The sequence below is a fragment of the Talpa europaea genome, assembly GCF_964194135.1.
Source record: "Talpa europaea genome assembly, chromosome: 8".
Lineage (NCBI taxonomy): Eukaryota > Metazoa > Chordata > Mammalia > Eulipotyphla > Talpidae > Talpa > Talpa europaea.
This window is the reverse complement of record NC_140075.1, coordinates 20,356,822-20,501,000: the sequence shown is the minus strand read 5'-3', so window position 1 is coordinate 20,501,000 and position 144,179 is coordinate 20,356,822. Positions and strand designations below refer to the sequence as shown.

The following is a 144,179-nucleotide window of genomic DNA, read 5'->3' as shown; positions in this document are numbered from 1 at the left end:
ATGCAAATTAACTCATATTGGGAACAATAGAATGAAATAAATCTGCAAAAACAAGGTCAGTATATAGAGCTCATCTCACTAAACAGAGGAAAGAATTGAACTCAATATTCTATATCCATGTAGAAAATGCTTGAATTAAGGTGAATGCTTGAATTAATGCTTGAATTAATAAGGTGAACAGATTTTTGACTTTGAGATTCATGTAACATTCACAGTGATGATACCCTAAAATGTCATTTATATTTGACTGCATTACAAAGACCCTTTATATTTTTGTGTACAGTGAATAATATTCTCAATTCTGAGTCTTATAGGAACATCCAGGGAAAAGAAATAATGCCCCAGGCAAATATGCATGAACTTAATTAGCATCATAGAGTAAATGCCACATTTGGCCTTATATGGTGGCAGCCCTGTATGAGTCACTGAAGTGGCTTTAAAATGGAAATGTTTGCTGATAGCCCCCGAAGTATTCATCTTTTTCTCCCAGCAGAAATACTCAGTGAGTACAAAGGAGATTAATTTTTTTAAGATTTATTTATTTATTTATACAGACACTGGGTACAGTCAGAAGCACGGGAGAGTGAGAGAATTCACCAGAACCAGAGCGGGGAGGAGAACAGGAAGACTGAGGAAGTACACTGCTGAGGGGAGCAGCGGGTGGCAGGAGAGGTCTGCGCACCATGTGGGACCCTTCTGGCAGCCAGGGATCGAACCAGCACTGCGGAGGCTGCGGGCAGCTTCACAACCCAGCACTCAACCGCTGTGCCACCAGGGGAGGCCCACAAAGGATACTATTTTACAATAATATACACATTCATTTCACAAAGCAAAAGGAAAGTAAGAGGGCTCATTTGCATGTCTGGACCTGGGATTTCTTGCATAGCACTCCAACAATACACAAGAGTCTTGCCAGGTCCCCATACCAAAAGCTTTCCCTATGGTCCTTGAGCTCCAGAAAATGGGTGATCTTGGCTCTCTTTTCCTTATATAATAAATTTCTTCTTTTCTGGATTTATTGGACTGCTTTCTATGGAAATTTTCATCTTTCTCCAATTTCTCTCTCTCTAGTCTGTAGGTAGAGTGTACCAATGATGTTCCTGATGCTGGTTTTCATGGAAAGTCTTGTAGAGTTATCCTTTCAGAACGCTCAGGTAACCGCACCAGGATGAAGTCCAGATCCCAGCACCTCTTAACAAGTTTCTTTCATGGACCGTGCATATGTGGGGATGGACCCAGCTTACATTTCTGGAGGACTGTGGTGGAAGGAAGGAGAGGATGAAATAACGCATTCAGAATAGAGATAAAATATACGGGTCACAAATATCCTAACCTGCAGGATTCTCCTACAGAGACAAGAGAGTAGAAATGTTCTTCCCAAACAAAAGCTGAAGAAGTGGAACACTAACAAATCTTCCCTGAAAGAAATGTTTAAAAGAGATCCCTTGTATAATTTAAAGAGAAAAGAAAATAAAAGAAAAAAGAAAAAAGCTGAGCAGGGAAGTAGAACCAGACAACTAAAGTCAAAGTGGCAGTAGAAGATCCTCTATAGAGCTCACCAATCCAAAGGCAGAGAGAGGCCAGCCAAGATTGCACAGTCCCCAGGAGACCCGTCTGAGCCCCCAAAATAAACACAGGCTCCCGGCTCAAGGCTGAAAATCACACCAAACCCCAGAACAGACTCAGGGATGTCAGAGTCTGGGCCAAAGTGTATTGTGCTGCACCATGATGTGCAACGAGAAACATTCTATGTGGAGCCGAGAGCCTTCATTTTTCTCACAATGTATTTTGAATAGCAGCTGCTTTGTAATGTTTGCAATAGGATCCATTTCCGGATCTGCAGGTAAATGATGTTTTAGTCGTGCTTTTATTTAATTTTTTTAAGATTTATTTATTTTTATACAAGAACCAGGGTACAGGCCAGATGCACTGGAGGGTGAGAGGATTCACCAGAGACAGAGCGGGGAACAGAACAGGCAGACTGACGAAATATACACTGCTGAAGGGAGCAGCAGGCAAGACAGGAGAGGTCTGTTGCGCCATGTGGGAGTCTTGCCGGCCGGCCAGGATTGAACCGGTGCTGCAGAGGCTGTGGACAGCCTCACAGTGCGGCGCTCAACCACCTGTGCCACCAGGAAGGCCAATTTTTACTTATTTTTTTAACAGATTTCTTTACTTATGAACATAAGAACTTAAGAACATAAGTGCAGCCAGAGGTGCGGGGGTGGGGATAAGGGGATTCACCAGAGACACAGTGGGGAACAGAACAGGTGGACTGTCTGCAATCCACTGCTGAGGGGAGCAGTGGGGAGACAGGAGAGGTCTGCGGCACCCTGCGGGGCACCTTCCCGGCTGGGGATGTGATGTTGGCACCAGATGACGTGACGAGTCCCTTCATGGTCGCCAAAATGTTGTAGGGTGTAGAGTGGGGGGGGGGTCCCGGGGGTCACTCTGGGAAAGGTGCCCCCAGAGCTCCCATTACAGCGGGACACAGCGAGTTCCCCAGCCACGTTTCTCCACGAGACAGAGACACTAGTTACATTAAAGGGTAGATTTAGGGCCTCCCCTGCTGGCGCAGCGATTGAGCACTGGGCTGAGGGGCTACCCGCAGCCTCTGCAGCACCTGTTCGTTCCCCGGCCACTGGCGAGGGTCCCACAAAAAAAAACAAAACAAAAAACAGGGCAGGTTTATGAAGGAAAGGGACAGGTTTCGCTGAAAGAGGCCGCATGGTTGCAGGTGGGTGGCCTTGACAGGTCACGGCAGGCAGGAGGGAGAGAGTTGGTGAGAAGAGGCACCTGCGTAGTCACGGGTGGGCAGACGGACGGCTGCCCCGAGCCCGTGCAGAGACTGCCCTGATACAGCCCTTTTCTCTTTGGGAGGGTCACTCTTCCATGGAGTGGCTGCCTGTTGCTGATGTCAGTAACAGGCAACACTAGAAAGGGACCAGAGATTCCAGGGTGGGCCCTATCTCCGTATCCTTCCCCTCAGGCCTGTGCGCCACTCCCTAGAATATCGGATCCTGCTCGGGTCTCTTGCCTTGTGACAAGGCACTGGCGCCTAAGGGTTCGACCTCCACAGCTGGGTTAATGGTCCTGTTATTCCCCTCGACCCCCACCTCCTTGCGTGAGTCAGGTTTTAGTCACGTGAGGCCTCCCTTTCCAGTCTTTCCATTCTTGCCCTCCATCAGATGGAACTCGTGCAGCAGAGGCTTCGCAGTGCTGTGCTTAATCCCTGCGCCATCAGAGAGGCCCCACGCCTTGCTTTTATGTCAGCTTCAGGTAAGGGGATTTTTAACAACGATTAAAAAAAAAATCTTTCCCAGAAATTCAAGCAACCTTGTTTGCTGTTTTAATGACTTATGGATATTTTAGGGTCTGGCTGCGGCAGACACTGTTGGTGAAAGGCTGGGAGTCCTGGAGCTTGCAACAGACCCGCCTGTGCCTTCTGCCCCAGACCGCCTGCCCCAGCCCACTGTTGATACCGGAATTGTCAGGCCTAGTCTCCCAGCCGGGATCGGATTTCAGGCTGCAGGGCAGCGCTGAGCCCCAGCCACTAGACCCCCACGGGTTGGTGTCTCACGAAGCCGCAGCAGGAACTTCGCAGACACTCAGGCAAGCAAGCGAGAAGAGGCAGGTTTGTTTAGAAGAAAAAGTTTATTGAGGAGAAAAAGAGCAGAAATAAAGTGGGACTCCCAGGCCAGGGAACCAGGCCTGGGAGGGGCAAGGAAGCCAAAGTAGAGTCGTGTCTTAGGGAATATATACCTTTTTTCCCTTATTATTCTAAAACTTCATCAGTTTCTTTGTGATTGGTTAGTTTTCGGCTGTCTTACTTAATTTGCTACTGAGTGGGGGATCTTTACATTCCTTATCTAACAGCTTTCTCTTTCCCTATTTGTTGCATCTTTAAATTTATGGCCCAGTCTTCTGGATGGACATCCCTGCATTGAAGTTAAACAGCTGCCCTTCTAATGTGACCATAAATTAAACCACTCTCCATTTCTCCAATCTCCGCCTCCCTTTACCACCTGAAAGAAACCAGGACCATCATTAACAGTATTAATATTATTCGTGGTCCTGGGGTGTTTGTTTTCCTAATGGAATTGGTTATATTTTTTGGTTGTCCTTATCTCTGAAGCCTCCCTAAATTCTTCAGAGGTCCCCTCCTGCACTGTCCCTAAAAACTGCCTAATAACCCTAGCTTGCCCTGTCTCACTGTGACCTGCTCATTAGCTGGAGTTATGTTGGGACAAGGCCTGGGGGTAGACTAAAAGTTTCAGGGAGTGACTGGCCAGGAGCCTGACTTGTGCCCCCCAGATGACCAGGTGAGCTCTTAGAAGTCTCCTGCTTCTCTACTCCCTGCTTGCTTCAAGTTGCAAATGTGCCCCTGCAGGGGGCCATGGGTACTCTGTCGCCCAATGGCTCAGGGCTCAGACTTTGGAAAAAGATCACCTCTGGGCCTGCGGGATAAATAAAGATGAAATTTTTCCATAACCTCTCACAATCTCAAAATCAAAAGGTAGATGGTCCTAACTCTAAATGCAAATAAAGCAAGATGTGTTAAGAATTGTATTTAAAACAGGGCCTCCCCTGGTGGTGTAGGCGGTTGAGCTTAGCGCTGTGAAGCTGTCTACAGCCTCTGCAGAGCCAGTTCCATCCCGGCTGGCCAGAGAAGGTTCCACATGGCACAGCAGACCTCTCGTGTCATGCCCGCTGCTCCCCTCAGCAGTGCATTTCAGTCAGTCAGTCTGCCTGTTCTGTTCCCCACTCTGTCGCTGGTGAATCCTCTCACTCCCCACATCTCTGGCCTGTACCCCAGTTCTTGTGTGCATAAATAAATAAATCTTAAAAGATTATTTATGCACTCAAGAACTGGGTTGTAAACCAGACATGGGCGTTGTGTTTGAGAGGATTCACCAGAGACAGAGTTGGGGGCAGAACAGACAAACTGACTGAAACACACTGCTGAGGGGAGCAGCGGGCATGACACAAGAGGTCTTCTGTGCCATGTGGGCTGCTCCGAGGCCGGCGGGATGGACCCGGTGCTGCGGAGGCTGCGGACAGCTCCACAGGCTGAGCTCAACCCACTGCGCCACTGGGGAGGCCCTAAAATACATTTTCAGTGGAAATAGTAATTTTAATTTTGGAAATGACCTAAGGAAATGCTTTCAAATTCCGATAAATCTTTATGTGTAACAATGTTCAATAACACTTTATTTACAGTAAAATGATTCAAAACTATCCAAATAAAAACCCCCAATATACACAAAATTAAATGTAAAAGCTAGATACTGTAACACTGAACAGTCTTTAATGGCGTGGAAAGTCCTTATGTTAGTGTTAAATGTTGAAAGTGGAGAATCCTGGCAGTGCTGTGATCCCACCACAGAAGAAACATTAATGACACACCCTCTCCTTACCCCTCACCCCTGAGGAGAACAGAGTGAGAACACCTGCAGGGAGCGCGCGCTGTGACACCTCAGGGAGAGTCAACAGTCCAGCCGCATCCAAAATGTGGACTCCTCTTGCCTTCACACTGCTGAGTGACATCCGACACAGACACAACATGATTAATTTAAATATTAAACATCACACAAAGTTAAAATCACAGGTTAATGATACAGACACCCCCCCCCTTCACCTGGGCACCCGCCCTGCCCTTCTGCTGCTGGGCCTGGGGCCGGAGGGGGCTCAGCCTGAAAGCTTACAACGTGTGCCCCAAACGCCCCCTAACCCTGCGGGAGTGAAAACGGCCCGCGGGACAGAGGGGAGCCCGCCCCGGGGGCGCCCTCAGGGTCCCGAGGAGCCGGAGCGAGCCCGCGGCCGCGCGGTTCACGCTCAGGGACTGGCCCGCCCGTGCGCTCCTCCCGACCCAACGTAAGCCCCGGAGCCCCCGCGTCCAGCCCTTCCCCGCTGGCCCGAGTTCCCTGCGCGTGGCCCCGTCCCCGCCTCGCCAGCCCCACCGCGGCCCGGCCAGAGAGTCCACGGCCCCGAGAAGGACGCGCATCCCCGCCCGCTCCGCGCTCCTCGCCCGACGCGGTGAGCGCGGCCGGGAAGCGCCTCCGCTCCCGCCTCGGCCCCGCCGCCTCCTGAGTCTCCGGGTCCGGGACCCGCGCGCTGCCCGAGAGGGGAGAGGGGCGCGCTGGGGGCCCTGTCGGCCTTGGGGAGCCACCGGTGAGCGGAGAGGATGGGGAGAAGGGGGGACGCGGAGGGCTGGGGAGCCTCCTCCCCGCAGCCTCTCTCGCGTCTCCTGCTCCAGCCGCACATCCAGCGCCGGTTCCTTCCGTGTGGGGGCTCCACAGAGGCGGGGCTCAGGCTCCCCCCCCCCGCAGGAAGTGAGTCCAAGGGGTCACCTGCACCTGTGGCCCCGGTCTCGGGGGGTCGCGGCCCTTTCGCGCCCACGGAGCCGCGTCCGGGGAGAGCGTCCTGCTGGGCCCTGGCGTCCAGGACCCTGCGCCAGGGCGGGGCTCCGGGGAGGGGCTCCCCTGCTTTCCGGGCTCGGGGGCCACGAGCCTCCCAGCCCCCACTATTGGCCCCGGAAAACTGAGCTGAGGGCGCGGCTGCACCTTCGTCCCCGACGTAGCGCTCGCCCGGCCGAGGAGCCTGACCCGCCAGCCCCTGGCGCGTCTGGGGCGCTCCTGCGCCCCTCCGCGCCCCAACATGACCTGGTGACTGTGCAGAGAGCCCGCGCGCGCCCGCGGCCCTTCCCTGCACCCCTCGCCCCTCCTGCCGGCCTCCTGAGCCTGGTCCCGCGCACTTGCTCAGGCTCCGGCCCCACTAGTGGACTCGGTCTGGGCGGCGGCGGCGGCTGCGCTCGTGTCCGTCAGTCCGTCTCGAGGGCGACCCCGGCCCGCCGGGGGCCTCCTCCCATCAGTGGAGGCCCGCGGGGACCCTGGGGCTCGCCGGGAAAGACGCTTCTAGGCACAGAAGCCGCGCTCCCCGCGGGGGCCAGTCCCTGAAGGCGCCGCCCCGTCCCTGTTGTGCCCAGCGTCGACCAGTGCAGCCCCCAAGGACACACAGACAACCGCTGTAAGAACACAAAGGAGTTTATTACGGGCTCGAGACCCGGCCCTCTACACGCACTGATGTAACGGTGGAGGTCGGGAGCCCTAAACAAAGGAGACAGGGATCTTATATAGGGATACAAGTAGATTTCTAAAAATTAAATCATGTTGGCAGTCATTCGTTACATAGGTGCATCATTCATTGATTACACAGGTGCATTTCTTAATAATGGTGGGTACACAGTTATTTTATGGCTAGTTTGAATCCGCCCCGCTCCCTGGCAGGCCCTGGGTCGGGAGCCCCGCGATCGGCGGCGGGAGGCGCGGCGGGTCCTGCGCGTCTGGGAGGGCCGGTTGGGGTTGGGGTGCCGGAGCGGACTCCCTTCCAGCCTCCAGCAGTGCGTTCGGCCCTGGGCTTCCATCGCTTAAATTAAACAGACAAACAAGCATCTCCGGATCCGCCCCCCAACCCGCCGCAGCGCCCAGGGGCCGGGCAGGCACAGGCAGCGCGTCACACCCAGGCCAGTCCCCTGCCAGGACTCCAGGACGGCTGCGGGCCTAAAGCCGGCACAGAGGCGGGCAGCGTGCCCCACACCTGAGGCAGCGGGTCTCCAAACCTCTGGGGTTGCTGGAAACCAAACATGGCTCCCGTCCTGGGGAGTCTGGGCTGGGAGAGTCCGGACCCTCCAGAAGGCCGCGGCCGGGAGCCTGGGCACGTGTGTGCTGGGAGGCCACAGCTCTGGCCCCGGGACTTGCTGCCCCCAAATTGGGAGCCCTGTCCTTCTGTCACCTGGGCCTCGGGTAGGAGAGGGGTGCAGGGGGTCCAAGGGGGGCCTGAAACTTAATCCCAAAGTCCAGGGAGGCTCAGGCGGCCCCGTTCTGGAGCTGAGGTTCCACTCCAGGGAGCCGCCCCTGTGGGCCTGGGAGGGGGCCTCCCAGAGCAGGCCCTGGGTTTTCTGCCCCCCCCCTTCTTTCCAGCTAGCTCTACCTCCAGGAATTCTCCAGACTAGTCCCTGCGTCCCCTGCTGGGCGCCGAGACCACCTCTGCTTCCCCCTCCATAGCAAGAACCAAAAGGCCAAGCAGCCAGCACCCCTCCGGGTGCCCAGCCTTCCGCTGGCCAAGTCGGGGGAGCCTCCCCACAGGGGTGAGAGGAGAGTGCACCCGGGAGCAAGGGCCCCTCCCAGCTCTGGCCTCCCGCTGGGGACCGGTCCGGGCCCCGGGGCAGTTCCGGATGGGGGGGGGGCGGGGGCCTCCAGGTAAATGAAGGGAGGGAGCGTTTACGCTCAGCTACCCCGCTTTTTCTCTGAGCAGAAACCCCGGAGGGCGAGCAAAACTTAATTGGAATCCAATAGAGCGCCGAGCCCCGCGCCCGAACCCCTGCGGGCAGTTTTGGGAGGACGTGAGGAGCTGGGAGGGAAGCGGCCGGAGCCAGGTCCTGCGGGCGCTCCCGGGCTCGCGGCTCCCAGCCGCGCGGGGCTCCCTGGCCGGAGGCGGGGGCGCGGCAGGGCCAGCTCCGACCCCGCGGGCCCCAGACTCTGCCCCAGCGCTTCCCCGCGTCCCTTCAGCGCAGAGCTGCGGGCTCTGGGGGCTGCGGGGCAGGACCCGTGCAGTCTCACTGCCCGCGCTGCTCTGGGCACCCGAGGTGGGGACCCCCTTACACATCGCCCGCAGCCTGCGTGCAGCCACGCCGCAGGCCGGCCTGGCTCATGGCACCAGCCGGAGCAATTAAGGCAGCGGCGGAGCCGGCCCCGGGCGGGCCTCGGGCGGGAGCTGCCGCGGCGCGTCTGCCCCGCCGCCCCCCGCCCGCCCCCCGCCGCGGCCCGCGGGACCCGTCGGCCAGGCCTGCGGGGCTCAGGCCGGGTAGGGCCTCCCGGCGGGCGGGCAGCGTATGCGCCCTGCCTGGGGGGCCCCAGCCCAGCTGCCGCGGGGGCTCCGGCAGGGAAGGGGCACAGGGGGGTCGGGCGCCCTGGGCGAAGGCACAGGGTGTTCCCAGGGGGCCCGGTCAGCCTCTCAGCCCGCGGGGCTCGGCTGCCCCCAGCCTTTTGGGGGGCCGCGGGGGGCGCTGGCGCAGAGTCAGGGCCTGGGGAGGACGCGCGGGCCGAGGCCCCGCGGAGGGGGTCAGCGCCGCCGCACCCCGCGGCGCCCCCAGGCCCTGCCCGCGGCGCCCGCGCCTGTCACAAGCGCTCAGCGTCCCCATTAGCGCGGCTGGGGCGCCCCCGCCCGGGCGCCGCAGTGCGGGGTCCCCCGGCCCGCGCAGGAGGGCGGCCTGGACGCGGCCCGCAGGGGGGGGCAGGCGCCTCCCGCCCGTAAAGGGACCCCTTACACCCCGCCCCCCGCCGGCCCCCCAACCCCTGCCGGCCGGCCCGCCCCCCGCGCCCGCCCCCGCCCGGCCGCCCCCCGCGCGTCCCCCGCGCCCCTGCCCGCCCCCGCCCGGCCGCCCCCCGCGCGCCCCCCCGCGCCCCCGCCGGCCGCCACTCAGGCAGGGAAAATCGCCTGTGACAGCCGGGAAGGCCAGCGCCTCGGGCCGCGGAGGGCACCGGCTCGTCTCCCGCAGCCGCCGGGCCCCGGCCCGCCCACCCCGACTGGACGCGGCCCGCCGGCCCCTCCTGACCGCCCGGCCCAAGCAGCGCTGCACCCCCGCGGGCGGGGCTGGGGCGGGGCCCTGGAGACCCCCCAGGGCCTGCGGTCAGCCCCCCCACACCCCGAACCTACACACACCCCCCCCCACACCCCGCAGCCGCGCTCGGCTCCCGCCACCTCTGCCCCTTGGGCCCTGGGGCAGCCAGGAGGAGGACCCGCTGGAGCCCCCCGCGGCCCTGTGGAAGGGTGTGGGCTGCCAGCCCCCTGGGGTTCGCCACCTGCCCTCAGCCCGCAGGGCAGCCCCCGCACCCTCCCTGCGAGGGCTGTGTGGACCCTGAGGCGGGGACAGCCCGCTGGGCCGCACCATCCGCCCTCCCTCCCCACCCGCCGCCACCCCCACGCCAGGCCCCAGACCCGTGGAGGCCAGCAGGACCCAGGCCGAGGCCCGCGGCCGCTCCTGTCCAGAGAGGGGTCGGCGGGCACAGAGCCCTGCTCCAGGAGGCCAAGGAGAGGAGCCCCCACCGCCCACCCAAGGGCAGGGTCTGGGCTCAAGGGGAGCCTTGGGGGTCCCCGTCCCTGCCTCAGGGCCCCACTGTGGGGCAAGTGGGCAGTGCCGGGCCCAGGGTCACCCGTGCACACCCCGGCCGGTCCCCTGGCTCCTGCTGCGCCCAGCTCCCCAGCCAGCCCCACACGCCCCCTGCCCGCACCCTCCGCGGCCTCCTCCCCACCCTGGCTCGCCACGTCCAGCCCGCGCTGGCAGCTGGCCCAGAGGGTCGGCCGGCCGGGGCCACGGACAGCCCTCAGCCCCAGCCTCCAGGACCAGGTGGCGCCCCCCGGGCAGCCCCCCAGGCAGCACCCACATGAGCCCTGGCCTGGCTGTGCACGCCCGGGGGTGTCTGTGCGCTGCAGGAGCCGGCCCTGCGGTCCGTGGGGTGGCTGGCGTGACGGCATGGACGCTGCCTCCGCCTGAGGCTGCTGCACGGTCAGCTGGTCAGCTGGGCCAGGCTGAGCGGGCAGAGAGAAAGCTGCGCCCCCACCGTGGCCCGCCCGGCCCCAGCCCTGCAGACTCGCGGGTGCCCCGGGCCGGTTCTCACGGAGACGCGGCTCGCCTGCGCCCCCTTCCGCGGGCTGGCCTCTCACCCTGCGCGGGTGGGCAGCCCAGGCCAAGTTCGAGGCTTGGGGGGCTGGGCCCTGTCTGCGCCCGGGCGCCCAGAGGGTGCCCCTCCCTCCCCAAGGTGCCCCGGAACACAGGACCCCGAAGAGGCCGCGGCTGAGCCGGTAGGGCCTCCGGGACCCCCCTGACCCGGGTGCAGGCTCCTCGGGTTACGGTGTCCGCCCTGGACACGGCAGAGCCTGCCCGGGAGTCGGGGTCTGGCCGCTGCCAGGGCGGTACCAGGGCCCAGAGGAAGTGGCCAGTCAGATTTCCGCGGGGCCCCAGGTGAGAAACGGGGAGCCGGACTGGGGGGCGGCCTGCGAGGTGGGCGCGGGCCTGGCCGGGAGGCCACGGGCGGGAGGGGCAGCATGCAGCCCCCACCCCACCCCACCCCACCCCACCCCACCCCACCCCGGCCGCCCAGGAGGGCCGTGGGCCCCCGCGGGAGGGGGCGGGGTCCTCTCCCAAGCCGGCCCCAGGGGCGCGGGGCGCCGGGGGCTGGACGGGGGGGGGGGGCCTGGGGGGCACCGCGCTCTGTCCCCACCCAGGCCCTCTCCGGGGCCCCGCGGCGGCCGGCGGCTGAGGGCGGACGGGCCCCACTCGGACACCGTCTCGGCGCCGCGGGCGGAGAGCGCTGGGCCCTGTGGCAGCCTCGGGCGCGGGGCGGGACCGGCGGGGCGCCCGCGGGGATCGCGCCCCTGCGCCTCCCGCGGGCAGGCTCCCCGCTCCGCCGCGGCGGGCCCCCGGGAGCCGCGGGACGAGGGAGCGCCGCGGCCGGCGGAGGGGCGCGGGGCGCCGGGGGCAGCGCGCTTGCGCGCCCCTTCGCGCCGGCCGGCCCCGCGGCCGCAGCGCCCCCCGCAGCCTGGCGCGGAGGCGCACGCGCGGCAGCCGCTGCCGCCAACTTGGGCAGCGCGAGTCGGCGTCGGGGGGACTCGGTCGCGGCGGAGGCTTCGGGGAGTCGCTGCCGAGCGAGCGGCCGCGGCTCCTGGCGCCGGCCTCGGCTACCCCGCGGGCGCCCGCGTCGCTGTCCCGAGGGCCCGGCCGGTGCTGCGGGGGCCGGGCGGGGCGGGGCGGGGCGGGAAGTTTCCGCCGGGTCCGCGACCGCCGCAGGCTCCGGGGCGCAGCGCAGGTAAGGTGGGCGGGGGTGGTCACGCGTCCAGCCAAGTCTGGGGCCTGCGGGCGGGCTGAGTTGGGGGCGCGGGGGCGGTTCTCTGGGCGCGGGCAGATCGGCCCGGCCCCTCTACCCGGGTCCAGCCGGCACCGCCACCGGCCATCTGGGCGTGGCTCGGAGCGGGGGAGTTAGGGTCGCAGCCTCAGCCAAGGAGGAACCTGGCCCCTCTCTCTGCGCCACGCACGTCCTGTGGGAGGCTCCCCGAAGCCCAAGCGGGACCTGGGGGTGGGGGCGCTGGACCCCGGGTGGCTGCTGGGTGGCCCGGGCAGGAGTGTCCTCTTGTCCATCTTGGGTGGGGTGTCCCGGTCTTGGCCCGCCACCAGCCGTTCCCCAGAGGCGCCCCGCTTCTGGGGTGCAGGCTGCCGGGGCCTTGCACTCAGTCTTGGATTGGGGCATGTGTGGGAAGGAAGGTGACTTTGGGTGGTGGAGGTGCAGGCTGGTATCTGGGGGTGCCTTCTGCTCTGCACAAGTATGCCAGGCGGCATCAGGATACCCTCTGGGTGTCCTTGGGGTCAGCAGCTGCTGCGATGACTTCTGGACAAGATCCCCTCACCAGGGGGCTGATCTGCAGCACAGCGGGTGGCCCCCCTGAGTCCAGTGGCCCGGAGGCGCCCCCAGTCTTATGGCCAGCGGGGCACCGGGTGGGCGGTGGCACCAGGCGGCACAGCTGTGCGGCTCCCAGGGCTGGGTGATCGATGTCCTCTGTCTCCAGAGCACACACCCATTTGTCATCTGCATCCGGGCGCGGGGCACGGTGGGGTCTGCCTCAGCCCCCACTCCGATTCCAGGCAGGGTCTGCAGCCCTCAGAGAGCTCCAGGCCTCTCCCGAGCCCAGCCCCTGCTTCCAGCCTGAGCCCCAGGGCTGGAGCCCATAAGGCGGAGCTTGCCTGGCCCTGCGCACCCTGACATCCACCCCCTGAGCTGCCCCTGATGCCCGCTCACCTGGGCTCGGGGCAGCAGATGCCACTGCCTGCTGGGCTCAGAGCCCGATGGCCAGTGGGGCCCTGCCCAGCTGCCCGGCCCCGCCCCGTCCCCCTCCCGCCCCGGAGTAGGCACAGGCACAGCGTGAGTACAGGCCGGGGCCTGGATGGGCGGTGTCACTGCAGCGGCCGCGTCCAACCTGGTGTGGGCATCCGAGGCCCGAATGGTGGCCGCTGCCCCTGCGGAGCCGAGCGAGGGTCGGGAGCCTGGCACACGCAGGCGTGCCAGCCCGGGCGCACTGGGGCGCGCACGGCCCAGGTGGTGGCCCAGATGGAGCGCCTAGCGCTTGTGAGCGAGGGAGGGGGTGGTGCGGGGAGGGGGTCTTGGCCAAGCTCCGCGGCTGACATGCCTGAAGCCACCCAGATGGAGCCAGGCCGAGCAGGTGGGGCACCGTGGCCAGGCTGTGCCGCCCATGCCCCCAGGCTGCCTGTCCCTTGGAAGGCCCAGCCCCTCAGAGACCCGCAGCGCCCCCAGAGCGCGGGCAGCCCCCCAAGCACGGTGCTGCCTGCCGCTCGGCTGGGCCCGCCCCACCGGGTCTGGAAGGGCCGCTCGCGCAGGGTCTCCCGGGCTCTCCGCCTGTGCCGGGCTGGGCTCTGCTGGGGGCGGCCGGGCCGGGCCGGGCCGGGTGCAGGGCCAGACCTCGGAACACAGGGCGCCCAGTCGGACTTCATCCTCGCCCAGTCGGACACCCGGTGCCATTTCAGCGGCCGCCGCTTCTGGCGCCAGAAGCGCTCCGGCAGAAGCAAGGGGCGGGGTGCGCGTGGCCGGCCGGCCGGGAGGTCCCAGGGTGCTGGTGTCCCGGCGTCAAGTCCTGGACTTGTCTTCAACACTGAATTGATTACCACAGCAAGGTAGTCCATCTTTGTTTTAAAAATCCTTGTCAAATCTTGACTCAAAAGTGGCATTAATTTGTTCTGTTTCTCCTATTCCACATAGGAGTGAAATTGATGTGGTTTTTGGAGTCTGTGGGTTTGGAGGGCGGGGTCCTTGGGTTCACTCTGAAAAAGGTTTTGTTAGGGGGAAAAGGCTGTCCTAAAGCTAATTCCATACAGGCTTTGTGGACTCCCCCTCACCCCAGGCCAAAGCCAAAGACACTGGGAACTCCACATCCCATCACCACCCAAGGGAAGGTGGCTGGGACCTGAGGGTGGGGTTCAGCAGCCAGGTTGGTATAAAGCCAGACACGTGGGCTTTGGAGGTTCCCCCATTTTGGCTCTCCACCAGCTCGCAGCCTCAGGCCAGCTCTGAGAGTGCTTTTTGGGTTTCCAGGTCGGCAGATCGGGTAGGACACATTAAAGACTTTATTTCCCTATTTTCTCCCTGAGTTGTACATTTTCCTTATCTCCTTTTCCCTTGTAAATAAACCTTTTATTAACCTTCTGTGTGTGCCTACAGTGGAGTATTCATAAGTCCCTTGTAAGCGCGCGGGTGAGGACCCACAGCCAGGAACCCATTTACTATCAGGGCTGCCCTATAACAGTTTCACCAGAGCTCCCTTTTCAGCAACACTCAGTGAGTTTCTCCACGAGACAGAGACATTAGTTATATTTAAAGGGCAGGTTTATTAGGGAAAGGGACAGAAGAATAACTTGCATAGACACAAGTGGGCAGAAGCGCTGCCCCAGAAGGGACAGGTTTGCTGAGAGAGGCCTGCATGGTTGCAGGCGGGCGGCCTCAAGGAGAGCGGCCTCTGCCGAGGGAGGTCAGTGAAGAGAAGTCCGGGCAGGTCACGGGCAGGCAGGAAGGCTGCTGCCCTGCAGAGGAGAGAGCTGGTGAAAAGAGGCTCCTGCATGGGCACAGGTGAGCAGACAGAGTGCTGCCCCCAGCTTGTGCAGAGGCTGAGCTCATATAGTCTTCTGTTTGGGAGAGGCTCACTCCCTGCTAGCCTTCGGGTTGGCTGCTGATTTTGAATGACTGCAGAATCTGAAAGGCACCGACATTCCACAATGGGCTCAATCTCCATATCTTTTACCTTTGGATGCGCTCTGATACCTGCTTGGATGTTATGCTTGGTAATCTAGGTGTGGGTGCCTAAGGATCTTGGTTTCCATAGCTGTGTCAATGGCTATGCTAATCTCTTCTACCCCCACCTCCGTGTGTGAGGCAGGTTTCTGGTCTTGTGGCGCTTCCTTTTTAGTTTTTTTCCTAGTCCTGTCCTCCATCAAAATGATTCGGAATCTGTGTTTCTCCTTCTGACTTTCTTCCTTCAGCATCATCCCCGCCCCCCAATTTTATCCAAGAGCAACCTTCCTTTAAGTTGCAACTCTCCCTCAGAGAGGGATTCTCCACAGGGGAGGGGGCCTGTTGCTCCCCAGTGAGCATCATTCTCCACAGTCACCTCAGAGGCACTAATAGTGTCTGGCAGGCAGAGGCAAGGGCACTACATGCAGATGTAGCTTCCATGTGCAGGGCAGCCAGCCACAGAGACTCGTCTGGCACAAAGTGTCCAATGTGCTGGGGAGAGCAGGCCTCTGCTTTGTGGGTGACCTTTTGAAAAGTGCAGAAGCAGCAAAGCAAACACTAGGGGTCAGTAAGAGCGCGTGCAAGCTCACTCCTAAGTAACCTTCAGCTTGTCAAAGGGAGTTCCAAACTGATTCTCAACCCTTTTTTCTGTGTACTATAGGAAGAGAGCAAATCCATTCATGTTTTTTTGAGAAGCAAGCACCTTCGCGGTGGGAGATGGGTTTACAAATAAAAATGGGACAAGTGGGGAAAAACCCTGCAGGACTGAACTCATGTTTGATAATGGTATTATGTGCATATTCTTAGTCATATTAAAGAATTCAGGGGAAAGTGGCATGTCTGCACCTTGCATTCAAATTGTTGGGGAGACAATGTTGAATCACCAAAGTAGTCTTTGGTGTACTGTGTACACACTTACTGATAGTGTGCAGAAAGAACACTCCAGCCAAGCTGGAGGGAGCCTCGGGCACAGTGGACTAAGGCAGCTTATGTAACTACTCTTCACAGTGCCTGGCTATGATGCTAGGATTTTCTTAAAAGATAGCAATCACCTGGTGGCTACCTCATGACTGTTCAGGATTTCCAGAGGCATACATGAGAAATGACCCAGGGCAAGTCAGTCTTGCAAAGCAAATCAAATTAAGCTTTGTTTGGAAGACTAAGCTGGTGTCTGCTAGAGGCATTTTCAAGCCTGCTTTCCATTTGCTTTTCTCTTTGAACATTTCCCCAATCTTGTCTGATTCTAGATTGCGTTGATGGGTGGCTGGCCTGCTTCATATTCCTGGATGGTAGAGATTTGAAAGGGCAGCTCTCCTGCCCACCTGAGCCTATACATGTGCAACCTGTCCTTTTAAAATGTAAAAGAGAGAGAGTGAGAAGTTTTGATTAAAAACAGGACATTTAACAACTGACTAAGGTGCATAATTAAAAATTCTTCCCATCCAGATCCCTCCATTTTCTCAAAGTAGCATATAAACTGGAACTGAAATGAATTTTTACCCTAAAAACGCCTCAGCTGAAGTGGAAGTGGGCATCAGAAAACAGAGGACAATAATATTGTAATATATTTATACTAAATAATAGCAACATATTTAGCAATATATAATAATGTACAAGACTGAGTGTATGAATTCTTACAGATTCTTTTGGAGCCCATTGGAAAAAAAAAGAGCTATCCAAAAATACAATTATCACTAAATCTGAGGAGAGGGTAAGGCAGATTGGGGCGTTTGAACCCCAAGCTTGTCCCCCTGGTCAGTGGTGGGACCTGAGGGAAAGTGATTCGAAGCAGTAAATCTCAGAAATAGCCGGTTTCTAGATTCCCCCCTTTTTCATCCCTCTCAAGGCTGTGTGGCGGGATCAAGCACAGATTTTCGTTTCTCGTAGCAAATATGTTCTCGTTGATAAAATGTATGTGTTTTTTTTTGTTTGTTTGTTTTTTTGAGGTAAAGATTGTCTCGGAGGGGCGAGGGAAGAAATGGAAGCTGGCTTCCCCGTCCTGTGGTGGTAGGACGGGGTCGATTCTGTGCAGTTGGAATTGTTTTATCCTGCCTCCTAGGGGAAAGGCGTGTACGCGCCGAGCCGAGGAGGTCGGCGGGGAAAGAGGAAGTTGCTGGAGCTGTCATCCTCCTCAACTTGGCTGTCTGTTTCGCTTAGGCTGTTAAGATGGCTTGTGTTCAGGGAGTTTGCAGAGCCGTTTGTACACATTGGAAGCATAGTACTACTCTTAGGAGATGCTACCTTATTGCCTCGAGTTATCTTAATTATCATCAGGATAGTCAGGCACAAACTAACTCATTTACCCTCACAGTCTCCAAAACCTAGATTAAGCAACTTTTACTGACTGCTCAATCTGTACTTCTGGAAAGCTATTTTGAGAGGGGTCTAAGCAAAACGCAACTGTAAAATAAATCTGCCCATAGGCGTACTATGCATTTCTAAATCAAATATAAATGGTATTTAGGTAATTGTTGATCACTTTATCCTCTTTCCATTTGCAACTAGTTAGCTCATCAGGCTAAAACTTACTATTAAGAAAAGTCATGGTAACAGATTCGAGCCTCGCATGCCAGGCTCTGTGTAATGGCCAGGGACTGCTTCTTTATGAAGCTGGTCTGGAAATGTTCCATGCTGTTGTTCAGTAAGAAGTGGAGAGGGGTGGGGAGGGCAAGCAGATGAGGAATAGGAGGGATGGAGAACTGTTTTGTATTACTACTACTGTAAAAGCAACCATTGTCGTTCAGTAAAAAGCCCTTGTTTTACAGACTTTAGAACTTCTGCTGTGCCATATGCAAAGTACCTACTACCTGTATGCCTCTGTTTTTTTTTTTTTCATTTGTAACAAGGAGATAATGCTTTTATAGTAAGCTTGTTGTGAGGATGGAGGAGAAAACAGGTTTGGTACATAGTAGATGCTTAGTGAAATACATGTTCCTCCTCCTGCAGTCCTGCTTGTGGGCATTTGAAAAATGTAAGCACTCATTTAATTAGGAGAGCAATATTATGTAACTAAATTAAAAATCAGGACAATAGAAGATTTCAAAACCCTTTTATATACTTAAACTATATGAACAATTTTAATGTATTTTAGAAACTTTCTAGGAATAAGATTCACTGAAATAACACAGTATATTAGTTTTAAAGAATATATAGTCATACTGAATTGTTTTACATTTTTCAATAGCCATCTCTCAGTTTCAATATATATATATTTTAAGTTGTTGCTATCTAGCCCTGCAAAAAAATTTGAACCTCTAAATAGCACATATGTGTACCAAGACAATCAAGTATTAAAAAGGATCAAGGAACTAGAGTTTACTTTGTATAGCCCTACAAAGTGTAAGTGTCACAAAAATTCATCTTTTGTAGTTTATGTTGACTGATTCTGGGAAATGTAACCTCTTGAATGTTATCCTCAATCTTCTATCAACGTTCAATAAATTTCCATGTTTATTCTGTGTGCAGTAGTAGATGTGGTGTTTCTTTAATTTTAATTGTATTGTGGTAGAAAAAATAATGGTATGGAATTTAAGGTAAATGCAACAGAGCTTAAAAAAAGGATTTCTTTTTTTTTGTGAAGATATGGTGAAAAGAATGTGGGAGTAGTTTGGTTGGTTTAAATCTGTAATGTCTGTTTACTAAAGCAAAGTTTCACAGTTAGGCCTTCCTTATATCATTGTTATTTAAACCAACAGTGTTAACCTTTAAAAAAATATTGAGCTACAGAATTTCAACACATTTATGAAGGATTTTTATAAAGGATAGTTACCGGCAACTTTATTAGAATGCCAGAATATTATGGTTAAAAGCGTGTGTGTGATGGATATGTGAACAGAATTACCTGCCATATGGTATTTAAAGTAAAAATTCCTATCTTCAAAATTTTAAATTATAATTTCAACACTTTAAAACCAGTAACAGAGAATGAATTTTGCCCTTAACTTAGGTACTTTTATTGGATATTATGGAGTATTTAAAATTGCTGCTTCTTTTTTTTTTAATTTGGAAAAACCGAAGAAATCATTTCTTTGTAGTAGGTGATATATTGAAGATATTTGGGCAAAGAAATTTATTATTACCAGTGGAACTGCTTCTGCTGTTTAAAGGGGTTATGTTAAAACAAAATCAAATTAGAAAATTATTTAGGATTTAAAATTAGTATTACTTTAATGGCTTTTAAACAGACTTCCAAAATATCCCTTATAAATGTCTTTAATTAGGGGAACTTGATACTGATGACTTTGTACATGTAATGTACATATAGCTTTGGATAATGCTAATTAGGGTACTAAATATACTCCAACATTTCAGTGGCTTAACACATACAAGTTTGTATTTTGCTTAGCTAACTGTTCAACACAGGTGCTCCTGTTTAGTAGGCTGTGACTTTCCTCCATGTGGTAGTTGAAGAACCTAGATGCCTTATATCTTGTGGTTCCAACATTCCCTAGGGCTTTGGAGCCCTGCCTATTACCCATGGCCCGTTTCTTAAGAACTCCTAGACTTAAAGTGACTAACATTTGCCCACATTTCATTGTCAGAATTTGTCACAGAGCCATATTTGAATGTACGGCCAGTGGGAATGGAATACCTGGATGCTCAACAGCTTGGGGCATTTCATGATATGGTTTTAGATAGTAGCAGGTATTTATGAAATTACACCTGAAAGGTGAATAAATTCTTAGAAACTGCTTTAAAAATCTTCAAAGAGAGGGCCTCCCTGGTGGCGCAGCTGTTGAGCGCTGGGTTGCGAAGCTGCTCCCCGGCCACTGGAGGAGGGTCCCACATGGGCGCAGACCTCTCCTGCCGCCCGCTGCTCCCCTCAGCAGTGTACTTCGGTTCTTCTGTCTGCTCTGCTCCCCACTCTGGCTCTGGTGAATTCTCTCACCCTCCTGCGCTTCTGACTGTACCCAGTGCTTGTATAAATATATAAATAAATTTAAAAAAAGAGTTCTTTAAAAAAAAATCTTCAAAGAGTAAAAAATTGCGGGGGGGGGTGAAGCCCTGGGAAGAAGAGAAGGAAGAGCCCTCTTTTGTGAGGGTTTGAATGACAAGTGAACTTCAGGAGACAGATGTACATTTTACATAGACTATTACAGTTGGATTTTATAATCTTTAGTGAGTCTCTCCTCTACTATTCAGTTATTATTATTGTAGTTTACCGGGTTCTAGCTGTTTGTTATTTTTCTTTGTACTTTGAAATCAGTGAATTTCAGTTGATAGTTAAGTGTCATGAGAGACATTTCCTCTTATAGTGTTTGCATAGTGCATTACCATTATTATTTTTTCCTTTAAAGAAATACTACTTAGGTGGACCTTATTATGTTTTGATTTGCTGTTGTTTTTCTAATTTTAAAGTCATTATAATTAATATATGTGAGCCTTAACCCAGAAAGAACAATAAAATCATCAAGTAAATAACAAAGGATTAATTATTAACTTGTGCTCATGTCTCATGGTGAAAATACTACACTTTCTTTTATGAAGTGCATCAATGCTGAATTTCTAATACATTAAATGAACTTTATTTTTGGCAACTTTAATCACAACTTATTCTTTTATTGCCTAGGATTATTGTAATATGAAACCTCATCTCTGTGTTTACCTTCACTTATTTTTTTCAGAAGAATGATTAAGGATATGGGGAGAGAGGAGGGTGGGAGAAATCTGTGTTCCCCAAAAGGAAGTTTTCAAAGTCTGATTAACTTCTCCACAGTAATTATTTCTAATATTTTGCATCTCCATGGTAATTATTTCTAATATTTTGCATCTTGAAAATTAAAAACCTTGTTTGAGGGCACATTCTGTACCCATTATTATGCCCAGTTCTGAAGAGAAGTATTAAAGAAGTAGAAGACACCTTGATGAAACTTATAGTTTATGAGTAAGGAGATAAAACATAATCTAGTCATTTCAAAACAATAAATGAGCAAATGCAAGACACTATAGTATAAATTGTTTACAGACATTCAGAGAAGGAATAACATAAAATGAATGGTGGGTGTGTCAGAGATTAGAGAGTTGACAGATTTTTTTTTTCTAGTAACCACTTTTTTGAGAGGTACTTCATGTACTATAGAAGTAGCCCATTTAAAATATTATACTGTATTATACTGTAGCAGTGTTGAATATATTTACAGTTATGCAGCCTCCACAATGTTAGAACATTTTAATCACTTGAAATATAAATCCATTATTCTCTGAGTTAACTCTTATTCTCTATTATTCTTAGTTCTAGGCAATTCTTGATCTACTTGCTGACACAGATTTTTCTATTCTGGGCATTTCATACAAATGGACTCTTAATAAACAGCCTTTTATCAGGAACTTCCTTTATTTATCCTGTTTCAAGGTTCATTCATGTTTTCTTATGTAGTAGTACTTCATTTTTTTTAATAGCGGCATGTTATTTATTTATTTATTTGTTTGTTTGTTTGTTTGTTTTGTTTTGTTAATACATGCACTGGGTACAGTCAGAAGCACAGGAGGGCGAGAGAATTCACCAGAGCCGAGCGGGGAGCAGAGCAGGCAGAAGGACCGAAGTACACTGCTGAGGGGAGCAGCGGGCGGCCGGTGAGGTCTGCGCGCCATGTGGGACCCCCCTCCGGTGGCCGGGGGAGCAGCCAGGGATCGAACCGTCGTCAATGAGGCCAGGCAGGCCAGTGTGGGGTCGCGCACGGGGTGGGGGTTTTGCAATATTTGGTTTAGAGGTTGAGGTCACATTTCAATGTGAATGGTGCTAGAAAGCCACTGCAAGGCTGCTTCTGGCACAGTGTTTTGTTGACAGATAAAGAAGGGGGCTACGTGGGGATTCTGCAGGGGTCCCCACCATCTCGGGGGCTGGAGGGTTTCACTCCCATCTGCTGGCGAAGGCAGCTCCAGCGCCTCGGACAGAGGGACCGCAGAGAGAGAGGCGGGGCCGGCCTGGGCACCCTCGCCTCACCCTCGCAGGCCCTGCCGCACCCTGGCGAGGCTGGCGTGGGCCCGGGGCTCCCGGCAAGCGGGGCAGTCGCCCTGGCCGCCCTCCTCACTTTGGAGCCCGTCTGTGGTTGCGAGCCCAGCCTCTGGGGCAGCCGCGAGGGAGTTTCTGGCTAGTACTTGCACGAACCTATTTGATCTCCTTCGCTTTATTGAAGAATGAGGTCATTTAATTGATCTCATCTCCACATTCGTCACCAAACACACATGCAGTCATGAGCGGGAGACAGACGCTGCAAGGCCCCGGCCCAGGAGACGCTGTGACCCCGAGTCCTGTGTGGGGCGCCAGGCGAGCTGTGTCCCCGCCGCCGCCATTTCTGGGCTTGGCCGGCGCCCCGAGGGCAGCCACGGGGCCGCACAGACAGGCGTGTGTCCGCCGCAGAAGTGCCCGGGCCGGATGCGCTGCCTGGACGGCGGGGCCAGCTCCGTCCAGCGGTCTCTGCACACGACCGGAGCCCTGTGCTGCGCAGCGCGGAGGCCGAGCCGCGTGTTCTCAGAAGCGAGCAAGACTCACTCTCGCGTACAGCCCGGCTGCCGGCGGGCGAGGGTCGCGAGACCGCTGCGCCGGCTTCTCCTTCCCCGCCCGCGAGAGCCCCAGCCAGGGGCCGGCAGCCGGGAGCTGGGACACGGCTCAGCGCAGCAGGTGCCTGGCGGGGCCGGGGCGGGGGTCTAAGGGGCCTCCAGGGCCCAGACCCGTGTCGCCGGTGCCTCCGTGTGCGTGGGAACAGCAGGTGGCACTTCAGCCCGATGTCGTGCGCCGCGGGAACAGCAGAACCGCAGCTCAAGAGTGCAACAGAGGAAAATGAATAACTGTAAGAAAGTGAAAATCAAAATCAACAAATAACTATGAACCAGAGACACTTTTTGGGGGGTGGGGGCCGGGAGGGGAGGGATTGGGGTCAGAATGGGGCATGTGCAGTTGTATGGGGGAATATAAAAATAAAATTTATTATTTAAAAAAAAAAAAGTGCAACAGAGACGGCCCGGCCGACCGGTGGAAGCGGGGCATCCAGCCAGAGGCCGGGGAGGCGCCGGCGCGGTGGGGTGGGGGCTGGGGGCGGCGAGGGCCTGTTGCTCTCTGCGGCTCCGCTGACTGTGGGGTCCCACTTGCGACGGTCTAGGGCGGCAAATACACTTCAGCCGGCAGGCAGATTGGCGAACCCGCGGATAAGGAGCCTACTGTGTGACCGTGTGACCGTGTGGGTCTCCTGGTCCACGTCTCTGCATCGCCCTGACTTGAGTGTGAGGGGGTGGCAGGGACCCCACCCCACCAGGCTCAACCCTCTCACCGTCCACTCTGTGCCAGGCTGGGCTGCCGTGTGAACACCCCCTCGTCTTGGACAGCAGTGAGGAGAGGGAGCAGTTGGCAGCTGGGAGGCCGGGCATACAGACAGGACATCTGGGGCATCTGGGGGACACGGCGGGCACTGAGATCCCATTCAGCTCCCTCCCCACAGGCCGCCCGGGTGGGAAGGGGATTCAGGCTGCCCCAGGGGCCGAGTGCAGGCGTCTGCCCCCAGCGGGCTCCTCCCCAGACCCGCGGGCAGATTCCTGCCCAGCCACGGCTCACACCTGCAGTGCAGGAAGATGAGCTGTCTGGAAAGCTCTTCAGGAGCTTGCTGGGCCTCCGCATCCCTGGCGTGGGCCGTCCCCCCAGAAGCCCCATCGTGGATTTGAAGATCAGCTGGGAGCCTTCGAGGAGGCCCACATGGGCGAGAGGTTGGGGAGGAAGACACCCCGCTCGGCGCCCCTGTGCCCGGCCCTGCTTAGCCGCAGCCTGCGCCTCAAGTGATGCCTGAAACCTCGCTGGTTTGCGGGGGACGGGCCTGCAAGAGCCTGGTTCCGAATTAGGCCCCCAAATGTCTTCCCTACCTTGGTCACCAAAGGAAAATCTTTCCTCGCCATGTGGGAACTCAGAGCCTGGCTCCCTTCGCCTGCAACATCTTCAATGGAAAAGAAATAAGCAAAGATGCTTATTTGGGAGGAGGAGGAGACGTGGGAAGGGAGGGGGCCCGGCAGGCGGTGGTGGGGGTTCTGGTGCCCTGGTGGTGATCCACACGCACCTCACCCTGAAGAGGGGCCACCTCACCCTGCTGTGCACCTGCCCTGGCATCACATACAGACTTGCCAGCCAGTGTTACCCACAGCCACAATTTAGAAAAAAGACATTGGGCCTCCCTCGTGGCGCAGGGGTGAAGTCCCAGCACTATGAAGCTATTGGCAGCCACTGCAGCACCAGTTTGATCCCTGGCCAGGGAGCTACCCACAGGCGCAACAGACCTCACCTGTCTCCCCACTACTCCCCTCAGCAGTGGATTTCAGTGGATCCACCTGTTCTGCTCCCCACTCTGTCTCTGGGGAGTCCTCTCACCCCTCTTTGCACCTCTGGCCTGCACCCCAGCTCTTTGATGCATAAATAAATTAAAAAAGACATTCATTTGGAGATTTTCCCATGAAATAAAGGTTCTTACAATGAGACGTTTGATTTGTCTTACAGACAACATTGACTGGAGCTCCGTATCGATGCATTAATTTGAAGGTTTTGAACCTGCTCTTTGCAATAGGACTTTCCTGCTCGTGAATCTGCCGCACATGAACAGAGCCCTGACCGTGTGCTGAAAATCATATGAGAAGTCAGATGGGAAATAGAGGGTCCTCCTGCAGGTGGGGGTGCCCTGCTGTGGCCACCAGAGCAGCCCCCGGGCCGGCAAGGGCTGTCTTTCAGCCACAGCTGTGACTTGAGCCTCTCCCTGCAGGGCACCCTGTGTGGAGAGCTGTTGAGGAGCTGAAAGGGACAGGGGTGGGTGGTGAAGAGCCAGGGTCCCGGAGAATCCCAGGGAAGGGGTGTTCCTGATCTCAAGAAGGGAGCAGCACGCCATCCCTCTAGCTCTCGCCTCTCTGCATAGATCCCCATTGCGGTGAGTGGGAACCGTGGCATGGGCTTCCTGATGAAGCATCACATCGAGACGGGAGGAGGACAGTTGCCAGCCAAACTCTCCAGCCTATTCATCAAGGTGAGTGGTGGCGGCTTGGCTTGTGAGAAGGACCCCGGACCCAAGAGCACTAGTGGTATTCTGGGGGTTCTCTGTGGGTGATGGTCTGCAGGAGCATTTGGAATCTGCAGGAATTGAACACAAAATAGATGTGTGCTTTTTTTTCTGGAAGATGTCCAACTTAACAGATTCTCAGATAGCCCTGTTATCCCAAATCAGGTTAAGAAACACTCTTGTAGGCATTCTTCTAGGCACCCTGATTTTGTAAAATTAGGACAGATCTGGGTTCAAATCTAAATTTTGCCTCCCTTCCGTAGCTGGCATGGCAGCTACTAGTGTGACTGTTGTCGTGGGTGCTGATCAGGGAAGCCAGAGGCTGTATGGCGGGGTCCCCACTGGCCGTGTAATAGAGTGTGCTTTCCAAATGATGGGCACTCAGATCACCACCGGAATCTGCACTTTAAGAGATGAGGCAAAGCCTAGATGTGCCTTTTAAGCTGCTCCCAGGAAGTGTCAGCGTTGCTGTGTGCAAACCGCACTTTGAATCGCGAGTTCCCACGGGGTGGTGGTCTCTGCCCTACAGACACCTGAGCCCTGCTGAGGGTTCACAGGCCCCGGTTTGATTGTGATGTGTGACAGCACTGCCCAGTGGCAGCTACTTTTCTGCGCTTATTTCTTGAGTGCCCACTGGATGCCGGCTAGACACTTGAAGATGTAGGCTAAACATGGCTGACGGACTCTCTGGAGTGGGAGATACACTGAAAGCCTCAGGGGAGGGCCCTAATTTAGGAAGGCTTGTAGGGAGACCCGAAGGCTGACATTTGAGCTGCGGCCTGAAAGATGGGAAGGAACCAACCAGGCAGGGACCCAGGGCACATGCCATCCCAGGTCGTGGGACCAGTCAGTGCAGCGTGCCAGGTGGGTGGGGGCACATGGTGGGCTTGAAGATGCGAAAGCCCTTTGTGGGCCAGGAGTAGCAAGTGAAGGGAGACTGGCGTGCGGTGAGGTGGAGGAGAGACGGCGGCCAAATGATGCCCTGTCACCCTCTCACGAGAGGGAAGGATTTGGAAGGAAGCAGTGGGGTCAGCTGCATGGTGAAGGGAGGGGTAGGGCAGGAGTTTGGGCGTCTTGGAGAAACAGATTGGTATGCTTGGTCCCTCTTCACAGTGTCTGCAGAACCCCTCCAGTGACATCAGGCTGGTGGCCGAAAAGATGATCTGGTGGGCAAATAAGGACCCACTACCTCCCCTGGATCCCCAGGCCATCAAGCCCATCCTGAAGGCGCTCCTTGACAACACTAAGGACAAAAACACCGTTGTAAGAGCCTACAGAGACCAGGCAATCGTCAACCTCCTCAAGATGAGGCAGGGCGAAGAGGTATTTCAGGTGCAAGTCTGGGGCTGGGGTGTCTCCCGAGGCCCTGCTGTGGGCAGTTGTCTGCAGGTCTTTTGCATGACAGTATCCGAGCCACCTGTTGTCCCCTGTGTGTGTGTGTGTGTGTAGTGCTGACTATGTGTTACAGACTGGTCTTATACCTGAAACCTTCTTCCTTCTCTGGCATTCAGCCTGCTTTCAGCAACAGAGGTCTTTTTTTTTTTTTTAAAGATTTATTTATGCATAAAATAGCTGGGGTACAGGCCAGAGATGCGGGGGTGAGAGGATTCATCAGAGACAGAATAGGGAGCAGAACAGGCAGAAGGATGGATATACACTGCTGAGGGGAGCAGCAGGCGGGACAGGAGAGGTCTGCTGCGCCATTTGGGTTGCTCCCTGGCTGGCCGAGGATCGAACTCATGCTTCAGAGGCTGCGGATTGCTTCATAATGCGGTGCTTCACCCCTTGCGCCACCAGGGAGGCCCAGCAACAGAGGTCTTTCTTCAAATAAATCTCATGTGGCGCCCACACCTATAAAACAGCTCCTAGTGGGGCTGCCCATTGAAGGCCGAGCCCTGCTTGCGCAGCCCCATCGCCAGCGCCACCTTGCCACATGGCAAGCATGATGCGTGTTTTCTCGGCTCTCCTTGAATCCATCTGTTTCTTTATTTTCCCATCTACCCCGGGGGCACTACTTCTGAGGGTAACATTCATTTTTGTCTTTATTCGAGTAGAGAAATCTGAAGCTGTATCTTCTGACTACATCTCATTTCTGTCGCCCCGCAGTCCCTCTCCAAGATCCTGAATGTAGCCAGCTTGGAGGTACTGAATGAGTGTAACTGAAGGTCTGTGAAGAAGCTGGCCGGCCAGGCCGACTCCACGGAGCAGGTGGATGACACCATCCTGACCTGAGGGCCGGGCCCTGCCCGCCGTGCTCTGCATCAGCATTTTGGCTCCACATCTTTGTTCAATGTTTTCATTTTTGAAAATACGTTTGTTCTGATGGGGAGCTTAGGAGATGGTGTTCCCAGAAGGTATTTTAATATATCAACAGACCACAGCCAAAGCCTTAAGTCAAACCCACACACAACTGAAAATCGCCTCCTCCATCGCACCCTTTTCTTTGGAGAAGACAGAAAAAAAGCACAGGTCTCTGAATGGTAGCCCAGAGCCGGTCACCCAGCTTAGCATGGCTGGTCTGAAACAAGTACAGCCAAACTTCCAGCTCCCCTTCTCCAGTGCTGGAGCTCTGCTCCCAGAGCTGGCACTGCCAACTTGTTGCCTCGCTCCTGAGGGGGGCGTACAGCCGTGGCAGCTACCCAGCATGGCTGTCTTGCTTGGCTTTGTGAAGCCTTGCAGCCTGACTGGATCTGACCCGGCTGGTGACAGGGATACCTGCACAGCCCTGGCAGGTCCCAGGTCGGGGAGGGGTACAGGTTTAAATGTTGGCTGTTTGAAGGAGGAATGTTTAATAAAGGCTTTGATTCAATCTTGATATAAGCAGATTTTTTGAAATCTCCAGATAGTCACTAAACATGAGGAAGTGAAAAAGAAAATAGGAGGTAAATAGAAAGAAAACAAACAAAAAAATTCTCACAACAATACGCTTCCCAAAGAACTATTGTAGAAACAGGAGCACCTGCAAAGAGAAACCCATGTTTTCCCACCCAAATAATGCATGTTTTAGACTACCAAATGATGAGTGTAACCCTTCCAAAAATGGTGTTTGCCTCTTACACCTGTCTTCTGCATTTGTAAACTTAGTATTTACTCCCTACCACTTCCATTCCCAAAATAACTGGGATAAGATCCTATCACAACAGGAAAATCCAAGGGAGTATGCCCCCCATTTCTCATATGCACACTGGTGCTCCAGGATAGAAAGACAGCTTCAGCTGCTAAAAATGAAATGTACACTTCAGGAGTGTCTAATTGCAAAAAATAGTATGCTTGAAAATTCTCTTTTTTGTTAACTTGAAGGAGGAGCAGGGAATGAAGTAGCTCTCTGTCCGATGTAGAATAAAGATCAATAACATGGTTTAAGGCACCTCTCTGCCAATGTCAATTAAGTGAAATCAATGGCCTGTTGTGGTTTTTCTACTCTTCTTTGCAGTGAACAGTAAGTCTATGCCTAGAATATCTGTTTCAAAAAGGGTGCGGCCTGTGCGTATATATGGGGTGCTGTGTGTTAGCATCAAGGGTGGCCATAACAAAGTAGCACAGACTAAGTGACTCAAACAACAGAGAAATATTTTCTCACAGTTCTGAAAGCTAGAAGTCAGAGATCAAGGTCTCAGCAAGGTTGGTTTCTTCTGAGGCCTGTCTCTTCAGTTTGTGGGTGTCAATCAATCCTTCTTTGTGCGCCTACATAGTCATTTCTGTCTGTTCTTAATCTCATCTCTTTATAAGAACACTATATCCAAATGCAGCCACATGCTAAGGTACTAGGAATTCAGACTTTAACATTTGGGGGGTTGGGGGGAGACACAGTTCTGCCCATAACATCAGGTAAGGAGTATGAAAAGTCTGTGTACATAAAAAATAATAGGCCACAACACATCTTTTCAAATCTTTGTTTTCTTACTAGCTGTGTGTCCTTCAGGAGTTCACTTAATCTCTCTGAACTTTAGTTGTCTTCAAAAGTATAGTAATCATCTTGTCTCAAAGGAGTGTAATGAGAATTGTGTCCAATTCATTCACTTTAACTAATAAGGTTATATACATTTCTAGCACAGCCTCTGACTTGCAAATGCTTTTCCTCTTGCATATGGATTCAGACTTCAGTGCCTTGGGAATAATAGAACCAACAAGTCAGTTAATATTATTACCATCAAGAAGGGAAAAGAAAACATATTTATTGAACAACTATTATATATTGAATACTCATATATATAAAGTAGTGCAAAGATTTATTTTACATAATATTAATAGATTAATTAATTCAACAGCATTTATTATGCCTGTGCTAGATACCAGGTACAGAAAATGGCCCTCCTGTATCTCTGTAGCAAAAGCCCTCCTTACTGCCAATACCTATGCTCGCTATATTTCTTGCAACAAATTCCCACACATTGGGGCATTTCAGCCAGACTCATTTTTTTTAATCTCATTGGAAATTATTATTGTTACAATCAATTTTGTTTTCCTTTTGCTTTCTTCAGAAACAGTCTTACGTGTGTCCAGAGGCTATGGTGTTGTATCTTTCTGCTGGACTACATTACTAATTCAGCTAATTGCAGCAATTACATGAAGAAATCACTGTTGTTGAGAGAGGAACCATTATGTTGTTCCTGAACAGACTTCATTCCACAGTGCCCATTAATTATGCAGCCTATAGATTCACAACCGTGACTTTTACGCTGGAGACCATGTACCATCTGCAGTGAAGCCCTGGCAGAGCTGCAGCGTGTTATGTGCTGGCTTGCACTTCTGTTTCACCCCCATTCTCCATAGCCCTGCTCCTGCCCTTCTGATGTTCCACATTGAACTGTCATTCAGAATGGTGGTCCAGTTGTGTTTCCAGTTGTGTTTCCATCCTAATGTTGACACAGACTCCCCTTTTTATTAAAAGTTCCTGAGAGTTGGTAACATTGCATTGCAGTTGTTCAGATTTGTCAGATAATCGCCCAGAGCAAAGGTCAGCCAACTTTTTTCTGCAAAGGTCCAGAGAATAAATAGTTTAGATTTTGAGTATCTTGCACTTCCTGTCAATGTACTCAGTCCTGTAGTTACAACCCAAAGGCAGCTGTACATAAATGAATCAATGCAACTGTTCTTCAATAAGAATTTATTTTTCAAACCAGGCATCAACCTGAATTTGACCTGTGAGCTGCCTTTTGCTGACCTTTCATCTAGAGAAATCTGATAAGTGAGGAGATTATCTTTTTTTAAAAAAATAGATGAGTCCTTCTTGAGCATTTCTGAGTCGACCATAATAAACATGTGTTGAGCTCTCCACTAAGCACATAGGAGATGAGAGAACATTAAAAACTCATTCCTTACCATTGTTCTAAGTATGCCATTATCTCAGATGTGAAACATGACAAAAACTAAACACATATATACATCCAGGGCCATCTCCATCAGCTTGTATCTGCTTTTGTTGAAAGAGCTTATTGTCTTGCCCTCCCTTTTGTAAGTCTTTTGTACTCCCTGCCTCTGCTGGGCTTGGGCTGCCTTCTCCCCTGCTTTCAGATCTCTTTGGCAGTAACTTCCTTGAACTCTAGCCCACATACTGTGTCACATCCCAGTAATTCTTCCCCAATCCTTGGTTGTGGCATATTGAGCTGACAAATGTCTAAATGACTGAGATATGATATCTGTAACCTGCTGAGCTCCTCTTCTTTCCTCGTACTTTTTGATTTGTAGCTTTACAAGTTTTCTGGGCAAGGTGAGAAAAAAACATTCTTGGCGACACAGGCAGTGAGTGGGGAGGACAAATTGAAGGGGCACAATATATAGGACTTCTTCCTACATCACAGGCAAAAGCATTTATTTATAGCTTAGCCCTCTGAAAGTGGGAGGTAGGGGATTATACATTAAATATATGCACTTTTCAAAAAAGTAGAATAATCTTATCAATTATTGAGATATATGATAAAGATGCAGCAATTCTGGATCTTTCCTTAGACAGAGAGGAGACCAGCTTTAGATCCAAATAACCTGAGATGCATTTAGAAGAAAGTCTAGGAATGGAAACAAAGAACCCCCCTATACTTTCAACTTCTGAGGCTTACAGTGACTGCTGATTTGATGAAAAAAGAGATCGGCAGCAGAATGAATGAATGATGAAGGGATTAGATCACCTTCTCTCAACAATTATTCATTAAGCAGTAGCAAGCCCATTAGTGCTAGGAGACAGAATTGTATGGTATATATACTTAAGCCATCTATTTCACAGCAACTAACAATATTCTCCATTTTTATTTTTTTTTACATCTTTTATAAAGTTAGAAAAGCCAATTACATACTTTTTCAGCTTTCCTTGTAGAGGTGACCATGAGTCATCATGAAGAGAAGTAAGAACATGGGGACTTCCAGGAAAAGATATTCTCGTCCAGATAAGAACATGCTGCTTCAGTCCTCTTGATTTCTGACTTTGAATGCATCCATGACTTTTCAATCTGTTATTGCCATCTTAAGAGCATTAGTAATCACACTACAGAAGACAGGAAGAACAGAAAGAAGAGAATGGCCCAGGTCTTTGTCATCACTGTTGAGTAATGAACCCAGACCTGCAGCTGCTTGGCTCCAAACTTCTTTTTATGTTATGGAAGAATGCTTTTCCTACTTGGTTAAACTATGTCAGTAGGGTGGGCTGTTATCTGAAATGGGAAGCATTGCTAGTTGAAAACACTTACTCTTTTTTGTTTTTTAAGATTTATTTATTTATGCATACAAGAACTGGGGTGTAAGCCAGAGGTGCGGGAGTGAGAGGATTCACCAGAGAGAGTGGGGGCAGAACAGAAGGATCTACTGAAATACACTGCTGAGGGGAGCAGTGGGTGAGGCAGGAGAGGTCTGCTACGCCATGTGGGTTGTACCCTTGCTGGCTGGGGATCAAACCCATGCTGCAGTGGCTGGTGACAGCTTGATAGCACTGTCTGTCTTTCAGCCCTGTGCCACCAGGAAGGTCCCTGAAAACACTTATTCTTTAATTAAAACTAGGCAGGTAAAGTTTCTGCTTTCATTAAGCTTATAGCAATGAGAAATATTAAAATGCAGTGTGGAATCCTGTTTCGATCTTGTTACTTAACATTATTTAGAACTAGTCTTTTACGGACTATTGTTTAGAAATAATTCTTATTTATTGAGTTGTTTTAATTGATGTAAAATATACAAATGAGTTTACATTGTGGACTTTTGTGCACATTGTGTGTGACCCAACTAGAATGACATGGATAAGATTGCCTATTTTCAATTCTGAAGGATGAATTCCAAATTCAGTAGTTATACCAGTCAGTTAGTGAGTAGCTGGAAGGATCACAACAAAATTCTCAGGAGGAAAAGGCAAGGACTGTCTTGCTTTTACATTTCAAATCCTTCATGGAAAAGGCATGAATGAGCAGTTCCAGCTTCAAACTGGTTTCTCTTATGTGTGACCTGAGACTCCTACTAAGAGGCTCCAGTTGTTATGACTCACCCTGGACAAGAAGATTTGTCTCCAAGGGTATGAGAACAATCATTCACACATGTGAGCAAAGCTAACATAATTCTCCATGCAATAGCCTCTTCTCCATCCTCTGTTACACTTATTAATTATCCTTCCATCAGCTGGAAGACAGAGGGCCCCCAGAAAACCAAGCTGGCTAAGGTAGGCACCGTATTCATCACTGGACAACAGGCAGAGGCTGACATAATGTATACAGATCTGATTTCAGAGAAAGATTACCCTCCAAGGCCAATGCTTGCAGCCATGTGGTTTCCCAGACACCCAATGCCTAAAAGACAGGTTGACCTTTTCAAATTTAGCTTCTAAAGATACATGTTCACCTCACCAAGAAGGAAAAAAATAAAAGAACATTTTGCTTATAAGTTGAACATTGAAAGTCCCTGTCTCACCTGAGGATATGCCATCCATATTCAGATTTGTGATACAATGTGAAGTCAGCAAGACACTGCCCTGTATATTGTTCCAGATGTGATCCACTTACTTGCTAAAGCATATATCTAATGAGATCTTATATTTGAAAGCACTCAAATACTTTATCGATATATCTGAGTGTTATGAATGCTAATGCAAAGCAATGAACTGTTGCACCCTTGTTTAACAAACTCCAAAGTCTCCCCTTTTATACAGAATGAAGTAGTTATTTCTTGTCTCTAGAAGAGAATAGTGATTCCCCTTTTCATAAGTCCCTTACTTTACATAAGGTCTACTTTCCAAAAGGCAGTAACATTGGAGGTACACTCCTGCTTTCTCTGGTGAAGTAGTTAATAGAATTGGGGAAAACCATAACCAGACAGTGAGGCTACTCCACTGCTTTTCAGTGGTGAGCACCCAGAACCTAAGGAGAGATCTCTCCTTTTCTATTCCAACTTCAAACAGAACGGGGGTGGGGGAGGAGAATGTGAGTCAAGTGATGTGACTTTAAGATACAGGCTTCACTCTTTTTCAATCTATTTCCAGAATATTCTATCTAGAGATGGTTCCTTGCTCTATTTGGCTTTTCAACCAAAAACCTGGAAGTGAAAAGAATAATAAAATGGAAGCACAAGCTGACACTAGCACCCCAGTACCACTGAGGCCCACCATAAATGGGGGAGGGGATGGCAGGATGAAAAAAACACCATAAACAAAAGCACTGGGCAAGGAAAAAAGAGACACATTTTGGGAATGTTGACTAATCCTGGGACCAGCAGGCATGAATCCATGGAGGAATCTCAAGAGCTGAGACTTTAAGCATGCATCTCCACAAATTCTAGAATAGAACCTGGCATAAGTGTTCTATACAATTTGTGTCATTTAAAATTCACAACAATTCTGTGATGCTGGGGCTATTATCCCAGTTTTATAGCTGAAGAAACTGAGGAAGTCTAACTTCAGAGTCTGTGTTCTTAACCATAATTAAACTGCTCCATACATAAAGACGAGAAGTTCTGCGCCAGGCACAGTAGAATAGAAAAGTAAGGAAAGGCAGGAGTAGAAAACAAGAAGAAAGCAGTAGGAGAGAGGAAACAGAAAGTGGAAGACAAAAATTAGGAGAATGCATGATCATTTACCTGGTTAAGTTCTCAAGAGAGGGTAGGAAGATGGGACAAAGACTCGATGATTGTAGACAACACTATGAGTAACAGAGGCGTGATGAAATGACTTCATTCTCCCAGTTCAGAGCAGGCTACTTCAGGGGCTTCAAACTTGATGCTTTCTCTGCACGCAAATGCAAAGGAGTTGAAATGGTTTTTTCAGTCTTTTCCAAAGAGAGAATTTTAAGATGGAACAGGACGCCCAGAAGGCTGCCATTGGAAACTACAGTGTTTGAGAAAAATGCAGGTCCCTGTCCTTTGGAAGGGGGAGGGAGTGCTTTGCTTGCTTTTTCCCTGAAGCCACCTCAGGGGAAGGACCCTTAAAGAATGGTGCATAGAAGTTGGAGTGTGGGTCAGAAGAGGAGTTTGGCACCTCAGTTCCAGTTGGGGTGTTCAGTTAGTGACTAGTTTTGCTAACATGCTTGAGTTGTTGAGACAGAGAAAAGAGCATGTGAAGATGGTTCTGACCCAGTCTGGCAGAGGGTTCCAGGTTTTCAGAGGGACAAAATATGGATCTCACATTCATTCTGGAATCTGTCAGAAGGTGTCTATTAGGCTGCATTTTACAAGTTTGCTGGAGGCAACTAACTTGTGGAGCAAAGAGGAGCATGCATCAAAAAAAACTGGCCTGAGGCCACCAGCTAGAGGTCAGCAGGAAAGTATGGGAGCTTCCCAAGTGGCCACCAAAAGTGAGAGTCCTCAAGCAAGAACTCAAAATCTCTCATGGAACAGAGACCACAAAACCTAGAAAGCAAACACTGCTGGTATTCCTCTTGATAGCAGACTGAATGGATTCTCAGACAGTTCAATGACTAGCCAGGTGATGTGGCCACCCAGAGACAGAGTTTGTGGTGCCAATCACGTCTTCTGATTCCTTGCAGTGTGTTTCCTTGCTTTATCCCACTCTTTGGTCACCTTTCCATCAGAGCCACAGATATTCAGGTTATTTGCAACAGAGTCTGGGAGCAGGCAGTTTACCAAAGTCACTGCTGCAGTCACTCCCTAGCAATGTCCTCCTCAAAGCTAATTCTAGTCTGCTGAGCATCCACTTATAGCTACATCTCCCCACTGTGCTGAGTTATGAAAACAGCAACGTGACTTGCTTTCTTCCCAATACCAGCCACTGTGGGCTGAATGGCAAGTAAAGAGCAGGTTCTTGCCTCCGTCATCACTGTGAAATGCCAGCAGCAGGTGAAGCTACAGTGAGGCTTATCTCAATGATGCAATCTGACTAGAAGTTGAACTTCAGCTGCAGAGTGGTTATGAGAAATTAATTTCTCTATTGAGACATAAGAGAAACTTGTACAATACTGCAGTACATCCCTAATCACAGCAGTCCTCTAAGTCAGAAAGCCAAAGTGAACAGAGGAGCTGACTTCCTTCAGGAACTTGAATACATCACCCTACATTCTTAAAATATCTAGATAATCTTCTTAGACCACAGGAGGATAGCCAATGGGGGCTGAAGATGAGAGTGTGAATCGATTTCTTATACTAATTTTCAGGTAACTGCCAGGGAAGACTTTATAAACCAAAGTTATGTAGGAGGCTAAAGTGACCTTCACCCCACCCCTGTTAGTTCATGTCTGCCAAGAATCAGACTTCTAAATAGTCTTAGACCTAACAGAGATGTACTAGGAGAGAGAACACAAGAAGGTAGAAAGAGCCCTCAGCTCAGGAGGAAGATCAGCCCTTTCAGGAAAGGAAGAAGGAAGAGAAATAGGTAGAAAGAGTCTCAGATGCAGCACTGCTTTAGGAATGTTTCAGCCATGCCACTGGGGAGGTCTCTAGCTAAAGGTGCCCCACTTCTCTCTAGAATATCCCAGAGCAACCCACAAAAAGGGTGCCTGAGAATCAGCACAGTGGTAAATGCAGATGGGGGTGTGTTACAGCTGTCAGTCATGCCCTTTTCAGGGGCTCATCTGCATGCCCATAGTCCCACACTGCTGTCAGGGCTTGGAGTCCAAAAACCAACAATAATAACAGAAATCAACTTTGGCTAACTCAAGTTTAAAAAAGGAATTGATAGGAAGGTCTTCAGTAATTCACAGATTTATGAAAAAAACTGCAGGAAATACTTGGGAAATTGTCAGGAATTAAATTTATGCCTCAGAAAAAGCCAGATCATGTTGGTGCTGTTGCTGTTGCCCCAACTGGACAACAGACTGCACAGTGTGGGCTGCATAGTGACACCTTACAGGAAATGCTGCTACTGTGACAAGACAAACTCATCTTCAGAATACAGTGAGGGAGCACCCAATGGCCAAACTTCAGTCATAGGTCCTGGCCTCCAGGTAGGATTGCCAGATTCAGCCAATAAAAATATAAAATGTACAATTAATTTGGAATTTTAGATAAACTGAAATTTTTTATTTTTTTTTAATTTTTTTTAATAGAGGCATGTTTTATTTATTTATTCATTTATTTGTTTGTTTGTTTTTGTTTATACATGCACTGGGTACAGTCAGAAGTACGGGAGGGTGAGAGAATTCACCAGAGCCAGAGCGGGGAGCAGAGCAGGCAGAAGGACCGAAGCACACTGCTGAGGGGAGCAGCGGGTGGCAGGAGAGGTCTGCGCGCCATGTGGGACCCTCCTCCGGTGGCCGGGGAGCAGCCGGGGATCGAACCGGGGCCGCAGAGGCCGCGGGCAGCTTCGCAACCCAGTGCTCAACCGCTGCGCCACCAGGGAGGCCCAAACTGAAATTTTTTAAAAGAAGTATATCCTTTGTAATAGGTAGTACGTTCTTATAATTAAAAAATTTCTGCTTGTTATCTGAAATTCAAACTTGCTGTGTGTTCTTTATTTTTTATTTTTTAAAGATTTATTTATTTATGCATACAAGAACTGGGGTACAGTTCAGAGGTGTGGGGAGAGGGTGAGAGGAGTCACCAGAGACAGAGCGGGGAACAGAACAAGTAGACTAACTGAAATACACTACTGAGGGGGAGCAGTGGGAGAGTCAGGAGAGGTCTGCTGCACCATGTGGAAAGCTCCCTGGTCGGGGAATTGAACTCGTGCTGCAGAGGCTGCGGATAGCTTCATAGCTTGTGTCTTAACCCCTTGCGCCACCTGGGAGGTCCTGGGTGTTCTTTAATTTATCTGCCAACCCTCCCTCCAGGGCCCAGAAAGAGGGGAGATTAGTCTGACTTTCAGAAGCAAGCACTTAAGGAATTCTACACAGTTTTCCACTCAAATCCATACAATGGTAAATTTTCAAAACGTAGGCAAGAGATTATTATGTTTACTGGCATTGACAGGAATACCTGCTCTTCAGAGTAAAATTTATGTGGCATCCCTTGTCATAAACAATAATAATAAAACAAGACCCAGCTATCCTAACTACTGAGGGACACATTTTTAACACACATACTTCAAGGACAGAATGAGGTGGCAGAAATCCATGCTTATTCTTCCTTCTCACGTAAACTTGTTTTTTACAGATGTGTATCAAGTACAAAGCGTTGATATTCCATGTATTTTTTTTTAAATCCAAATTGGCTTCATCCGGAGACAATAGCATGTAAGGGGCATAGATCAGCGGGTTCTAGCCACATCTGCCAACCCCACTCTCAGACACAGGCTCTTTGAACAATGTCACAGATACAGAGGGTGCCTTGGGCAGGGGCTATTACCCCAGGATTTCGAAGAGACAAGGTTGCAGCAATCACCACATGCTCCAGCATTTCAGCAGACCTGGCAGCAGTAGAACCCAGTCCTACTTCTTATAGAGAGGTGCTTTTCCTACAACCCCGGAACTAGTCTGTGCTGTGCCACCTGGACAGGAGTTGTGCCTAGAGGAGGAAGGGCTAGGAGTCTTCTGAAATAGGGCCCCTATAAAGAGGAAGTATATTTTCCTTAAAAAACCCAGGTTCCAGATAACCAGAACCATGTGTCCCCAGCCTGTGGGGCTTTGTTCTCAGTGGGGTGTCAGAGGCTGTCCAGTCTTGGAATGTGCTTTCTCCAGGCAACCAGTACCAGGTGCAGGGAAGGATCCTTGCTGAGCAAGTCCCTCCCCCAGGGATTCTCCAGCTTCAAAGTTCCCCCAGGGCAACCAAATCACTTCATCTCTGTCTTTTACACATCCTTCCATCAACCTTTTCCAAACAGCCAAGAGGAAATGATGTTTTCACAGTGCTACCCCTTCCTCAGTGACACCTAGTCTAGACAGTTTCCAAAAGAGGCTCTTTTGTGTGCTGGGTGGGGAAAGGAAAAATGTTTACTGAAAGTCTCGCTGTGATTTTGCAAAAATGTCTAAGATTATTCTATTTTGTAACCTCTCCCTGCCCCTGGCGTCTACACTCAGACACATATCAGATTTTAAATCACTTGCTAACTCACTTTTATTCACAAATATTTATTAAGTATATTTATCATAAGTGCTTGGTATTCTGCTAAGCACTAGTGAAACAGAGATAAAAAGATAAAGTGATCCCTGCCATCAAGGAGTTTTCTTCTTTATGTACCCCACAGAAAATGTTTGCCTATAGTTCATTTCAATTAAACTATTATTTATTAAGTGAATTAGAATTCCCCAGGAGAATAAAGTCTAGGAAAATAAAATCTTATTGAAAGTGTAGTGGCATGTTCTTTCATACAATAAAAGTTTACTGAAAGTTTATCATGTGCCAGATACTATGCCAGAGTCTGGGTGTCCAATTTTTGGGTTCTTGAGTTGTCCAGAAAATAGAAATAATGGAAACTCTAATTCTGCAGGTACCAAGCAAGAATTTATTAAAGTGTATGCAGTTTATCATAGAGGGAGTCAGTATCAGAGACTTGGTCTTCGTACTGCCCCCAAGAAACAGGTGGAGGCTCTATTCAAAGTTTTAACCCAGCATAATTGAAGAGCTAGGGTCCTTTCTCTGCTCTTTTTTCCATGAGGTCCTTCTGTCTCATGATCTTCTCGTGTCTGTGACCTTGTCATGATGGATTCCATACCATTAGGCTAGAGATTTGTTAGCCTAAGGGGCTTGTTAGTAGTGGAAACTTTATTTCACCCAAAGTATGTATTGGGGAGGAGTTCCTTCTTAGAGATAGGGACATTCACTATCAGAGTGAGGGTAAGTGACCTTGCCTGAATCTCCAGTGTGAAAAATGCTACTTTATACTTTATTACTTGGTACTTTATGACATTGTACTTTCTACAATGACTTGGTCGGCCTCAGCCTGAGCTAATATCCACTATCAAGTGTGGAATCTAAGTCATGTGATGTTCCATGAATTATTGATTATTTCAATGGAAATCGTGCTGATATTTAGATTTTTTAATTATTAACCATAATTCAAAGAAATAATATATTAACTATGATTTAATTTAGTTAACCTCATCCTGGAAGAGCTGGAAGAGACTGAAATCTAGCAGGATGTCAGCATCACACACAATTGTGCCAGTAACTTTTTAAAAAAGAAAATGGCCCCAGACATGCCTAACCATGGTAAGTGTCATCAGACTTAGAGCATCAATATGTGGACACAATGATGTTCGTACATTCCTGCTTCTCAAAGGACTGTGCAGGAAAATGTGAAGTGAAGATAGAAATGTGCAGTCAAGATAGAATCAAAGGGTTTGGTGAATCTCATATGGTAGAGCAAAGGGAAGGTTGGCTTACTCCAGTCAACTTAACAAATACAACCTCTAGGGTTTTCCAGGAGACAATGGACACATATATGTTTCCTCAGTATGCATAGAAATCTTAACCTTATCAATAACAACACCTTCATTTTATAGGGGAGAAAAATCAGAACCCAGAGATAAAAGCATCTCACCCAAAGTCAAAGACCAGGTCTGTCATCAGATATGAAGATGTTCACCACCATATGCCCTGTGATAGGCAGAATTTTAAGATGGCCCCACTGACTCTTGTCTCTGTATAGTCCTTTCCCATTTAACTGTAGGTGGGACCTGCAAATATGATATTACTCCTCTGTTTGTTACATTTTATGGCAAAAGGGAGATTATCATGGGTGGGCCTGATGTAAGTAGATGAGCCCATTTAAAGACTTCTCTCTGGCTGGCTGAAAAACAGGGAGTCATGCCTAGACGAAAACAAAGTACGTACTTTGAGAATTGTACCACATACTGTCCAATAGCTAACAAAATAATGGGAACCTCAGTCCTACAGCTGCAAGGAACTGAATTGCGCTACCAATAAGTAAACTTAGCAGAGGACTCCAACCCTAATTGATAACTGAAGCTCCAGCCAACATCTTGATATCAGGCTGGTAAGACATTGAACAGAAAATACAACTACATCATGTTCAGACTTCTGACAACAGAAACTCCATGGTAATCAAAGGGTGATAGTTTCAGCTGCTAAGATTATAGTTATTTTTACACCAAAAAAGAAAATTAATATGCTACCCCATAATTTATCTGGATAGGATTTGATTGCAGTCAAACACTTTACCCCTCAGCTATAACTCATGTGAGGATCTTGTTTGATATCAAAAAGCTAAAACTTGATCAAACCAGCTTTAGTAGAATAGAATATGGCTGTGGGGGAGGGGAAATTATACAGTAATAGAGACACAGAAATCTCCTAAGATCCAAGAAAAACAAAAGACTAAACTGGTTTCTTGTAGAGTCTTTTTACAACTGAACCAGTTGCCTCATCCCCTGACATTACTGTGGGCCTGATTGTACCAGTCATTTAAATATTCAGTTATTGAAACATGCTTACCTGCAGTGACCTTTGTCTTTTTTATCCAACCATCAGCTCAGCTGCTCGTGGATCATGCTTGTCCATGTGCTCCTAGCCTCAGCACGCCAGCTTGCATGCTTACATACGTCTACACACACACCTGTGTGCACACACTGGCCCCAGCTACTCCACTTCCTCTCTATCCAGGCTACCACCGCGGTTGCTAATTGGTTGGAAAGAAGGTCAAGGCCGGCTGGATCCACCACCTGCTGGCTGGGCAGTGTTGAAGAAGGTGGTCCTAGGGTTTCCCTCACATCCCAGCGCACAGGGGAGGGCACCTCCATGGAGCTGGAGGGCACAGTCCATTTCCTCCCTGCTAGGATTTAAATAGTTAATTCTCCCCAGGGGTATCTTTCCTAAGGGGTGGGTCGCCCCTGGAGCTGGAGGAGGTGATACTTAGTCGTATGACTTGAGGCTCCTAAGTCTCTCCTTCTCTCTACCCCACTGCCTGTCACAGTGTCCAAAGGCTATCTGCTTAACTCCATTCCTCTGGGCTGCGATGATGTTTGGTCATCAGGTGCCTCTTACATGGCTGTGTGCTCAAACCTTGATGAGGTAATACCTGCTGATTGGGCCACACAGCGAGGACCTGGAGCAAGCAGCCAGGGGCTGGGCCGCTGGCTTCTTAAGAGAGGTGGAACGCTGAGCTCCAGTTTGCAACAGGCAAAAAGAGACCTCCTGCCTCCTGGTAAGTCACTTAGAAATGAAATGGTCTCCCAACAGGTCTGAACTCGCTGGTTGTGGAACTGAGGCTTTCTGGAAGGGGCGATCAGGGCACTAATGTTGGTGAGACTTCCTGCCTGTTCATTCGTTGGTTCTTCTGTTTCTCCCTGGTGAGAAAGGAGACACGCCTCATCGTGTCCGGCACAGGCAATGAGCTTTAGGGCCCATAGAAGCTTGTTTGGTGTTAATATGCACAACACAGTGCCTGCCTGGTCTGGAAGAGATGCTGCAGCCGTGGCTCTCAGGTTGCGTGGAAAGGCTCAGCCTCCTGAAAGGCTCAGCCTCCATGTAACACACACAGACACTTGAAGATTTTTTTTTTTGCAGAAGTAAAGCAAAGTCATTCTTGAATGTGAGTCCATGCAAGACTGCAAATGAAAATACAGAGTGAAACCTGATCAAACCCGACCCTCCTCACCGGCTTCCTCGGGGCGGAGGAGATTGCTATAGACTGGAAAATGTAATTTCAAGGGGGCCTGGAGAGAGACAGCAATAAAGACCAGTTTGTTTTATTGCACATTTTGAAGGGAACAGCTTAGGAAGTGCCTTAATGGATGAAATGAGAGATGGTTCTAGAAGACAGAGCCTGATAAAAGGAAGGCAGCCTGAGCTCTCAACAGGAGAGGTCATGCTTCTTTAATTTGTTGGAATTTGTGAAGGTCTTACTGTATCAGCAGCAAAGCAAAAAAAAAAAGTAAAAAGAAACCCCCAAAAAACCCCACGGTCGTCTGGGTTTCTATTTATTGGTGCTGTTGAAGCAGAGATGAGAAAGCTGGTTGTCAAATAAGCAGTGGTGAGCTGCTCAGTGGCTCTGGAGGTGGGGTGGGTGCAGAGAAGCCCACATTTGCAGCATTCACCCATTTCCATGGTGTAAATATTCCCAGCCTGCAGATTTTGAGCTGCCAGAGGCAGTATCACTGAACACAGAGTTCAGTGGGATATTCAGGGGGTTCTCAAGAGCCCACAGGATGGGGACAACTCCGCACTTCCCTGTTTCAATATACCCTCTGTTGTTTTTTTGGCTTTGATGTGGGGGGTGGCGGGGGCAGCTGACCTGGTCATCCCTCCTCAGCGGGGAGCTGACTGCCTGCAACAGGAGTACAGGTCAAGTTGCTTTAGGTGTCAGGAGGGCTGGGGGAGCCAGATGCAAGTCACTTTCTCCTGAAGCTGTAATTTAAAAGTCTAATGTCTTAAAATTATTCCCAGGACATCTGAAAGACGCTGGAGAAATTCAGTAAGCCCAGAGGATTCTGGCAACACACGATATGGTCAGCAAAGGAATATTGGGTCTTTAAGGGAAAGTTCCTCGTTACTTGAAATGGACACTAATGATGCGTGAGCTGACCTTGGGTAACAGGATCAACAGGGGTCACGAGGTCATTCCTCTTGAAGCTGCGGAGGAGTGCTTGGGAGGGAATGGCGGGGCTTCCCTAACGTGCACTCCACATGTCTTGCATTTCTCTTAAAGACCAGGCCTGAATTAAAATGCTCTGTCCTATTACCACGAAGTACAGCTCACACGTGTCAGCGCAAGCATGCTACATTTAGGCACCTTCCCATAGAGTGTAGAGTTTCAATTCTTTGGGTACAGGGGCACCCCAGAACAGCTCTTCTTTCCTCTCCAGCAGCCATGACGAAGGGGGTGCCAAGTGCAGGTCCCTTGACCCTTCTGAGGACATCCCTACATGTTGGGGGCCTGAGGTTGATTTTGACTGAAACCAAATCCCTGCACTGTCCCCCCAAACTTAAATAAAACCATAAAAAGAATCTGCCATTTAATGGCTTGTTCCTGATTGCTTTTTCCCTCTTGCTTAGTCCATGTTTAGCAGACTCTTACGTCTGTTAAGTCTAAAGACTGGGCAGGTAGAAGCCCCCTTATGCAATTTATTCTACATAGACTTATTTCTAAGGTCTGGAAAATGCAACAGAACCTAACTTCCCTCTCCTGGAGGTAGTCATAATTCACTACAAGTCCCTGCAAGGACTGGCAGGGTTAGAGTGTAAGTGTGGAGGCAGCGGGAGGCTCAATGGTTTCCGGCCAGGAGCGGGGCACCGTCAGAGCTGTGCCCTCAGAAGGCAGCGTGGGAAGGCAGGTGGGAAGAGACCATGAGACATTCATGCTGAATTTCAGGGTAGAGGATGCAGCAGAGCATGTAGGTGGGGGCAGTGGGCAGGGAGGGGAGATGAACAGGAGAAAGGAGTCACAGGAAGAGCAACAAGTGTTAAGAAGAACAGATTTGAGGACAAGCTATTGAGCTCCACTGAATTGCAGAGCTTGAGAGGAGACGTGGTAAAACCGACATGTTCTCATGGTCTCTGTTCCTGGGCTTTCTGGTCCTGGGCTTTCCGCAAGGCTCGTGAGCAAAGGCACTGATAGCTTTTGTTCCAGATTCTCTTTTCAAGGATGCTCGTCCTTGGAAGATGGAGATAATGTTTTCTGCAGAAGTTTTGGGCAGCTTTGCTTGTAGCACATGATAAAACAAAGCCCAGGCTGCCTGCTGAGCCATGAGTAGCAATGTCTTTCGTCTCTGCCCGGATGTCTTGGGTCTTCTTCCAGAATCCGTGACACTGGCAGGAGAACATGTCAGCTTGGGGTACTGCAAAATCTCAGCCATCCCATAGTCCTTCACTTATGAAGATAGGCCTTTAGGCCAAGGTAGGCTTTCCATATTATTTATTTCAGTTTTCTTATAGTAGAGATGAAACTGAAGACTTGTTACAGAACACAAGGTGATGGCCAAGAGAAGACTTCTCCTAGGTGCCCCCAACTCCTTCTCTAGAACTTTCTCTACCATTGTGTGTTATACTTGGCTTAGCTACAGATAATAGATAATAATAGATAATAATAGTGGTTAGAATTAGAACTCATGTTGCTCTGGCCATTCACTCTCCTTAGAGAATCACAAGCACTCACTGTCTCAGTTAAAACTTTTCTATTATTGGGCCTCCCTGGTGGCACAGACAGTTGAACGCTGCACTGTGAGGCTGTTCTCAGCCTCTGTAGCACAGGTTTGATCCTGGCCGGCTGGGCGAGATTCCCACATGGCGCAGCAGACCTCTCCTGTGTCACCCGCTGCTCCCTTCAGCGGAGTATTTTGTCAGTCTGCCTGTTCTGCTCCCTGCTCTTTCTCTGGTGAATCCTCTCACCCTCCCACACATCTTGCCTGTACCCCAGCACTTGTACAAATAAAAAAAACTTTTCTATTATTATCTCTGGTTTACAGATGAGAAAACAGAGGTACATGCAGTGAAGTGCTGGGTCTGCATGCAGGCAGCCTGCTTCCAACAGCAGTGGCCTAAACACTGCACTGTACTGCCTCAGGCTGCTCAAGAAGAAAGTCACTTTTTGGAAGTGAGCGTTGGAAAACTTTCAAAGTTTGTATTTTTATTGGATAGGTCATAAAAAGAGAGGAAAGCTGATTTCCATTGGGGCTATTTTTGTTTATAATTACATATTTCATTTCTGATTTCCTTCTGAGTTGAGAAGCTGCACATCAATAAGATGACAAAGAAATCAACTGTTGAGAGAGGGGTGGGGAACACAGGCCCGCGGCAATAATTCCCCAGGTAGGAAAGGAATAGGAACTCACTACGGCTTTGTTTTGAGTGATACGCAGCATGTCCCCGGCACTTTCAGTTTCTACTGTGCTAGATGTTTCCTGTGTGTCATCGCCTAAGGACCCCCAGTGAGTCTGTGGATTGGGCACGTTTAGCACAGCTAAAAGGAGGAGGAAATTGACGGTCAGAGAGGGAAGTGTCACAACCCGGGATGAATTCCAGGATATCTCCCCTAGACCCTGTGTTCTCAACACCGCCTTGGCTGTGTGGTCAGGGAAGCCTCCCTGGAGGAGACAGCATCTAATGGGTAGGCAGATTTCTTGCATGGGAGTGGGGCAGGCATCCAGGCAAAGGAAAGGATACCAGCGAGAGCTTCGATGAGTGGTGGTGGGAAGCTGAGTGGGAAAGATAGGGCGTGTCAGAATGTGCAGCGTCTGGGATGGGAAGCTAAAGGGAGATCAAGATGGTTTTGTGGCGAGGGCAGTTTTATTTAGGAGGAATAACCTTACCCTGCTGTCCAAGGGTAATGCAGTGGCAAGAAGATCATTCCCTGTAGTAATGGGAGGACCAGGTGGAAGGGAGGTGGCTTCTCTCCTGCCTCCCTCCTTCCTTCTTATGAATTGGCAATTTTGCATCCATTATGCAGCAACCCTTTTTTAAGGTCTTTGATATATTTTAAAATACTTCAGCCCAGATTACAGGTACCCCCTGCTTTTTGGAAGTTCATGTTATACCACTTTGCTTTTATGAAAGACTTACTTTAGAACCCGTTTTCAATAACTGAAAGAAATCCAAGGAGGATTTTCATCTTTACACCAAAAGGTCAAAAGTGAGAATAGCATTCAGCGTTTGTGTTGCAGCAGCCTTTGTCCTAGAGGCAGCGGCACCAGCACAGTAAGAATGGGTCGCCAAGCTCCTTTTCCAGGAGCTGCTTCCTATGCACAGTTTATCCTTTATCCACAGTTTATCACATCCTTTCTGCTCTTACTTTATGTTCTTTCAGGTTTTATATGTTGCTATTATTTAGCAGATTATTTTTGAGACTGGAAATCTCAAAATTTTCCATGTCAATTAATGATAATTTCTTCTTAGCTTTACACCATACTAAAGGTTTCATAGGAATGCTCTACTTTTGGATAGCAGGGGAAACCTGCATTAGATATGAACATGTGGACTAGTACACGTTAGAGGCATTCAGTGGCTCTGCCTGGAAAGATACACCCAGAGGTGATCAGCTAGTATTAGAGATATTATTCCAACGGCACACTCCACAGTGTCTGCTACCAGGCTCTGACTATGTTTACCTACAATCAAAAAACCAGAGGCTTTTGTTAATAATATTCCAGAAGAAAAACATTACTTTCCATTGATGGATTATGTGTTCAATGTGGGGAGATTGGCCTGTGGTGATAAACCATCTCCATACCATGTGAGCAGCGAGAAGAATCTAGAGTCCAAACAGAGTTCAGCTTGGTGCTGAACTGGCCCTGGGGCAGCCAGTGCTCTGGAGAGTTCTTGCAGCCTGTGTCCAAGGCTTGAAAGTTGTAAACATCAATCTTGTGTGACACCTTCCTTTCTTGCAAATGGGTTTAAAACACCTAAAAAGGCAGACCACTGAGGTGACCCAAGTTTACAGAATGGGTGTGACACATTGTGTCCTGGTGTGACCATTTTTGTGGCAGTTTGTCAATGCTTGCTTGCATCAGGGGCAGGAGTCAGTCTGAACCTGGCTTTCATAGTAACCTACATGGGGGTTATAGGGAGCAGAGTGGAGTCCCTTTTGCCTCTCATCCCAAGAGGCCACTATTGCTCCAAATGGTGGCCTCTCCTCAGCCATTCCATGAGACCAGCTTCGCCACAACACCGAGACCAGAGAGAGACGGTACAAGAAATGGAAACTATAGACCAACATCCTTCATGAACACGGAAGTAAAGATTCTCAGTGTTTTAGCAAGCTGAATGTGGAGTGATAATATTTTTAGGGCACTTAAAGTAGAGCTATATAAACACCTGGGAAAAGGCAAAGAACAAGCAGAATTTGCTGCCCTGGGCCTCCCTGGTGGTGCAGGGTTAAGACTCAGCACTATGAAGCTGTCCGCAGCCACTGCAGCATGAGTTCAATCCCCGGCCAGGGAGCTGACCCACATGCAGCAGACCTCTCCTGTCACCCTGCTACTCCCCTCAGCAGTGTGTTTCAGTCTATCAACCTGTTCTGCTCCACACTGTCTCTGGTAAATTCTTTCACCCCCAACACCTCTGGCCTACACCCCAGCTCTTGAATGCATATTTAAAAATAAAAAAGAACTTGCTACCCTGAATGAAGTAGGGTGATGCCAGCATCTGAAGCACAGGGCCCAGGGGCCTCTCAGCCCGGTTATGGCAAAACCCTCCCAGGACCTAGAGATGGGGCGCCCAGGTTTGGATTGGATAGGCTGTCTCTGTGGTACACCCAGACCGCGCTGCCTTTCTCTAGTAGGTCTCGTGGGATAGCCCAAGGGCTGTGTCTGGGCTTTGAGTCGACCCACATCATCTGCCAGCCTGGTCGAGGATGTTGCCCGTCAGTAGCAGCCTCACACATACCTGTCTCAGTGCCCGAGGCAGCCGACCCTGCTTCTGCAAGGGTCCAGGCTGCACCCTCATTTTAGATGGTCGGGGCATTCTGGAAACACAGGGTGCTTCTTCGGCATTTCTCTAGCATGGCAGAGAAATAGGAAGCAGCCTGACCACCCACCGAGGAAGGCAGGCTAATCAGAAGTGACCCATAGCTGCTAAGGAGGGTGGTCAGTTTGATCTGGGACAGGTAGATTTGCTTTGTGTCGAGAAAAACACTGCCCTTGTGCTGAGATCATACATGCCAGGGCCTAGATGGGAGGTTCCCTTATTTAATACTGTAAACAATTGTGAGCGCTAGGCACACCCCCGTGGGGAGACGATCCATGTAACTAGAGAATGGTCTGAGATCACCCCCATGTCTAAAGCCTCCTCCGAGGCAGTGCTCAGTTCTCAGGGGCGCTGAGTGCACATGCTGCAGAGACGAGGCCAGAAACCCAGGCCACTAGCAGGGCAGTAAGTTCTAGGAGACCTTGGACAGGGGAGGTAAAAGGAGAAACTAAGAGCTGGGAAAATGGGCGTGTCTGCCCGGAGGATGTACCGGCACAGGAAGGAGCCAGTCACAAAGTAGGATGAGGAGATTTTAGAAGAGAGAAAACAGGGTTTAAGTATCCCCGGGACACGGGCCCATACAATCTCCTTTGCCGCTCCGGGTGCAGCACCCTGGGAGTCCTTGCTTTCTTCCTTTAAGTAAACTGTTCTTTACTTTCCTGAACAAAGTATGCTTCTCCCTGCTTACTTATCTAAAGAGCCTGTGAATTCCTTTATACGGCTTCGTGGGACAAGACCCTGTGGTGTTTCAAGGGCTAAATTAACAACGCCCACCGCTTCGCTAGTATCAAAAACACATGCTAACAGCACCAAAGACAGAGACGAGTCACAAGGCATCTCAGTGGCAGTCACGCCGCAGCAACCTACCTGGCAGGTCTTCCCCAGGCCCATCTCGTCTCCCAGGATGCAGCCATTCTGGCCGTGGAAGCGCTGGGTCAGCCAGTTGACTCCCTCCAGCTGATAAGAGCGTAAACAAACCCCTAGAAATGACACAGCAAAAAGCAGAGGCTTCAGCACTGGTGTGGGCTGCGATCTGAGCCTTTGAGCGGGAAACGCGGTCTAAACCCCATGACTGCTGGCCCATCCTTGCCGAGCAGTTGCGGTGTGACTATTTGCAGCTGCCAAGCTGCTTTTGGAGCAGACGTAGTCGCCATCAACTCCAAAGCCCCACGGCCACCTGCCAAGGCTGTCGGGTGAGACAGTCAGCCTGGGACCTGGTTTCCAGAGTCTGCTGCAGGAAATGAGGCAGCACGGATGCAACATAACATGCGCCCTGGTACACACGCTGGCGTGCTTCATCGCAAGCATTTACTGTTGCCAGAGGGAACAAAACGGACACAGGACGCGATTAAATCATGCTTCAAAGGAGTGCTGTCAAGAAGGACACCCGTCGGCTGTTTCTGCCCTGGTCCTTTGGGCCCCCTCCAGGTGCTTTAGACTATGGCAGGCTCTTGGGCCTCAGTAGCCCCGCTTTGAGCCAACCCTGTTGGCTGCGCATGTACCCCCGCGGGGCTGGGTAAGTTTGGGTGCTTGGTTGGGAAACTGTATTCATCCTCTTTCATCCCCCTTTTGTACTGCACACTAATTATATTAAAGTTCCTTTCCTTTGAAGGTCTTGAACAAGGAAATATCAGGCTGACCTGTTAATTAACTGGTTATGTTGAGACAGAGCCTAAATGTAGAACGAAAGTTCCAGGGAGAAACTGATGAACCGCAGGCCGTCACACCTGACTTGTGCACCCCTGATAACTACTCAGGAATCTCCAGCTTCTGTACTCCCTGCTTGCTTCAAAGTGCGAATGTGCCCCTGCTGAGGCAATAAATCCTCTGTTCCCTACCTGCTCAGCTCTGACTTTAGAGAGAGAGCGCCTCTGGGCCCGCCGGCTCTGAGTGCCGCCTGCTTCCCTTATGGACCTTTGCCACAACAGTCTTAGGCACTAGAGAATGTTCTGTCTTGATGCGGCCGACGGCAGAGCCTATTTAGAGTGGGCAGGTGTGGGAGTTTTGGGGTGCCCCTCTCCCTGTCCTTAACAATGCACACGATTCCAGCCACAGGTTTCATTAATTTGCTAGAGCAGCTCACAGAACTCACGAAACCAATTTACTTGCTCAAGCACAGGTGTGTTAGGGAAGGATCTGGCACAGGCGAGGAAAGACCGGCCTAGGTCAAGATGGGAGACGGGCGAGGGCCTTCCTCACCTCTCCAGACATGCCATTCTCCCACCACCTGGCAGCTCTCCGAACCCCATCCTTTTGGGGGTTTTGTGGAGGCTTCCAAACATAGTTCAGATCAAGCAAATCACTGGCCTTTGGTGGCCGACTGAATCTCTAGGCCCTCTCTCCAGCCTGGCGGTCTGGGGTGGGACTGAAAGCGTAGCCCTCTATTCCAGAGGCTGGTTCTCCGGGCGCCAGCCACCGTGCGAAGGCACCTCCAAAGTCACCGCCTTCACGTAACAGAAGACACATTCACTGCTCCCAACACGAAGGAAAATAAGAAACCCAAGGCTTTCAGGAACTATGAGTGAAAACCAAATATATGTAAGAAATAAAGTCTGGTCATGTGAATGACCGTGTTTTTTACACAAGACAATATCACACAGAGAAAAATGGCAGAAGTTACCAAGAGCTACAAAAACCAGGGAGCAATCACAGCCAGCTCCAGGACCCTCCCCCTCAGCTGCGGTTCAAGTCACAAAAAAAACGGATGCTCACCACACCTGACATAACCCTCAGTAAATTAGCACCAGCAGCTTAGAGAAATGCAGAAACCCCAAATCCCACCCAGTCCACCATTTCCCCCTCCCCGACTTTCCTCTTTCAAATCTCCAACAATCCTCTGCTTAGCCAAAGTCAAGTCATATGCACAACAGGACTCCAGGGGAATCTGGGAAATCTAGTTTTTTTTTTTGCTTTCTAGAGTCTAGGGTGCAGTAAGGCAGGCTCTGGGCTAGAGAAGGAACAGCTTGAGGGCGTGCATCATAATACCCATCATATAGCTGTTTGCTTTCTTTTGCTTTGCCTATGTCTCAAGTGAATGGTAAGTCGTATAAATCAGTCAAAAACACAAAGTAGGGCCTCCTTGGTGGCGCAGGCGGTTGAGCGCAGTGCTGTGAAGCTGTCCGCAGCCTCTGCAGTGTGGGTTCGATCCCGGCCAGCTGCGGAGATACCCACATGGTGCAGCAGACCTCTCCTGCCTCACCCACTACTCCCCTCAGCAGTGTATTTCAGTCAATCTGCCTGTTCTGTTCCCCAACTCCGTCTCTGGTGGGTCCTCTCACCCTCCTGCACCTCTGGCCTGTACCCTGTTTCTTGTATTGATGGAAGACAGGAATAGAAAAATACTGAAAAGGAGGTGCCACAAGAGCAGAAACCTGGCTCTCACAAGGAGGTGGGAAACCAAGACCCTTAGGCACCAACGCCTAGATTACATAGCATAAGACCCAAGCAGGAATCCGGCTGCTGTAGGGAGTGTCTAGAGCTCAGGCCCAAAGGTAAAGATATGGAGACTGAGCCCAAAGTGGAATCTTCGGTCCCTTTCAGATTCTGCAGTTACCCAAAATCAGCAACTAAACCAAAGGCTCACAAGGAGTGACCCCTCCCAATAAGAGACTACGTCAGTGCAGTCTCTGCGCAGGCTCGGGGGCAGCACTCCCACTGCCCACCTGTGACTATGCAGGTGCCTCTTTTCACCAACTCTCTCCTCTGCAGGGCAGCAGCCTCCTCCAGACATGTTACTTGTTGACGGCTTGTTTAACGACTGTGTTAACCGTCTCTACCCCCACCTCCCGTTTCTGGCCTTGTGTGATGCCACCTTCCCAAATGTTCTGCTCTTTGCCTCCATTTAATACTTTCAATACAAGAAAAGATCCAACAATGCAAAAGACAAATACCTTGGTTAAAAAATGAGCAAGGAACACAGACAAGAAACCAACATCTCTCAATACTAGCCAGCATCTCTCAATACTAGCAAGCTTACAAACAATAACACAGCATCTTTAACTTCTCAAATTAGAAAGCATCAGCCCTGGTGGGAGTTTGCAGAAGTGAGCAAAAGCGCTGCATACGCTTCCTTCTACAGATGCTGCCTTTGGGGAGCTAAAAGTTTATCCATATAATCAACGTTTGGTGACTGGTTTTAGGATTACTTAAATGGCAAAAAAGAACCTTCCTATGCAAGTCAAGGGGCTGCTTGAACTATGACAAGGCCGTACATGGAAATACCCTGTACACACCGTGAGAATGAAAAAAATTAAGTACTAAGGGGGAGAATTATGGTTTTCATAAAATATGAACACGAAACCCCAATTCTGCACTGCTCCTTCGCTCCCTGCCCAGCCTGGGAAAGAAAAACTATACACACACCCATATTCCTTCATAACCAAGAACTGGCAACATAGACAAGAACATGTTAACATGATAATAACATGGAAAGCCTGGAGACTTTTTCTTCTTCATCCAAGGAATCTTACCCTGCATGTTTTAAGGACAACATTCACTGCACTTCTGCACTTGGAGAAAGGGGCGCACGCCATTTCCAGCCAACCCACAGGGGTGGGTTCTCAGAACACTAACTTACGACAGTAAATAGAAAGAGGAGTTTCAAGTCAAAACCTTCAATATGATTCCTTTGCGTGCCTCTCCTTTCTTTCCCCTCACCAAGAGCTTCCACATGTGTCTGTCTCCTTCATTTGCTCTCACTCATGCCTGCAAACTGGTCCCGACTTATTTTTTTTATATTTATTTATGCACACAAGAGCTGGGGACCAGGCCAGAGGTGTGGGGGGCTGTGAGAGGATTCACCAGAGACAGAGCGGGGAGCAGAACAGGCAGACGGACTGAAATACACTGCCGAGGGGAGCAGCGGGGAGACAGGCGAGGTCCGCCGCGCCCTGTGGGGAGCTCCCTGGCCGGCCCGAACTTGGGCTGCAGCGGCTGCCGTCTGCTCCCAGGCTGCCTCTTAACCCCTAGCGCCACCAGGGAGGCCCCGAATTAGCATGCCCAACGCAGGCAGGTGCGGGTTGCGTCCCGCCTGCCCCTCCCCCCCACCGCGCCCCAGGCGCCGCCCCCCCCCCCCCCCCGCACTGGTGGCGCAGGGGGTTGTGCGCAGCGCTGTGAAGCTGTCCGCAGCCTCTACAGGCCGGGTTCGATTCCTGGCCGGCCAGGGAGATACCCACATGGTGCGGCAGACCTACCTGTCTCCCCTGCTGCTCCCCTCAGCATTGTTTTCTGTCCATCTGCTGTTCTACTCCCTGCTCTGTCTCTGGTGAATTCTCTCATCCTCCCGCGCCTCTGGCCTGTACCCCAGCTCTTGCATAAATAAATGAATCTTAAAAAAAAAAAAAAACCTTCTGGCTTCCCTTCATTTGTGCCAGAGCCCTCATAATCCAGGCTGTGCCCGGTGCCCTCCTTCGCTAGTACTAGTTAATGCTCTAAAGTCTCCTCTACGCCCTCTAAGCCTCTCCTTTTTCTTTCCTGTCTACTAGAGTGGAGTCCTCCTCTCGGCTCGCATTCAGTTTGCATTTTCTGGTAACACAGGTGGCTGAGCGTTGTGCTGTGAAGCTGTCCACAGCCTCTGCAGTGCCAATTCGATCCTGGCTGGCTGGCGAGGGTCCCACATGGTGCAGCAGACCTCTCCTGCCTCGCCTGCTGCTCCCCTCAGCAGTGTATTTCATCAGTCTGCCTGTTCTGTTCCCCGCTCTGTCTCTGGTGAATCCTCTCACCCTCCCTCACATCTGGCCTGTACCCCGGTTCTTGTATAAAAAAAATAAATAAATCTTTAAAAAAAAGAAATACTGTATATATATGAATAACCTGACATATTGTATGCACTCAAAATATGTGGCTTTTTCTGTCAATTGCCTGTTTATATCATCTGTATTTTTCTAATTATATTTTTCTTATTGACTTTAAGGAGTTGTTTGCATTTTTGTGGACATTTATCCTTTATATGCTATTTTTTAAATCCTTCCTCCAGATTTGCTGTGGATCATTTATTCACCGAATATGTACTAAGTACCTACTGTGTACCAGGGCCCAGGCATAAACTGGTTGATATAATCTTTGTCCCTTAGTTACTTCTATTTGGTACTAAAGATAAATAAATGTAAGTATAATAAATGCTAGGAAGGAAGGATTTGGGACAGAGGGTAACAGAAGGAAGTCCACCTTACATAGGACACTTTATGTGTCATGACATTTGGAGGTGGGGCCTTTGGGAGGTGATTAGGTCGAGGGTGGAACCCTTAGTGGTGGCTCTGGAGAACTCCCTCAAACTTCGACCATGTGAGGACACAGTGGGAAGAGGGAACCAGGAAGCGGGTTCTTGCAAGATACCAATTCTGCTGGTGCCTGGGACTTCCCAGCCTCCAGAACTTGAGAAATAAATTTCTGTTGTTCATAAGCCACCTAGCCCGTGGCATTTTGTTATAGCTGCCCAAACGGCCTGAGACATATGAAACTGGTGACAGAGAAATTAACTTGCTAGGACCATAAAAATAATTAAGCCATAATCTATTGATCTCTTTCCATTTTTCATTCCTTTCCTTCATCCAATCATTTATCTTCTCATCCACCCATTCTTCTAGCCATCCATTTCCCTTACTTCCATTTCCCCACTCACCCTCTTAGAATCCATCCATCCATCCATCCATCCATCCACCCTGTCATCCCCAACAAATGTTCATCATGTGTCAGATTCCCCAGGCACGGGGGGAGGAAGGTCAGGGATGAGTAGGCAAGAGACACATCAGCTCAGCTTAAGATATTTATTTATTGCCCTCACAGTCAATCATAGTGACTCAGCAGAGGGGCAGAACATGGAAGAGGACCATAATGACACAGCACCTCCTTCAATCATTGCAATGTCCGAGGCAATCAGGTCCTGAAGTCCTCATCCCCAGGCAATGGCTGATCAGGCAGAACTGTGAGAGATAGACACTTAGCACCTAGCCTCTCTCATCCGCTTAGCATCCACCCCAACTACGCCCTCCCATGAGGACTCGGGTTACCCTGTCCTAAGAGGCCTGGCTTCTGAGCTACACCCCTTACCATGGGGAGAAATCCTTTGCTCTCCACCTTTCCATCGATGTCTTCCCTTGGGAGTTGTGCCCATCATTGACCTCGACTCCATCGAAGTTTCCACAGGCCCCACACAGCATCCTGGCATGGTCACTGCTGACCATCACAGTCAGCTGCCCATTGGGCCAAAGCTGCACCTGGACCCCTGCCTTCTGCTTGACCAGCACAGAGCCATCGGGATTCCGACTCACGGACACAGATGCTAACATCTTAGCTGGGAGATCCACTCGGAGACCATTCACCTGGTGGTGGGGGAGGAATACAGAGGTGAGGTCAGAGCCACAGATGGCTGGAGAATGGAGCCCTCAACCAAGATAATAAGTTCAAGAAGCAAAAGCACAGAAGCAGGTGCTGAAAAAGATGAAGACCTGGATGGCTGCACACTATGGAGAGATGAATACGTAAAATAGTAGAGTGGAGCTCTGGATGGATGGGTACAGGGGTCAGCTTGACTGCACAGACAGGCACACACACATCACCTGAGGCCAGGCTGGGGGTGCACTCTGTGCCAGGTAGATAAGCAAACAAGCAGTGAAAGCCCAGCATCATCCTGTCTGGTTGTTTTCAAAATAAAAGAACCCTGAGCATGTCCTATAATTAACTGTTCCTAAATGAAAGCAACCTTCTCCCTTGTTTTTACAATGCCTGAATACAAGTAGTGCCCTAGCAAGTGCAATAACCACATGATAAAATTACTGTTTCTCGATCATAAATCGTGGACTCAGCCAGAACGAGGGACCCAATCTGAACTACTGAGACAAATTTACATCCAGAGATGACCCAACAGCAGCGATCTGGAGAAAGGACACAGCCAGCCAGAAGCAGTGTAGGGATCACACAAGCAGCAGCGGGCCCAGGGAGATGGCCCCGATTGCCCAGGCTTACCCACACGCCCTTGTTCAGATTCACAGTCACCAGCCCATCTTGGAAGAAGATGTGGACCTGGCGTGCTGCGCCAACTTTGCCGCTGCAGATGGGGATGTCAACAAGGACGCGGTACCAGGGGATGGCCCCGTGGAATCCTGGGCAGCGGACAGAGAGCTCATAGACGTTGGGGGAGCTGATCACGTTTTGGGCCCCGTCGAAGGTGGTGAGATTGCCACCCGCAGAGAGGGAACAGAGACCCTGGGGGGCCCAGCAGCCTTGGGACCCATCCTGAATGGCACATATGAGGCCTGACTGGCAGCCAGCTGGCTGGCACGTCAGGACAGAGCTTGAGGAGCAGGAACAGAGCTCTCCACAGTCTGGGGTCAGCAGGGAGGTGGTGTGGTGGATGGAGACAGCCGTCACAGCCCTTCCACCCTCTGCATGGTGACGTCACAGTGATTCCCGTTAAAAAATGAAGTTTCCCAAAACAAAGCTGAGAAACATGACCGCAGGGCTGAGGCTACCAGTGGGCAGGGCAGCAGAGGGGGAGGGCTCCCTGGTTATGGTGGGTGTGTGACATGCATCTGACGTGTGAAGCTGTCCCCCCAAATTTCATATAATGTTGTAAACCAATCTTACTGCAATTTAAAAAAAATAAGAGAAAGAAACAGGGTGTATGTCCTCTTTCCTGCAAGTCTGGTTTGGCCTTAAGACTATAATTTAGTTATTCAACCAGAGTAGAAGCTGTGCTGGGCCAGGTTCAAGCCTAGACCTCAAGAGCTTCTCTCTCTTGCTCAATCACCCACCCACCCCCTGTTCTCCCTCCCTTTCTCTTGGAACCCTGTTCAGTCACCCTAAGAACAGTCTGCGCTAGCCGGCCATAAGACAGACTGGAGGAAGGACAGCCAGCCGGCTGGTGTTGTCAGGGACCAGCCAACGCTCAGGGGAACACCACGAGGCAGGCAGAGCCCAGGGCACAGCAGAAGAACAGCCAGGCGGAGCCCAGCCATACCTACCACCACAGAACTGTGATCCACATGGTTGTTCGAAGCCCCTCAGCTTCGGTGTAGTTTGCAATGGAGCTACAGATAACTGACATAGAAAGGGCCGGCCACGAGAGACGCCCCAGAGTCCCACTGCCCACAGCCCAGACCCCAGGACCGGGGACCCCAACTCCAGGATGAGACTTTCTCCTCTCTGACCAGCTATTCTTTCTTCACCACATCTTCAGTTCTGCCTCATGTCCCAAATCCACAACGCAATCGTGCCCTGGGCTCAGTCCTTCCTTTGTCTTCTCTCTCTAGTTACTGCCTGGTGATCTCGTCAAATCTGAAGAAAACCAAACATAGTTTGATCCTGCAATCAGATGACCAAATATATTCCTCATACATTTTGGTCTTCATCCATTGTTGCGATCCCTCAGGCCGCTGTGGGAATTCTGAAGTGTTGAGTGTTAAAGGTGTCTCTGGTTAAAACGAGGATAACTTTTGGAATGGTAGCCTAGGGGGTGGGTGGGTGAGTTGTCGGGAAGCCCCCCAAGCTTAGAGGGTAGGACTTTACATGTCACGCTGAATTCCAGGGAGAGGAGAGGGCCAGCGGGTAAGCTCTAAGACCAAAGGTTTAGTCGCTGGTGCCTGTGTCATAAAGCCCAGGAGGAAGGGGCTTTGGAAAGCTGGGCGGGTGAACATGTGAAGATTTTGGGGAGAGCAGCACACATAGAGAGGGCACGGAAGCCCCCTCCTTCCCCCCATCTTACGCTGTGCATTTCTTTCCTCCAGTTGTTGATTGATATCCTTTAATACCCTCTGTAAAAAACTGGGGATCCAGTGAGCTCAGGACTCCTGAGTCCTGTGGACTCTTCCAGCAACTTAATCAAACCTGCGGCGGGGGCCTGGGAACCTCTGAGGGACACTCAGTCGGTCAGAAGCACAGATTATTGGACTCGCGTGGAATACACGAAGCCTGAGGAGGGGTCTGGGGAAGCTCTGGCTGTAGAAGAGGCAGAGCCAACCCCCGGGGCTTACCCCCAGCACCCGAGGCGGAGGCTGTCTTAGAAGACTGAGTCCTTATCTTGTGGGACCTGATTCAGTCTCTGGAGGGACAGAGTCAGAAGTGAGCCGAGTCTTCCGAGAATTTGTGACTATGGGAGAACAAATTTCTCTTGCTTTCAGGCACTGACCTTACGATCATTTGCTCACAGGAGCCACATGCTGGGTCGTCACCAGTCTTCAGCCACACGGCTGCAAACTGGTGTGGCTCCTCTGTCCCCATGCTTGAGGCACAGAAGCTCCGGGTCTCCCTCACGCTCCTCCACCCTCCCTGTCCACCTCAAAGCCTGCTCACCGGCAAGTATCGGCCATCATGGGTGCACCCGCAGTCTCGGGTGGGGATGCAGATGCCCTGGGAGAGCAGGGAGTCTTCGTCACAATCACAGCCTTCAAAGCACTGGGTGGTGCAGCCTGTGAGGCCCGAGAGCCCTGCGCAAGAGTCCTGGCAGGAGTGCATGCAGACGGAGTAGTGGCTGTTGGCGGGTCAGCGGAGTGCTGCGGAGAGAGAGGTGCTGGCATCACGCTGGCAGGACTGTGGACCACTGACCTAGGTCTACCCACACCCAGCCCAGAGTGGTCAGGGCAGCTGAGTGTGATCAGGGCTGAGTGGGGATAGAATGGACAGGGTTGGGGGAGGGGAAGTCAGGACCTGGGGGAGGCATCCAGGGTGAGGCTTGGGGCTGAGCAAGTGATGGGTGGGGTTACTGTCCAGAGATGATGGGGAAGAGGAGGATCAGATCTGGGGTTAAATGCTGATGTCATATGGAGACCCAGCAGCTGAGAAGGATCCTCAGGACCTGAGGGAAAGGTCCAGAGGCCCCCGGTCCCGAGGCTGGCACTCAGGAGAGAGGCCAAGGCTGGAGACGGAGTCCACTCTCATCACTGAGCACAGACCCTAGGCCCTGGGGTGGATGGCAGAGCTGGACATAGGTCCTACTCTGAGAAGAGTGAAGGAGACATGGCCCTGCCGGAGGTGTGAGGGGCCATTGCCATGCCCTGGGCAACCTGAGGGAACACAGACTTGCCCTGGGTTTCGAGGAAACAGATAGACCCACCCTGACTGGGTTATCTGAGAGTCCAAGAAGGGCCAGTGAGCAGGCAGCTGGGAGGGACTGCCCCAAGACTGGTGTGGGCCCTCAACTCATTGAAAACAAAATGTCAGTCAAAATGTCAGTTATTTAGAGTTCTCTAAAAAGGGAACTTTATGGGTAGTGAAATCCAGTTCTTGGTCTAATTTTATAGATGGTGTAGGGTATATGAATTTAGTCAGGATTTTATGCTGTTGGCCTCAGTGGCTATCACCTGTGGCCTTGATCTCTTTAATGTAGAGGGTACATGAGTGTGGGGCATGACTGCCTGAATATGGACACTTGAGCACGAGTGTGTGCGCAGGTGCAAATGTGTAGACTTGTTCCTGGGAGGGAGGGGATATAAGGACACCACTACTCAGAGCTGGCTACTGCAGAACAGCTAGTAGGGGATGATCGACTGGTCATAAGAGGAGAAGACAGTTGATCATGCTTATGAAATAATCACAAAAAGATGTATTCTGTATGATTTCACATACACGAAGTCTAATATATTAATCTTGTGCCACCTCCTTGGGTTGGAATTATTGCTTTAGAGCACTAATGTTCAAAATACAAATTTGTGCAATAAGATACACCTGAAAAGGTGATATTCTGTATTTCCAAATCAGATACATTTTAAACTATCATTACTGAGGCCTCCTGGGTGGCACAGGGGTTAAAGTCTTAGTGTTATCTAGCTTTCACTAGCCACTGTGGCACAAGTTCTATCCCAGGCCAGGGAGCTGACTAACATGGCACAGCAGACCTCTCCTGTCTTGCCCGCTGCTCCCCTCAGCAGTGTATTTCAGTCAGTCTACTTGTTCTGCTCCCCACTCTGTCTCTGGTAAATCCTTTCACCACTCCCCTGCATCTCTGGCCTACACACCTGTTCTTATATGAATAAATAAAATCTTAAAAATAAAACACTGTTACCTTAGTAAAAATAGACACAACAATTTTAAAAACGAAAGTAAGTACAACTTAGATACTAGAAAACCAAGCATTTTTACATATGATTTTGCAGAGTAAGTAATCATATTTTGAATTTTTGATATAATATCATTAATGGAAAATATCAAAAGATCACTTTCATCATGTTTATATATAGAGATTGATATATAGATGCATAGTCATACATGACTGTATATTGATAGAGACATACTTGCTTATGTACATATCTTTATACAAACACATGCACATATAAACTATGTATATGTATGTATGTTACCTATATGCTTATATTATACATTCATGTTGATATTATACACACATATACAAACATACATATATTTTCATATATATAGCTATAAAAGTAAGCGGAGGAGACCTTTTCAATACAGAATTTATATTCAGTACTGGAAGATTACTTTCATTGTAATGTATAAAGAAATAAAGTGCAACCTCATTTTTCTGAGTGTAATATTATTGGTAAGATGTAAATTAACAAATTGGCAATTTATTGTACATGTACCTTATGCTTATTATATTAATTATTTTCTTTGAAACAATACACTTCAAGTGTATAGGAACTTTAGTTAACTTAATATACCTGTTAAAGTTTCCAATAACTTATGCAGGTGGCTTTAAAAATAAATCACCAATATGAAATTCATTTGCAGAACATAAAACAATGTTGCCAAGCAACTAATGGAAATCTATTATCCACTTTACAGATTTGAAACAATGCAATTATGCTTGAATTTCAGAAAATTTTAAGGAAAAATGTATATGTATGGGTGTTCTTTTTAATGTCCATAATTCTAGAAATATCAAATGCTAGATTTGGTCTTTTACTGTGTTCATAAAAAGAAAAAAAATCAGATGAGCTTGTAAATGATCAAAATTCACATAAAATAAGTAAATATCTCAGTTCATCTTATGAATTTTACTGACTCTATTTCACTTCGTGTTGGAGGTGAAAGTTCTCTTATCCTGCCATAGAAGTGAATTTTATCTTTAAATCTAACATTCATTTTATTAAAAAAAATTCCTAAATTTTAGAAATTATTGTCATCCTTGTGGATAAGTAACTGTCTTGCTTCACCTCAAACTTAGGAAGCAGAAAGACAAATTGAAATAAAAATCAAAAAGCTAGTCAGAAAAATTAATGAAAACAAAAATAACTAAAAAAATTGAAAAAATATAGACAGACCTCTAAGCTAGAATCACAAACTAAAAAGAGAGAAAATTCCAGTAAATAGAATCACAAGGGAGAAGTTTTAATAGACATATCAGAAATAGAGGATTAGGAATGAATATTTATATGCCAATAAGTTGAATAACCTAGAAGAAATGAACAAACTCTTAAAAGTATATATACTTTAGACATTGAATCAGGAATAGAGAATCTGAACAGACAGAATTTAAGCAATGAAACTGAAACAGTAATCAAATCTCCCCCCCTCCGAAAAAATGAAAGACCAGCTTCAGATAATTTTAGTAATGAGTTCCACCAAATCTTCAAAGAAAACAATCTATCCATGAAAAACTCCTCCCACAAATTAAGAGGAAATACTACCAAAGTCATTACAATAGGCCACAATCTTACACCATAGACAAATTTTAACTGAAAAGTAAAGATATGGATTTAAGAACAGAAAACACTCCAGACATAGGCTTCAGTGATAACTTTGTGAATTCCTCTCCAACAGTAAGATAAACAAAAATGAATATAAAAAACTGAGTATACATTAATTAAATGTTTCTGTCCAGTGAAAAACTAGAACAAAAAGACATCCGTCTGAATGAGAGAGTATTTTTGCCCACCATACAAGAGGCTGATATCTAGGATTGACAAAGAACTCATAAAACTCAACAAAAAAAATCTCAATGATAATACATTCAAGAAAAGTTAACAGAAGAGCTGAATAGATATCACTCCCAAAAAAGACGTATAGATGGACAACAGTGCATGAAAAAATGCTCATCATCACATATCAAGGATATGTGCATCAAAACCACAAAGAGATACCTTCCCCACCTATGAGAATGGCCCATATCAGAAAGACTAGAAAAAAATATGTGTTGATGACATTGTGGAGAAAAAGGAACACTGGAACTCTATTGGTGGTAATGTAGACTGTCCCAGTTGCTATGGAAAACAAAATAAAGTCTTCTCAAATTATTAAAAATAGATCTGCCATATGATCCAGAAATTCCACTCCTAGGAATCCACCCAAAGAAATCAAAGATAATTATTTGAAGTGATATATGCACTCTATATTCATTGCAGGACAATTTACACTGGTCAAGATATGGAAGCAGCCTTAATGCCCAAGGACAAATGAATAGACAAGAATATATGTGGTATATAGACTAGAATATATGTGCATATATGTGGTATATATACACAACAGAATACTCAGCTATAAAAAATGATAAACTAAATATCTGTGACAACATGGACAGAAATGGAATGGATAAAGTTAAGCGATATAACTCAGAAGGAGAAATACTAATATTTCATGGTTTCACTTACATATAGAATATAGATAAACAAAGCAAAGGTTCACACACAACAAAGTCAAAAAAAAAATCCTAGAAACCCTACTTTAAAATTGAGGCTACTGATATGGAAGGTGAGAGGGAAAACAAAGTGGGGAGTAGGCACTGCACAATGGTGGAGCGGTACGAGTGTCTTTTGGTGGGTGCAGTGCAATAACATACATGTGAAAGGTGTAATCCTATACCTCTAAATCATAAACAATGCTATAAACCAGTCTATCTTCATACAAACATATAAAATATAGTGGTTTGTTAAATTCAATAGAAAGAATGCATGAACCCCACAGTAGAAGTTGAAAATGAATCATTCACCATTGATAAGTAATTAGCTAGAGGATAATGACAGGGAGCAAATTATCAAGGATATAGATAAAATCAGTGTTATATATAAGTTTTCTTTTACTATTGTAACAAATCATGATAAATTTTATGTTTTAAAACAACACAGATATTTTCTTTACTGTTCAAGTGTCAATGTTCAAAATGAGTTCACTAGGCTAAAATCTGGGCATCAGAACTGATGATTACTTTCTGAAGGTTCTTATGGGAATTCTCTCTTTTCTTTTTTCCCAGCTTCTAGAAACATTCATTTCTTGACTTATCAACACCTTTCATTGACAAAGTTAACAATGACTGGATGCGTATTGTTGCCTTGCAGGTGGGAGTGTTGGAAGTGGCATGGGATGTTGGAAAGATTACTCAAAGTCTAAGTGGAACAATGAGAAATCTAGGGGTTTACACTGGAAGCAATGTGCAGCCCCAATGAAAAGGCAGTCTCATATTTATTAGCATTGAATACAAAGGTGGGACAAGAAAATAGGGAGTGTCCATCCTTGAGTGATGTGATTTGGGATGTAAACTAGTGTGGAGTGAACAGAGGCTAGTGTTGGGGGGGTGTAGGGGGGTCTCCATTATTCCTGCCAGTCTAAGCACGTTATCTCTATTCTAATATCTACCTGCTGTTATCAGCAGATACTGGTTTCCCAGTATGTTCCTCAAACCAGGACTTCTGCCCTTGATGAGAAGCCCCTGCATGACCCTACGCTTAGCTGACAAGCAGGAACTCTGGGCACCAAGACAGTATCCCTGAGAATAAGGAGAGCTGGGCATTCCAAAAGTATTTCCCACCTGTGATTTTTGAGATTGACTCTTTTGCTTCCTTTTTCCACATTCAAGGATGCTTGTAATGCTATTGGGTACTTTGGGGTTATCTACAATAAATTTCCCATCTCAAGGTGAGCTAAATAGCAACCTTAATTTTATCTGCAATCTTAATTCTTACTTTCCATGTAACCTAACATATTCATAGATTCCAGGGTTTAAAATGTGCACATTTTATTTTTGGAATCATCATTCTATCACAAATGTTGAATTATAAAAACTAACATTGTTTGACAAAGATCGAAAAACTGGAAGCACATGTTAAAATATAAGTGCATTTAAAAATCTTGAGAAAATACAGAAATTCTGAATTTTGTATGACTTTTTTTCCTAATCATTTTCCCCAGTTTTTCCTATTGCTTTCACTAATTTCTATCACAATCCTTATGTATAAAATCTAAAATCCCATTCTTAATGCTGGGGGTGATCTTTATTTCCATCATTTTCCCTTTTTGGCCAGTGTTACTGCTTAAAGCAACCTGAGAAAAATATAAAAGTACCCTAAGTGACTACTCCAGTACTCCAGTATAGGATGGTTTGAACTTTGTCAATACTTTGGTCCAAATTATTTGACTGCTTTAACTAACTGAATCAGCCAATTCAGATCCCAAACACAGATGCAATCATAACAATATTCTCACACAGCCTCATAAAATTTATCTTTAGGAGTTTATTTAAACATGGTCCTACTTGCATCTAGTTGAAGTTTAATATTCAACACAAATGATATCTGTTTTAATTTATAATTTTTAATAGAATCAAGACAAATGGGAAAAATGTTTTATAATCACCAGTGGCAATGCAAATTTAATGAATTTTCCCCACCTTTGTATTATCCCCAAAGAGTTAAATACTGTACAAACAGGAGTCTAAACAAAATAATTTCAATATGGCAAAAGGATAAGGATAACTGCATTATAAATCATAGGCAATTAACTAATGAAAACTCTATTATATTCCTTGCTTAATAATGTCTAAACAAGAACTGCCTTACACTTACATGGTTTTTATTCTAAAAATACCTTCTTTCATCCACTCATATAGAAATTTGGTTATCAACTAGAGTAAGTCAAAATTTATTGCAGTTTTACTTATATCTCCTAACTATAGTCTGCTAAAATTTTCAAATATTATATTTAGATAAAATAAAAACAAATAATTCAAAGTCTGTTTCTTCCATCAGATGTGAGAGCTCTCATAAATGTCTCATCTATTTATTATATTAGAACCATCTGTTTCTGGAAAAAATGTACTTTTTCACACTTAGTAATAGACAAGTGTATATTTAATATAGTGGACATTTTATTATCTGTATATAACCAGATGATTTCATAATTTAGGTACCTGCACCTCATTTCCTAAGCCTATCTTTTGCTCCTTATTCTCATTTCCCTTAAAAATATCATTCTCTTCTTTTCTTCATGTTTATTGTGCTTTAGATATTCAAATAACAATGATGAGTCAGAGTTTTCTCTCATCATTTCTCAAGAATAACTGAAAAAAGTTAATGTTGCTCAAATGAGTATTTTCAGTAATGCAGAATGCACAATTTAGTCATTACATTTTCACTTTTCAAAATGAATGACATCAATATCTTTTCCATAATCAAAGAATTCACTCTATTTGAATACTGTCAATCTAATCTCATTGTCAAATCTGTTACCTTAATGACAAGTGGGGGTAGCACAGAAGATCAAGACATTTTAAACAGAATATGTTTCCCTAACTAGGTGACTCATGACAACAGCCTCTGATGCAATGCAGATTATGTAGTTAAATTAAAAACTGAACATTATTTCATGGAAAAAAATACTAAAGGATTTTAAGGTTTATATGACATATTATTTGTGCCTTTATGACAGAGAAGAAAAAATATAGCAAGTGTTCAGCAAGGTCCTTTATAAGTATCATCTCACAAATCCCACAGCAAAGGTAGGATATGTATTGTTATTCTCATTTATATAATATTGAAAATAAGAAAGATGTGATACAATGTAGTTTCCCATAGCACACAGCTAATTTTAAAACCATGAATGAGCTTTTATACTGATTCTGAATCCAAAGTCTCTGTTTTCCATTTTGTACTCTTCTGACAAGGTTTACATTGTTAAATTCCACCTCCAGGAATATCAAGTTTATAAATAAGGAGAAAGTCCACAATTAACATTTATAATATTTCTAAGAAATATATTCATACATAGCAAATATGTACAAGCAACATCAATACAAAGATAAACCCCAATCAGAGTTGTTTATACTGTCTTCTATGGTCCAACAGACATTATGTTTTTATAGAATATAGAAAATTCTTTTATAGAGGACAGAAAACTTAACTAAAACATACATGTGTGTGGGTATGTACATATGTACATATGTATATTTAGTTTATCCCGTTGCATGTAGACCATGAATGAGAGGATCTGTTGACATTAGAGCCACAAAAATCCTTAGCACAAATTGTAATTTTTCCAATTAAATTTCCCTATGTAAGTCTGAGTTTATAATAGTCAACAGAGAGCAAGGCAAAAAATAATAATTCAGATATGAATTAGTACACAATACTAAAACTAGTTAGTTCCCAGCTAGTACCCAATATGGGGCAATATAATGTTGAGAAAAACTAATGATTTGGCAGATACAAAGTGTCACTGTGAACCAAGTAAAGAAACATTTTTGAGTATGGGTCCAGTTGTTCATTCTGTGTATAGAAAGTAGTGATTAGCTGGGACTTGTGGAATTACAAAGTAGTTAACAAAATATTTAAAACCAGCAATCCTAACTCAGTATTAACGTCCCTCAGATTTGTTACCTAATGCATCATTTTTGTTTTTATCTGAGAAGGCTGAGAATCATCCGACTGAGAAGAAATCCCTCTCTGCAGAATAACTCAATTCTTGAATCAAGCACTATCTCATTAAAATGTCTTAGCAAGTGAATTAAAAGTAAAGAGGGCAATATTCTCATTACTGGATCAGATCAGAAATTTTATTTGGCATTATTATCTCCAAGGATCTAATACTACTCAGGCTTGATGGTAACAGAACATAATGAGGGAGTAGTAGAGATTAGTGAATTTATTGTCACAAAACTGACCAGCTGAACCACTTGCTAAGAACTTATTTAATGAATTAGAAGCAAACATGAGTTACACTATTTTCTAACCTAAAACTGCTTGGCATTCTGAAATCTGTGCAATGAAAACAAGCTAGAGAGAATTAAGTTGTTTTCAGACTTTATGAACTTAATACAAACATTCAGGGTAGAATTTTTATTCTAATTGATCACAGAGGAATTAGAGATGTATGAAAGAAAACTTTGTGAATCTCCATTACTCCTTACTCAATTAATGTGTTCAGTTATACAGAAGCCTTACATCACACATATTTGAAGGGGCATGAATTTATTTTAATACTATTTTTTGTGCAGGTATTTTCTTTTGAAGTGATCAGAACTGGCTTGATTGAATCTGAACTGCTCAAAACTGGTTTGAACTGGTAAGAAATGATATGTTCCTCTTAAAACAAGTTTGAACTGGTCAGAATGGGTCAGAACTGGTTTGGGCCACACAAAGCCAGTTTAAAATGGACAAATCATATTTTGCCAATTTGAACTGGTCAGAACCAGCTTTAACCTATGGGAACAAGTCAGAGAAAGTTTTAACCACTCACAACCATATTTTTAGCTGGTCAAAACAGGTTTAAACTGGGCTGAACTGCTAAGAATTGGTTTAAACCAATCAGAACCAGCTGGCTCCAGTTAAAACTCATTTGAACTGGTGAGAACCAGTTCAATCTCCCCCGAACTGGAGAGACCCAGTTTTTTGTCAGTTTGAACTGCTTGGCACTGATCAGAACAGGTTTTTACCAGTCTGAGAAATTAAGCACTTATTTGAAATAGTCAGAACCTTTTTATTTTTTTAGCTTTTTTAACTGGCCAGAACCAGTTTGATCTGGTATGAAATGCTCAAACTAGTTTTGAAACAGTCAGAACCAGCTTGATCCAGTTAAAACTGGTTTGAAGGTCTGCCCTCCAGACCTGGCCAGCTGTCCCACTACGAGGTCACTGGTGGGCAGGACAAGCACTGGGCAAGGAGTCGGTTACAGTGGCACGAACCACTATGGGCTGGGGTCCTCACTCCTGAGTCCACCCTCCTCAACCCCAGCCTCCCTGTTCTGTCTACCCGATGGGTCACTTTGCAGCAATGAAATAAATACAAGGAGGATGTGGGAGCCTCTTGGCAAGCTGTAAGCCTCTTCTTGAAGAGAAAGCACCATTTCTTTCTGGGGGATATAGCATAGTTGATCAGGGGCTCCGGAACCAAAGAGTCTGGGTGATCTTGAGTTAGTCACTTGGCCAATTTGAACCTCAGTTTCTACACCTGTGAAATGGGAACACCACCACCTACGGATATGAGTGTCAGGAGACATGAGGGGGGTGGCAGTGGCACACAGCGGGCGCTCAGCAAAGTGGGCTGCTTCTCTGTCTCTACTCTGCAAAGGTGCCGATGCTTGTAAATTGTAAAAAATCTGGTCTTTGATTTCAAATGAGATGAGACAACCTGAAGATAAAATTGGTGGGCTTCTTTTCTTTGGCACTAACTGTGTGTCCACAACCTGCTCATCTGTGGGGGGCTGCCTTCTGGAACAGGGCTTTGCAGGAGGACACTCGGTTGCAGGGAAGGAAAGAAGGGAAAGAGGGTTTGGGGGGTCCTATGGGGTGTCAAGTGATCCCCGCTCTGCCTTTGTCTTCCCCACTTGGGGGTGCCTCCAAGCCCCCAGGCCTTCCTCCAAGGGTGGTGACCCCCGCTTTTGCTGGGCCTCTCATGTGCCAGTCCTGCAGTGGAATCCACTCATGAACCAGCTCCTGAAACCCAGCCCCAGCTCAGGTCCCAGCACTACCCAGGCGGGGCACCGGGTGGCACATGGGCGGGGCCTGGGCTCTGAAGTCACACAGACCTGGGTTCAAATCCAGATGCCACCACTCCTGGCTGAGCAATTTACTTCACCTCTCTGAACCTCAGTTTCTTAATCGGTGAGATGGAAATATTATCTATCCCCAAGGAGTATGAATGAACTGACAATGAAGTGAGATACTGCATGTAAAACACGTTGTCATCTGACACACACAATTAATGATCATTTTCCATGACCCACAAGTCCCTTCTCTTTTCCCTTGAAACAAGCAGGACCTAAGTGAGGTGCCCTGGGTGCTATAGCAACAGTGTCACCCAGCAGTGTTCTGGATTGCTGTCCTGGCTGGTGGAAATGGGTTGGTAGCTTACCATCTGCCAGTGGGAGTGTTTACACCACAGACATTGGCAAACATTAGGAAGAGCAGGTCAGTCACTGCTTCCCAGCACACCACCTAGGCCCGGTGGGAGCCGGGCATTGCTGCCTGGAGTCCAGGCCTACCCAGCCTTACGACCCCAGGCTGCAGGGGTGTCCTCCCCCGTTCCTCCCGCCCCACCCACCTGGTATGGCTCGCCTGCCCTTGGGACTTCTCTTATTCTCCTGCCACAGCACTTTCTGGAGATCCTTGCTCTGTTTGAGGGGATTTCAGCGTCACAAGAGGTGATGCTGGTATGGCATAGCCCAAGAAAACCATTGGGTGATGACCTGCTCTCTGCCTCCAGCAACCTGGCCACCACCTTCCAGCTCAAACTCTGAGCCCAAAGGTTGCAGCTGCAATGCCACCCCTGCCTCCTCCTCCAGCCCCAGGGTGCCAGCAGCCTGTGGACTATTGCATGTGTGTCTGGGGGTAGGGGATGGAGGTGGTCCTGGCCCTGCTCCTCTCTGAGCTCTGGCTCTTGCTGTGGGTCAGGCACCTGTCAACACCTGTAGTGACTGACTCCCCCGCCTTACGTTCTCATCTGCAGAATGGGGGCGAGGCCAGAGTCTCCCCCATGGCACGGATCGGCCAGCAGTTCTGTGACATTGGCTGGCGGGTTGTAAAGTGCCATGTAACGCGGCTCTTCCCCGTGGAAGGGCACTGCTTGTTTAGAGCTACAATTTTTCAGATGTGTTTTTTTTTAAAAACAACAACGCCACAGGCATGTTATTTATAGTTTGCTCCCATACAGGTTTTTGTCATTCCTCGCAGGCTCAGCTAAAAATAACAGATGACAAAGGTCACCTCCTCTCCTACCTATCAGAGGCATCTGCAGAGCGAGGCTTTGGAGTGACCCCTGGGTGGACTGAGGACTCGGCGGCCGCTCCTGGGATTCCGCGTCCGGCCTCGCTGGTCCCTGCGGGAGGAGCAGGGGTGTGTGGGAGGAGCCAGCAAGGGGGCCCACGAGCCTGGATGCAGGGCTGCCGCGTGGGCCTCAGTTTCCCCATGTTCAAAAGAGAGGGTGGATAGATAGGGGCTGAGTACTTTCCCCCCGATTTTAAATGCTAAGCTGCTCTGTGCTCACTCCCGCACCCCCTGCACCACTTTGGACACTTAACAAATACCCACTGGCCCCGGAGAGTGACGACAGCCTGGTGATGCGAATCACCAGAGCCAGCGTCTGTGCTGCCTGAGGCCGTGCCAGGCTCTGGGCTGAGGACGCCTTTAGGTGGAGTCCTGGGGAGGAGCCTGGTCCCCTCTGCTGGACGAAGGTGGGCAGCCCGGGGCCAGCTGCACGGCCGTGTCTGGCGCAGGCAATGCCTGCTCAGGATGTGCCCGCGGTCTCCTCCTGGGCTCTTCCTGGCACCAGGTACCTAGCTGGACACAGCGGTAGGGAGAGCAGTAGAGGGAGCAGTGGTCCTGGCCCAGGGGCACAGCCCTGGGCCCACAGAGTTGGGCAGGCCTGGGGGGCTGTGGGGGATGCCATTCGGCCTGTGGAGGTCCCCACAAAGGCTCATTTCTCCTGGTCCTTGCCAGCTCAGAGGTGGGGGGAAAGGTAGTCACAAGAGCGGGGTGGGGCTCCATTGTAAGGAGGGTGGAACTGGGGTGGGGCGGAAGCCCCCCTGTAAGGAGCCCCTGGGAATGAGGTGCGCTAGATTCAGAGTGCCAGCCCATGCTGCACATTTTTCTTTAAATCAATTCCCCTTTAAAAAAGCAGATACACATCTTAGTATTAAGCATTCATAGCCACAAGATCCTGGATTTGCTTTGCCAGTTGTATTTTCTCCTACCTGACACATTAAAATAAGTGCACAGCTACTAAAATAGAAGGACGCGCTCACTCACTCCCCGGAGTGGCGGCCGGGTCGGGCCGGGGGCACCGCCGCTGTGGCCTCGGCCCGGGGTGGAAGCAGATGGGACCTGGGCTGCAGGGGGCTTCTCAGGGGCTAGAAGGGGCAGACAGGCATTCCTGGAGTCAGCCCGCCCCAGGACACGGGCCCTGCTGGTGCTGAGCGTGCTCCCGGCCTGGAGAGCCCTTCTCGCCCGGCCTGGCTTCACCTGGGCCTGGAGAGCTGGCTCCTGCCGAGCCGCGGACCGTTCTGACCTCAATGGCTAACACACATTCCTGGCCTACTTAGAAAGCCCCTCGTCTCTCATATTTACAGCCACCTCCCGACTCCGCTGAGGGCGGCCTGGCCTCTCCACCTCCCCCGCCTTGCCCCTCCCCACTTTCCCTTGGGGAGCGGCATGGGGTGGAGATTTCATTCTGGGTGACTGTGGCCAAGCAGCCTCTGCTCCCCCAACGTCATCTGTGAGGTGGGAGCCGTCCGACCGGCCAGGCTGGGCTTGCTGTGACCACGAGTGCTAGTTTTGAACCACGAGTGATGAGGAAGGTTTGCGGCGCGCCAACTACGTACCAGGCCCCGTTCCACGCACTCGACATGTATGAGCTCATTTACTTCTTACAAGTCCAAGAGGGACGTTTGAGGACAGTCACACCCATTTTGCAGAGGAAGCGGAGGCGCAGAAAGGTTAGGAACTTGCCCAAGTCACACAGCTAGCTGGGTGTCCTCAGCCAGAGGGTAGACTCACCCCCACTTGTTCCCTGCCTTTGGGGTCTCCTTAATTACTTGCGCATTCCAGTCACTGTCTATATGGGGGTGCAGCAAATCACAAGTGCTGGTTGGGACGTCTGCCCCTTCCAGGGAGCTGGTGAGGACGTGGCTGATGAGGGAACAAAGCAGAGGGGCTGAGAATCATAGCTAGGGCTCCAGTGAGGGTGCCCCCTCCTTATAGAGGGGGATGCTGGGACCAGAAACAGAAAGAAGAACTGGAGTCCAGTGGTAAGTGAGAGGCATTTGGACTATGGGGTGCCCACCACCATGGGGTGTCCCCACCCCATGTCCTCTGACTTTTCTCGCCATCATGTCTCAAGGGGGAGAACACACCATACCTTTATTCACACACAGGTTTTAGGCACTTAGTTACCCATCCGTGACTGTTGATAGCTACAAGAGGGGACTTCAAGAGGGACAAGAGAAATGATCTTGTTCAGTGTCTACACTGCCTGTGGCACTGTGCCAGGCACACTGTCATTACTTATTCACTCAACAAACACGGACGCAGTACTTGCTCCCTGCTGGCTACTTTGTATGTCATCTCATTTAGCACTGGGCCACTCTGTCAGGTAGATGCTGTCATTGCCAGGTAAGGAAACTGAGGCACAGAGGGGTGGGGACTCCTGCCTGAAGGCATTCACCTAACAAGTGGACAGCAGGGTGGGGATTGACAGCAGGGCTTGTGACCCCCAACACAGCTGCTGAGGGTGGAGGCAGGAGCCTGGGCTCGTGTAGGGCTTCCAGGAAGCTGTGTCTCCTTACGCAGCTCTCCTGGTGCACATATCTGGCTGCACTGTTTTTCAAGCCCCTAACCAGACCCCACCTGGTCACCCTGACAGGGTGCAAAGAAGCCCATCTCACTGCTCTTTCTAAAATCAGTCCCAAGAGAGAAAACCCTGTTCTCAAACTCAAATGAAGCTCCAAGCCATGGTTTCAGACTCCTGGAATAGAGGAGAGGTGTCGGGCTGCCTGTCCTTAGCCAGAAAATTGATAGCAGGCCCTGATTTAATTAGCTTTTCCTTAGAATGATTTAGGGAAGCCTGTAATTAGCTCAGGGGCCCAGAGGGAGAGGCTGGGTGTGGGAGTCAGCACTGGAGTGGATAGGGGGGTGGCGGGGTGGGTGTTGGTTTTAAGCTCAGACTCCAGATCTTGCCAGGTAATGGAGGTCGGGCGAACCCTTTGCCGCCTGTGGGGGAAAAATCCTAAAGAAATGCAGAGAAGGACAGGGCTGGGGCTCGGGGGGCTTAGAGATCATGCCTTGACATCTTGCCACGTGTTGGCCCTTCATAGACCACGCATCTCCGTGGGTCTGGAGCAAGGCAGCCAGGCTCCATGGCTTCAACCCGCTCTCCAGGCCCTTGCAGATGGCAGACATGAAAGCAGGATTGGCCGCTAGTGCCAGGGCGAACCCTGAAGAGGAAGCCTCTAGAACAGGGTCTGTACTGCAGATAGGGCAGGCAGACGTGTTAACCAGACAATGGGCAGGCTCTAGCCTAAGACCCTTGCCAGTGTCAGATTTCCAGGGCGCACACATCCTAACAGGCAAACTGCCCCTTTAGGGGCCCCCAGGACCCCAGCTCCCGCCTCCGTGGGGTTCTGCCAAGCCCTGCCCAGCACACACCCCACAGGGAGGCAGTCAGTCCCACCTTTCAGAAATTTGGCCTGATCCAGAGGTAGCTGAGAAGATCCCTGAAATAGTCAGGTGAGCAGTAGTTTCCAGGCCATTTTTGAGAATCAGACATGGGATCCCAGACCAGGAAGCTCGACATTGTGCACGAAGGGTGTGTGTGTGTGCGCGTGCACATGTTGATAATTACTGAAGCTGAGTGACAGGTACATGGAAACTCATTGTACTATTCTAGTCTTGTGTCTATTACGCTGGAAATTGTCCAAAGTGAAAATAGTTGTTTGAAAAAACTAACGTCGATGATATGAAAACCTTAGGCTTTGGTGAATTTTTGAGGGTTATATATAACATGAATATGTGCATACATCTTCATATGTCCATATAGTAAAATATAAGTCTCAAGCCAAGTTTGTAACAAGAACTAAAATGAAACTGAGTTGTATAGATGCCAGCTCATAGCAAAACCACAGCTCTATTGGCTCAGCGAAATTTGTTTCGATTACACCTTCAATCTTTGTTTATATTAAATATAAGAAAGGCATTTTATTTTAGGAAAAAGGAAGTGAAAAACATTAATGCAATTTATTGGCTAAATATTACTGCATTACAAATTACCCTAAATATTAGTAGCTAAACTCATCTGAGCTGGTCTTGCTTATATTTCTTGTGTTTTAACAAGCTAAGGCTTTCATATTCAGGAACTGATATTGGATCAGTTCTGGAGGTTTGTGAGCAGGGAGTTACATGCTCTGAAATGACTTATTTTAATGCTCTTTTAAAATGTGGAACTAGCTTTAAGCTGCTCTACACCCTGAGCATCCTATCATTTGCTTGCTTCACTATTCTACTAAATTCATTTGGAATGTTTCTCTATTGCTCTTTTCAGAATGCCATATCACTCCTTCTTAAATCCTCACTCAATTCCATAATCTCCATAACCACAGATGTCAACTCATAGGCTACATTTTTCCTGACTTCTAATTGAGCCATGAAACATAGTTCTCACTTCTGTTGAGTCTTTAAGAGGCTGGGTTGTAACATTTCCTACTACATATCTGACTTCCCATAAGACTAACCTAAGAACATGAGTTTTGATTTTTAAAATTAGGTTTTTCGCCTTAATGTCCTTAATATTCTTGGTGTTTTGTATAACAGGTAGAACATAATGGATGTTATCCCCAACCCCAATGAAATTTTGTAGAATGATCAGCCAAAGAAATATTTAATTGCATTCCATGCATTCTATTTTAAATTAATGAAATACATGCATTTCTCATGTAACTATAAGCTCAGCTTTCTCTAAGGATTTGCATTTAAAATTGTTCACTAAAAATGTTTTGATGACTAATGAGAGATAAGCTTCAGTTACTTTATAAAGCTTACTCATCTAGAAAATATACTACATGGATCCAGGAAATTACTCTTAATGCCCTTTAAAATATTAAGTAGCAGTTATTTGTATATTTTTATGAGAAATAAGTCATCCTTTAAGTGATTTATGACCAAGAGGCAGTATATTCAGCTATTTTACGTCAATCTGGGGAATAATTCTTAATTTTTAAAATTCCTTTTGTCCTTATAATGTGAAGATGAAGATAATGTATCACTCTAACAACAATTTGTAAGAAATTTCAGTGATTAGCCTAACACTTGGACTGGTGGCATAGGGCAAGGTCAAATAAGGTCAAAACAAGATACCTACACACAAGCAATTTATACGCTGCTTGAAGAGACATGACCGATAATTCAACAAAGAATGAAAGATGTGATTTAACAGTACGGTGAACTATGGAGTTCTGACTGTAGGCAATTCTGCAGTTCTAAGTTAAGGGTCGGAAGAGATAGGATATGAATCCAAGAAAAAGTCATAGATGGGGGACATTTAATAAGTGCATTAGGTATATATACACGATGAAATATTATTCAGCAATCAAAAAAGATAATCTCATGTCATTCACAGCAACGTGGGTGGAGCTAGAAGGAATTATGCTCAGTGAAGTAAGCCAGAAGGAAAAAGAAAAATATCGGATGGTTCCACTTACAGCAGGAATATAGGGGAACCAAATAAGACATCAGTGTAAAAAAATAACGGTACAAAACACAACAAAGCAAAAACGGACAATTATAAATCAGAGATGTCCTGCAGGGGAGGAGGCGGGAGAGGGATCAGAGGGAGGGAGGGAGGAGCACGGGGAACTGAGGTGATGGTGCAGGGGTGCACTGGGGAGGGAAACTCTAAGGGGACTACACCTGAGGGGGTGAGGGGAAGCAAATATTGTTCAAAAATGAACAATGATGTAAAAATTAATAAAAAAAGAAATAAAAAAATAATAAGTGCAGTAGGTTGTACCTGAATTCCAGGTTACCCAGGACAAACCAAAACTTCTCATGTTCACCATGCTCTGCTCTGTCTTACATACTTGGTAAATAACTGGTTTTTTTGTTGATGTGGGAACACACTGGGAGATAGGACATACGATGACAGCACAATAAAAACCAAACTTGGAAACCAGGAAGCCAAGTAAAGCCATTTCAAATATGTTCCAAGGGGGTACAAGGCCAATTAATTTTAACAGGCCCCTTTATTAGATTCTTTTATAAAGCCTCTCTATCTCCTTTATCTGGAAAAGTTTTAGAGTCAGGAAATTTTAAGTTCAAACCTTCCATCTGATTCATGACAAAACTGTTTTATGACAATTGCCTTGCATGTTTCATGCTCAGTTTCCTCATCTATAAAGTAGATATAATATACTCTTGAAAAAAATCTATCTTTGAAAGGCTTGCTGTGAAGTTTAAATAAGCTACCTTGTAAAGGTAACTAGCATTATGCCTGGCAGAGGACAAAAAGAGCTCCTTAAATGCCAGTGTGAATTAATACTAGTATTAGGGACGGGAGTGCCTCCAGAAGGAAATCTAAAATGTTCCTGAGAAGAAAGAAAGGATGGGTAATTCCAATGAGAGAGCAGCAGGAATGAAGTAACAGAACTGAACTGGTGTATCCTATAAGCAGAGGCTAATGAGGCAGCGGGACACACTGGATCTAAATCATCTTGAGAAATATGGTCAAATAGGCATCTCCAAAAACACCTTATTGAACAAATTGACAAATACGGGATTCAGGAGGTGATGGCCATGTACTAATTATCACCTAGAATTAATTTATGAATAAAAATTAGGCTGTCTAGTCTGGTTTTCCTCATTATAAACTGGAATAAGGTTGTGCATTTTGATCCACAAATCTACACACTCCAGAATGCTTCAAAGACAATGACTGCAAGCAATAGCTCATTCCATACTGATCAAGCTACCGTAACAGCTTTGCCAGACACAGAGAACTAGACTCATCAATGATTGCCAGATCATTTAAGATGGGGAGGTGGATGGTAAATAACACATGGTCAATAGAAGCCACAGGCAAATTATTAGATTGCTCCAGGCCCCACTGGAAAAACAATGTAGAGGCCCAGAATTCACCTGAACTCAGTAAGGTAAGGCCTGCAGGTGTGACTTTGAAGCCACTTTCAGGCAACTGCACTGTCATTTGCCACATCATCAAACAAAAAGAAGACAAGAGAGAAAAGCGAGCACAGCCAGCATCAGCCAGCAAATATCCAGCTATGTTAGCCACATTAAAAGATTAGGTCTGCTTTGATGCCTGTATTCTCAAGTTAGTGCTGTATTAATTTAATTTTTGCCTGCTGGTCCCACTATGGTTTGTTAACACTTTAAATTAATATTTGTTGAGCCTGATAAATTGCGAAATTGCGCTTCTTTTCCATTGTTGGTTCCCAATAGATGACAGAGTTTAGAGCTTAACTGAAGCTGCACTGCCCACTACAATAGCTACCAGCCCAGTCACACAAACCACATTTTCAAGGGCTCAGAAGCCATGTGGTGTGTCTTGGTTCCCTTACTTGGCAGAGAGGTCTGGAACATCTCTATTATTGCAGAATGTTCTATTACATGATGCTGGACTAGAGTTACTCTCAACTTTTTTCACTCCATGACACATATTAGAAGTTATATTTGTAGGGCACTCTGGGGTAAGCAACTTTGTAGTCAGAGGATTTGGTCTAGGGGCTCTGAATCTACTTTCAAGGTGAATCCTTGGGATGTGGGACACACAATAAGGGGGCAGCAAGGGTGGTGACAAGGCTATGGCTGGAGCAACTGCAAGAAAGGAATTGCCATTTACTTTATGGGAAGACGGTGGGAGGAGCAGCTGGGGGCGGCATATTGGTGGGCACATCAGGAGTTCAGTTTGGCTCATGCTGTTTGAGATTCCGCTTAGACATCAAATCTGAGCTCTCTTGCGGCAGCCAAATATATAAATCTGGGCTGCAGGGATGATATCAGGGCCAGATATATAAATTTGGGAATCATTAGTAACTCTGAGTATTTAAAAACATGGGCTGGATGAGATCACCGGGGAGCAAGGCCCTACTCTGGGCTTGAATCTCCCTCCTCTCAGATGCTGACAAAGACACAAACAAATCAGAGAAATAGCAGCGATTACTGCTCAGCTGCCACATAGCAATGCCAGGCAGCTGTGATGCCCCTGGGTAAATACCCAAAGTAGCTAGTACTTAGCGTTTTTTCAAAATATTTCAAGAATCAATCTCTTTGGCAGCGTTAGAAATACACAGCAAGGCAGTCTTCCACATGAGTAAAAATAATTTGTGAGTTATCTGCTAACATAACACTAACTTCCACAGGACCAGCTGTAGCCACAATGATGGCTCTTCAGCTTCATTTCTTTTCACTGAACACAGCTGGACTAGAGATCCAGCGAGGGCCAAAAAGATGCTGGGGTTACAGGATTTCCAAAACCTATGGATACCTGAATGCCAAAAGGTATGCACATAAGAGCCTGAAAAATGCTAGGCACCTACAATAGAGCTCCTGCCTTAAAACCCTGCCCACCTCAGATAAGTAGCTCATATGCTGGGTATGAGGTATTCAATTTTAACCAGATGAATTCTCTTTCAGGGTCAGCCTTGACAACATCAGCGAGTAACTGGCCAGTCAGTAGATGTAGTATGGTGGAGGTAAAATGAATGAAATCAGCTTGCTTTTCTGCTCATCAGGAGGTACAAGTGACTTGCATGCTGCCAAGTCAGCAAGTGTTCCCCAAGGCTGTTCCTGCTCTTCTTAACTACAGAAGCATGAAAGCCATGCAAGGATTCTGTATTTCAACTCAGGATTTTTTTAATGCTAATTATGATGAAAAGATCACTCTGAAAAGTTGGTGCTATCATCAGCATATCTTTTGTGTGGATGTGTGAAAGGGTATCTGAAAACAACATGTCCTAAGTGCCAGGATATCTAGTCACATTTAATTGTGAGACACATCACACAGTCATAGAGTCTAGCAATCCCCGAGATCAACCAGCTAGGAAAACACATTCCATGCAAAGTATTGTCTCAAAGGACAGCCAGACAATGATCAGGGGGCATACGGCAGATGGTTATGTCTGGTCCTAAGTCTGAAAAGCGGAAACAAAAGATGACTCTAAAACATCAGGAAAAGTGTTTTAAAAAACACATTTCAATTTCAAGAATAAAAACATCCTTGCAGCATAAGCAGCGGGCAAAGAAGTCATTTTAAAAGCCAGCATTACAACCTAAATTTAGCATTTTAGGTACGTGTGAGAAGCAACTTGATGTCTTCACTAACAGTTCTTTTGATAAAGGATAACTTGGCATAGCACATTTAATAAATTCACGTTGGAGCCAAATTCATTCACACATGTACTGATACATCTACCATATGTATTTTCAAAAGTATTCGTTTGTGATTCGGGCATTGTTCAACTGAACAAACTCTGATAACTTTGAAAAAATACAAGCATATGTTTTATTTATGAGTGGAAAAACTGAAGCCATGAAACCTGAAATTAAAAAGAAATGTAAAACAAATGCCATATTGTATTCAAGTTTTGCTTAACAACTAGACCCTATATGAGCAGCAGGTAACTGATACTCTGCTATGGGCCCAATAGATGGTCAAAAACTGTTAAGTGGTATTGACAGGCAAAAGTTCACATCACTGAAGTGGTAAATAGAGCCAAAGTGATACAAAAGAGTAAACAAGAAAAAATGCCACATTTTATTCAGTTGTCTAGGATTCAACACTAGGAAAAAGAAATGTTTCTAGGAGGAGAAATTGAAGCTGGTCCTTTTAATCACCATGCTAATCTAGGTTTGCTTTCATAGTTATCCTAGAGCATCTTCAACCTACTAAGGAACATGTAAACATAAAACACTGAAATACATGGGTTTGAGCGGAACAAGTCTATTTATACACAGATTTATTCTTCTATCCATGGGTTCCGCACTGACAAATTTCAGCAACATACATGTCAATTGATTGAAACCATAGATGTAGAACCTGTGCATCTGGAGGGCTGACTCTAAGGGACTTGAAAGTCATGAATTTTGGTATCTGCAGAGGCTCCTGAAAACAGTACTTGTAGATTCAGAGGATGACTGTAGTGAATGCTGGGGGGAGTCAGAAGTTATACATGGATTTGCACTACTCAGGAGATGAAGCCCTTAATTATTCAAGGGTCAACTGTATTTGATTTTATTTAAGATTTATTCTGAAAGTATGTCAATATAAATTGGCACAAAACAAGTCCACTATGAAAAGTATGAAAATGCTAAACATAAACATAGCTCAAAAAAGAGGCAAATACTCTTAGAAAACCCATCCTATTTTTTCTCTATTTCATTTCATAAAGTCTTAGTGGTGTTTACTGTGAATCAGACACCTGGCCAGGTACCATGGAGAGATCCAAAAGGGACAAGATGTTATTCTTTCAATTAGGAATTTTTTTTAACTTAACGGGAGATATAAATCCAATAAGCAAAATAGCATAATTCTTCTAAGACAGCTACAGAGTGTTAGAGAAATGGAGATGTTTGCTTAGAGATCAAGGAAGAGGCTTTGTGGAAGAGGCATCACTTTTTATTTTGAGAAATAAATCACTAAATACACAATATTTTAAATATATATATATACCTATAGCCACTGATCCATATATATCACTTTATCATCTGTAATTTTGCCTCAATTTTTTTAAAGAAATAAGACATTACTAATATAACTTAAAAATATATCTTTCATCATGATTGGACTGCCTTTATAAATTGCCAGGTGTGGACTTCCATTGCATTTTTATAATTGGACATATGTCAATTAACATTATATAAAACATACAAATTAAACATATATGTATAACATCCTGGCATTTTCTATCCACACCTGAAGTTTATGTCTTAGATATCTATTGATATTGATACCTAGAGAAATCGACTGCATCTCTTTTCCTTGTTGTTTAGTATTCTCTATTATACATCGTAGACATTGAGTTCTCTTTTGACAGATTAGTCCTAACTTTGGCTGTTATAAATGATGCAACAAAGAGTAGCTTCACACACACATAGCACAAATAGACAAGAGGTTGCTCAAGGTACCCTGGATTAAACAATAAATTCTATATTCAACCCAGTAATAAGACACATACTTTTTCAATTTCATGGGCTCATGCCAAATTGTTCCCCAAAATGGTTGTACCAGTTCATACTTCCACTGGCAGCATCTAAGGGTACAATTTTTGTCACATCATCCCTAACACTTGATAAAATAGATTTCCTAATTATATAGTTTTGCTAATATGATGGTTAAAATGGGAGCTCCTTGTGGTTTTCTCGCTGCTAAAGGTGAGGTCAATTATCCTATCATATTTGGATATTCTTACCTGTGAATTACATGCTATAACTTTCACTACTTTTACATGAATTTATTTTATAGTATTTTATAGCTTTCTCATTAGCTTGAAATTCTATAGATTTCATATACCTTTTTTTTTTACCATAATAGCCACTCTATCATTTACCTTATAAACTTGGTTATGATATAGTTTCCTTTACAATGATTTAAAATTATAATGTGGTCAGATTTCAGTTTCTATTTTTATGGCTATATTTCATATCTGTGCTAAGAAACATTTCCTTAGCAAAGGACATATATTCTCCTACATTTTGAGTTAGAACTTTTAAAGACTAGTGTATCGACAATGAACATGGATAAAGGGCATGTCAATTAAAGAAATAGAAAGGGCAGAAATATGTAGCAAGTGTTCAGATATCTGGCTGATAAACCTTGATATGTGTCATCTTGAATTCCTTTTGCTGGTCACCAGTTGAAGCCTTTAAATATAGAGAATTAAGTTCACCAATTTAAATATAGAGAATCAAGTTCACCAATTAAGGAAAACTTTCTTGCATTACTTATTTGATAATTTTCCCTTCTCCATTTTTTTTAATAGAGGCATGTTTTATTTATTTGTTTGTTTGTTTGTTTTGTTTATACATGCACTGGGTACAGTCAGAAGCGCGGGAGGGTGAGAGAATTCACCAGAGCCAGAGCAGGGAGCAGAGCAGGCAGAAGGACCGAAGTACACTGCTGAGGGGAGCAGCGGCAGCGGGCGGCAGGAGAGGTCTGCGCACCATGTGGGACCCTCCTCCGGTGGCCGGGGAGCAGCCGGGGAGCAGCCGGGGAGCAGCCGGGGATCGAACCGGCGCTGCAGAGGCCGCTGGCAGCTTTGCAACCCAGCGCTCAACCGCTGCGCCACCGGGGAGGTCCTTCCCTTCTCCATTTTTTCCAATTTTTCCAGCTCTTTAAAATTCCAATAAGACCTCCTGTATTAATCCTCTTTTGAAAAAAAATCTTTTCATCTCTGTGATAATTTGTTCTATCTTCTTGGAGATTTGTGCTGTAATATTTTAATCTCTCAAGAGTTCTTATGAATTCCCTGAATGTCCATTTTTATAGCATCCTGGATGCTATAAAATGCTCCTTAAATGTGTTGGAGAATATTCATGAAAACTGCAGGTCCGTATATAGAGTCGATGGACAGCTGGAGCCGGCCAGCAACTCGACGGCCTCAGCCCCTCGGCTGGGCTGTGGCCGGCAGAAAGGTGGACTTGCAAAGCCCCGAAGCTGAAATAATGAAGTTACTTAATTATTATATAATTATTATAATTGAACATTGACATGAGAATGAAATATTAATTATAAATCAAGAAAATGATTTCTAAATAAATAATAATTAAAAAGCAATTAAGTGATTATTAAAGAATGAAATGATGATTCAATCATTAGAGCATAACACCTATAAAATAATTAAAAGATATTAAGATATTAAATGATGATGGATAATTAAATGAGAAAATAATTAAACGATAGTTAAATAATTAAATAGCCATTAAAGAGTATTTAAATTTTCTTCAGATATTAAATAACAATCTTAAAGTCATCAAATTATTAATAAATAATTAAATACTAATTAGATCATAATTAATTATTAATTAAATGACGATTAAGCAATCCCTCAAAAACTATTATAAAATGATGAAAATATTATTTTATAATCCAATGGGTAACACATAATTATTAAAGAATAATTACCAAATAATTGAATGCATGAGGAAATTCTCAACCCGCAGGATAGGCTGGGACAAGCCTGCTGCTCGACTTCCTCAGCCCCCACTCTCAGCTGGGGCTGGCCGGCAGATCGACCTCCTCAGCCCACAATCTGCTCAGGGGCCCGCCAGCAGGTCGACCTCCTCAGCCTTTAGGCTGGACTGGGGTCGGGCAGGAGGTCGAAGTCCTCAGACTCCCGCAGGTCTGTTTCTGGCCGTCAGGGAGCACTCTACAGCCTCCAGGCTTCGGAGGGAAAGGCCCACCGGTCGACCTCCTCAGACCCCCAGACTGGGCTGGGCCCGGCCAGCAGATCGACCTCCTCAGCCCCCAGGCTCAGGAGCGGCTGGCCAGCAGGTCAACCTCCATAGACTCGAGGCTGAGCTGGGGCCACCCAGCAGGTAGGCCTCCCCAGCACACAGGCTTGGGAGGGGCCGACTAACAGGTTGACAACAACAGACTCCAGGCTGGGGTGGGGCCGCCCATCAGGTCGACCTCCTCAGCCTTTAGGCTGGACTGGGGTAGGGCAGAAGGTCGAAATCCTCAGACCCCCGCAGGTCTGGTGCTGGCTGGCAGGGAGCCCTCTATAGCCCCCAGGCTTCGGAGGGAACTGCCCACCGGTCGACCTCATCAGCCCCTTGGCTGGACGGGGGCCGGCCAGCAGGTCGACCTCGTCAGCCCCCTTGCTGTACTGGGGCCGGCCAGCAGGGAAACCTCTTCAGACCCCACGCTAGGGAAGGGCCGGCCAGAAGGTCGACCTCCTGAGACACCAGGGTGTGCTGGGACCGGGTATCAGGGAGATATCTAAAGCCCCCAGGCTAGGGAGGGGCCGGCCACCAGGTCGACCTCCTCAGACACACACACACACACACACACACACACACACACACAACCCTCCAGGTTGGGCTGGGCCTGGCCTGCAAATAGATCTCCTCAGCCCACCAGGCTAGCCTGGGGCGGGACAGCAAGTCGACCCCAGGCTGAGTGGGGCCACTTGTAAGTTGGTCCTGCTCAGCCCTAAGCTGAAATAATTAAATAATGAAATGATTATTAAATTCTAATTATTAAAAATTAAAATGATAATTAAATAATAATTAAAAAACAATAAATTTGTTAAGGTCTGAATTGGAAAAAAAAAGTGTGTGTGTGACCAGGAAAAGAGTGATTTCACATATTAGAAATAAGGCATCTGAATGTTTGTGTATGTAAACTTGCGGACAACTGAAGAAACTGGTCGTGATGTGTGTTTGTGACCATGTGAGCAGTCTGGTCACTGGTGTGTAGGAGAACAGATGAGGAATGAAGTCGAGATTCTGTATCCTTGTGGCCAGTTAGGAATTAAGAAGCAAGCAGCATATTCCTTTTTTTTTTTTTTTTTCAGAATTAGTCTGTGCCTCCCCAGTGGCACAGTGGGTTGAGTGCAGCGCTTTGAAGCTGGCCTCATCCTCTGCAGCACTGAGTCGGTTCCCAGCCAGTCAGGGAGATACCCACAAGGGGCGGCAGACCTCTCCTATCTCGCACACTGCTCCCCTCAGCAGTGCTTTCGGTCCTTCTGCCTGTTCTACACCCCGCTCTGTCTCTGGTGAATCCTCTCACCCTCCCCCACCACTGGCCTGCACCTCAGCTTTTGTATAAATAAATAAATCTTTAAAAATAAATCAGTGGAAAAAAAAGAATTATTCCTTTATTGTAAGATTTTATTTTACCTATCATTGCATAGAATAACTGGGGTGTATACCAGAGGTATGGAGGGGATGAGAGGATTCACTAGAGACAGAGTGGGGAACAGAACAGGATGATCCATTGAAAGACACTGCTAAAGGGAGCAGGCAGCGAGACAGGAGAGTTCTGTGGTGTCATGTAGGTTAGCTCCCTGGCAGGATAATAATATATATCTCATGAGTATAAAATAATAAATTCTACATAAATCAGATGGTGCCATGAGATCCTTGTATTGAATAAGAAACCATTTTGATTAAAACTCATGATGGGGGCCTCCCCTGGTGGTGTAGCGGTTGAGCGCTGGGCTGCGAAGCTGCCTGCAGCCTCTGCAGTGCCAGTTCGATCCCCAGCTGCCTGCGAGGGTCCCACATGGCATGCAGACCTCTCCTGCCGCCCGCTGCTCCCCTCAGCAGTGTACTGCGGTCTTTCTGCCTGTTCTGCTCCCCGCTCTGGCTCTGGTGAATTCTCTTACCCTCCCTTGCTTCTGACTGTACCCAGTGCTTGTGTAAATAAATAAATAAATCTTTAAAAAAAAAAAAAAAACCAAACTCATGATGGGTGCTGAAGTATAGTGATGTGTTCGGATTCTGGGGACAGACCTCTGTTCAGGCTCTGCCTCTAAGTACCTCTGTGACTTGCCATACAATTTTAAACCTCTTTTAAAATCAAAGTTTCTTCATCTCTGGTAATAATACTTATTACCATCATTGTGAAGATTGGAAATAGAATGCATTATATATTTTGTATTTTTCAAGGGTATTTGCAGTAAATATTTTAAGTGTGGGTTAATCTTTGAGATGATGTAACTTTTTTTTCTTTTGAAATGATGTTACTCTTATCTGGAGCTCCTACTAGATATAACTAGTGGCACAAATGAAATCTGCTTCATTGAATTTGGATAGTAAATACTTACAAAATAAATTTCAGTTGTCCAACAGAGCATTGTTGCTTTTAAGTGTTTAAGTCCAAATACTTTATGATTTCTTCATTGACCCAGGAGTTATTCAAAATTATTTTGTTTAGTCTTTACCTGCTTTGGTTTATTCTGGGATCCTTTTTGTGGTTAATTTCTAGCTATATTCCATTTTGATCAGAGAAGATGGATGCTTGATATAATTTGTATTTTCATATAATTTTTGAGCCATGTTTTATGTCTCAATATGTGATCTGTCCTTGAGAATTCTCCATGTGTACTTGAGAATAATGTGTATTCAATTTCTTTTGGAACAGAAGGCTCTATACATGTCTGTTAAGTACAGCTGGTCAAATACTACATTTATTGCTTTTATTTCCTTGTTAACTTTCTATCTGGATCATCTATCCCTAAGTGCAAGTGGTGTGTTGAGAATTCTCACTATTACTGTGGTTTTGCTAGTGTGTTGTTTTAAGTCTGTTAATAGTTGTTTTATATAGTTAGAAGGCGCCCTGCCAACTGTATTTAAGTTGGAACTCTGGCAGTCATATTTAGCACCTCTGAACAGATAATCTGATATTAATTCCAATAATACTGTCAGCTATTCTCCTGAAAAATTTATTCCTGACACATCCACCAGCACATTTACTTTTATCTATTCCTCCAACACTTTTTTTTACCTTGACATGCGTGCCAAGGTAAGTCATGTACCATGACTTATTTCTTAACTTGCAAATCCCCATGCTTCCTGACCTCATCCACCTAACTTACCTTTCACTCAAATCTCTCCCTACCTTTAAAATAGCTTATAAACTCTCATATTTAATCATATCATGGGAGAAGTCATACAAAATGTCATGTCCTAATTATCAAATTAAAAAATAATAGCCTAAAATTAAGTAATAGAGCTTAACTATACTAAGGTTTAGTCACATGTATTTAAAATTGGAATTATTTTGTGAAAATAAATTCTAATACATTATTGTACCTGTTTTAAGTGTGTGCTAGAGTGTGTTCTTTTGAGTAGCAATGGTAAAATTTATTCAAATATAGAAATGGTAAGTAAGCTCCTTATGAAACATTTGTGTTAATATGCAATGTATCTAGTTTTTCCTAAATTGAAACCTTAAATCAGGGGACTTAGTTTTATTTAACTCTTCTTTCACATTAAGCATATTTCTTTACTTACAGGTACATCTCAATAAATATTTACTACTTTCATTCTTACATATTGAGAGTAAAACTATTTTTAATTGATAATATGTTTTTGAGACTATTTCCAGAATTACTTTATATAATAAAGTAATTAAAATAAAATAAAAATCTACCCTTTGCTTAATGCTTTGGTAAATTTATGACATACTGTTTTCTCCTTTTTTTTCCATTGATATAGAAATTTATATTTGGCAGATTATACACTTGTATTTTGCCAAAGACATATGGCTTCCAAAAAAATTGAATTGTTAAAGAGTGATGAATTTATTTAATAAGCCATTTAAGAATTATATGTAATCTCTAGCATTCTCTGTTTTATATTTCAAACTTACTGGCAAGATTTATGCTGAAAGTGGAAACATTGCTAGAAATCACAGCATTGTGTGCATTCTGGAGACAAAGATTCACAGGACCACTTACATCCTGATAATAGAAAACAGAAAAGAAAGTGTAGCGCTATTAATTCAGATCCTGTGCTAACTGTTGCTACTTTGAAGACTACAACATGCCTTCCAGGAGGCAATTAAGGAAAACAAAGTTAAGTAATTTTGCTTCCTAATGAGCTCTTTCATTATGATAGAAAAAATTCGCAAACAGAATTAACTAAGAAGGTGTGGCATGTGATGGAAAATGAGAAAAAGGAGGGGGAGCTGCAGTGGAGGGTTGGGACTATATGGTTTTTGAGGTTAGATTATATTAATGGGCTTCATTTCATTGGAGGACTAGCAGATGGGTGCACTCTATTTAGGAAAAAATGGTTTGTGAACTACATATTGGACTTACTCTTTTATTCCAGGAGTTTACCAAACATTTAATAGAAGGAACTTATAATTTAAGGAATCATAACTTTCTCTTGAGACAAGTTGGTGTATCTTTGACAATGTAACTTAATTGAAGGGAATAGCTTGAGCTTCAGGGGATTAACTCATTTGTGAAGAATGCCAAGTAGTGAAGCTAATGAAAATCTTTTACCTTGGAATTAAAATACAAACATTATTACTTTAAACATATTAATGCACTTATCATTGTAGATTAGTTGGAAAATAGGTAAGTGATAGGAATTTTTATTATCTAAATTGTTATAATTTAGAGAATATTTCTAGCTTAATATATGATAAAATTATGTAAAAATATATTATAAAGAAGAACCCTCATTGTACATGTTTATAACCCTTTCCACACTTAATATATTTTAAACCTTTTTCCCATGCCAATACACAGACTTTACAAAATCATTAAAAATTATTGCAGATACCCTTGTATTTTAGATATCCTTACTGTTTGACAGCGGGATTGCTCTAATTATCACTATTATCAGCAAAGCTAATGTGACTGTTCTTGTTTTTAAATCTTTGCACATACTTGTGTTTCTGTAGAATATATTTGAAGAAGTGCAGTACATGTTTAAAAAGATACATTACCACTACTCCTAAACTGAAGAATGCTTAAATACCAATCAATCTATAACTTTAGATTATTTCCACAATATATTTCTATCTCTTCACAGTATGTTGGCTAATTTGGATTCTGTTATTTTAAAACATTTATATTACTGGTACATATAAAAGTTTAGATAAAAAGGGGAGAAAATAAAGCATTTTTATTGTGAAATATGTCAAACTGTGCCAAAGAATATAGAACCTATATACAGTTTAAAGAAGAAATCGAATGTCTTTGTTCCCAGCTTCTAGGCTCTCTGTGTGCTTTTTCCTCGGATTGCCTCCACCACATATAACCACTATCTGGAATTATGTGAATTATTGCTTTTTAAAGAAAATTTATTTTAAAGCTGTATATTTTTAAGGCTTTGAAATACACTGCCATGTTGTCTTCCAGAGTGACTGCCTTTGTATCCTCTGACGTTAGTGTTTCCACTCCCATTTCTCTGGGACCTGGGAATTAGCACAGTGCTTTTCTGCTCTATGATTTTTGCTTTAATTGCTTCATTGCTGTCCCAGAATACCACTTATTAGTTAATAATGCGACCTAGGAAAAAATTAGTCTTTCAGTTTTATCATCCATAAATGGGATAATAATACCCATCTTATAGAATTATGGAGGTTAAATGAGTTTATACACACATACACACACATACACAGTGTTTAGAACAGCATCTGGCACATATTATTATTATTAATGAAGTAAAAATATATGTTCATTGGCCATTTCTGGACCTTTTTTTTGTATGTGTAAGTGACTTGTTGGTGTCCTTTACTTACATTGTTGGCGGCATCCATAAGGATTTGTAAATGTCTTATATATTAAATATATATGTATATTAAATATATATATATGATTGATCTATTTGTCATAATTTTTGCAAATTGTGTAATTTGTTTTCCCCATTTTTATGTTTCTAATTTAAGCTTCTTATGGAATTTAAAATTTCATTTTCTCAGATTGTTCTGTACTTTGTCTTTATGACTTTTACTACACATTTGTTTTGGGGAAAAAGGCTTCTAGTGGGCCAATTCAGGGATGCACTGTTGGTAACAAAATTTTATAGAAAAACAGAGTAAGATAATTACATTAGAAAATAATAATTACATTAGATAATTACATTAGAAAATAACCGGTGGCGCAGCAGTTGAGCACTGGATTGCAAAGCTGCCCGAAGTCTCTGCAGCACTGGTTCGATCCCCGGCCACTGGGCGAGGGTCCCACAAGGTGCTCAGACCTCTCCTGCCGCCCGCTGCTCCCCTCAGCAGTATACTTTGTCAATTTGCCTGTTCTGCTCTCCGCTCTGGCTGTGGTGAATTCTCTCACCCTTCCACACTATACCCAGTGCTTGTATACATAGATAAATAAATCTTTGAAAAGAAAAGAAAATAATGCAAGGAGGACCTCCCTGGTGGCACCAGGGGGTAAGCGTCAGCACTATGAAGCTATCCGCAGCCACTGCAGCATGAGTTCAATCCCCTGCCAGGGACCTACCAACATGGCGCAGCAGACCTTTCCTGTCTTGCCTGCTCCTCCCCTCAAGAGTGTATTTCAATAGATCTGCCTGTTCTGTTCCCCACTCTGTCTCTGGTGAATCCTCTCACCCTCCTGCACCTCTGGCCTACACCCCAGTTCTTGTATGCATAAACAAATAATTTTTTTAAAAAAAGAAAATAATGCAAGGAAAAAGTTTGGGTAACAGTTTGCTAAGTCTTAATACTTTTAAAAGTATATCAGGCTATGAATTACATTACTCAAAAATGATTCTCTATCAAACTAAGTTTGTATAAATTGTTTTTTTTAATGCTCATACATTTTTCTTAAGTTTTTGATATCTGCTAGCATATAGTATTTAATGCTCATGTATTTAAACATGTTATATAAAATCCACTATGTTCTGGATAGAGTACATTGACTTGTAGGGGCTTTTCCAACAGGAAAAGATTGGGAATAAAAAATAAATTTTTATCTATGTGCTGAGAACTTGTGATTTTGATTTTAAAAGGACATGTATAAGACTGAAAATAGTATAAGTAACCAAGGAATTTGTATAAGAGAAGAGACACTGTTTTGCAAGAATAAAGACTAGATCTTAAGGTCTAAATTCCTCCGCTTACTGACTGCCTCCCACCAGCAAGTGCTAAATATAGCATAGAAGACTTATAATGGTTATCTTAGAAAAAAGAGTTCGAAAAGTTACCTTCCTGCTTGTCGGGAATGGCTAAGTGGCTAGGAGAAGGTGGAATTGCTCAACTCCTCTTTTAATTTGTGAGATAGAATGATCTGGGGGTTGAAACATAGAATAAGTATTCTATTCTTAAAAAAAGGGGGAATCTAACTAAAATATGGTGCTAGTAAGAAGCCCCTGTTTCTCATTTTATCTTTAGTCCACATGAAACATTTTCTGGAGTTGTGGTTGTGTTGTAAGTAAAGTTTTGGTACCAATGTTGGTGGTAATAGTGGAAGCCTGGAGATAGCCAGATGTTAATTAGATGTTACACAAAAGACTGTTGAGTATGATCTTGATCAGTCAGGGTTATAATTGTTATAAAAGGATGGTGAAGCACTTAAGAAGGGATAATACTACAACAAAAATAGGAAATCAGTATGATTTTTTAGAAATAAAACGTTTTGGTCTTATCCTATTTCATTTTCTTTTAGGAAAACTAAACTATTAGACACATCTAGGTCTCACCACAACTTTTGATAGTCACTTGATACTCTTGTGGAAAAACTAGGAAACAAAGATTTGGTTGTATAACTCCCAAAAGTGTGTTGCTTAGCTCATAGGTAGATGTCTGGTATGAGTCACTAGTTGCATGCCACAGACACTGAGTTAGGTAACTAATAGTTTAGTAAAGATTTAGAGGCATGCTTTTCAAATCTGTGGACATTAGGTATAATCTAATCAGGATCAGAAAAGTTTTTGAAAAAAAGACCCTAAGAGTTGTTGGATCTAGTCTAACAAGATGAACCTTAATGATTTTTGTGATGCTGGGAGGCATTTTCTTTAAAGATTTATTCATTTATGCATACAAGAGTTGGGGTACAGGCCAGAAGCAGGTGCGGGGCTGGGGGTTGAGAGGATTCATCAGAGACAGAGTGGGGAACAGAACAGGCAAATCGACTAAAGTACACTGCTGAGGGGAGCAGCAGGCAAGACAGGCGAGGTCTGCTGCGCCATATGGGTTGCTCCCTGGCCTGCTGGGAATCGAATTTGCACTGCAGAGGCTGTGGACAGCTTCATAGGTTGCATCTTAACCCCTTGAGCCACCAGGTAGGCCTGCTAGGAGGCATTTTTGATAGGGTAATTTTTTATTATATATTTTACATTATTCTTTTTTTGTACAATTTATGCTTTCTCCTCTCAGGCGTAGTCCCCATAGAATTCCCACCACCAAATCACTGATAGGGTGATTTCTAAAGTTTCATTGAATTCTGACCATTGGAGATTCTCCCAAAGTACCATGCAGCAGACTGCTCATGTTCTAAGCCACTTGGATCTATACTTTTGTTTTGGTTTAAAGAGATTTATTTTCCAACAAATCAGTAAGCTCAGGTATACCACTTAGAATGCATTTAGCTATATAAACTTCATAATTTTGTCAAGTTAAAATTGTATTTTATGGATGAAAAGTTGCTGTGGTTGCTGTTATTTATTTCTGACTAGTGCGATAATTTGTTTTTCTTGTGGAATATCAAATCCATTTCTTTGTATTTAAACATCCTGTTTCCTCCATCTGCAATTTCTTAGCTGTGATGAAGACCACCATGAGTTGGTCTTGGAACTTGGGAAAGCCTTAATTGTTTTCTGGATATTAGTTTGATTATTTTGCTTGATGACAAGTTAAAGTGATAGGGCACTTAAATTTCTTGTTCTACAGTGATGACTGAGAAAATGTTCTGCAGTGTTCTAGGATTGTCATATCTCTCACCCATTGGTATTCTACTCTCCATTTCTACTATAAACTATATATATAATATGTATTATGTATAAGAAATGTAAACTATAGTCAGTTTTATAAACACTTGGTTCTTATTTATAAGACTTCCTTTTTGGAATGTTTGTGACATTAAGTAAATTTAAATTTGAAGTTGTTTTATAACCAATGTAATTTATGTTAATTCTGTTGAGATGCCAGAATATTTTAAATATTGATCAATAGAGAGGAACCAAAGTTGCTGACTGTGACATAGGTTTTAACATGATAAGAAGATCAAACAGGGAAGCATACCACCAGAATTTTTGTCTGCAAGAAAAATCTAAGTAGATAACTGATTTTTTCCTTGCCTACGTTTTCTTCTGTCTTGTGCTAAAAAGAATTCTCTTATAAACAACCTATTCCATGTAGTTTAGCTGGAAATAATACCTACTCCTCACTTCCAGCATGGGGTGAACATATGATCTTGACCAGGCCTATCATAATTTCACATTCTCCTATCCAAAATATTTGGGTTAGGCCAAAAGCTGGTTCTTTGAAAAAATAAACAAAATAGACAAACCTCTAGCCAGGCTCACAAACAAAAAATGGGAGAAAACACATATAAACGGGATTACAAATGAAAGAGGAGAAATCACAACAGACTCAGTAGAAATCAAAAGAATAAACAGAGATTACTATGAACACTTATATGCAAACAAATTCAACAACCTAGAAAAGATGGACAAATTCCTATTCCTAGAATGATATAATCATCCAAAGCTAGTCAGGAGGGCGGAGCAACATGGCGGCAAGGAGACGCTGCGAGTAAGATCTCCCATTAAAAAAAGTTAATAGGGAGGAAAAGCGGCAGGTCCCAGTGAGAAGTGGGACACGGAAGATAAACGGACGACTCCAGAAAACTACCCAAAGAAGAAAGTTGCCATAAAAGAGGACCAGAAGGGAGGAAAGCGCAGAACCCTGCTCCCCTCCCCCACCCACAGAGTCGGCACTCTCCGACCAGCAGAGAGGAGGAAAAAAACAAACTAAAACGACCAACAAGAACAAACTACGCAGCAAGCGGGACTGTGAGTGGAAAGGAACTATTGCAGCCACCACACCCCGTGAACGGGAGCTGTGGAGAACCCTGCAGGATTCGCCGCAGCGGTGAGCGAATGGCTCCGGGCGCCATTAGAGAAGATCAAAGAGACTCTGGAGATGCGCACACAGCCCCGGGCCAGTCGGTAAGCTTGCGCGGAAAAGCAGCGCGCTTGGCATGCTGGAAAAGCAAATGCGGATTGGGATCGCGGCTGCCCAGGTCCGTGCGCTTGCGACCTAGGCTTGCGGGGAGATGCGCGGAGGCCCTCACTGGGGTGAAAGTCCCTCACTGAGTAAGCAGGAACCAGGCGCCCAGGCACAGGAGTGGGTGCAAAAGGAGCCATTCCCGCACCACTGAACTGGGCTACAGCCCACGTCCTGGACCTGAGGACTTTGGAACTGAGACCCCGGGCACGAAATTTGGGGCGTGGGTTCTCCACACGGTGGGGCACAAGGCAGAGAAAGCACCCCAAAGCCGTTGAGGTTTACCCTACCATTCCCACTCTGTTCCCTGTCCCACGGGGTGGGGGGAGGCGAAAAACAGCCCCCCCAAGGACAATAGGAGAGATCTCTGGCGCCACCTAGCGAACAGGAAAAAAAAGTCACTAACACCCCATAGAACAGGGAAATTTCTTAAGACTGCTTGAAAAGGGCAGAAGGCTCCCGGAGGAGACAGTGGCCAGCTGGGAAGTTAGCCCATGCCAGGCCCCTTCTGGCCAGCAGTCTGAGCCCACAGAGGGAACAGGCACCCATGGCCAGGGCAGACCGGGCGCGCAGAAGAGTGTGCCTGAGACCGGAAGAACAGGGACTGAGTACCACATCGCCATTTTAGAACAGGGACATTTCTTCAGTAAAGACTGCCTGAAACCAGCAGAAAGCTCCCTCAGAAGCCAGAGATGGCTCCTGGAGGAGCCAGAGGGGAACAGAGAAGTTCACCCAAGATGCCGGCCAGTCCGAGCAACACAGTGTCCCAATGCATACGACAAATTAGAAAACAGACAGTAGGGAGTAGAAGAACCACACGCAACCTAACAACTCCTCAGGAAAAAAGCACACCACAAAAAGAAAACCGTCCTCCAGATTATAAAGACAGTAACTTGGAAGAACTTCTGAGACTTCCAGAAAGAGAATTTAAAATTGCTGTGATTAAAAAACTGACAGAAGTAATAAAGGAAAACAATGATATGAGAAAAATAATCAACCATCAGAAGAATTAAATTGAGTCCATAAAGAGGGAAGCAAAAGAAACGCAGGAGATCAAAGAATTAATGGAGGAAATAAAGAACTCTGGGAAAAGCAATGAAAGCAGAATAGATGAAATGGAAGAACGAATAAGTACTCTTGAAGACACAGAAATAAAAAGAACCAAAACAGAAAAGGAAATAGAAGTACGAAGGAAAAAGACCGAAGAAAGACTTCGGGAACTATCTGACTCCATGAGGAAAGGAAATATAAGAGTTATAGGAATTCCAGAAGGAGAGGAGAGAGATGTAGGAACAGAGAAAATATTCCAGGAGATAATTGAAGAGAACTTCCCAAATGTGAAGAAGGAGCTGAAAATTGATATACAAGAAGCAAGAAGAACACCAAACTTCCACGACGAAAGGAAAAATACAGCAAGACACATAATAGTAAAGCTCCCAAGAATCCAGGAAAAGGAAAAAATAATGAAGCTGACAGGAGGGAAGAAACAGATAACATTCAAAGGAAAACCAATCAGGCTGACATCGGACTTCTCTGAAGAAACACTACGGGCAAGGAGAGAGTGGAGGGACATAGTCAACAGACTCCAAGAAAACAGATGCCAACCAAGAATACTCTATCCCACAAAGCTCTCCTTCCTCTATGAAGAAAGAATAAGGACCTTCCCAGACAAACAAAAACTCTGGAATTTCATTACGACTAAACCCCCACTCCAAAAAATACTACAAGGAATCCTAAAGCCAGAACTTCAGAGGGACGAATAACAACAAAGGAAGACCAAAAAAAAAGTTATTAAAAGAATAAATAAATAAAATCAAAGGAAAGACAAACACAATGGCAAATACAGATGCTAACATATCAATATTAACTCTAAATGTAAATGGACTAAACTCTTCAATAAAAAGACACAGAGTTGCAGCCTGGATTAAGAAACAAAACCCAACCTTTTGCTGTCTCCAGGAAACACATTTAGCTACAAAAGATAAAAATAGGCTCAAAGTTAAAGGATGGAAAACAATCCTACAAGCAAATGGACCAAAACAGAAAGCAGGAACAGCTATACTTATATCAGATAAAACAGACTTCAAACTCAAAAAAATAAAAAGAGACTCCAATGGTCATTACATTATGATCAAGGGGACAATACTTCAAGAAGAAATAACACTCATTAACATATACTCACCAAACGAAGGAGCACCAAAATATATCAGACAACTGTTGTCCTCTCTGAAAACAGACATCAGAGAAAACACATATGTAGTGGGAGTCTTCAACACACCACTATCAACAATGGATAGATCAACAAGACAAAAAATAAGTAAAGAAACTAAAGCTCTAAATAAGGAACTAGAGCATTTGGGCTTAACAGACATCTATAGAACACTAAACCCCCAAAAAACAGAGTACACATTTTTCTCAAGTGCACACGGATCATTCTCCAGGATCGATCACCTACTGGGGCACAAGACAAACATCAACAGATACACAAAGATTGAAATCATACCAACCATCTTTTCTGACCATGAAGGCATAAAACTAGAAATAAACCATAAAAGGAAGGCAAGGAACTTTCCTACCTCATGGAAATTAAATACCACACTACTGGAAGACCACTGGACTAATGAGGAGATCAAAGAAGAAATTAAAAAAATCTTTGAATTGAATGACAAGGAGGACACCAATATCCTAAATGTATGGGATGCAGCAAAAGCAGTAATAAGAGGAAAATATATAGCAATAGAAGCTCACATCAAGAAACAAGAAAGAACTCAAAGAAACAACCTAATCTCGAAGCTCAAAGATCTAGAAAAAGAACAACAAAAAAACCCCAAAACCAGTAGAAGAAAAGAAATAATAAAAACCAAAGCAGAAATAAATGAAATTGAAACTAAAAATACAATCCAAAAGATCAATGAAACCAAGAACTGGTTCTTTGAAAAAATCAATAAAATAGACAAACCCCTAGGCAGGCTCACAAAGGAAAAAAGGGAGAAAGCACAAATAAACAGGATCACAAATGAAAGAGGAGAAATCACAATGGACACAGCAGAAATCAAAAGAATAATCAGTTACTACTATGAACAGTTATATGGAAACAAGTTCAACAATCTAGAGGAGATGGACAAATTCCTACAACTCTACAATCACCCAAAGCTAGATAAAGAAGAAATAGAACACCTAAACAGACCAATTACAAGCAGCGAAATTGAAATGGTAATCAAAAACCTTCCCAAAAACAAAAGCCCAGGACCTGATGGATTTACAAATGAATTCTACCAAAGATTCAGAGACGAATTAGTGCCTATCCTTCACAAACTCTTCCAAAAAATTGAGAAGGAAGGGACAATACCAAACACGTTCTATGAAGCCAACATTACACTAATACCAAAACCGAATAAGGACAACACAAAAAAGGAAAACTACAGGCCAATCTCCCTAATGAACACTGATGCAAAAATCCTCAATAAAATTTTAGCTATCAGAATCCAACAATGTATCCATAAGATAATTCACCACGACCAAGTAGGCTTCATTCCAGGGACACAAGGATGGTTTAACATCCGAAAATCAATCAACGTTATCCAACACATCAACAAAAAGAAATATAAAAACCATATGATAATATCAATAGATGCTGAGAAAGCTTTCGACAAAGTGCAACACCCATTCATGATAAAAGCCCTTGAAATTCTTGGGATACAAGGAACACACCTCAACATCATAAAGGTCATCTATGACAAGCCAACGGCCAGTATCATTCTCAATGGTGAAAAGCTGAAAGCAATTCCATTAAGATCTGGAACAAGACAAGGATTTCCACTCTCACCACTGCTTTTCAATATAATACTGGAAGTCCTAGCCAGAGCAATAAGACAAGAGAAAGACATCCAAGGAATCCAAATAGGAAAAGAAGAAGTCAAACTATCACTATTTGCAGATGATATAATAATATACGTAGAGAACCCCAAAAACTCCACAGAAAAACTAATTGAACTAATCAATCAGTTCAGTAAAGTGGCAGGATACAAAATCAACACGCAAAAGTCAGTAGCCTTCCTATACACAAACAATAAATCTGAAGAAGAAGAAATCAAAAAAACCATCCCTTTTATTATTGAAACAAAAAAAAATCAAATATTTGGGAATAAATCTAACAAAAGAGGTAAAGGACCTATACAAAGAAAACTATAAAACACTGCTAAAAGAAATAGAAGAAGACACAAAGAAATGGAAAGACATCCCCTGCTCATGGATTGGAAGAATAAACATTATTAAAATGGCCATCCTACCAAAAGCAATATACAGATTCAATGTTATTCCCATCAAAATTTCAATGTCATTCTTCAAAGATATAGAACAATTATTGATGAAATTCATATGGAATCATAGAAAACCCCACATAGCCAAAGCTCTCCTGAAAAAAAAGAAGGGAATGGAGGCATCACACTCCCAGACTTCAAACTATACTACAAAGACATAATCATCAAAACTGCATGGTATTGGAACAAGAACAGACATACAGACCAATGGAATCAAATAGAAAATCCAGAAATAAACCCACAGATTTATGGTCAACTAATCTTTGACAAAGGAGCAAAGACTATGCATTGGAGCAAAGAAAGTTTGTTCAATAAATGGTGCTGGGAAAACTGGGTCGCTACATGCAAAAGAATGAAGCTTGACCACTACCTCACACCATACACAAAAATCAACTCAAAATGGATTAAAGAACTAGACGTAAGACCTGAAACCATAAAATATATAGAAGGAAATATAAGCGAAACACTACGTGATTTGCACATCAAAGACATCTTTACAGACACATCACCCAAAGCAGTGATAGTGAAGGCAAAGATAAACAGCTGGGACTACATCAAATTAAAGAGCTTCTGCACAGCAAAAGAGACAATAACAAAAACAAAGAGAAACCCCACCAACTGGGAGAACATTTTTGCACCCAACACTAATGATAAAGGACTGATCACAAAAATCTGTAAAGCGCTGATGAGACTCAACAACAACAAAGAAAATAATCCAGTGAAAAAATGGGCAGAAGAGCTAAAAAGAAACTTCTCTGAAGAGGAAATGCAAATGGCCAACAGGCATATGAAAAAATGTTCAACATCACTTGTCATCAGGGAAATGCAAATCAAAACTACCATGAGATACCATCTTACACCAGTGAGAATGGCACATATTAAAAAAAACTAGCAACAACAAATGTTGGCAAGGGTGTGGAGAAAAAGGAACTCTTCTGCACTGTTGGTGGGAGTGTAAACTGGTCCAACCACTATGGAGAGCTGTGTGGAGATTTCTGGACCTACTAAACATAGAGCTTCCATAGGATCCAGCAATTCCACTCCTAGGTATTTACCCAAAGGACACAGAAACATCAATTCCAAAGAGCACCTGCACCCCTATGTTTATAGCAGCACTGTTTACAATAGCTAAGCTTTGGAAACAACCCAAATGCCCAAAAATAGATGACTGGATCAAGAAGATGTGGTACATATACACCATGGAATATTACTCAGCATTCAAAAAAGATAAACACATGCAATTTGCAGCAACATGGATGGCGCTGGAAGGGATCATGCTCAGTGAAATAAGCCAAAAAGAAAAAGAAAAATACCAGATGGTCTCACTTATAGCAGGAATCTAGAAAACTTAAATAAGGGACCAGGAAAATGAATAACTATAAGAAAGTGAAAATCAGAATCAACAAAAAACTATGAAACAGAGACACTTTTGGGGGGTGTGGGGGGTGGGAAGGGAGGTATTGGGATCAGAATGGGGGGGTTGCAATTGTATGGGGAATATAAAAATAAAATTTATTATTTAAAAAAAAAAGAAAGCTATGCAGAGATGCATTGTACTTTTCCTGCAAAAAAAAAAAAAAAACAAAGCTAGTCAAAGAAGAAAAAGAACAACTAAACAGACCAAATACAAGCAGCGAAATTGAGGCAGTAATCAAAGCACCTCCAAAAAACAAAAGCCCAGGCCCAGACGGCCTCACAAATGAATTCTACCAAACATTCAGCAGTGAATTAGTGCCTATCCTACACAAACTCTTTCAAAAAATTAAAAAAGAAGGAATACTACCAAATACATTATATGAAGCCAACATTTCACTAATACCAAAACCAAAAAAAAACAAAACAAAAAAAGAAAATTACAGGTCAATCTCCCTAATGAACACTGATGCAAAAATCCTCAACAAAATCCTTGCCTACAGAATCCAACAATATCAAAGGGATAGCACACCATGATAAAGTGGGATTCATCCCAGGGGCACAAGTATGGCTCCACATACGAAAATCGATCAGTGTAATCCAACACATCAACAAAAAGAAAAGTAAAAACCATATGATCATATCAATAGATGCTGAGGAAGCATTCGACAAAGTCCAACATCCATTTATTATGAAGGCCCTTGAAATCCTCAGGATAGAAGGAATATACCTTAACATGATAAAAGCCATATATGACAAACCCACTGCCAACATTATTCTCAATGGTGAAAAGCTGAAGGCCTTTCCTTTAAGAACAGGAACAAGACAAGGATGTCCTCTCTCACCACTGCTCTTCAATATAATACTGGAGGTCCTGGCCATGGCATTAAGACAAGAGAAAGACATACAAGGAATCCAGATAGGGAAAGAAGAAGTAAAACTATCACTATTTGCACATGATATGATAATATACATAGAGAATGCTAAAAACTGCACAGAAAAACTACTCAAAATAATCAACCAGTCCAGTAAAGTAGCAGGATACAAAATCAACACTCAAAAATCAGTAGCCTTCCTATGCACAAATGTTCAATTGGAAGAAGAAATCAAAATAAAAAAATTGCTTTTATAATTGAAACCAAAAAAATCAAATACTTAGGAATAAACCTAACAAGAGGTGAAAGACCTATACAAAGAAAATAATAAAACACTGTTAAAAGAAATAGAAGAAGACACAAAGAAATGGAAAGACATCCCCTGCTCATGGATTGGAAGAATCAGCATTATTAAAATGGCGATCATCCCAAAAGCAATATACAGATCCAATGCTATTCCAATAAAAATCCCAATGACATTCTTCAAAGAAATAGAACAAATACTGATGAAATTCATATGGAACCACAAAAAAACCACTAATAGCCAAAGCCCTGCTGATTAAAACAAAGAAGCAAGGAGGTATCACACTTCCAAACTTCAAGCTATACTACAAAGCCATAATAATTAAAACAGTTTGGTATTGGAACAAAAACAGACACAAAGCCCAATGGAACGGAATAGAGAGCCCAGAAATAAAACCGCACTTATATGAACAACTAATCTTTGACAAAGGAGCAAAGAATATGCAATGGAACATGGACAGTTTGTTCAATAAATGGTGTTGGGAAAACTGGACCTCCACATGCAAAAAAATGAAACTAGACCACTACTTCTCACTGTGCACAACAATCAACTCAAAATGGATAAAAGAACTGGACATAAGACCTGAAACCATAAAATATATAGAAGAAAATATAGGTAAAACACTACAAGACATAATCTCAGAAACATCTTAAAAGACACATCACCCAAAGCAGTGATAGTGAAGGCAAAGATAAACACCTGGGATTACATCAAACTGAAAAGCTTCTACACAGCAAAAGAGACATTAACCAAAACAGAGAGACACCCCACTGATTGGGAAAAAATCTTTGCACTCCATCCAACTAATAAGGGAATGATCACAATGATATACAAAGAACTCATACAGCTCAACAAAAACAGAATAAACAATCCAGTCAAGAAATGGGCAGAATAATTCAAAAGACATTTCTCCAAAGAGGAAAAGCAAATGGACAAGAGGCATATGAAAAAAATGTTCAACATCCCTTATAATCAGGGAAATGCAAATCAAAACTACACTGAGATACCACCTTACACCAGTAAGAATGGCACACATCAAAAAAAAAAAACAACAACAAGCAACAACAGATGTTGGCAAGGATGCGGTGAAAAAGGAACTCTCCTACATTGCTGGTGGGAGTGCAAACTGGTCCAACCATTGTGGAAAACTGTCTGGAGGTTCCTCAGTCTACTAAAAATGGAGCTACCATATGATCCGGCAATTCCACTCCTAGGGATCTACCCAAAGGACACAAAAACAGTGATTCAAAAGAGCACCTGTACACCTATGTTTATTGCAGCACTATTTACAATAGTTAAAACCTGGAAACAACCCAAATACCCAAAAATAGATGACTGGATCAAAAAGATGTGGGGGATATATATATATATATATATATATATATATATATATATATATCTCCAGAGAGGCCTGTGGCCCGCATGCAGAGCACTGTCACGCCTCTCCTACTCCTTGCCAGCTTTGCTGTCCTTCGAGGGACTTTAGCTACTCGATGTCAGATGGAGCTTTGTGTCAGTCCTGGCTTTCCCATATGATGAGCACTCTGAGCCGACATTTCAACCTGTCCCATCTGTATGCAGTATGTACGTGCTGAAAATGCCCAGATGCCGTGGGCTGCTGAGCCCGCATTCTTCAAAACACCTCTCATGCTTATAGCACACTGGGCAAGTGTGACACCACACCCCAGGCCTGGTGGTGCCGGGAGCCCACGAGCCCCACTGTGACCGTACCTTCATTGTGCTGAGCTCTCCTCCTCTCATCCCGTGGCGTCCTGGTTCCATCGATTTTCCTAAATGAATAGGGGACAGATGGTCACGTGTTACTTCAGGTCCCACTTGCAAAAATGTTTATTATGGAGTCAGACTTGGCAGTTACTTTTGCAGAGAACGAGAACATGGTGCTTTCTCGACTAATACTAGAACAACAGGAACAGGTCAAATAATACACCGAGTGCCTGGCCACCTAGCTCTCACTGCAGAAAACCTTCCTTCGGCCCCCCCATCAGGCCCTCCCAGGGGCCCCTGCTTCTGGGGCCAGGTCTCCAGCACGTCCGGGGAATAGGGGTGTGTCCGGGGTGCGATCGTCCTCTGTGTTCCTGTCTGAAGCACATCCTGGGGTGTCATCATCACATAGAACTGACCTGCAGAGAAAGTAGGGGATTGTGCCAAAACTGGGGGCAGAGCCAGAATTGGTTGGGGGAAAGGGGCTTCCCTCCCTGCTGGGCCTGTTGCCTCCCCTGCCTTCCGCCCTGGCCCCTTCCTCCCTTTACCTCCGGCCTGCAAGCTCTGGTCTGTTGTCTGTACGGATACAGCCGTGGTATCTCCCACACTGGATGCTGGGAAATAGGCAAATCGTGCCTCCCCACTGACAGCCTCAGCTGCCGGGCTGCCGCCATTGCTGAAGGGATTTTGGATTACAGCCTGGGGAGTAGGAGGACACAGAATAGGATGGACCCTTGGCCATCTGAGCTCCCCACCCCGTCCCCCTGTTGCTGTGTTTGACATTTATTGTACTCTGGGGGGAACTGGCAACGTCTCTGTGTACCACTGCTCTGCCTCAGACAGCTCTGGAACTTGACAGGTACTCAGGAATCACTTTACCTGTCCATTCATTTTCACCTTTAACAGGCTTTTTCCTGTCACCGTCATATCCATTTTACAAAGAAGAAAAATGGTGTTCCAAAGAAGGTACCCCAGGTCTCACTATACAAGAGGGATCTGACCCCAGGTGGTCTGAAGGCAGCATCTGTGTCCCACCTGCCCCACTCCCCGGTACTCCCCAAGACAGTCGCTGTTCCCTCTTCTTTCCCCCAGGGGTTGCTGGACACCTACCAGTGGGAAGGGTGCTGCGGGACCTGGGGGCACAGAGGCAGCAGCGGGGCCAGGGCGCTGGGACGCGCCATCCACACCCACTTGGGTCACAGCCTGCTGCCCCCCCGCGAAGGCGGCCGTAGACACGACGCTGACAGCGCCTGTCGTGTCGCCCTGGCCGTCCAGCTGACCATCAGTCACCTGGACGACGCGGTATGTCACCTGCAGGGGGCGGCAGAGCAACGAGACCGGCGCTGGGGCCTCGGCAGGGGCCAGGTCCGAGCCCCTCCCCGGCCGCCCGCTCGCCCCTCCGGCCTCAGCCCTCCGCCAGCCCGCAGGGCCCCGGCCCGCAGCCTCACCGGTCCTCCATTATTCTCTGTGCGGAACTGGCACTGGATGTTGTGGTCGCCGAACGCCGCCTGCTGGACGCTGGCGAAGGCCACCGCCGTCTGCTCCTCCACCCCAGGGCCGTCCCCGCCGGCGGTCGGCGGAGGGGAGGGGGGCGGGGAGCGCGGGGCGGGCCGGGGCGCCCCCAGCCCCTGCCCGGGCGCCGCCGCCCGCCGCCCGCCGCCCGCCGCCCGCCGCCCGGCGGGACGCGCGACACTCACCTTCCTGCAGCTCGACGCCCTCCTCCGCCTCGGGTCCCTTGTCGTGGCTGCGGGGAGCACGGCGAGAAGCGGGGTCAGGGCCGCCCGCGCCCCCGCCCCTTTGTCCAGGTGCAGCGTCCCCACCTGGCCCGGCCGGCCGGGTCGGGGGCGCCGCGGGGGCCGGGGCCGGGGGTGCCGGGCGCGGGTTCCCCCTTCCCTCGCGGCCTCCATTTTGAACTGGGCCCCGCGGCCGCTCGGGGCCGAAGGGCCGGGGCCGGGGCGCGCGGGGGCGCGGGCCGGCCGGGCGCGCTTACCTGGCGGCGGCAGCAGCGGTGGCCGAGGCAGCGGGATCCAGTCCCGGGTCCAGCATGTCCATGGGGGGGGTTGGGGCCGGGGGGCGCGGGGCCCGGGGGGGGGGGAGGGGAGGGGAGGGGAGGGGAGGATAGGGGAGGGGAGGGGAGGGGGCGGGCGGGCGGCCGGGGTAGGGGGGGGGGCGAGCCCGGCGCTCACGCCGCGCGGCAGGAGGGGACGGAGGAGACAAGGGAGCCGCTCGCGCTGATCACGGGGACAAACAGTGGGGTCATGTGAGGCAGACAAAGCACGCTGGACACACCAGTAATTGCCTTGTTATGGCCACCGGTGTCATCGTTCATCGGCCGGTCCCCAGAAGGGCCCGGGAGGGGACGGTCCTACCTTTACCGAGCCCAGATCCCCCCACAGCCTTCCCTCTGTGGTCCAGGCAGAATAAATCCGCCGTTGCTCTTTGCTGAATGATCATGAAGACGTGATTAAGGCCCTGGATTTATGGCAGCTTGGGCGTGAGGACGGGCGCCGCGGGCCTGCCCCAGCGGCTGGGGACGAGGGCACGGGGGCAGGAGGCCCAGGCGCAGGCAGTGGACATGCTCTTCCAATTGCGCAGCTCCGGCTAGACTGACCCCGGGCCCTGGGCATGGCCTTGGCCTCAGGGTTTAGGCCTCCAACGGGGGGTCTTGTCTCACCCTGGGCAGTGGCCTCGGCCGCGTCCCCTCTCAGACAGGCCGGGGCTGAGCGGCCTGTCCATCCGGGTGGCTCCTGGTGACAGCAACGGTTTCTGCGGGGCCGGGACCTGAGCGAGGTTGTCACGCGCGGCCCTTGGCCCTCACTGGGGCCAGGCTCGTGCGGGGGCTTCTGTCAAAGCCTTGTGGGTTTTTTTTAAACTAATTATCTTCTTGAGGTGAAGATGATGTAAAGTTGACCATTTGGTCTGTTCACAGGTCAGTCAGCACCCCATCTGGTGCCAAAACTTTCTCATCCCCCCAAGAAGGTGCGTGCGTTAAGCGCTTGCTCCGCCCCTGCTCGCCTCCCCAGCCTGGGCGACACCCGTCTGCTTCGTCTCCACAGATTGACCGTTGCCAGACACGCAGCATGTGGCCCCGTGCCGGGCTCCTGTCTCCCGGCGTCCGTCTCCGAGGTCCACCCGCTTGTGGGTGTGGGAGCCTCGCTGCGCCATGGCTGAGGCTGGTCCTTGGTGCGCAATGTTCGTGCTGTGCGTCCCCCGCCCCGGTGGGTGTTTGCGAGGTGGGTGCTGTTAGCGCTCCATTCTACGGCGGGCCGGCCAGGGGCTCTGGAGGGCCAGCCACCATCCAAGGCCCCGTGACTCTCCAAGCGGAGGAGCCTGGATGCGCCGGACGGTCTGACCACGGAGCTGCCGGGCATCAGAGGGAGGCGGGCAGGCAGGGAACGGGGGTGGTTTCCTTCCCGGCCGCCCGCTGGCCTGTCCCTCCCACTGACTCTACGGCGCTGCGCTGGTCAGGAAACTGCAGCGTGTGCGGCCTTGCGGTGTGCACTGGGCTGAAGGGAGTTTCCAGACCTGGACAATGAGGAGAATTTCCTCGAAAGTCTTCAAGAAGCACACACACGTCCCTGGCCGCCCATCCACCTGTCCACTGCGGCTGGGGGAAGGTAGACAATCCCGGGGCTGTGCACTGAGTTTCTACAAGGAAATCAAGCCACGTTTTATCCACATGATCTTTTCCCTTCTCCACCAAGGGAAGCTGCCCCCCACCTGGTCTGGTATCATGTCTGTGGGCGTCTTCACCCCTGCTGTGCTCAGGGGGAGAGGGGGACTTCAAAGGCCCACGGGGTCAGCCTGATGTTGGGTGAATGAGCTCAGTCACGTGTTGGGTTTGAGGCTGTGCTTCCAAGATGGCATCATGTGGTAAACGAATGAATGGCAAATCAATGAAACTTGATTTAAAGAATTAAAGAGTGAAGTGCAGCCGTCCTGGGCGATTTCTGGAGCTCAGGACCCTGAGTGGGGGGTGCACCCCACTGCGCAGGGCACACACTCCCATGACACAGACAGTTCGACCCGACCGCACTGGTCTCCGCAGTGCTGATCCCCGGGTGTCCGCGTAGACCTGGCCTGTGAAGGAAGTAGCCGTTTCCTTGTGTTGAGTACAGAGCGCGGTCAGGATGGACACCTGGCCCGGCACGAGGAGTGATGGATAGACACGGTCATGCCGGGAAGGTTCCGCCTGATGCGGGGTGGGGGGAGGCAGGCGAGTGGGAGCGTGGGCCTCGGGTGCCCTCCCGCCAGGCAGAGGAAGGCAGAGCCCTGCTGGTGAGGGAGAAATCAAAGATCCCCCACGTGGCCCAGGCCAGAGCCTCGCTTGCACGGCCAGAGCCTCGCTTGCACGGCCAGGCCCACCGAGGGGCCGGCAGCCACCTGCAGGGGGCCTCTTTACGCTCTGATTTCAGTTCTGATTTAAGGCCTGGCAGGGTTTTCATTGCTTTGCCCCGGATCTCGCGCCATGAGGCCGCTCTGAGCCAAGGAAACCGACAGCCAGGCCAGGGCTTGTCTGCTGCTCTGAGCCAGGGGAGAAGGGCTATAAAGCCTGGCGAGGGGGCCAGGCCTTTGGAAGGAAGGCTGGGCTGCTGCACCCCATCCTGCACTGGGGGGCCGGGCCTGACACCCCACGACAACAAGATGGCAGGGGCGCTGTGTTGGCTCCAGGAAGGGGAAGAGTTCCAGGCCGGCTTTCCTGGAGGTGGGACGGGAGGGAGCGGGCGTGCTCCTCCCTCTCCTGCCTGGGCATCCTCGGGCCACTCTCCCTGCTTCCCCGAGAGCCAGCAGCCGAGCAAGCAGCCACAGTTTGTTTTCGGCTGCCAGAGGAGGCTTGAAAGATGACAAAGGAGGCGTGCAGAACGCTCCCCGCGGCCCTGCCCCGATGGCATGCGCAGACATAAAAAGCAAACACCATCAGTAACCTGTCTGGGCTCAGCAACAAGGCGCGAGCCCTCTCCCTGCCGGGGCTGTTAGCGGCGATGGATCTCTCCCAGCACTAAGCACCGTCTTTCCCAAGGCTGCTTTACAACGATTTATAAACCCCATTTCTGGGGAAAATGAATAGATCAATGTGAGGAGAAAGAAAAGGAGACACGAGCAGCTGGAGGAAGATATTGCAGCATGAAACAAAAACACAAATGAAAAACTCGGCAGAGACGCCGTCCTCGCTGCGCTGCTATCAGAGAAAAATAATAGCAGAATCTCCATTTTAATTCCTTTCTTTCCCTGAGATAAGATGCAGCCTCTTGTCAGTTAGTGGGGTACAGAGTTGTCTGTGGGCATGTGTGGGAGCGGGGCTCCCCAGGATTGTGGGGCACGGGCTTGGCAAGGTGAGGGGGTGCTCACACTCAGCTGACCCCCACCTCCCTCCCCTCCAAGGGCCGTTCTAGGGGCTCCTGTGTGAACAGGGGGTCATCCTTAACTGCTTCCATGTTGGGGCTCCCCAGGGCGTGATCAAGGTGGGATCTTTTCACCATTTCTAGCTGTATTGGATCGCCCTTTGACCTCTGCTGTTGTCTTGAAAACAAGAGGGAGAGGAGACAGGCCTGGGTGCAGGCTGCCTGGGGGCTCTGGGTCGCATCAGCTCATCAATGCAGATGTGTGACAGCTTGGGGGCCAGAGCTCCCTGAGCCCACAGGGGCGTGCGTGAAACCCAGTCCCTGTCTGATTGTTCTAGAAGGTTCACTTGGACTTGTCTCTGGAGCCAGGGGCTATCACCATGAGGAGGCTGCCCTGCAGCACTGGGAGCTGCTGTGGGCACCAGGGTGGATGGAAGCAGGCTTCAGGGCAGGGCACAGACCCCTTAGAAGTGACAGCTGCCGTGAATGGGGTGGGGGGCCGGTCCCTCTTCTGTTGCCCACTCAGAGGGGCTTCCCTGGCCCTGCCCAGCCACCCACTACAAGCAATGCTCCTTTAGATTACTCATTTGTTGTCTGGCTCCCCCCCCCATTAGGATGTAAGCACCAGAGAAGCCCCTTATCTGTCCATTCACCCCTATTTTCCCAGGGCCTAGGAGAGTACCAGACACGTAGTAGGTGCTTTATAAAATGCAGAGACTGGATGGATGAGTGAATGAATGAAAGCCAGCACGTGCCCACACTTTCTCACTTAACCCGCACAGCAATGCTACTGGGAAGGACCCCTCACCCCACTTTACAGATGGGAAGACGGGCCATGAGGCTGTTCAGCCAGTTCCTTACTGGGGGACAAGAGCCACTTCAGCGGACCCAAGGCCCACATCCTCCCACAACTTTCCTCAGCTCCCCCAGCCCCAAATTTAGGATTTACTGCTTTTCATCGATAGTTGCATCCCCTGGGAGGCTGAGTGGGGAGACAGGCTGGGGTGGGGGAGGAGGTTGCTTTCTTTATGTATGAAAGACAGATGGGCTGTGTGGCGCAAAGATGTGGGCACTGCCAAGATCTAGATCCACCAGCCTGACCAGGCCAGAGACAGGCCCAGATAGTCTGCAAGTGCAGGAACGGGAGGCCTGCTCCTGCCGAGGCCTGGTGGACTCTGCCTCGGACACCGGAGCCCTTCCTGCAGGCCCATTTACCGTCTTCCCTTCTAGTGGCCAGCCGGTGAAAGCAAAACCTGCGTGGGGCCACATGGAGGCTCATGTGCATGGAGTGTCAGGGCTTGCTGAGGGGTGGGGAGGGTCCAGGGATGCTCCAGAGACCAAGTGCTTCAGATAGGGCCCTGGTGCGGGATCTAGAGGGGAGGGCTGGCTTGAGTCAAGGGTTTATTATGGGGGCAGATCCCCCTTGATCCCTGGAATCCACAAGCTGACCCAGACGGCTGGCCCCACCTCACTGTTCAGGGGCTAGGCTAGCGCCAGCCTGACCTGCTTCTTGGTCTGTACCTGCCCTTACAAGCCAGCATGCCAGTCGCATCACCAGGAGTCTTCACTTGTGGAAAACCAACACTGTGGGGCTCTGTTGGCAGGGTGCTGGGTCAGGCTGTTGGGGTTCCGTTGGCAGGGTGCTGGGTCAGGCTGTTGGGGTTCCGTTGGCAGGGTTCTGGGTCAGGCTGTTGGGGTTCCGTTGGCAGGGTGCTGGGTCGGGCTGTTGGGGTTCCGTTGGCAGGGTGCTGGGTCGGGCTGTTGGGGTTCTGTTGGCAGGGTGCTGGGTCAGGCTGTTGGGGTTCCGTTGGCAGGGTGCTGGGTTGGGCTGTTGGGGTTCTGTTGGCAGGGTGCTGGGTCAGGCTGTCATACCACAGGGGAAGTTGGCCTGTGGCATCTTCTCCAGAACACACTGAGCTCTGGACCCATGTTGACACCTTGAATCGAGAGTCGGTAGACGGAACCCCCAGGACTTCTGCTCACTCCTGATGGAAGAAGAAGCTTGACTCTCCTTTATTTGAGTGGGAAAGAAAAAACAATGTTTCATCCTGAAAGAAACTTCTTTCCATGGTGGTTTAGCATTTTAGGGAGCACCCAGGTCCTTGTGTTCCCCACCTGATCTGATTTTTACATGGACGAGCTGCAAGGCTACCGAAAATTGGAGTTTATAATTGAAATATTGATAAATTTTTTCCCATAAAGAAGCTACTAGATACTGCAGTAATAACTAGGAAATAGGCAAAAAATAATAAGAATGCTTTTCTCTGCTTAGCCAAGAAATACAATGGCAGAGTTTATTGCTTACAAAACACGGCTGCCTTTCCTCAAATTGGATAGGAAAAAAAAAAATGAACCTCGATAAATTATGATGCCCCTAAATTCCGAAGAATGTGCATCAATTATTGGGGGGGAGGGGGTTGCCACTGTTGTCCTTCTGGGCAGCCTACTTATTAGGACTGTAATTTATTATTATTATGCTTTGGTGCAAATACGCAGGCTGATTAAATTCAAATCTATTACAACAAACGTCCTTTCTCTGAATCAGTAAGAGACAACATTCCAGAAGGAAGTATTGTAAATTAGGAAAGCAGATGGCTCCTCTACACTCAGAAGCGAGCACCCAGAAGACAGTCGAAGATATCCCTTCGAGCCCCAGATTTCCGACTCACCACTCACTGTGGTGCGAGTGGGAAGCAAAATACAGTGTTGGGGATCACCCTCGGGGGCTCCCCCCTCCACTGAAGCCCTCTCAATGCAGATGTCTCTATGTTACTTGTAAAAACAAGACTTTTGGCTTCAATTTTAATCAAAGTGAGGTGCATTTCCTTCTTGGAGAGATGCAAATCACATTGGCTTTTAAAACCACGAAGCGTTAGAAGCGGGAGGCTCTTAGGAATCCCTGTCCCCCTACGTCTTTCAGAGGAGGAAGCGGAGACTACCCGGGGGCTCTTGGGGGAGGTCCAAGCCATGTCCAGCCAGTAGCCTGGACCCATCAGGCCTCACGTCATGAAATTGGGCTAAAGAAAAGCCAAAGGGCATGTTGACGGGCACACGCTGTGACGCCACGGAGGGGGCACACAGGGCTGATTCTCAGACGTCTTCTCACTGGAAATGGAACCACCTCCGAGGGCCCAGGAGTCAGAATGGCCCACGAGGGCCCCTGCTCAGCCCTGCCTCTCGGTGGCCCTGAGTGTTCCTTGTGAAGCCAGTGGCTCTCCAGGCTGGGGCTGCTCCCCACATCCCCCCCCACCCAGCCAGGGGCTGGCAGCCCCCACGGCACCAGCCCATCCCAGACAGACACACTCCTGGGCATCCTTCTTTTCATCCAGCTGAGTCAGCCCCCAACAACAAACATCTGCTGGTACATTTCCATTCTCTCTTTCCCTGTTCAGCTGTCCCACAGTGGAATGGATGTGCAGGTATCATGGAGCTGTCCATACCCAGCACCTACCTCTTAATATCCTGACATCCATCTCACTGTAACACTCCACCCCTTCTCAGAGGCCTAAATCTCTCCTCCACTGCATTTTCTTGTTTTGGTCTTTCCCCCAATTACCACCAGACTTCACAGCTTTCTGTTTCCCAAATATTCACAGAATACCAAATAATAAATAGCACCAGAAAATCCAAATCTAGGTATCGAATCTAAGGGATGGAGAAAGTAAATAATAATCTAGAATCATATTTTCCTAATAAGATGATTCCCTCTCTATCTAAAAATGGCATGAGATATCAAATATTAAAATATTTTATGCAGACTTTGAAAATTTTCTTTCTACTCTGAGAAGAAATTCGTTCATTTTCTTGCTTTAAAAAATAAGAGTCGGGCCTCCCCGGTGGCGCAGCGGTTGAGCGCTGGGTTGCGAAGCTGCCCGCAGCCTTTGCAGCGCCAGTTCCATCCCCGGCTGCTCCCTGGCCACTGGAGTAGGGTCCCACATGTCTTTGGATGTATCTACATGATCTAAACATATAGATTAAAAAAATAAATTTAAAATAGTTTCAATCTCCTTCCCATACGAAATACATGTATTTGTCAATGTGAGGAAATTAACAACTTTATTTTTTTTTTAAATTATTAGAGGGACATGCACATGTAATGCTTGGAGAGTTACTATACACTTGAACCTACCAGAGGGTGCTGGTATACAACCTGTGATTACCCAGAGATTATAACTCTAAAGGGAAGTGACAGTCATTTATCATTATACATAGGTGGTATTATTAAATAACAGTCAGTGTATGGGAAACACTTTCAAAGGGCAAAGTTTTCCTGAATCACTCTTCTGAATCTATACCAGTGAGGTTTCCTTTCATTCCTTCAAAATGAAAATATGCCTTACCCTTAATCTGATTAACACAAACTTTCATCATTAATTAATTGAAATGAAATATTTCCGAGGAGGTATTCCCAGAGTACACTGGAGCCTATCTTGGTTAGCTCCTTTCAAATGAAACATTTCCACACTAGGTGATGAAACTACTAAAAAGCATGACAATATGTTTCTGATAAAATAAATCATTTCTTTATGTCAACATGGTCATGATTCATACTTAGTATCCGAGTTACAAAGTAATTCCAATTTCATGTAACATTAATCAAGTAGACATTTTAGGTTTTGATTGTCACAATTAAGCTGAAAATCATTCTCTGACACTATTATCATCTATTTGAAAACACTAAAGATAAAAAAAATCTAGACTTTCTGAGGATTTCCATTTTCCCTTACTCATAATTCTACGATTCCTCTCTTACAGATAACCACCCACTGTGCAATCCTATAGACTGTCAGCTTGTTAAATCACAATTTTTATGAAACTAATTTGTTTCTTTAATCTCTTGAGCTTTACAAATATTTTCTTATACAGAGGTTACACTAAAATCATAGCAAGTTTTGTTCAAGGAGTGAGTCTCTCAATGAATTACATAAACAAAAGCAAACTTAATTCTTGCAAGGTAAAGCTTTTCTGTAATTATGGGTGTGTCCCTCCCCAGGGTGCCTGCACCATTCAGAATGATCAAAACATGTAATTATTGCATTTTTGTTCTAATATTGTTATAGGACAGGGAGAGGGGCAGCCCAAGCCCCGCAAACCTGCCTATTCTAAATGGGTTCTGCCATCCGCTGCATCAACACAAAACATATGAGACTTTAATGGGAAGAAACTTTAATAAAACTAAAAAACAATACAGGTAAGGCAAAGAATCTAGTTTCTAAACGAAGCACCCAAAGTTACCCGTCCCCTCGTGGGTAAAAGTCCATCCAAATGGGATAGGCCCAGAACAAGGCCCCAAAGCCTGCTACAAGTCTAAAGCATCTTCCAGTGGGGACCCACAGAAAAGGGTAACAAACAACCGGACAAGCCAGGAAGGAAAAGTGCAAAATCAACATCAAGATAAAAGCTGCCATGGTCACCTCCCCACGGGTCTCACCCACATCTGTGTCACCCAGTCTACGACCAAAAGACAAGCGCAGTTTCTTCACGTGTCTCTAGGCTCCATGTGCCTCCTCCAGGTCTCCTGGCTCCATCCTGTTTCCTTCCTCAGTCTCTTCTGCAGCTTCTCCTCTTCCTGCTCAGCTCCACCCTCCCTTGGGTGGGGCAGGGAACCTCCCCCTTTCCTGGGGACCACCCTGTTGCAATATGAGTCTTATCCTTGAGAAGCACAGCATTTCTGTAAGAAAGGAAATGCAACAAGTTAGCTGTCCAATATATTGAATTTTGAGCTACTTTACTTAGTGACACTGAGTGATTTTTTTTGCCTTTACCTTCTACGAATAATTTCTCTCTGCATGAGGTTATTCATGAGATTGTGTACTGAAGAAGAAAAACGGCCACAATTTCCAAATTGTTTGAATGGCTTAATATTCACTTCATTAGAGATGGCTATTTGCAGAGAAAATCTGAACTTTCACAAAATCAAGAGAATGTATCTTAGACACAGCAAGTTTTACAAAAAACAACTAAGTCATTGTAATGGTGAGTTAATGGGGAAACAGCCCCGGCTCCTTCCAACTGCTTTCTGCCTCCCTGGCTATTTGGCTGTAAACAGTTTCAACACGAACACGCTGCCCGACCACCATGAGGTCAGAAATACATTTGAACCATGTTGTTCTCCACACAACCATCAACCCGTAGTTGTAAAACTTTAGCAAAACCCATGACACAAGCAACAGGAATAATAAAAGCACCGGAAAAACAAATGCGTTAGTTTCCACGTGGTGGCTTTACCTTTGACAACAAATGCTCCTTAAATACTTCAAAACTGCAGGGTGAGCACACAAGTCGACTAGCACAAGATGGGGGTCACTTTCCCTCCTTTCCAGCGGCGGCGCTGCAGGCAGGCGGTTCCAGGCTTCTCCTCACCTGCTCCTCCCTCCCCACACCAGGGCTAGAAGGAACCCCAGAGGGCGCAGAAATCACGACAGGAGTGGAAGAACAGCCTCCAGAAAGTCAGGATGCCGAATTATCATAGTTTAATTTCTGCTTTCACTTGCAAACAGTTTAAGAGAAAGCAAAGCAGGACGCCTCTAAGATACCAACAAGCCTAGTGGATGCCTTCTTCCAAGAGGAAATAATAAGAGTTCAGCCAGGCACAAAGGTCTCCATGGCAACAGTGAATTTAGACACCCCCTCGGCATTATTTATGCAACATTTCATCACAAAAGGACCCTCCCACTAGCCTGCCTAGCAAATTCTAGTTTTCTGTCTTCCATGGCTTTGCCCTAAATTTGTATCTGGATCCTGAACTAACGTATCTCTCTCTATATATATATATAAAAAAAAATCCCGAAGAATTGTAACATTATCTTCAAACTGAATCTAGATTGTTTCCTTGGTGAATTTCAAGGCAAGCAAAAGATTCAAGATTGCTTGAAGTTCATATTCAAAGCCAGTCTAGTTTTTATTTCAAGCACAAACAGTTTGACAAACACAAGTTTATTCAAATAATCTCCTTTTTTTGAAAATAGATGGTAATTCAAGAGACATATAAAACGGGACAAAATCCAACCCCCCCAAAGATTTTTAAAAAAGAGAACTCGTCTAGATGTTGACTTTGAAACTAAATTTTCTGCACTGATAACCGTTCCTACCCACCCCCAAGGATGACAGTGCCTCAAATGCCTGTGGGTCTTTCATGGGATTTTCTGATGTTACCACGACTGCCAAAAACATCAGCTCAGCAAAGAGTTTTAAACACTTTTCATTGCACTGTCTACCAAATGGGCCCTAGGTCCACATTTTACAGTTCCATGACTTGGGACAAGTTATTGAGAGAGAAGCAACATTCCGATGTTATTAGGCTCCGCTGAGTGTTCTGTCTGATTGAAGAAATACTTGAATTCTTTAACAATATCCCACTCACTGCTGGGATCATATTTGATGACGCTGAAAGAAAATATGACCCTTTTTGGGAAAGGGTTCCATTTAGTATTAGCTCAAATGAGAATGAAGCAAGTTGACTTTTAAAAATTAGACTTTGGGCCTCCCCTGGTGGCGCAGGCGGTTGAGCACAGCACTGTAAAGCTGTCCTCAGCCTCTGCAGTTCCGGTTCGATCCCAGCTGGCCAGCGAGAATCCCACATGGCTAAGCAGACCTCTCCTGTCTCGCCCACTGCTCCCCTCAGCAGTGTATTTCGCTAGTCTGCCTGTTCTGCTCCCCACTCTGTCTCTGGTGAATCCTCTCATCCTCCCGTGCCTCTGCCTGTACCCCAGTTCTTGTATAAATAAATAATTCTTTTAAAAAATTAGACTTTGATTTTTGTAAATACAAGCTTATTATTAAAAATTGAAACAGTATGTATTTTCATAAAGTACAAGAGTGCTTTCAGTCCACTCTCTCCCACCACCAGTGGGAGTGTGAGCATAAGAAGAGAGAAGGCTAAACGGGGGTTCTTGTAGCCCCCAGTCTCCACAGCACTGTCTCTTGCTGTCCTTCCCAGAACCTCCAGCCTCTCCAGCCCCTCAGGTCTTCAGAGGTCCCTGTTCCCAGACCCACTGCTTTCCCTTCTGTCTTCCATCTCTCTCCCCTCCTTTCTCTTGGGTTTTTTTTTTTTTCTTTAATGAAATGTGCACACTGTATGATATATAAAGAGCAATGTCCTCCAATACCCAGGAATAAATCCACGAAAGCTGTGTAAGGCCCTACACTAAAGGGCTCACAGCACTACTGAAATTAAAGCAGGACTGAGTGATTAGACAGAGATTCTAGGCTTCAGGACTGACATTTAATATTGTAAAAGTTTCATCTCCTTGGATTAACTGACAGAATTAACACATCCCCAATCTGAACCTCAGTGTATTAGTTATTTAGGGGAGTAGTGAGGCTTTGGTAATAGATGGTGGATTCTAGAATTTACATGAACAATGCAGAGGTTGAGAACAAGTATCATGAAGGAAAGAAATAAATGTAGAGACTCAACCTGCCAGTCAGGAGGGCGCATTATAAAGCTTCAATCACCGAGAGCATGTGACACTCGTGGGGAGAGACAAAGGGAACAGGGTGTGGGGGGGAGTCCAGACACCACCTCACACCCCATCTCACCATGTGCAACTTCCATCTCTGTGCCTTGGGGACAACAGTGCTTCACCTGGTATCTGTCTGGTGAAAAGTACATACTGACTCCCATCCGATCTCCCAGTTCCATGTGGGATGCAGGTCTCCATGTGAAAGATTAAACAATAAAGCTGAGAGTAAAGTATGGAATGAATACATGCATGACTTCAGAGTAGCCACAGGTTGCTTAAGCAGGACACCAAATGTGCTCATCATAAAAGGAATTTAAAAATGTACAAGTTGGGCCACATTAAATTCTGTCTACTGGGATACTATTGATTAATGAAGTGGGACTAGTGAAAGAAAATATTCTCATTCCATGTAACTGCATCTCCATGGATACATATACATCACATCTATATATCAGTAGAAGTCTGAAATATTGCCTTAAACAAAAACAATACACAACTCAATAGAAAAAAGGTTAAAATGCTTTACAGACTTCACAACAGAGGCCAGCCACAGACCAATAAACAAGTGAAAAGATGATCAACTTAAACCTTATAAGATATATGTGAATTTAATACCCTCCACGGGATGCCAATACACACTCATCACTCATCAGAATGGTTAAAATAAAAAAGGAGAGGAAAGGAAATACCAAATATTGGTGAGACTGTGTATAATCAGAACTTTACAGACTGTGGGTAGAAAGCACAATGGTAAGAGAAATCTGATGTTTATCAATATCTTCCAGTGCTTTCTCTATGCATGCTCATGCATCAGCAATGGTATGCTTGGTTCATGCTCAATAGCATGTGCATCTGTGTGCACATGCTTCATGTGTGTACAATGCATGTGGACATCTATGATGTCAGCATTACTCACATCAGCCCCATCTGATGCTACCAACATATCCACTAACAAGCACTGCAGCAGTACCTCAAAAGTGGGAATCCAACCAAGGCTGTAGGGAGATCAGTCCTCACTTATTTGAGTGACTCTGCTCCACTGCTACCCTATGGCAAAGGGGACTTGTGCAAGCATTTCTTCTGCAGACCCCAGCTTCACAACTAGTCATGTTTTGCTTTTCTTCCTACTGGCTATCTGGCAGCTGCTCTCAGTCATTCCATTCATCAACAAACATTACATATGTACACCTACACTCGCACCCAAAGATCAGGCAAATTAGGGTACTAATAAAATATTTCAAAATAACGAACACACATATAACCCCTTGACACCTCATGTTCATGACATTCTATACAGTGAGAAGGTAAATACTGAAGCCTCAGTAGTTGCTGAATCACAAAACAACACTTGAAGTCACCTAAGCACTGCTGCCGACGCCCTGGAGAGGGCTCACCCAGCTGGCTGCCACACTACATTCTCATAACACCAACTGCGGGCTATTGTACACAACCATGATCCCAATCCATCCTCATAAGTTAACAGTTAAGAAGGAAAGTGAGATTATTCAACAGGCAATCACATTGCGATCTGACATACAAGTTCCATAAAAGGGCATATAGCATGGGTCTCCAACCTAGTCTTGAGGGACCTTACACAGGAAGTAACATTGACATTAAGCTCTACGGGAAAAATAAAAAGTAGTGAGGCAAAAATAGTTTTGATTTCACTAATATGTGGAATTTAACAAAACAAAGCAAAGTAATAGGCAAATCAAACCAAAACCAACCCTTGATTTGCAGAAATGAGATGGGGGGAGCAAAGGGAAGGAGGGGGCCCAGTGGACTGTGGTGGAGGGTTACTGGCAAGTTGGTGGTGGGCACCATATGGTAACATACATTTGATGTAAAACTGTACTCCTAAACATATAGTGTTGCAAACCAACATTACCTCAATTTATAAAAGAAAAGCCATGCAAGGCTTTTTTTTTTTAATTTTTTTTTAATAGAGGCATGTTTTATTTTTTTATTTATTTGTTTGTTTGTTTGTTTGTTTACACATGCACTGGGTACAGTCAGAAGCACAGGAGGGTGAGAGAATTCACCAGAGCCAGAGCAGGGAGCAGAGCAGGCAGAAGGACCGAAGTACACTGCTGAGGGGAGCAGCGGGCTGCAGGAGAGGTCTGCACGCCATGTGGGACCCTCCTTTGGTGGCTGGGGAGCAGCCGGGGATCAAACCAGCGCCACAGAGGCCGCGGGCAGCTTCGCAACCCAGCGCTCAACCACTGCGCCACCGGGGAGGCCCAGCCATGCAAGGCTTTTAAGCCAACTGATGACATAAGCAGATTTACACTAAAGGATCATCCTGGCTCAGTGTAAAGATGGCAGCGTTGAAAGCGAAGGCCGAGCCCGGGACACCAGGGAGGGTTCTCAAGGAATGCAGGTCAGCAATGATGATGTCTGGAGCTGGGAGCACCACGGTGGGGAAGGAGAAGGCAGATTCAACAGGTATTGTGGAGATAAACTTAAGGGTTGGCTCATGGGAACTAAAGGGAGAGTCAAAGGCAGCTGCCACACTTCTGCTTGAGCCATTTGGTGGAAGGTGGTGTTGTTCAGAGGTGAACTGCAGCAGGAGCCACAGATCAGGGTGTAGTAGTTCAGTTGTGAACTGTCAATCTGAGAGTGTGGCAACAGTCAGGGTGGAGGTGTCCAGAGGACAGTGGGAAATATGTGTCTGGAATTCCAGGCACAGATCTGAACTAAACATATACTTGGTATACTGTATTTTGGGGCAGTTGACAGAGACACTGAATGAATCTCAAGTAAATTGAAAGTCAAAGGAAAAATGTGGTGGATAATGGAGGAAACAGGTTAAGCACCATTTTTCTTACCTTCGTTCCCTTGAAGAAAGTCATGCTATTTCTAAAAGCACAATGAACATTACCTTCCAAGGATTTCAAAAGAATGGGGCATGTGCAGTTGTATGGGGGAATATAAAAATAAAATTTATTATAAAAAAAGAATATAAAAAAGAAATAAAAAAGAATCTGGTGGAAAAGACTTTTGTGCAATGATAATCATGTCTTAAATTTTTTTTATCAATCACTTTGTAAAAAAATGTGAACATTTGAAATCTAAGAAAGCTTATTCACTTCTCAATAACAAATGGTGCAATATAAGTACTCTGCCACCAGGTGGTGGTCCCTCCAATATGTGCTTTGAAGTTAATTAAAACAAGGAATGTTTTTCCATTAAACTTATTGGAATAGGGCCTCCCTGGTGACACAAGGGGTTGAGACGCATTCTATGAAGCTATCCACAACCTCTGCAGCATGAGTTCGATCCCCAGCCAGCCAGGGAGCTACCCACATGGCGCAGCAGACCTCTCCTGACTCGCCCACTGCTCCCCTCAGCAGTGTATTTCAGTCAATCTGCCTGTTCTGCTCCCCACTCTGTCTCTGGTGAATTCTCTCACCCCGCCCATACCTCTGGCCTGTACCCCAGCTCTTGTATGCATAAATAAACAAATCTTTTAAAAAATTAAAAAAAAAAACAGAAGGTCCAACATAAAACCACACACCCTCACCCTGCCATCCACATAACTGCTTTCTTCCTTGGTTATAACTATTTTGAAGGCATGGATCCTTCACTTCTTCTCTTCTACAGTACACGGCACACTTGCAGACAAAAGGTGCTCAGTAAGTAACTGCTTAATAAATAAGTGGCAATGTCTGAGTAGGAGAGCTGGACTCCTGTGCTCAGAACAGCCTGGATGGTTCTCCAGTGTCATCACCACCCCAGTGCAGGAGCGAGAATCACTGCAGTGCAGCCTGAGAGGCGATGACAACCTCCAGCAGTCACAGGAACTGAGAGTAAGTCCAGTAGTCACAGAACTTCTCTAGATGAAGCAGATACAAAGGGGTGTGTGTGTGGCTACTAATGGAACCAGTACCCTCTAAAAAGGCTAAGAGGACTTCCCTTTGGTACATCAGGAGCACCCTGAAACTGCTCTGGTCATCAGAAAAATTCCAGATTGCTACTGGGTCAAGAATCTGCAGGTGAAGCAAAAGCCCTGTGGCCAAAATAAACAAACTGCACATAAAAACCCATGTTATTTCCACTACATCATGCAGTCTCCTGAGAAAATGGAAGTTAAACACAATTTAAGAGGTGCTACAAAATGTAGTCAAATCAAAAAGGGTCCCAGAAGACCTGCTCAGCACTAAAATGCAGGTTCTTTGACAGTAGAAATTAGAAGCTGGGTTAGAAAATGAAAAAAAAAAAACTGCTGATATCACTCTGCCTGTGGCTCTAAGAACATTAACATGCCCACTGCCATGGAAATGGGTACTCTCAATTTATTCTAAGCCATAAATGTTTTATTTATTACTTCAGTAATAAGTACTTTACTTCTGCAAAATAAGATAACTTGTTACAACTTTACATGGAGAGAAAAATCACATTGATCCATCCTATTTTCCCCAAAAAAGATTTTCTACCACAGTCTAGAGGCAAGTTATACAGCAGTTTCTACCACCAGCTTCTCCCTTGGTGCATGCAAACAGTTTCTGCTTTTCACAAAAAAAATTCCAAGTTTAGATGTTTATAACAACTGCTCCAACTTACCCAAGCTTCCTAAAATAATTAATCATCATGCCGCTGTCCTGCAAGTTGGCTTAGAAAAAAGCCCACCTAAATCTATCCAGAACACTTATTAGGCAGCCAAAGCCTTACTCTCTGCCCTCGATGGCAGGCCTCCCCCTGCAGTAACAGCTACCCATGGCAGTGGAGCCCCAGCTTGTGCTTATTCTTCCACTCCAATACAGAAAGCCCATGACGCAGCCTTGCCTTCTTATTTCCCGTCCTTTTCAGTCTATACCCTCGCCAGCCGGTCCCATGGCACCAGCCACTACGTGAACACTGCCAGCACCTTCTAATGTCTCAGGTTTTCTCCATGTAATTTGTGCCCCCCCGCCCCCCCGACTCAGAGTAAGAAACGCCTGCATGAAAAACGGCATTCCTTGAGGGGTCCTCTTACACAACTAAGCTCATCATTTTGGTCTGTAGAACTTTTATCAAGCAGAGAGATGCTTCTGTAGTTTATTCCCGCATTACTGACCAAGAGAAACTGAAGCAGAGGAACGTACACCTTCATCACTTGCTTGTCCTCTCAGGAGATGGAAACTCTAGCTTCACCCTCTCAGTCTAGCCTCAGCTTTCATAAGCTACCACCATCCGTCCTACTGCGCCACCCCGATGTCCACCGGGCTGAGTGTGCCAGCGGAGTTCCGCGGGGCCTCTGGTGGGTGGCTGTGTGGATCCTGAGGTCCTGACCACACAGGCACGGTCAGGCCTCGGCTGTCCCCACCGACCATTCTGCAATGAGTTCTACACCTAGCAAATTCTCCCAAGTATCCGACTGACATTCTTTCATTCTCCTTTACTTCTTCCACCCCTGCATTTTCCCATTTATTCATTTCCACCCACTGCCCCAAGTTACACATTCTACGCCACATACTTTTCTCTCACTCCATGACATTAACTTTACAAGGCAACCAAAATACTACTACTTTGTCTTCTGTGATCATAATAAATTTGCCTGCACTATTATGATCAAGTACAAACCGAGTGTCAATCATATACGAGGCACATGAATCCGTATATGTAGAAAAAGACTAAGAAAGATTACAGAAAGGCTATCCAAGAAAAAAAGCGTAAGAAGGCATCTATCACCCTCCTACCCAATAGGCTGGCCTCTAAACAGTGTACATAGGTGATATTTACTTTGGGCTCCAGGATACAGGGCAGAACTGGACAACTTCTGACCTATAATCTCATAAATTAGTGGCCTGTATTGTCAGCATTTGTGCTGCTCCGTGACACGAGCTACTTGAGATGTCAGTTACCATGTAAAGAGGAGTTAATTTTAGCATCAACCATCAACATTCTTGCTGCAGTTCTTGGAGCAGCTAAAACCACTGATATAAATACCCTTAAAAATCATGTAAAGTCAACAAAATATAACTTGATTATTCCTTCGGCCCTCTCATCTCAGCCCCCTCCTCCACTGCCAGTAAACAATGGGAAAGAAAAATGTATTTTTTTTTAAAAAGAATCTGTTTTCTAAATAATCTGACAAAGTGAGTGTAAAGGAAAGGGAACATAATTAAACTTCATTGCTCTTTTAAAAAAAAAGTTCCCCTATTCCCTATCAAATCTGGGCTGACAGGCATGTTATTTAATTGCCCATAAATGAGGTTCTTTAAATAGCACCTATTAATATCCCAAATTTCAGCATCAGCTTGTGCAGGGAGAGGGAGAGAGAGAGAGAGACATGAAATTTGAAATGGCTGAAAAGCTAAACAAACCCCTCAACTCTCTAGCTCAGCTGACTGAGGCAGGCCCCACCCCACTGGCTGCAGAGTCAGACACTAACTTGAACCTATGTCAAGGTAGGACATCTGCTTTGTCAGAGACTCCAGAGCTGCTAAAAAACGAAGTATCAGACGTCACTGAAGCCAGAACCTGTGCCAAAAGAAAAGGCTCAGGCCTAGTCAAGTGTGTCTCATGTATAATTTACCCTGGAACCTAACACATTTCCCCCTGGACATCCTGTCAGGCTCTCAAACTCAACATTATCTAAAAGGGAAAATAATACCTCCTCAAACCCGTTCTCCCTGGCGACTTCCTCTTTCTGTCACCAATTATCCTAGTCTTGAAGCCAAAAAGACTTCTCCTTTCATCTCCTTCAGCCAAACACCTGGCCAGCCATCTAGTCCTAAATGTCTAGCATTCCTGGAGGAATGTACCCAGTACCCCATATGGCTATGTACCATTTCATTTAATCCTACAGCTAACCTGTTAAACAGATTTCACTATGCCCCACCTCCCTAAGGAAACAGGCAGAGGTTAGTGAAGTAACCTGATAAAGGTCACATGACCAGTAGTAGTGAGAGCAAACCAGACAGCAGCCTACCTATCCATGCTCAGGTGTTACTCACATGGCACAACCTCGTGTCTACATTCAGATCACTATGAACCCTGATCAATCTTAACATCACTCAAAGCAGGCCAGTTGGACACCATGTATTTTCTGATGTGATACCTAAGAATTCTACAACATGCTATGAAGCTTTCTGCCAAAAATTAAGCCAGGTTGAACTACGCCTCCAGAGCAGTGCTCCTCAAACTTGAACGTGCAACCAAGCCCCTGGGGATGTCATTAGAATGTAGATCCTGGCTCAGAGGGTCTGGAAGTGGCCTGAAAAATCTGCATTTCTAGCCAGCTTCCAGGAGAGCCTGTGCTCCCAGCCCACAGCCCACACTCTGCATAGCAAAGCTTGAGAATCTGGACTAATCACCAGTTCACAAGACACAGGACGGATGAACAAATGAACAACTCATGGCTCAGAATGAAGGAGTGAAGCACTTGTTCAGGTGCAAAATTCAAAGATGTGCCAAAAAAAGCAGCAGCAGATAAATATTTTAATATATTTAAAAAATTCAAAATGAATGCAAAACCTATGAACTCATTATCACAGTTTTAAATAAAGACCAAGTTGGTACAAAGGGTGCTTCCTTTCACCTCCTGCTCCAGTACAGCCTGATACAGCGCTGAACACTATGAGGAAGTCATTTGTCAAATCTAGTGTGGAAAATCCTGCAGGGCAAATGCAGACCTGCCTGGTTTGAAAAGACAGACATACTGTAGTTTATGAGCCTTCAGAGACAGACACCAAATATGTGTAAGACTAGTGTGATATTGATTTGAACAAACCATAACAGCAGAATTTGAGGGGAATAAGAAATAAAGCCTGGATATTAGAAGACATAAAAGATTTTTGTTAGGTTCATAAAAATGGCATGAAGTTTTTTTTTAAAATACTTATTAAAGATGGCAGTGAACTATTTAGATAAAACTGAGGTGTAATATCTGGGATTTGTTTTAAAATATTCAAGGAAAAAAGGTGTTGAGATGAAATTACTAAAATGTTGGTATTTGTTGAAGCTGTGTGATGGTACGTGAGGGTTCTTCACAAGATTCAAATTTTGATATATTTAAATTTTCCATAATAAAGGAAAAAAAGAATCCACGACTTCCTTTGGCATCCCTAACATGTACTTTGCACTATCCAGCATGACCTAGTGCAGAGCATCTCAGACATCTTAGTAGCAACAGCTGTATTCTTTTTAATATGTGCCAGGAGCTGTGATTATCACCTTTGTGAGTCACAATAAAGTTGTAAGATAGTGTATGGATAATAAATGAACTAAGTTTGAACACTTGCACAATGTTACACAACTAGCTGGTGGCAAAGGCAGGCACAGACCCAGTCACTTGGGGGCACGGCGCTCACACCCTCCACCTCGGGGCCCTCCTCTTGCGGGACAGCCCAGACCTGGAGGCCAGGGTGGCCAGCAGAGCCACCCATTTCAGGAGGGACATTGGTGTACTGGGGAGAAGGAGCCTTACTGGGGTTCAGGCCATTTTAGCGAGACCCGCCGGAACCCCACACTTGGTACAGTTGCTTGGCGGTGTAAGAACATCTGGCTTCACAAACACTGTCATTTGACTGAATATCCCCCAAGTGACTTAAAAATAGAAGACTCATTGAATATACTAAGACCCGTTTCATGGACCATGTAACTTGGAACTTTTTCAGAGAGGTTGAAAAATGACCAAGATAAATCAAGGATCGTATAAGAAAAATAATTATAGACTCAGCTCCCTGGTGGAGGTCCAGGGGGGCTCTACCCGGGCTGGCTTGGGCCCCGCGTCGTCACTCTGCCGCTGCGAGTTCCTGCAGGAGTTGTTGGGGCGGCTGGCAGCGTCCGGGGCTGAGCCCCCAGCGGCGGCTGAGCCCAGGCAGCAGGGACTGAGGAGGTGACGCGCCATCTCCCTGGCCTGCGGGAGTCGGGGGTGGGGGGGGGTGCAGTGTGCTGGGCGGCCCGGCGCGGCCAGGCCCGGCTCTGCGGACTCGGGGAGCACCCGGCGGGCCGTGGGTGAGGCGCCCCCGAGACAGTGGGCCTGGCCTGCGGCGCCGCTGTTTGTCTTTAAGCTTTCCTCATGATGGTTCTGTTGCCCTTTGCTTCCGATCACTGTTTGAGGAGAATTTCAAGTGGGAAAGTTACAGAACAGGAGACGCCCGTGTGCCTTTGCTCCGGGTCTGTCCGCACACGGCACGCTCTGCACGCGCGCAGCAGCCGTCGCGCGCCCCTCCCGTGCCTCAGGGGTGTCCGGGGGCAGCGGCCTTCTCCCCTCCCTAGCCAGCAGCCTCGGCGGGTGCCTCCACCGTCCTCCTGCCAACGTTGTCCTAGCAGCGCGGTCGCCGCAGCGGCAGAGCTTCGTGAGGGAACCCGCTCCAGAGGCGCGTGGGCGATGTCCCCTCGGCGGCTGATGAGGCGCCGCCGTGGCCCCCGCGTCTCCGGGTCCTCTGTCTCCGCAGACCAGAGGCGAGAGCTGTAGGCGTCGCACCCGGCGGCGATGTCGGCAGAACTGGAGGCCCCCCGGGTGGGGTGGACGAGTCGGAGAGAAAGAGCCCTGGGGCCCCGGAAAGGAAAACCACGCCAGGTGAGCCGTCGGGACGCGCTGTCCGCCGGGGCCGGGCAGTGACCAGGACGCGGGGTGCGGTCAGCGTGTCCCGGAGGACCCCGGGCAGCGGCTGCAGTGGCAGGGACGGCACCCGCACCCTCCTGCTCAGGGCTGCCCCCAAGATCTTGCCCCAGGAGCTGGGCGGGCAGGCGCTGGGCTGCTGAGCACCAGGACTTGATCTTTGTCGTCTTAAAACCCTCAGGATTTGGGCGCGTGGGTGTGAGTGACAGCAGGAGGCAAAGCTGAGACCTTTTTTTTTTTTTTTTTAAAGATTTATTTATTTATTTATACAAGCGCGGAGGGAGGCGAGGGGAGGGCGGGCCAGGAAGCGGCGAGCGCGCCGGGGAGCGGCTCCCGCGGTCCCCACGCCCGCAGCGCGCGGCCGAGACGAAGGCGACGGTGAGTGCGGCGCCGGCCTGGGGAGCGCCCCGGGCCCCACGCCTCGCGCTCGCGGCCCCCGGGGTGGGAGCCCGCACCCCCGCACCCCCGCACCCCCGCGGCGGAGGGCTCCGGGGCTCGGGCGGCCGGGCCCTGCCTGCCGCGCGCTGCGGGTTGTGGGCTGAGCCTGCGGCTCCATTTTCAGGTTTGGGCGAGGTCCTCGCGCAGACCCTGCCTTTGCTGTGTCTTCCATTCCCTCTGAGGACTGGTTTTCTGCTCCGTTCAGAATTCACGGCAGGCGGGAGGCTGAGGAAGCCAACCGCCCGCCAGAGGTAAAATGGACATGAGGACCCCCCCCCCAACTTTGCAGGTCTGGAAGTCTGAAGGGTGGCGCGAGGGAGGGCGGCGAGGGCCGGGGTGGTCCAGGTGAGGGTCCGGGAACCCCCGCCTCGGGAGCCCAGCCCGGCGTCTCGCCTCAGGTGCCCGGCGGTTTCGCCCGAGGGTCTCGCGGAGGTTGTTTTGGGCCCCACGGAGAAAGCCCAGACCACCACCTCGGAGGAGCTCGTGCTACTCTTACAGGTTGGTTCACCCCGCTTTTGCTGCTGTAGTTGTGATTTTTTGGGTAACGGGTGTGGTAGGTAGCGGCTCACGCACGCCGCACCCGGAGCTGAAAAGGAGCCCCGATGGGTGACTTCATCTGTGTAGGAAACAACACAGGGATTCTTCTTTACCTGTTGTTATTTTAAATGATAAGCTTTTACAGGGGAATTGCTGATGTTCAGTTGACCAAACTTAAACGTTTTGCCAAAGGGTCTGGCATATATAGATGCCCAGTTAAAATATTTCAGTGAATGAATGAATCTTGAAAACAGACGTTTAGGCATCTAACTTTTTGACTCAGAGGAAACAAATGGGCAAACAAGATGTAGGTTTTGTTTACGAGGTTTTTTGTTGTTCCTGCCTAACGCACGCATACCGTTGATGGAAAAAAATAATCACTTGTTGTTACAAAAATTTTGAGCATATAAAATAGGAAGGGTGGGATATTTTTAATTTTGAGAAAGAGTGGTGAGTGTTTTCTGTTTCCTCAAAATAAGCCGTATTTTAAATTTTCTTTCAAATGAATGGAGAAGATAGAGAAGACTTGCAGGGATTCTGTTTTGTTCTTTTGAGGCCCAACTTTCTGTTTCATTATGGATAAGGAGTTTGTTTTTTGAGATATGGTGGTAAGGTCTTGAGCTGCTTTTTGAGAGAGAACTCTAAACTTAGGAGAGAACTTAGGGAGAACTCTAAACTTCGGAGAGAAAGAATTGATGTTGCACTAATATAATTAAATCTCACCATTTACTCAACATACTCATTAAGCACAATTATGTCCTGGGACCAGTGTTGGATGCTGAGTTTCTAGGGGTGAATAAAATCTACAATTACCCTTTCTTAAACTTGAGCGTGAAATTCTTTATTATGGATGTTGGAAATGGGAATTGCTTTATGCTCCTACGTGCCTCCTAATGTTGGGAAAGATGGCAGGTGAATTGCAGGAAATGTAGACCCATAAGTCTATTTAAAAGTTAACAAGTAACTTTATAAGGCCTAGATCAGTAGGTTACATTTCATATTGTCAGTTTAATAAATTGCATTTTGAAATGAAGGGAAAACTAGGTTTAGCACAATAGTTTTTGTTTTTTTTAATCTCCCTTTTTATTCTTACATGGTATTGGTACAGCTTATTTGTTGAATAGTGCATTTCTCATTGTTTCCTGTAAATTTGCTGTAGAACCTTTTCTATTTTCAAAAAAACTCCAAGAAGAAACTGGATTATTTTTCCATATTATTTTTTTTAATAAGTCACCTTTTCAGAAATTTTATTTTGGCCTTTTTTTTAAACCATTTACAAATACAGTATTGATAGTGCTGAGGAGGGAAGGATTATTTATAATGATTTGTGGTTCCATATTTGCACTTTCTCTTTAGTATTGCAACTGATAAGACTGCTTACTAAAGAGGATGAGATTTGTAGAATTGCATTTATTACTTTTAAACATAAGGTTTGCATTGTCTATTTTACCTTAATTGCATAAGATAAAAACTGGTATTTTATTTGACCTCTTCAGAAGTCCTGTGCACCAAAGTTAATACTGATTATTATAAAGTAACATGGCTTAATAACTCTTTTTTACCAGATACCTTTTTTATTTACATGGGCCCTTTTAACTTACCAATATTTGTAACGCCTTACGCATTGTTCAAGAGCATGTATGCATTCAGATAGAAGTTTGAGGTTTTAGGCTTGTTGACTATTAGGGTTTTTTTAAATGGGTTTTCCTAGGCATATGACAAACAGTCCCTAAAATTTTAGCATTGGAGAGTTGTGATACTTTTTCTTTACATGTATATTTCTTGTAATAAGAATTATTTGACAACATAGCCTAGTTATCTTTATGATCTGGTGTTTATGAGGAACCTGGTAGTAAATGATAGTAGTGATGATAAAGACAGTGCAAGCAAACAGTGCTATGTTGAATAAGAAATGTTTGGCATATTTTATTTGGATAAGAACTTTATTAGTAATCCTGACAATCAACAGCAGTGAGAAGAGTTACAATATTTTTTCCAAGTGATATGAATCTGCAGTGACTGTTTTTGTCCCATACATCTTAATACTGTATATTCAAAGTATTCCTCCTGTGGAATGGTTTGTAATGTTTTGAGGTTAAATTCCAGTATCATCCCATTTTATAATGGTCGGGATATTAAATATTGGTGCTTTCAACAGTTTGTGTGTCTTGGGATAAGTTCCTTTTTTGTAAGACCGTTTAGAATGATTCAGAAAGCAATTCCTTGATCAGATATAATTAATAAAGTGATTAAGAAGGCTGCTGCAAGGCCCTCTTGCAGCTGTGGACAGACTAGAGGGTGAGAGATTACCAATTAGCATTTGTGTAAAATGTTTCCAAAGTGCTTTATAACTAATTCTTCACATTTATTCTCAGGGATAAGTTGCTATTATGTTTTTATATTCCACTTGTCTTTTTTTTAATCATGAAAGTGTTTCAGTTTCTCATCCTCTTAGAGTGAGTCTGGAATATTTTGTTAAGACTTTATAAGGTTTTTCTCACAAATACAAATGTATATTGGTTTTGAGCTGTTGCAGTGTTCTTAATCTCAGTTCTCATCAGAAAAATATTTTAACAATTTATTGAATGTTAAATGTTGGTAGTGTTTTTAGATCTGTCTCAGAGAGGTACATTATGGGTTCCTTGGTGGTATGTGAGAGAAACTAAGTGAAATGTGCTTCTCCTTAATACTTACTAGTTAGGTGAGGGTAATTATTTTAATGTTTTTTTTCCCATGCTGTGTGGAAAAACCAGGTTATCATCTTAGAATTTAGCATGTTAATAATTTACTTTATACATATTGCTAACTCAGTCAAAGCTTGCGTATACTGAACCTTTCTGTAATACTGACCAAATAATCAACAGAGGAGGCTTTAACTGAAACTGCTCTGGGACTCCATCCAAAGGAAGTTTCTGAATTGAAAACCAGAAGAGTTGGTAGTAAGTTATCTTTATCATGACACAGTAAAATACCTATAAATGCATTTTATTCTAAATGGATTATAGTAAAACAATCTCCCTCTTTTTCTTAGAACACATTAGATAATTGTTAAATTTAGGTGACTTTGAAAAGGACTAAATGATGAACACTAATACTTCCATTTTCTGGCTACCCGCTTAGAATTTATGCTAACATTTCTTACTAAAGCTTTCAATTTTTGTAAGCATCTCATACTAAAAGTTATTGTTTCATTTGACTTCACATTTTGCTTAATAAAGCAAAAATGAATTTTTTGTATATTCAACATTGTGTATATTTATGGAATTTGGGATGGTCAGTGAATGGGAGCTGAGAAGATTTAGGAAAAAATGGACTGTTTACTTTCAAAACCCTCCCTATAGTTTTTTTTTAAAGATTTATTTATGTATCTAAGAACTGGGGTAGAGGCCAGAGGTATAGGGGGTGAGAGGATCCACCAGAGACAGAGTGGGGAACAGAACAGGCAGATTGACCGAAATATACTGCTGAGGGGAACAGTGGGTGAGTCAGAGTTCTGCTGTGCCATGTGGGTTGCTCCCTGGCCAGGTATCGAACTCATGGCTGCAGATAGCTTCATAGGTTGCGTTGTAACCCCTGTGCCTCCAGGGAGGCCCTCCCTATAGATTATTTTTCCCTTCTATATGACCTCTTAGAAAAAACCAGGTAGCTTTTATAGATACTATTAAGTAATAAGTTTTCTGCTCACTTGTCAATAACAGTTATTTTAGTCATCAGAAGATAGAGTTCATTGTGATAAGTTTTCGAAGTCTTCTGTTATTTAAAATATTTCTTTCCTAGATCATTCCCTGCTTCAGGTCTAGAAGCTTTCAGATGAAGAGTCCCAGCTGATTTCTCTTTGTACATGGGCACTCCTCTTTCCCTATACTATCCTCACCTGTTTTGGGTAAAGCTCAGTGGGGAAAGGAGACTTAGGGAACGGTATAGTTTTGTTTTGTTTTGTTTTTGTGTGTGTGGGACCCTCTGCGGAGGCCTCGCAGCCCAGCACTCAACTGATGTGCCACAAGGGGAGGCCGGGGAACGGTAGTTTTAATGTGACTCATACTAATGTTATCTGGCATTGATGCCTTCTGAGTTGAGCAGGTTCTGAATCACAGCTGATTCCAGGAGTGCAGGAAATAGTTTTCTTGGGGGATTCCACGTCTGGGAACTGTTAACCACAATATCTATGATACAGTTCTCTTCTAATCTCTTCCACTTTCCTTTAGCTTCAGGCTCCTTTGGGCAAGGTGAGGTTTGGCTTTAGTCTCTAAGGTAGTTCTAGAACATTTAAAGCACATCTGCCTGTATTTTATTAAGGTTATTTTATGCTATGCAGTTTTAAGCATTCTCCACTAGGCCTCAACATCGTATCTTTCCAGTACCTTCTGTCAGGTACTTAAGTAGTATTTCTGTAATTGGGACCAACAGTCTACAGCTGTTACTATCTTCTTGCTGTTCCCAGAGCCCTCCTTTCCTTCTCTTCCTCTTCATTAGTCACTCAGCATTGAATCCAATCTTTCCCTTTCATCCCTCACTTCTTTGTACTCTTTCTCCCTTTATTTTTTTAATATATTTTTTTTAAAAGATTGATTTATTTATACAAGAACCAGGGTACAGGCCAGATGTGCAGGAGGGTGAGAGGATTCACCAGAGACAGAGCAGGGAAGAGAACAGGCAGACTGACTGAAATACACCGCTGAGGGGAGCAGTGGGTGAGACAGGAGAGGTCTGCTGCACCATGTGGGTTTCTCCCTGGTCAGCTGGGATTGAACCTGCACTGCAGAGGCTGCGGACAACTTCACAGCACTGCACTCAACCGCCTGAGCCACCAGGAAGGCCTATTTCTCCCTCTGTTGTACCCACTTGGCATAACCACACACACTTTCTCCATCTAGTCCAGACTTTACCTGGCAGTTGAGCTTATCTTGAAGAAAACCTATCCATACTAACCCTGGCTTCCTTTAAATCCGTGACCACCGACATCAGGAGATGCTGCCTATAGTCCTACATAGTACAATTTCCTAGGGAGTCTAGCCCCCTAACCCCCTAGCCCCCTAGCCCTCTCCCACCCCCCCTACCTTGTAGCCCCCTGGACCCTCTACCCCCTCTTACCTTATTTCAGTTTCTTCTTATTTCAGTTTCTTCTGCTGCTGTCTGTCTTCAGCAACCTTTATTTTCACAGCCTCCACCTCAGGTGGAGAGCTGACCTCATCCCAATCTCCCTGACACACACTCAGGGGGGAGCGCGGGCGCAGACCCACCGCCACACATGACGCAGCGAGTTTCCCGCAGGTGGGGAAGCCGCAGGGGTCGGCACGCCCGGGGCGCAGCGGACAAGCCTCGCCCTGGGAGAACCACCTTCGTGATTGTGATCGTCGTGTCTCCCCTGCCAGGTCAGTAGGAGCGGCCCGCGCGCCGCCACGTGCGCCCGGCTCCCCGCATCGCTCTGCACCCACGGCTCGGCTCGCGCCGCCCGCCCACCCCGACGCCCGCGAAGGCCCTCACCCCCACCTCGCCGGGCCCGAAAACACTCCGGGGGGGGAGGGGGCACTTGCGCCCCCAGATCAGCCGGCGCAGGGCCAAGCGCAGCAGACCCAGCTTCCTCCGCGCGCTGCTCATCTGCATACACCACGCCCTCCATTTGCGCGGTCGGGGTTGTGCCCCAACCAGGCTGTAAGAATAGAGAGCACCCAGGAGAAGTCCTGGACTCTCCCAACTAAAATGAACATTAGGGGCCTCCCTGGTGGTGCAAGGAGTTAAGACGCAGCACTGTGAAGGCACCCGCAGCCACTGCAGCACGAGTTTGATCCCTGGAGGCCAGGGAGCTACCCACATGGTACAGCAGACATCTTCTGTCTCCCCTGCTGCTCCTCTCAGCAGTGTGTCTCAGTCAATCCCCAGTTCTATTCCCCAGTCTGTCTCTTGCCTGTACCCCAGTTCTTGTATGCATAAATAAATCTTAAAAAAAATAAAATTAGATTGAAGGGCCTCCTTGGTAGCACAAGGGGTTAAGACACAGCACTATGAAGCAATCCGCAGCCACTGCAGCACAAGTTCAATCCTGGCCAGGGAGCTACCCACATGGTGCAGCAGACCTCTCCTGTCTTGCCCGCTGCTCCCCTCAGCAGCGTATTTCAGTCAAACATCATTTGCAGTTTTACTTTTAAATGCGTATTTTAGCAATGGTAGAAACTAGCCATAAACAAATGAGGAGAATCTTGGAGTCAGCTAATGAGATTCCTGATTTTTCAGAAATCTGCCCCATGCCCAGACTTTTGTCAGACGACATGAGTAGCGTGGCTCCCAATACCCCTCAGCAATGTATTTCAGTCAGTCTGCCTGTTCTGTTCCCCACTCTGTCTCTTGTGAGTCCTCTCACCCCCTGCACCTATGGCCTGTACCCCAGTTCTTGTATGCATAAATAAATAAATCTTTTAAAAAAAAAGTTAAATTCCTGCTATGAGTGAGACCATCGGGTATTTTTCTTTTTCTTTCTGGCTTATTTCACTGAAGATGATCCCTTCCAACTCCATCCATGTTGCTGCAAATTACATGAGTTTATCTTTTTTGATTGCTGAGTAATATTCCATTGTGTCTGTATACCACATCTTCTTGATCCAGTCATCTATTTTTGGGCATTTGGGTTGTTTCCATAGCTTAGCTATTGTAAATAGTGCTGCTATAAACTTAGGGGTGCAGGAGCCCTTTTGAATTAATGTTTCTGTGTCCCTTGGGTAAATACCTAGGAGTGGAGTTACTGGATCATATGGAAAATGCATACATTGTGCAAAAATGAAAAAATGATGTAAGAATTATATAAAATAAAATCATTTATAAAAAACTTATAAGTGTTAAGTGTTCAATAAAAACAATTACATCCAATTATGAAAAAAAAGTTTAAAAAAAGTTCAATTCATTCATTATTTTAATTATCCACCCTTCCCATCCTTGTGCTCATGTTTTCCTTTAAATCTTTGAGTATTGGGCATATTTTTTCCTTTAAAATAAACTTTATTTTTAGAGCAGTTATAGGTTTGTAGTAAATTGAATAGAAAATAAACAAAATTCCTATTTATCCTCTTTACTCATTCATGCACATTTGGGACTATTCATTTGTTATCATCCATGAACATCAGTATCACCCAGAGTTTATAGTTCACATTGGTATTCACTCTTGGTACTATACACTTTATGGATTTTAGCATATGGTGGCATGTATCTTCCATTATAGTGTCATATAGAACAGTCCTCAGTCTTCACCTATTCCTTGCTTCCCTCTTCTTTAATCCCTGATATCACTAATCTCTTTACTGTCTTTACAGTTTTGCCTTTTCCATAATGTCCTATGGTGCTAACAGTGTGTGTGTGTAGCCTTTTCAGATTGATTTCTTTAACTTATTTATATGCATTTAAGTTTCCTCCATGCCTTTTTGTGACTTGGTAGTTCATTTCTTTTTAGCACTGAATAATTACATTTTATTTGTCCATTCTCCTGCTGAAGTTCTTGATTAATTCCAAGTTTTGGCAATTATGAATAAAAGTGCTGTAAATATTCATGTGCAAACTTTTGTATGGATATGTCTTCAACTCCTTTAGGTAAAACCAAGAAATGTGACTGCTGGATTGTGTGGTGAGAGTGTGCCTAGTGGGAATTGTTTGGGGACTATAATCAAGATGAAAATGCACACATTGTGCAAAAATGAAAAATGATGTAAAATACATATAAAATAAAATAAATAAAATATCATATTCAAAAAAAAGAAAAAAATTGCCAGACTGTCTTCCAAAATTACTGCATCATTTTTCACTCCTACCAGCAGTGAGAGTGCCTTTTGCTCCACCTTCACGTCAGCATTTGGTGGTGTCAGTGTGTTAGATTTTGGCCATTTCGATAGTTGTCCTATCTCATTGTTGTTTCAATTTGCATTTACCTAGTGACTTATGATGTGGAACATCTATTCATATGCTTATTTGACAGCTGTGTAGCTTCTTTTGTGATATGTCTGCTTAGGTCTTTTACACATTTTTTTAACAAGAATGTATTGGTGATTTTTAAGGGTTCTTTGTATATTTTGGAGAACAGATTTTTATTAGATATGCCTTTTGCAAATATTTTTTTCCAAGTCTGTGACTTATCTTCTCATTCTTTTGAGTAGCGGGCATATTTATAATGTCTATCACAAAAAGTAAATGTTATATGTTTTGTCCTGTTTTCTAGGTGTTTATGTAGCAGTAGGGTCATTTTGGAAACTTGCTCCCCCACAGCTAGAAGTATAATTCCTTGTAAGCATTTTTTTTAAACATTTCCATTCTTTTTTTTTTTTTACAGATTTATTTATTTATTTATTTATTTATTTATTTATTTATTTATTCATTCATTTATTTATTTATTTATATAAGCACTGGGTACAGTCGGAAGCATGGGAGGGTGAGAGGACTCACCAGAGACAGAAGGGAGAACAGAACAGGCAGATGGACTGAAATACACTGCTGAGGGAGCAGCGGGCTAGGCAGGAGAGGTCTGCTGTGCCATGTGGGTTGCTCCCTGGCTGGGGATCGAACTCGTGCTGCAGTGGCTGCAGATAGGTTGTGTCTTAACCCCTTGCACCACCATGGAGGCCCCAGGCATCCAGATATTCTGCCTCATAAAACACAAAGCTGACAATGTTTAGGAAAAAATGCAAACTGCTCTTTGGACTGGGCTTCACCTCAACTGGGTGAGTTACCTTTTTTGTTTTTATAAATGCATGTGATCCATTCTCAGAACCTGCAAGTTCTAAAAGTCAGCTTAAAAAATCAATTCCCAGAAATACATGTAAGTTCTCCTGCCTAGGGACACCCTTGTGACACATCTACCCGGCCCAGGAAGGGCTGCCAGTGGCAGCGGCAGGCCAGCTGGGAGGGGGGCACTGAGCGGCCCTGGTCCCCTGGTCCCACCATGAATTGCCTTTGGTTTTGTGGTTGCTGTTCCTTTGCCTTTTGTGTGTTTTAGGAAATCATTTTATGTGACCCAGGTCTAAGCATAACAAGATGTTCCCTGCCCTGCACCCCGGAGGGGTCAGGGGACTGTCAGGTTTTTGATTGAACAAGTTGTGCACCTGCAGATCCGCCACTTGGTAGCTGTGCACCAGGCCTCTGCTTCCTCGTCACAGCTGCCATAGCCACGGGCTGATGCCACAGGGTGCAGGTGCCCTGAGCCAACACAGAGGGCCTGGTGTGATGAGGACTCAGCAACTCAACTCGTTGCTTTCATGAGAAGCCATGCGGGTGTGATGTGTTTGGGGCGGGGGTGGGGGGGGCACAGAGGAGGGCTGACTCTGTCGGGGGAGACCGGAGCTGGAGGAGGCATTCCAGAAGACACAGGAAGAATGTATCAGTCACTCAGAGTGAGAAGATTTTAGAAGCCATACTTACAGAAAGAGAAAATTGAGGTCTAGAACCTAAAGAGAAACCGAGGAAGGAATGAAGACATTTGTAGGAGACTCTGCATTCAGCCCTAGGATGTGATCCAGTGTGATCCTTCTACCTGCTCTCGCCATGAAAGCTCCAGGGACACGCACACTCCCCGCAGCTGCGCTGGGAATGCAGCCATCATGGGGGACGACGTGGGGAGAAAAGCCTGTGGCTGACACGGGGCGAGCTCTGACGTGGAGGGTAGAGGGCCGCCAAGTGCCGCTTATGGAGGCCAGGGGCACGCTGGGCAGGGGGACTGTCCCCTAGTGTGGCCGAGGGGAAGGCAGCACTCTGGCTCAGCAGCCCCCCCAGGCTGGATGGGGGACGACGGCCTTTGTCCCTCTTGGCCGCACCAACCAGCGTGAGCCTTCGTCGTTTCTCACCTGGCACCTCCCAGCGGGCTTCCCCTTCCCCCCCGCACCAGCGTGGGCCTCCTCCAGCGTACACCTGCCGCGCCTCTCCGTGATCAGCACCTCGGCGCCGCCCTGCCAGCCCTTTGCGGGGCACACAGGACGGAGACACGGCCTGGCCGGTGCCCGCCCTCTGGCTCCTTCCCGCTCGCAGAGTGGCACCTTAGCCGCTCACGCTCACCCCTCCCGCTCTCACACCTGCCCCCCACCTTTGCCACCTCAGAAACTCATATACATGCTTCATGTGTCTTCTGGAATGCCATCCCCCCACTCGGATCTCCCCCCCACCAGATTCAGTCCTCCTCTGGGGCCCCCGATCACATCCCACCTGTGTGGCTTCTTGTGAGAGCAACGGGTGAAGTGGCTGAGTCCTCAGCGCCCCAGGCCCTCGGTGCTGGCTCAGTCCGCCTGCGGCATCAGCCCCCCAGCGATGGCAGCCGTGGGCGAGGAAGCAGAGGCCTGGCCACAGCTGCCACGGGGCGGGTCTGCCGGGTAAGCCCTGGCCCTGAGCCCGCGCCATGGGCCTCCAGCACTGGCCTCCCAGCCTTTCCTCGCTGTGTGGATCTCGGGCTCTCCCGAAGCCGCTGTCCTCGGATGACCTACCCTAGACCACGGGAATCAGAAGTTCTTGGGGGTTGGACCCTGACGTCTGTCATTTTTCAAAGCTAGCTCTCCTCCTGGTATCTATTTTCTGGTAGATAGAGACAGAACACAAAGCTACCAACCGAAAACACGCAAGAAGATTTATGTAGAGAAATGCCACTGAGAACACACAGAGTGCTGGGCCTGGGGGGTGTGCGCAGGGGGCAGGGAAGAGAGCGCCTTTCCACTGCTTTCAAGCCCAAGCATTTCCCAGGCACCTTCTTTATGTTCCGTACCGTTGGGCAGCTTCTCTCACAGCGTAAAGGAAATCAGGCTAATCTTTGCTGAGGCTCACACAAGCTGATGGACGCATGGGCTGCGATTCTAGGGCGCATGTGGCTCCTCATGCCCGCCATTGCCTGCAGCAGAGGGGAGACTCTCCCAAGATGGCCTGGAGGCTCTCAGCCTCCTGTCCCCTGATGCCCTGAGACCTCGGGGGGAACGGGAAAGGGTGGGTTCCTATTCCCTCCTGGACTCAGTTTCCTCACCTGTAAAATGGGATACGTAGGTCTCTCCACATCATTCATTTATTCTCTCTTACTTATTGAGCACCCACGGGCTCAGCTCCAGGCACTGGGGACATCCCGGAACAAAGCAGGTGCTGGTGTTCGGTGTTTGACTCCTCCCACAGGCATGGAGCACTGACCCCCTGGCATCTCTGGTGCAGACAGGACTCCTCTGCACTTGACCACACACTGGCCCTGTCCCATGCGTGTATCTGGCTGCCAGCTCAATTATTAAATCCAGGGAACAGAGACCAGGCTTTCTTCTACTGTGTTGCCACAGCTATTAACACAAGCATAGGTGCCCTTCATTTTCAATTTAAAAAAAGGAGTTGACAAATGTTTGTCGAATGAATAATAAAAATCATGCAGTATGTTGACATTCATAAGTAGTACCTCCTGTAACAGCCCTTCCCATGGCAGTTTTTTGATAGGGAAAGAGGTGAAGCACCTTGCTCAGGGCATAGGTGAGTGGTGGATTCTGGACGCAAACCCAGGTCTCTCCATAAATAAGAGAAAATGTAACATGAAACCAGACTGTTTCTGAGTCAAGTCGCATGTGTAGCAGGGAAAGCACATTCTTCGTAGAAGGGAAAATTTGAAGAAATGACACAGAAGAGGGGCTTCAGCTGGACTTTGAGGGTAGAGGGGAAGAGGCTGCTAAAGTGACTGTGCATGAATCCATGAGGCCAAGGGCCCCACACACCCCCAGGGTCTGGGTCAGAGCACCTTAATCAACCCATCCGCCTGAGGCATGTGTCTCCAACAGCTGGAAAGTGATGCGAAAATAATCGCTCAATATGTGCAAAAGATCACCATCTAACCAGCCATGCGGGTGAGTATGCGATGAAGCCAGATGCCCTCTCTGCGGTGAGCCCCAGAGCACAGGGCCGGGCTATGGGGGCTGGACACCTAGGCCTGACCCTGAGCACGCCCAAGTAGAGGGTAGAGGGGGTAGAGGGTCCAGGGGGTAGAGGGTCCAGGGGGTAGAGGGCCCAGGGGGTAGAGGGGCCAGGGGGTAGCGGGCCCAGGGTGTAGCGGGCCCAGGGGTTAGAGGGCCCAGGGTGTAGCGGGCCCAGGGGTTAGAGGGCCCAGGGGGTAGCGGGCCCAGGGGTTAGAGGGCCCAGGGGGTAACGGGCCCAGGGGGTAGAGGGTCCAGGGTGTAGCGGGCCCAGGGGGTAGAGGGCCCAGGGGGTAGCGGGCCCAGGGGGTAGCGGGCCCAGGTGGTAGAGGGGCCAGGAGGTAGCGGGCCCAGGGGTAGAGGAGCCAGGAGGTAGAGGGGCCAGGGGGTAGAGGGCCCAGGGGGTAGCGGGCCTAGGGGGTAGAGGGTCCCCATGGGCTGGACCTCGCCCTGGCGGGATCTGGCGCCCCCTACCAACGCTTCTGGCGCTGTCAATGTTTCCGGCGCTGCCTGGCTGGCGGGGTGGGCGGGGCTTCTGGCAGTGGCTGGGGCTGCACCTGGGGCTGCACCCCGCGGCCTCTCAGCTGTGCTCAGCCAGGTGCGGCCTCTTCCCCATCAGGGAGGCCGGTTTCCGCGGCGCGCGGGGCGGGGTTTCGGGGGGGGGGTGATTTGCCGTCCTGCAGTGGGCAGGGCCCCCCCTCTGCCTGTGGCTGGGGGGGCGGTCTCCTCCCGGGGAGCCCCTGGGGCTGCTCGCCCGCGGCGTCTTCGGGGGGCTCGCTGCCCCGGCAGGTACTGTCTTCCAGTCGGGCCTCCCTGGCGCGCCGCGACGGCGTCTCTGGGCGGACCCCTGGCGCCCTGGGTGCACGGCCTCTGCTGCGCCCCCTTGGTTTCCGTCGCCGCGGTGGGCGGGTCCGTCCCCTTCCCCGGGGCCCTGACCCCGCCTCGGGCCCGCGCCCTCCCCGGTAGGAGCCCGCGCTTGCGGGGCGGCCCCTCGCTCTGCTCACCCGGTCCTCTCCGGGGCCAGGGCTTGTAGCCCGGGAGTAAAAGAGGGGGACAGGGGCGAGGGCGGGCCAGGGGTGCTCGGCGAGTCCCGGCAAGGCCGCAGCTGGAGCTCCGGGGAGCCCGGGCGGGGCGCTGCGCCCCTGCTCGGTGGAGCCCGCCGCGGCGTGTCCTGGGCGCAGCCCGGGCGGGGCCTGGCGCGGCGGGCTGGCCCGTGCGGAGGGCGGGCGAGAGAGGAGCCCCGGCCGGGGGCGCCCCGGGACGGGCGGGAGCTGGGGGTCGGGAGCCCCGCAGTGCCCCTGGGGCGGGAGGACGCGGCCTGAGCGCCCTCCCTCCAGCGCGGTTCCGCCGGCGGCGCCGTCTCTCCTCCCGCTGGGCTTGAGCCCGGCTTCCCCGTGAGAACCGCGGACGTGTCAGGTCACCTTCGTGGGCCTGTCGGGGGGCGGGGGGTTCCAGACGGCGCTCTCCAGCCCCGGCCAGTCCCCGCAGGACGAGCCCCACCCCCCGCCGTCCGGGAGCAGCCCCCGGGCGCAGCAGACCTCCCCGGTCTCCCCGCGGCGCCCCGCAGCCCTGGATTTCAGTCCATCCGCCAGTTCTGCCCCCCACTCTGCCTAGGGTGACTCCTCTCGCACCCCGCGCCTCTGGCCTGTACCCCAGTTCTTGTATGCATAAAGAAAGAAATCTAAGAACACCAAGGAGGAGACGTGGCACTCAAGAAGCGTTTGATTATGAATCTGAGGTTTTGGCGGGAGCTGCCACGGAGCCTCGGATGCAGGGACCAGGGGCCTGTCCCTCTGGGGGAGGAACGAGCCAGGTGGTCTCCCCCATCTCTGGAAGTTCCCCCTCCTTTCAGAGCTTGGTCTCTCCCATTCCAGGAGCTGGGAAAAGCAGCCTGGATTCCCCCATCTCGCGCCCACCCCTTTTCCTCGCCTTTGCAGACCTTCCTCAGCTTCCCCTTTGCATCAAGACCCCTGCCCTCTGCCCTCTGCCCAAGCGCGGGTCAGGGGTCTGTTAGCCATGAGTCTGCTGCCCTCCTAGTGTGTCCACAAATTCAACCACTCTCCTTTTCCCCAAACTCGTTTTCCTTTCATCGGCTGAGGGAAACTGAGGCCGGCGTTCGGTACCCATGGGGCAGGCCACAGCCAGGAGCTGGATGCCACTTGGGCTCTGCCAGGCCCAACTCTGACTTCCCCGGGATGGAGCAGCTGCCCGCCATGGAGGTGGTGCTCCAGGCCTGTCGCCCTGGCATCACAGGTGGCGTCCTGGCCCCGGTGCTCAGAGGGAGCGCCCTCTCTCCAGGGGGAGGGAGAACCCCAGCAGCTGTGGGGTTTCTCCTCAGGAAACATGCCAAGTTCTCCTCGGGAGAGGCCCAGCTCTTCTCTGCCCCCTGGATTGGCCTTGGAGGAGATGGAACCCAGGTGGAAAACCGCGGTCCCCTGGCCTTTGGTGCCAGCTCCCCGGGGTGCACGCCCCCCAAGCCCCTCACCTGCACACATTTGGGAGGAATCAGTCCCCCTCAGGGAGGCAGACCACTTCTCCTCAGTTTGGGAGTCTGTGAGCCTCCCCCAGTTTGGGGTGCCATTGGTTTGTCAGGCCTGGGGGAGTGGGAATTGGGAAACACTGGGTATTTTCCTTGGGTGTCTGGTAGTTGGAGTTTCCTGTTCGTTTTTGGAAGTCGGGGATGTGGTGAAAATGGTGAGAGGTGCCGTATTTGTTTCACCTGAAAGTCCCTTGGGTGTTCACTGAAGCGGGGACCTGTAGCTGCCAACCCGTGTCTAGGAAGCAGCTCCTGCCACTGTTTCCCTGCAGCAGCCTGGGAGCAGCTGACAGTGGGGCACAGACTGATGCTTCCCTGACCCTAGAGCCAGGCAGGCAGCTCTCCTTTCCCGCACTGGCTGGCTCAGGCAGGCGTTCCTTGTGACCATCCTCTTCGACGGTCTCCCCCTGACATCCAGGGCCTGTTCAGGCACGTTGGCTCTAGGCAACCTAGGACACCCCTGACTCGGTGGACGCTGGCAGGTGGCTGGAAGGGCTGGGTTGTCCCCCTGAGAGCAGTGGGCCTGGCTGGACGGGGGCGTCTCCTTACCTTCCTTGGTCCTCACTGTGTGCAAAGAGCTCTGCGAATCTGAACGCTGTGCCTGTGTGAGGAATGCAAGCAAGTATCTGCAGTAGGGTCTTGGGTATTTAAAAATTTGGTATTTTTCCTATTCTGATGTGTTTAGTCAGACAGCTGATTCGGTGTCTCCCAGTAACTGTGACGATGGGGTGTCCAGTCAGCTGAAGAGAGTGCTCTCCACTTGAAGGAGGCCTTGTCTTCCTCCGACCTGGCTGGCCTCTTTGGACCACACTCGGGACTTCTGGGATCAGGCTCAGCTGGTTTTGTCAAAATGACTTTGGACTTTCTAGTCAGCTGTAAAGGACGCTTGCCAGTCGGTTGGAAAATGTCTAAACTTCTTATTGGCCATGAAACATGACAGGTTTCATAAAAAATCTAAGTTTCTTATATAAAATAATCAATTTAGTCATCAAAAACTACATAGTAGGTTTCTGTAAACGATATTCCTTGTCAAATTTCTGGTAAGAGTCTAAGAACAAACAAACTGCAAAGTAAGATCTTCATCGGTCTCCTCTCCTGTCCTGCTCACGCCCCAGGGAGAGGTGTCGTTTATCTTTCCTAGGACCAGGCCTCCTCTGGGAGGTCAAACAAACCAGGACTTTGCAAAGCCATTTGAATTTTCTATGCTTGCCTTTCAGATGCTTCCAATCTTGGGCTCTAGAGGTTTTTCAATGATTGAAATGGGACACTTACTAGAACATGGACGGACTTTAGTTTCCCTCTCCTATTAGAAACCTCCTTGATGACCAAAAACAAACAAACAAACAAAAAACTTAAATGGCTATGTCGACTTCACTTGAAAAACAAAAGTTGTTTTAGGAATTAGTCTGTCTTTGTCTTGAAAAGGGATATAGTTTTGGTGAACTGTCCACCTTTTAGGAAAAAGGTGGCCATTAAAAGGGATAGGGAATTTTCTGCCCCACTTTCTTTAGAACCTAAGGGGCCTTCTTACAAATATAACTTGAAAAATGTTTTCGTATCTGAAGGAGTTAGTTCAAAAGGAATATTTAAAAGCAAATTACTAATTGCTGTCGGTGATATTGGTAAAATGACTATCTCTAAAAATTAGTGCAAATGGCCCACATTCTAACTGAAAGAGATCTCTGTGTCTGTGTCTTCACCTTTGTGTCTTTTGTCTCCGGAGGGTTGCTGTGTTAAAATTATTAGAAAAGGAGGGCCTCCCCATGGCGCAGTGGTTGAGCGCTGGGTTGCGAAGCTGCCCGTGGCCTTTGCAGTGCTGGTTCGATCCCCGGCTGCTCCCCGGCCACCGGAGGAGGGTCCCGCATGGCGCGCAGACCTCTCCTGCCGCCCGCTGCTCCCCCCAGCAGTGTGCTTCGGTCCTTCTGCCTGCTCTGCTCCCCGCTCTGGCTCTGGTGAATTCTCTCACCCTCCCGCACTTCTGACTGTGCCCAGTGCTTGTATAAATAAATAAATAAATAAATCTTTTAAAAAATTATTATAAATGGAGCCTAGATAAATTCTAATTAAAAAAAATTTGAGATTGAGATCTAAAATTTTTTTAAACAAAACCTAGTTCAAAATGTAAAGTTTTAGGGACTCCCTAGTGGTGCAAGGGGTTAAGATGCAACCTATGAAGCAATCGACAGCCACTGCAGCACAGGTTCGATCCCTAGCCGGCCAGGGAGCAACCCACATGGTGCAGCAGACCTCTCCTGACTCGCTTGCTGTTCCCCTCAGCAGTGTATTTCAGTCAGTCTGCCTGTTCTGTTCCCCACTCTGTCTCTGGTGAGTCCTCTCACCCCCCTGGCCTGTACCCCAGTTCTTGTATGCATAAATAAATCTTTTAAAATAAATAAATAAATATCACGCCAACCTAGGCCTCCCTGGTGCCACAAGGGGTAAATCACCACACGATGAAGCAATCCACATCCTCTGCAGCACAAGTTCAAGCCCCAGGCCAGCCAGGGAGAAACCCACATGGTACAGCAGACCTCTCCTGTCTCGCTGCTCCCCTCAGCAGTGTATTTCAGTCCGTCTGACTGTCCTGTTCCCCACTCTGTCTCTGGTGAGTCCTCACACACACCCCACCCACCCACCCCCACCCCCCACCCCCCGCACATCTGGCCTGTACGCCAGCTCTTCTATGCATAAATAAATCTTTAAAAAAATCACACTGAGCTGACTAATGCTATTTGGGGATAGGGAGGAAGGAAGCAAGGAATTGGTCACAGGCAGTCAGTTAGGAACAGGGTGCCCCAGTCCCTAAGTCCACTTGTCAGCCTGATTGAGGTACACTGGGCTGGAACCAGGAAGGAGCCCTTACCGGCCCTCCAACCCCACTGCCCTCGTCCCCCAAACCCTCGGTCATTTAATAGTATGACTAGAGAGCTCAGTCACCAACACAGTAACACAGTTCTAGAGAAATGAAAGGCTGCTTTCAGGAAGGTCAGCCAGGTCATGTGGGCACCCTCAGTGGGCCTGGGTAGCCCAGGAGAACCCCACAAACTCAGTGGACCTAGTTAGCCCAGCAGAACCCCCGAAATCCCAGCCACTCAGCAAGAGACACGGCACAGAGACACCCAAGGACCAGACCCCAACCCTTGTCCACTCTCCCCATGTCATCACCCACGTCTCATCCCCAGGAGGCTGCCCGGCAGGACCCTGTGCGCAGAGAGCTTTCCTGTTCCCCTGGCTCTCAGGAAGGGTGTTTTCTGTAACTCTGTTCTCCACATTGAATCATGTTCTCTCTTAAGACATGGCCAAGAAATAGACCCCGCCTGGGGTCCTCAAACTCTGGGCCTGTCCCCAAACCCTAATTCTTCAGTAGCATTTTACTCATTTGTGTTCATTTTCTGCGCAATAGCTTTGCGATCCTGATTCCATCGATATTTGTCCCAGAAAATTAATTCATCGGTGACACTTGGTTGTCACAATGATGGGATGAGGATGATGGAAAAAGCAGTGTCAGTTACTGCTGACACCTCTAAGGAGGGTTTTCACTGTTGGTATGGTTGTGAGTGTTTCACACTCAGAAATCCACACCATGTTCCTATTCACGTTAGGGTAGGAGCGTTCTTAAGTAGAAACCCGTAGGTCCTCCCTGGTGGCACAGCAGGTGAAGCACAGCACTGTGAAGCTACCCAGCAGCCTCTGCAGCTCTAGTTGGATACCAGGCCAGCCAGGGAGCTGCCCACATGGCACAGCAGACCTCACCTGTCTTGCCTGCTGCTCCCCTCAGTAGTGTGTTTCAGTGGATCCCCCTGTCCTGCTCCTCACTCTGCCTTGGTGAATCCTCTACCCCCTGCTACTCTGTCCTACACCCCAGTTCTTGTATGCATACATAAATAAATCCTAAAAAAAAAGAGGT

General features: G+C 47.2%; 1 protein-coding gene across 1 annotated transcript; it reads right to left on the bottom strand.

The window, feature by feature from the left end:
• Nucleotides 1-45,074: 45,074 nt before the first annotated feature.
• Nucleotides 45,075-103,568, bottom strand: LOC311175202 (upstream stimulatory factor 2-like; the record flags this gene model as incomplete). Its single annotated transcript, XM_084240115.1, has 12 exons — nt 45,075-45,083; nt 48,452-48,541; nt 54,763-54,903; nt 55,547-55,816; nt 57,872-57,987; nt 101,526-101,583; nt 101,847-101,935; nt 102,065-102,215; nt 102,627-102,827; nt 102,965-103,083; nt 103,214-103,260; nt 103,507-103,568. 12 exons carry the CDS (start codon nt 103,566-103,568, stop codon nt 45,075-45,077), a joined length of 1,353 nt encoding a protein of 450 aa, XP_084096241.1.
• Nucleotides 103,569-144,179: the final 40,611 nt, after the last annotated feature.